The sequence below is a fragment of the Larus michahellis genome, chromosome 3 (genome assembly GCF_964199755.1).
Source record: "Larus michahellis chromosome 3, bLarMic1.1, whole genome shotgun sequence".
Classification (NCBI taxonomy): Eukaryota; Metazoa; Chordata; class Aves; order Charadriiformes; family Laridae; genus Larus; species Larus michahellis.
The window spans coordinates 4,913,974-5,058,152 of record NC_133898.1 but is presented as its reverse complement, the minus strand read 5'-3'; the positions used below and the strand labels follow the sequence as shown (position 1 = coordinate 5,058,152).

At 42.2% G+C, this 144,179-nt stretch overlaps 2 protein-coding genes across 3 annotated transcripts in view; one reads left to right on the top strand and one right to left on the bottom strand.

Annotated features, from left to right (window-relative positions):
- The first annotated feature begins 24,267 nt into the window (after positions 1-24,267).
- On the top strand, positions 24,268-137,588 carry PCSK2 (proprotein convertase subtilisin/kexin type 2). 2 transcript variants are annotated; one of them, XM_074578417.1, is made up of 12 exons: positions 24,268-24,758; positions 44,927-45,031; positions 80,846-80,959; positions 82,654-82,762; positions 84,706-84,743; positions 104,278-104,354; positions 110,815-110,903; positions 113,348-113,523; positions 125,014-125,229; positions 126,513-126,613; positions 129,170-129,397; positions 134,084-137,588. In XM_074578417.1, exons 1-12 carry the CDS (start codon positions 24,570-24,572, stop codon positions 134,568-134,570), a joined length of 1,929 nt encoding a protein of 642 aa, XP_074434518.1. In that variant the 5' UTR covers positions 24,268-24,569; the 3' UTR covers positions 134,571-137,588. The 2 variants fall into 2 exon arrangements, with proteins under 2 accessions (XP_074434518.1, XP_074434519.1); XM_074578418.1 differs by lacking the exon at positions 44,927-45,031 and having other exon boundaries at positions 24,309-24,758.
- Positions 137,589-140,330: 2,742 nt separating this feature from the next.
- The window catches only part of BFSP1 (beaded filament structural protein 1), a 16,442-nt gene continuing 12,593 nt past the window's right edge, over positions 140,331-144,179 (bottom strand). Inside the window, exons 7-8 of the mRNA XM_074578191.1 lie at positions 143,523-143,608; positions 140,331-141,681 (exon numbers count right to left, since the gene is read on the bottom strand). Of these exons, the coding sequence (XP_074434292.1) occupies positions 140,744-141,681; positions 143,523-143,608 (1,024 nt within the window). The 3' untranslated portion in view covers positions 140,331-140,743. The remainder of the gene's footprint in view (positions 141,682-143,522; positions 143,609-144,179) is intronic.

The following is a 144,179-nucleotide window of genomic DNA, read 5'->3' as shown; positions in this document are numbered from 1 at the left end:
GTGCCGTGAGGCCCTCGCTGCTTGTTATTATAATGATAGTTTTTCTGTGAAAATAGCAGCACACTTATACTCAGGTTCATAAAAGTATGCTATTCAGAGCTTTATACCATACAGTCATTTGCAAAGAAAAAAAAAAAAACAAAAAAAACCAGACTAGGCGAAGCTCTCCACAAGCAGTGGGTAGAGCTCATTCATGTAATGATATCACTTTGAAATGGATGCTACTGAAAAATGCGTGGTATGTAACTAGCTGCCATTTCCAAATGTCATAGAATTTTTTGCCCTTAGAGGGACAGCAAAACCTAGATCAGGTTAGTTTTAAATTTAATATGGCTTGCTCTTGTGATATATCCAGGCTTAGAGTTGAGAGAAAGTGAATAGGTATTGATTCTGTAAGTCAGTTTTCTATTAATCTTGCAAGATTGTTAATGATCTGGGTAAATTGTTTAATATGCATTTGCATATTTTTAGCCCGTATCTTTTAGTAGGTCTTGCTTTTCTTAATAGATTCATGAATAGCTACTGAACCAACTGCGATCATGTGGGCACTAAATTTCATTGAAAATTATTGACTTACCTTCTTGTGTCATGTCAAGAAATGAGGCAGATTTAAAAGAGGAGGCACATTTTTATGAAAAAGACATATTAAACAAAGATGTACTACTTTATCTTTGCATTTGCATTCTCAACAAACTGATAAGAAGCATCAGTGGCATAGATTTTTAGATAGATACAAAGACACGGATACAGATGCATGCAATAACCTAACAGTTATCTTTCCTGGTGTCTGCAAAACAGAGGCCTTTTCTTAATGATTTACCTTATTCCGAGATTTCTGATGGCTACATAAGGCAACCTGAGCAAAGTCTTAATCCTAGTTTATCAGTACTAGGAGACAATGTTATGTGATGTGTGGGCTTGGATAGTATACTATTTCCTGGATAAAGGTTTTTATTAAATAAAAGGGTTTACTTAGCTTTATTTCCCCTTGGGGAACTTCAGGAGGGGCGCAAATAGTTTCTAAATCTCTTTTGTGCTGCCCTGAAGGACTGCAGATTGCTACTTGGCTGCACTGGGCCTGCCTCAACAGAGAGTGTGAGAAGTTAGTCCTTTGCTTCTCTTCATTCCTTCACCTTGTTAAGTCAGTTCTGCCTATATTGAAGAAGAAATGAAAAATCTTTGCTTACAGGAGGATTTTTGTTCTTATGTAGGCCTTATCTGGGGACAACTTCCTAAGTGGTAAACCTACTTGAAGATCTACCCAGCCCTTCTTCAGAAATTTCTCACAATGTTGTTTGAAGAGACCCTTTTTGTTTGAAATAGACCAAATCTGATGTTTGGATTGGATAGCTTGTGAATAGAATCTTTCATTTAGATTGAATGTGGTTTAACAGGATATTTTATAGGTGATTGGGTCCTTCGTTTTAAATAAAAGAAGGGTCTAAATTGTGGAATGGGCTTTGACTCCTACTGCCCCTGATCCCCACTCAGGTCTGCTTTGGCCAATACAGCAAGACGGGAGGCTACCTGTGGAACGGCTGTTACTGTGCAGCACAGCAGGAATGAATGTCTCTGAGCCAATGTGAGAAGTAGCCTCCCAAACAAATGTCATTTTGATAACATAATGCTTATTTATAGCATGCTGCAATTTTTAGTCTTGCTCAGGATCAGGGTGCCAATTTGCAAGCACACAAAGCATTTTAATTTAAGTTAATAGAGCAGAGGAAAGGGAAAGGAAAGGAAATAGGGAGGTAAAATGTCTTTTTCTCTGCATGGACAGAAATGGGAGTAAAAACCCATTGTCCTGATCCCAGCCCCGTGTTCTGCCTCAAGACCTGCTCTGCTGGAATCAGCTCCCTTGAGATATCACAGATGTCATAAATTTTGTGTCTGACCGACTTTCTGCTCATCCCCTCTCTCCTTTCTTGGGCTGGCCAGGGCACACAGGCTGCGGGTTAATTATTTCATCTTCCACTGTGGGGAAAGTGCGCAAGATTCTCAAGTGCTGGCAGTTTCAGCAGCTCCCTAGGTAGTCATTCCTGCTCAATACCAATGTCACTGACTCTAGGGCTTTTCTGCTTGTTCTCTAATTCTCTTTAATCATATGCAGCGGTGTGAGACAGCATTCAGCTTTTTGGTTTGTTTTTCTTGTTAGCCTTTCATGCTTGATTCAGATATCTTGAAGTTATGCAGAGACCTCAAACGTTTTGATGAGTTGGAAAGAGAGTAAGACACACAATTAAGTGTAACAAACCCATTCCTGTGACAGGGCACCTTTTAGTTTGTCCATCCAGGAACTGTAATTCAAGCAGCACAACAAATTAATATTTCATTGATGGCTTCTCTGGTCTGGGGGTGTATTAACTAAAAGCTGTTGTGCATGTCAACAGGAAAACAAGTATGTTTTCATGGAATGGCAGAAAGCTTGCAAAATTGATGTTGGAGGCCGGTAATTAAAACGTAAACACTGAAGTACAGTCATCCACTCCTGGGAGGAAGGTGTATAAGAAGGGAAACTCAAGTAGTCTTACTCTAACCTAAGGACATTTCAGACTAGATTGGAAAAAGGCAGTAGAATGCTGCATGAAGCATGTAGAAATGGCACTGCTTAGCACCTTCCCTGGGGTAGAAACATGGAGAGAGGAGCCCATGCTGGAGCAGGTTTGCTGGCAGGACTTGTGACCCCATGGGGGACCCACGCTGGAGCATTCTGTTCCTGAAGGACTGCGTCCCATGGAAGGAAACAAGTTTGTGGAGAACTGTCTCCTGTGGTTGGGACCCCACGCTGGAGCAGGGGGAAGAGTCTGAGGAGTCCTCCCCCTGAGAGGAATAAGCAGCAGAGACAATGTGTGATGAACTGACCACAACCCCCACTCCCTATACCCCCGCACTGCTGTGGGGCGGAGGTTGAGCCTGGAAAGAAGAGAGGGATAGGGGGAAGGCATTTTAAGATTTGTTTTTTATTTTTCGCTACCCTACTCTGACTACTAATTGGCAATAAATTAAATTAATTTCCCCGAGTTGAGTCTGTTTTGCTCATGATGGTAATTGCTGAGTGATCCCCCTGTCCTTATCTGAACCGATGAGCCTTTTGTTATTTGATCTCTCCCCTGTCCAGTTGAGGAGGGGGAGTGATAGAGCAGCTTTGGTGGGCGCCTGGTGTCCAGCGAGGATCAACCCACCACAGTGGATGATGAATAAGGTGTCAGGTGAGGTTGTTTACTTGGAAAGCAAAATGGAGGAAAGCAACCCTATAGAAGGAGACAGTCCTTCAGGAGGAAGGCAATTGCTGAAGGAGCACAAAGCTGTCACTAATTCTTTGCAAAGTATTATTTATGTGGGTTAGACTTCTGTGAGAGAAAAATTTAGATTTAAGTCAGAATATAAAAACATACCAGATACTGGTAATTGGATAAGCATTTATGGGAAGAAAAATTTATGAACAATGTTTTTCTTGTTTATATTCATCTCTCCTCCATCACAAGGCCTAGTGTATTTCCACTACAAGCAAACTTTATATGGACTGAAACACAGCGAATCCCATAAACTATTTGGTAGTAGGAAGAGAACAAGGGAATACTAAATATGCTGCAGGGAGAGGCTTGGTGATGAAGGAATTTTCTTCTTCTAAAGCTGGATTGAAATAACTTTCATATAAGAATTAGAACTGACCTATCTCTTCACTCAGAAATGAAACCTTGAACTCTGTTTAGGTTAAACCTACAGAGGGTTATGTGGTCTGGATGGCTTGCTATATTATTCTCTTTTCAAAGACCAGTCTAGTAATTTAAATGTGGTCTAACTAAAAGTACAGCCCTACTAAAATAAACATAAAAGAATAATTTTTTTCTCCTTCCAGAAGCTTTTGTGTTTTCCTTGGGCACAGTGATAGTCTTAATTTTCTACTTTGATAATTATGTTGAGTTATATTTTATTTAATGTTAAAAACACTTATTGAGTTCTCCCTGGGCTGGTTGTGTATCCCTGCTTAAAAAACAGATGTTTATACTGACTGGTTGTTTGAACCATTGCAATTATGTTAGACCCATTGCGTACGCGGAGTTAAGTTTCACATTTGCTGGATACTGTTTTTAATGCATCAGCAATGAGCGTATCTGAAAACATTTATTATGGCTAGGATAGTTTCAGAGAGCTGTGACTGACAGCTGAAAGTTGCTGAGCTGATTACCTGGAGCATTAATGCAGTGCCATCCCTTAGCCCAACCTTGGCCCTAAGCCAGAATGGTATTACTCTTTCATAAGATAAACCTCTGAGAGCAAAACATTTTGAATACAGATTTGAGCAGCAGTGAAATGAGAGAAGCAGTCCAGGTCAGATCCTCAGCCATCGTAAATTGGTCCCATCGGGCCGTGGAGGTGTGCTGCATTTTGACATTGTTCCTTGGAGAGCTTCCCACCGGACAGGTGCAGATAAGGAAAGCAGATTTCTCAAACTGTAGGCTACAGATAAAAACTAGAAAAATGTTCCTATCTTTAGGCCGGAGGCTTGGAAAGTCAAGCTGGCTGCTGCTGCTCCCAGGTGCAGAATTGCCGTTTGGGGGTGGGAGATAACTGTGACTGCACCCCACCTCCCTCTCCAGTTCCCTCTGAAGCATGCCTCTAAGCCTTGATGTCTCTGTCCCAGCCCTTCCTCTTGCTATTCAATTCCTGTGCCAGAAGTAGCCTTGCACAGCCTGGCCTCCATAACCATTCACCTCATGATGAATGGAAATGTAGATCCCAATCTGGCTGTTTACACACACGCAGGCACAACTTTGGGGATCCATGCAGACACTCCACAGAAATGCAACAGCAGGCCCAGTGTGCCTAAACCCATGATGATCCCTACACAGCATGGATGGCTCTCCCACTTTTTTGGCTCCATGGCTTTGTTCTCATAGCTGATGTGCTTTCAGTCGTCTTTGAGTCAATAACACAAGCCCAAAAGGCAGCATGAATGATAAGGAGCTGCTTCAACATGCTTCTCCCTTAACAAGCCAGTTGTGAAATTTTCATTAGTTGTAGACACAACAGAAAAGATATCAGAGGTTTTTACCATTCAGGAGATTAATTGTATCTCATGGGGACCAGCATTGTGCTTTACCTAAGCTCATCCAGGCAGGAATTGAACAAAACCTGCTATGCTATTGCCTGAACCAAACCCAAACAGAAGCAGCTCTGTCATATCAGGGGACCACTCATAAAGGACTATGCAGACTAAACCTTATCAAGAAAGATATAATTCTCGTAAATATTAATCCATTTTACTCAGAGGCAAGAATCTCTGGTGCTTTGTAACTTTGAGAATAAAATAATTTGAATTCCATGGTGCAGGCTAAACAGGAAACTAATATTCAAGCAGACTGTAGCGGTGAAAGAAGAACGCATTTTCTGGCTTTCAATTTAGAGGTTGCGTAAGTGGAAGAAAGGCAGAAAATGTAATATTTTTTTCCCTGCAATTTTTTATCCTTTGTAATTGAAATACACCTGGCTGTAGCATATGTTTCCATAACTGCCAAGCTAGGCCAAAATGGGGGGTTTCAGAATGGATTAAAGGGACAGGGCCCGTTGAAAAGCACTTGGGCAAATTGCACTGAGAACAAAGTAGGTGCTGAATTCTTATTGAAAATCGAAAGGAGCAAGGCCTTTACTTCTATTTGTGTCAAAGAAAGTCCTTCTTAATGATGTATTCCATCTTCAGGCCTCATTCACACAGAGCTGGGTGGGTTTTTTTCCTTATGTGTTGTGTTTTTTAAACCTACTGCTTCCAAAGGAAGACCCCTTGGTTGAAAAGGGGATGTTCATTACTTGGGACTGCATCCAGCAAGGTACTTGAGTAATGAGAAGGTGGCCTGGCAGCCTTCTGACGTGCTCAGGTGGAACCCGTGTCCTGTAAAGCGCATAGGGGAGAGAGCTTGGGGTTTGCGAAGGAACTTTAATTCTAATCCAAACCAAGTAATAAAATTTAAAAAGAGGTGTCATGAATTGTGAATCTGTTCCAGATTAAAAATTAAAAAAAAAAAATGAAAAATCAAAAGTTCTCTTATGGCACCTTTTCTTGGTAGCTATTTTTACTCTGACAGGCTGAATGTTCTTTTCCTGCTATGCCACTTAGTTGTGCTCATTTTGCTTTTGCTGACAAACCTGCAGATTTAGGATGAAAACAGTTTGCAGCTGATTAAAGATGGTGTGCCTGGCAAATTCTTGCTAATCTCTCTTATTGTGCCCTTCATAAAAATGACAGTCATGGTATAAATCCTAGTTTAAATCAATACCTGCAAGTGCTAATCTCTGAAGAGGAAAATGTCAAATACCTCCTGCTGTGTGCAAGGACTCAAATTGTATGGCATCAAACGTTAAAGGCTACCTAAATTGTTCACCTTTTCTCCTTTGTCTAATGCTTTGTACTTTCTTTTCTGTCATTCCTTATGTCATTAACCATTCTCACATAAACGGTGCCATACTGGTGATAGGTGTCATGAGGACACGTACAGTGCAACATTGTCGTTTCTTGCCCTGTAGTGGAGCCACCATTGGTCTCACAGAGGCATAATGTCTTGGACAGTGTCCTAAACTCTGGAGTCAGCTTTCTTTCTTACCTATGGGACCTCTTCTGAGAAATGTTTCTAAAAGCTCTGAGTGTTAGTTGCATATTTAGGTGCAACATAGCACTTGAGGTGACCAGTGCTAGGAATCCTGGAGCCAAAGTCAGTAGTAAGATTAGTCTCTGTTTTGGGACCCTAAACCCAGCTTTGAACACTTACGGTCAATGCCTATGGATGCTTTTCTTGCTGATGAACATTAGGACACACAGTGGTTTTAAAAGCCTGCTCTTTGCTCAAAAGTGCCAGAGGGCAAAAGCAAATAAGTAAACTGTAAGACTGAAAGGTCGCTTAGAAATGAGAACGTAGTGTGTTTCAAGGTAAAAAGGCTTTACCTGTCCATTCTGCATCTGTTCCATGTCTGCAGAAGTATATGCTCTTTTTTTTTAAATTAAGAAAAGTGGTTAGATCATATTAGCTCATAAAACTATTTCAGAACGTAGAGAGAATTTCTGCTTTCACTGATTCACAAGCTGCTTGTGAATCTCAGTGCATTTGGGACCCTGATTCTAGGAAGCAGTTGAAATCATAGCTTTTTTTTTTTTCAAGACTGAGATTAACAAACTGAAACTCTTCATGTAATTTTTATAAATTTTAGCAATTTGATGGGGTTTTTTTTATAAGGTACATGCCTGACTTTTGTTTGTCATTGATTATTTCCATTGCTAAAATACCAAGCCAAATTTCAAAAATCCTGAATCTCCTTTCATTGCAACCTTAGATAAAAACATTGCTGATGCTATCTCAGCCCAAGGAAAATCCAAGCAATACTGTGTCACTTGCATCTTCGGTTATGTTTAGGTGCTCTGTTTCTGAAATATGTTCTAGAAGCTCTTCAAATACAAGCAGCAGAGAGTGTGTCAGGCAGAAGTAATTAGAGCTGGGGGATCCCTGTAATCTTGAGAAACAAATTAGTTAAGTATTAAAAAAATCAGTCACACAGCAGCATCTACAGCCACACTGGATGAAAGGCTTCCTAGGAACAGACACCTGAGTTTTGGCCATGTTCCCTTGGCCACAGAACAGCAAGAGAGAGGGATTACTGCTGGAAGAGGGGTACCTCCTTGGTATTTCCAAATGGACAGTTGCAGATACCCCAGGAACGATTGGGTCTGTGCAACTGACTCTTATGGGGGTTTTGTGAGACAGGGAGAACTTCTCTTAGAAGAGAAGAGAAGCTCTGGTCTCCTGAGGATTTTCCTGTGTGTTTTCCAACAAAAGCAGCTTTCAACTGCCATCTTTGAGGAAATGCCCTTGGATTGTGCATACTCACACTGATTCCCTCCTGTAAAAATACAGTCAGAAAGAATATATCTAACAGCTATCACCTTTTCATAGCTCTGCAGCTGGGAGGAATGCCACTTTTCTGTCATTTCACAAAAAAAGCTGTAGTTTCTTTCGGTTTTATGGCAACTTTTGGAAGCCAGCAGCAAATAAGTGTTGGAGAAATAACACAGGCTTATGAGTAGCAAATTTGCACCTTTATACCCAAGACAGCTAGTGCCAAATTCTGTTCACATAAACAGGTCCTGCTGGGGAACACCACGTTTGTGTGAAAGCATACTTTGGGGCACGGTCTGCTTTAGATATGTTTACTATCAAATAAAAACAGTGCAGAATTGCAATCCGTTCTGCCTCCATTGCATTGGTGAAATTTCTGTTGACCTCAGTAGGACTTGTGTTGCCTGTGGCTGAAGCAGCAACTTTCCTTTTCCTGGAATGAGGCGATTTAGTTCATTTTAAGGGATGGAAATATCTCACACCTCAACGTTTTCATATTTCAATAAAGATTAAATGTAATTCAAGTAATCTCTCAGGAATTTGTGTGGTGAATCTAGTAGGCGGATTGAACCTTATTGTGACTCCAGGGAACTGCATGATAAATCAACAACTGTTCACCAATTGGATTTATTTGCAGCAGCTTAAAGGCATACTGTAATGGTGCTGTACTGAAAAGGTGCTGTGTTCCAGCTCTTACAGATGTGCAGAGAGTGCACTAGCTGATTATTTAGAGCTAGTTTTAGGTGCTTTTCAAGATACTATGTCAAATATTAGAATCAATAGATATGGAGATGAACATTTAGGCTACTGGGCAGCTGTACCAGAAACGCAGGCTGTTGCAGGGAAGCCGCCTGAAAGGAGGCAGACAGGAGGCAGCGGGTTTGCCATGGCAGAGAAGTACATCTCATTTACACATCCTCTTAGCTTTCTTACTTCCCATAGCAGTTTCTCACACTGTTCTGTTTGGGCTCTGCACAAGTTTTGCCCCCATTCCTTTGAAGAAAGTGACTCCTTGACTTCATCACTCTTGCTGTGTTATTTCCGTCTCTACATTTTCCTGGGCAGCATGCGAGGGCCAACTGGTAGGGTGTAATCATCCTGGCTATGTCCAAGTGGGAGCAGGGCTGCAGCTTCTTGAGACCTTAAAACCATTGCATCTTCCAGGTTCCCTTTGGCTCTGAGAAAGGAGAGGACCAGCATGTGGTTCCTCCCATGCTAACTGATCCAGGCAGTGGTGTTGTGCAGGGCAGCTCAGGAGAGCTGCAGCTCAGTTTCCTCTTCAGGGAGGCTCTGAGACTGACCTCCCTTCCCAGTGAGGTCCTCAAGGTACAATAAGGACCTGAGCCATCATATTTGGATCAATGGCTCACCTAGGAGCGGTTAGGTCTCCTGTATTGTCTTGTAGAGAAGGTCAGGTCAAGACAGACCATATATTTTGGGATTTTTGCCCTCAGTCATCCTTGGTCTAATGTAGTTAGAACTGATAAAGGCCGTTACAAAAGGTAGAGTTGTTATCCTGCCAGAAGGATGTGTACTACAGAACATGCCTTAGGAGCAAAGGTCTAGGACGTATTCAAAATCATCCCTGCCTTTGTAGAATTTCTGTAGTCTAAAAAAAAAAATAAATCAACTGCCATGTTTGGCATTTGCTCAACCCACAGAACTTAGTTATTATCTATCATGGGCTTGTAATTTATCATGGGCTTGTAATTTATCCATTAGCTGCCAAGGCCTGCTGATAGACTTTTCAGAAATCTGTCACCCTCTGATAAAATGCTTAGTCTTAGCTCTTTGCCTTTCTTCACTGGGTAGTCACAGCAGATGTTTTATTTGTAATACAGGAAAAACAAAGTTTAACACATTTTTTGCAAATCCACAAGGGGAAATGAAACTTCTAGGCAGATTGTTTCATATGCATGTTTCTTGAAAAAAATTGCCTTATATTAAGCACTGCCTTTTTATTTTCTTTTATTTTAAGAGAAACATTGGTACAAAGAACTGGGAGTGTTCTACCGATTGAATTGCTGAATGCACCACATCCCAGCCTTTTCTATAAGCTTAGCAAACTATATCTTAAAACCTGTTTCTCAGCTATAGGATAGCACCTCACTCCTCTAATGCTTTTCTTCTAATGCTTAGTCATTTAATTTTCAGTGTAATTATGCCTCAGTATGGCTTATTAACACACTTTTTTTCTTATAACAATACTGCCCCTGGCGTTTCTTCCTTGCCAGTCCTTTCCCATAGATGCGTTATTTGTGATTCTGTAGCTGTGATTTTCAGAGCAGTACTATTACTTCTCTTCTGTTGCTTTGACTGGTTGAAAAAACCCAGCTGGACTTTGCAACTATTTGGCTTACTCTTGGTTCCCATGACTGTCCATGGTTTTTTTTTTCTTAATACCTGCAGCATTTTCAATGTTTCTTGAATCTCAGTGATGAGAATTGTTCATATTAGTCCAAATATTCCCAGTGCAGCTCATAAAATTCTTGACTAAAGAGAGACCCTGCTTTTGTCAGAAATGTTAGGTGACTAACAATTGCTAATGACTATCAGCAGAAAGATAGCTAATAAATACTTCAATCTCAGATGCTCTTTCACTTTAACCTTGCAGCAAATACTGATTTTAAGATACAGTTTCCTTTAGATATGCGTGAGTAGTTCCTGTGATGTTATAATTATGTCTTCTTTCCAGAAGGCATTCTCCCTTCTAGCATTTGCCTGACTTCACTTTGTACGTTCAATAAAAGAAACACAGATCTGACATCTTAGCCAAATCCTCGGAGGTCAAGAAAACTGCAATAAGCCCATGTGCCTGTAGCCACAAAGCCATCCTTCTCCTGCTATCGTGAGCGCCAGCTCACAGCTCGCTCCTGCTTTGATTTTCCGGTGACCTTTCGTTTTGGTGCTCAGCCCTGTTGAGACTCTCATGAGTGATGCTACAGAAGTGAATGGAATTGCTTCCTGAGCAGAGAAATGCCAGACCTTAAACAGGCAGCCAGGAGAGTGGGGGATAAATGACTCTAAGAGTGGTCTGTTCTTGAGAAGGAAAAGCTTGTTTCTCTGCCAAAAAGTTACAGTCCCTGTAGACTTCAGTCAGTTGCTTCTGGAGGGAGCAAACGTGAGGTTTTGCATTTCCTCATAATCTTTCATGCAAATGTTCCAATATTTGGATGCCTTATTACATTAGATATGCCTAATTTATATAAATGCCCCCATTTTGTACATGAGTGCAACGCTGGAAGTGGGTGGCAGACCTGAGGGGGAATTCAGTCTCTGAATTCATGTATTGGAGCCACAGAGCTCACTCACTTCCCTCTGAGGGCATGCTATCATCACATAGGTTTTCCTTTTTAAATCTTATTGTCAGCATCATCATCTATCTTGTATATGTGAGTAGTTCTAATAAGATGACTAATATATTAATAGCAATCACTGTTCATTTTTAATATTATAAACAGACTACTTAATTATTCTTCAATGGCATAATGTGTACACTCAGCCCATGTCTATACAGCGGTGTCAAGCTGTGATAGTCACCTGTTAACCACAGTGATTCAACGTGTGATTTTCAGAGTACGTACAAATGAATGATATTGGCCCATCTGCACTGGGCTATTTCAGGAAGAAATGGTACTTGCAAGGTAGCAGGAGGGGAAAAGAGATGTTAATCAGTGGCTGGTATTTGCTGGATTGGATGAAATAGAAAAGAGAAAACAAATAAACAAAAAAAAATCCTGGACTTGTTGTGAAGGGTCTGTTTTCTGGCCGAACCTGTGAGGGAATTTGTTTCAGAAAAGAAGGGAGAGGGGGACTGTTGTACTTGGACATCAGTGGCGTCTCTCAGGCAAGCAGCACACCAGCATTGTGCCCCATGCCTTAGGCTGAGAGCACAGCACGCAGCTCTTCCTGCTCCTGCTAAATGGTTCAGAAACTGATTTATAGACACTTTCTTGAGAGCTAGCATAAGGGACATTCACTGATTTTATCTAAACTGATTCAGTTAAACTGCTAAAACTCTTTTTTCCTGTTATTTTTTTTTTCCCCCCAGTGTGTATTCAAGGCCCTTGTAGGCTAAAGACAATAGTTACTATTAGTGCTAAACTGCTTTCATCCCTGGACCTCAAGTGCTTTGCAGGGATGAGTAAGTGTTATCAATCTGATTGAACAGTTACACGTGCCCAATTACAAAGGCTTGAAGCAATTGTTGGAGAATCTATTGAATGAAACTCAGGCTGTAGGGGCTCAGAGAGCGAAGAACGCTTCCTTGACCCACTTCTGTAAGTCTGTGTCTCGCTTCTCAGAGCTGGATGTCGTGTGCATGGTCGTGTGCATGTTTATCAGAGTGAGGGGACATATAAGGAGAAGTTTGAAGGAAATAAAGGTTACTTTACAACAGTTCTTGGACCTTTGGAAATTAAATCTGTGTAGTATTGAAAGTGAAAATAACTATTTGGTTTTTTGACTGACTTGACTTCCTCCACTGAAAGTACTCTATCTTTGTCCTGAAATAGTTTAAAGAGAGCTGGAATGGCCATGTATTTCTCCTAAAACTGAGTGATATGACTGTTAGAAATCACCTCATTCTTAGGATGAAATCTGTTGAACGTGAACGTATAGAGCTGTTCTGACTGCTGAGCTCAGGAATATGGGAAGGGTCGTTGCTGCTGGCTTAATGAAGTTGATTTGTTGAAACAGAGGCAAATACCAATCAGCTTGTCAAGTCAGTAAAGCAGATACGGCCATCCAGGGCATAGAGTACATTCTATTAAAGGGTCTGTCTTGGAAAGGAAGAAAAAAATCTAGCAATGGAGCAGAGGCTGTAGGTGTTAAGATAGTAAACATGCGGGGATTTCTTGTGTGAGGGGCTGAATATCCTCACTTGTTATCTCAAAAATGTAGACGTGGAAGGATTATAATTTTGTAGCTGTTGCCTGGGGTCCTCAGCTAAGAGTGAGGAGTTCTAGGCTCTAGTCCCTTTTCCAAGACCTTGCTATATTTCTTACGCAGTGACTCCTGAATACCAAGTGCATAAGCAGTCTTTTTGCCATGTCTGTGCTTTAGTTAATTACAGGCTAGGGGATTTCAGGATTGCATTTCTGAACGTGGCTAAACTTTACCTCCTCGAAGCTTTATGTTCTCTTTGGGATATGCTACCATTACACTTTGAGTCATAAGCCTTACATATGTAGGATTTAGTTTCTGAAGTCAGAATGAGATTTCAGTAGTTTCCAAAATTGAATCGGGCACGCATTTTGCTAAGGTGGTTTCAAAATGGAGGTTTGAGTTCTTGTATCATTCTATGCTGTTGAAAACTTTATTCAGGTTTAGAGGTAATAAAAACGTTCATGCTTTTTTACTCCTCTATTTCATGCTGTCAGATTTTTCATTAACGGCTTTCACAGACAATTCAACAGTTCAAGTAAAAAAAAAAACAAACAAACAAATTGAAAATAACTTTTTAACTTTTTTCCAAATTCAATGGACCAATGAGCTAACCCAGTGGTGCAGTGAACTGGCAAAAAGCCCTGGCTTTACAGCTGTTGTACAACACGTAAACATGAGCTGTAACCTACTGTGCTGTCCCTTGTGGAAGGATTTGTGAAGGTGAATTGTGGAAGGGGGTAGCCATCAGAGGGGGCTGCAGTTGTTTTATAAACGCTTCTGAGCAGGCTGAGGTTTTCGGTTGGAGTAATTGAATGTCTGGTTATGGACTGTGTTTATTACTATGGTAGTAAACAGAAGAGTTGAGGCGAAAGTTAGAATAAAATCTCTTACCATATAGATTCGCTGAAGCGTTGTACGCATATTTTTGGAGCAGCATGGCTGGTACCACTTCAGTGAAACCTGCGTCTTTTACCAGCTGTTAGAATAGTACCCATACAGGAAAGAGCTCAGAAGAGAGGCACTGAAAGATTTAGAGCAATGCCACCTAGTGATATAATATAATCTTCCGATATAACTCAATTTTAATCTTATGGGCTTTAAGATGCTTATTCCTTTACAGTACTCTCTGGTGATTCCACTTACTAGCATTGAACTTGGACATCAAAAATACCTTGAGGTGTAGTTAGAGCTTTTGCTCAGCACCAGCTTAGATTTGTAGGTATGGCTCATAACCCACCGAGAGCAGCGGGCAGAGCTGACCAGGAGGAGCCCTCTTCCCTCGCTTTTTTCCTGTCTTACACCAGTTAGTGGCTGAAAGCTGATACCGCTACTTAGCAGGAGGGAGTGCATCTGAATCTGACCATTTTTAGCCTTTGATGCCTGATAGTGAATCATTTTTTTCCCCCCCAACAGCTGCTTGAATAAGGTGACCATCTGTTCCTTCTTAAAAAAAAAAATAAAATCCTTTATTCAATGCTTAATGTTCTACAGCCTATATCAATTGAATATAGGGTATACTTTGTCCCACATTTCAGCAATAATCACACAGAAGAGTCTATACAAAGACCAGTGGCATGATTTGATAAGATCAGTGATTGTCGTGTTGCAAATAGAACACTGCAGACTTTTCTTTCCATTTTCCAGTGTTCTTTTTTTTTCTGTTTTTCATATTTCTTCTCATTATTGTATTTCCTGGTAATGCAACATTTAACAGCCCCTTTAATAGCCAAAATTTTTTGGACTGTTCTATATTACGTACTTCCATAAGGTTGAATCGATACTTTTCCCACTGAGATTATTTTTGCCTTGTGATGCCTTTCATGATGTTGGTGAACCTGCTGCTTAATTTCCTCATGCAAGGTATCATCATGGTTCAAAGGGGTGGCTCCTGAGAATAACCTGAACAGGATACAGCTAACACATCCTGCCAAAACAAACCTTTGGGCAAAACAGCAATGCACATTTGGGGAGCCAGATGCTTTTTCCTCTTTATGTTTTTAAAATAGTGGTCCATGGGTTGGCCAAGACCAGTGTCCTATCAAATATATTAGGAGAGATACGTGTACAAAGGCAAACCTGTGGTAAAGACCAGACTTTTTGTTTCTTTTTCCATCTACATTCCTTTGTCTTGAATTTGAAACTGTTGATTTCAAATGAAGTGTCACCCTCTCCTCTTTCTTTGGTGGTGTGGTACTCTTTTTCTCTGAAATAAAATCCAAATCGAAAATTTGCTGAATCCCAAGCCCTCCCTTTGTATGCTGATGCAGCTCTGTTCCCATCGAGAGGTAAGGGTTGAAAAGAGATAACAAATTACTGCAAAGTCTCTTGAAGGGCCACTTCCACCCTTGAAGCCAGCATGGTAGCTCTGATGGAAAATAGGTTCTCACTGCTTAAAATCTGATTGTCTAGCAAAGTGAAAACAAAACCAAAATCAGACCCAAGAGATACCCCAAAATAAATTAAACTTTAGTTTTGCCTTAACAAGATGTTTATTGAAGACTTGATCTCTCACCTGCTCATGGCTTCTTTATTTTCTACGAGTAAAATTAAGATGTAGGCAAACATCAGGTTTTTGCAGTGGTTTAGAAGTGAGCTCTTGAGCAGAGCCTGCAGACATTTTTGTGTTGTTCATTATAGTTATCGCGCAGCATAAGTAATAACAGGAAATGCATTTCTTTATGAATAGAATGATGATATGAGAGCAGTTTAGGGGACAAGCGATGTGTTTTTCCTAATGATTTATTTGCTCATATTTTTCCTTTTTTTCTTAAGCTGTCAAAATTGACTTTTTCAATTATGAATGTGCAGTGGCTTTCTGGTGAATTGCTTAGGAAGCCATGATACTGCTTAGTGTCACAATATGTGCGTATACACTTCGTAATGATTTGGAAAGGGACAGCACTACAGAAAAGAAGGTGTAGGAATAGATGGGTTTGTTTTCATGCCAAAAATCCAGACAAAATTATTTCTGCCAGGGGAGAATTTCAAAGAACAGATAGGCTTTGTCATCCATCTCCCACTGAATTTCAGTAGGCTTTGTATGGCCTGCCTTTTAGAAAATCCTTCCTTTTTCTTTACAAAAGGCTGTTTATTGTTGTTGTCTACAGCGAAGCACTTCTGAACCTCAGACTGGAATGAGGTTTCATTGTGCGAACAGTCTTAGTAATCATTATATGAGGTACATGTGAGATGGAGGGAAAAGTTCAAGGTTTTATTTCTCCCTGTGCCTTTCCCATTGCTAACTTGTCTCCTCTGTGTCAGCTGTGTCCTCTAGCAAACAGCTCTTTGTGGCACAATTGGTGACAGAGGGTCAGGACGGTGTGTGGTGGCAGCTGTACTCAGTGCCACCATGTCGGAATGTCACACACTCTGACCCTCCCGATGTCCAAGCCGGTATCTGCAGAAGACTGTCTGCAGCATCCTCTGAGCTTTGTGCCCCCAGTTCTTGCCCTGTGCCAGCATCCCAGTTCCAGCGCCTCTGTACCAGGCATGTGAGAAGGTCACCGGTTGCAAGGGGAAAGGCTTTTAGGCAGGGCCTGGGAATGAGACAGCTGAATGTGACAAAATCTAAAGCTCTGCAGAGATCCTGAAGGAAATGAACCTTAACAGGGGTAAATAGCTATTAACTTAAAACTGTTATTCTGGCATGATGCTTTAAGCTAATTTGGGGGTTTTCTTTTCTATTTTTTATAGTGATGATTAAGACTTTTTTTAATTCATGATGACATGAACTAAAAATCACCAGTATGCAGCCTTTTCCCAGGGGTAGGGGGTGAACTGCAGGCCTGTGAAATCGATACAAGAAAGAGCATGGACAAATTCACCTCAGTCATGTACCAAGCTACTTAACTCTGGCAGTACTTGGCAGATGAATTATGAGAAAAGTCATCGAAGTAGCCCAGCAGAGATGGCAGAGATATTTTTTTCCTATCTTTGCCTCTACTTTTCAGTAGGCTGCAAGGCTTTAATTTGAAACAGAAAATACAGAAATTTTGTAAGTAAGTTTCATCAAAAGGATTTTTATACAATGGAGTCTTGAAAAGTTTATTTTCCTGTCAGCAAGAAGAACAAAGTTAGTAGTGGAAGAGTTTAATTTGCCTTTTAGAAACTTGGAATCTCAAAGATAAACTTGAAAGAAACCTACATTTATCTGAATATATGGTGCCATATCTCTAATTTATGGAAGCAAATTTGAGTCTGCCCATGGAGACCTTTCAGCTCAGGAGCAGCATCTTGTTTTATTTTCACTTTTGCCTTTATAAATTAATTTTTCTGTGATCATACCTTTTTTTAGTGCTTGAGTTTAAAAAAAAACCAAACAACACAACATGGCTGTTCTAATTAGCTTTCTTCTTGATAGGAAACAAAACCTGAAGTTTTAATACATAGAAATTAAAAAAATATTCTGGAAACATACCTTTGTTTCATACTGACGATTGGTAACTACTAAGATAAAAATTATTAAATATGCTATGGGGAGCATAATATCTTTGAATTAACAAAATCCAAAATGCAATGGACAATAGTAAATGCAAAATGTTCAACATTGTTTAATTAGCAATAAAACTTTTGGGTTTTATCCAACAAAATTGTCATGGAAACTGTCAACACTGTGTATGGGTTTTGATTGCAGTAAACTGCATTTTTGGTGGACAGCTGTTTTGTCCCATGTTTCGGCCAAACATTCCCAATTAGTGCTCCACCAAAGTTGAAGAGCTCGTTATTAGTTGTGCTAAACCTGTGTGTTGTCACCCATTTCTCTTTATCAAAGAGATGAGCAATTACAAGGGCTCAGAAAGTTGAACAATTACTGATCTTTCTTCCTCGCCTTCCCTGAGCCTTTCTGTAATTCATTTGGGACACAGTTAGGAGATTCCCAAAGCAGTTATATTTGTTAGTAATTCATGGAAGTTTTATCACCCATGTGGCTGGAGTTCTTGGAGGCCGTTTTATTGGAGTGGCTTTTTCAGTCTTTCTTCTGATGCATGATCTCTGTCCCCCACTCCATCTACCCAGCCATTTGCCATTTTCCTTTGGCCTAGTCATTCCCATGGTTCACAGATATCTTTTACCTTGACTTTCTTCTGCCTGTCTGCTGCTATTGATGAGGTTTGGTTTTGTTCTGTGTTTTGGGTTTGGTTTTTTGGTGGTTTGGGGTTTTGGGTTTTTTTGGTGTTTTTGTTTTTGTTTTTGTTTTTGTTTTTTACACTAGTATTTCCAGGTCTCGCTTAGGAGCTTTCTTTCATCCATTGTTACCTTCTAAAATGTCACTGAGACCATCTGCTCCAAACTGACTCTGCTGAGCAATTCTAGTTCTCTAATATCATTTGCACAGACCTCTTTTCCAGACTGATTCGGTCTTCAGTAAAGAACTCGGTAGCATAAAACCCAAACAAGCCTGGTAAATGCGACAAGCATATCCTTTTACTATAAATGAACCACATATTTTCATTACTTCTAGTACCTCTCTGCCATGGCTGCCTAAGCTGAACGTTTGTCTACATGGATGTTAAGCAGTGGCTAAGAGTCAGATTCAGGAAACCGCTCCAGTGCATGGGTAATCATATCCCCATTTAGCAGACAGACACGTACATGCTGTAGTCCTGGTGAAATCCATGGGGCTTTCAGCAAGGACCTAAACTTAAGCGTACTCAAATGCTCAGTTAAACACTCTTGTTTCAAGGGCTTTACTTTTCTGGTTTGTGAACATGTATTTTACATGTAACATATTTCTCTCTGCCCATGTTGGATTGTAAACTCATAAAGTAAGCATGGGAGATTGAGGAGGAAATTACACCTTTCCTTTTCTCATCCTCTTTGCTTGGCCCTGCTGGCCTGCAGTCAATGGATGCTGAAAACCAATTCTTGTACTCTTCTTATTTACTATTTGCATTATCATGTTGCTAAATTAGTACATACAGTTCTTGTTTACTCTGACACTTGGCAGTATAACACTTACAAGTGTGTGTTGAGAGGATTCTGCCTGCAACTTAAAGTCTAAGTAACTAGAAACTGTGGATTAGGTTTCCAGTCTTCCAGTGTCCTTTAAGCTTGAAAGGTCCATGCAGCCCCACATGGTGACAGCATGAAATATTTCATTTTAGTTCTTAATTCCTGTGCCCGGTAACTGCCAGCCTTCCTGTGTTCACATCTTAGATACAAAGTGTACCTGCTGTAGCTCTCTCTTTTCACTAAATGCATTTAACATAATATTTATTTCACTAAATGCATTTAACATAAATTATGCATTTAACATAATATATAGCAGATTGGGAGCCATGTGCCTGTAAATAGTGCTGCCATTGTTAATACATTTGTAACAGTAATAAAATATTCCAATAGTATAAAGCAATGAAAATGCTCAGGTGCATATTTTTAAATAGGGCAAATGATCTTGAAATTATCTAAGATAACTGTATCCCAATCTTTTTAATCTAGAACCTCTGTGCAGAAACACTGGTTTTGCTTGGCTTCGTCAGTTTGCTACGATAACTCATACATCCATCTTTTCATCATTGCGCTCAAATGGCCCAGATATGTTTTATGAAAACCCTTCTTGAGACAGCCATGGCTGATTGGCAATTAGCCCAAAGTGGAGCAATAGTAGCTGTGCTCTCTCTGAGCTCATTTACCGTGCTTTCTGCTTTGCTTTCCTCATACCCGTGCTGCACAGTATCAAAACAAACCAATTTAAAGCTTGCTCTTAGGCGCTGTCATAAGATGATCCACAGCACGACTGATCCATAGACGTACCTTTAGAGTGCTTGTTCTGGAATCTTTCTGAAGTGACTTTTATTCTGTAGCTGAAGTGGGGCAACGCATTGCAGTGAGTTGGTCCACTTAACTGCCGTGGTAGTTCCTGATAGCATTTTTCATTTCATACTGTACATTCAATTACACAGTTCTCTGGTGTTCCTGATATGCAGAGAATATAAGGCTCTAGTTTTTGCTTTTCTTCAAACTGGTCTGTTCATTCCCAGTCCGAGTAACTTCTGAGCAAGATTGTCAAACGATACTGTTTCACTTTCTTTCAACCGTGGGCTTTTTAATGCGCATCCAATTCTTTCCTTTTGAAGTCTCATGCCTTTTTAGTCCCATTTCTGTTGCTCCAAATGCAGGTATTATCTTTGAGCCTGCTCCAGACTCCACTTAAAGCATGGTTTTATGCTCACCAAACGGCTTCAGAAAGATAGGTTTAAGGGAGACTCAGAGTTGTGTAAAAGGATTGTCATCTGTTTCACTCTCTCATAACACATGAAATTTGATTATTGCAATATTCTATTTCCAGTTCTTCAGAATGCTACTGCTCACGCATCTGCTAGGATGAACAATTAAAGATGAAAGCAATGTAAATCTTGTACTTAGGACTCGGTTGACTTTGACAGCAAGGAAATGAGTTCTTACAGCTTCCTCAGACATACCGGTCTCTTTTGTCACGGTACCATCCTGTGTGGTCCCCAGGGAAAGAAACACCTGGAAATGTTGGTGCTTTGTTGACCTCATACAGAATGCCAACAACTTGTTGTAAAATAATCGTAGTAATTTAATGGTTGTTTATGGTTGTTTAAAGATGTAGTCAGCAATCCATTTGGGAACTGGAATTGTTAAACTGATTTTATATCATTTTTAAACCCTATTGTAGTCTTGACTGGTAAAACTACTAGTGTTGTTTATTCATCTTCTCGTAGATGAGCCAAAATTTATGGGAAACCTTAATCTCTTTTACTGGACCAACTGATGAAGTTGGGGGGGGAAAAAAAGCAGGTTTTTTGATCCATCATGTCTATGACATTAATTGTGTCTGAGAGACCCTTGCTATCACATGACGTGTCAGTGAATAAATTGGATAAAAAATTAAAATGGCCTTTATGAAATAGACTAAAAACTGATTAAATGCTAGGTTCTTAAGTATGATTACAAAGTGGGAATCATACTTAAGTATGATTACAAAGTATGATTACAAAGCAATTACAATTGCTGAAGTTGATTTGTTTTTGGAGGCGTTCCAGAGGACTGGGGCCAAGAAATGATCTCTGTAAGATCTTGCTAAATCCAGTACATCACTGTAAATTCATTACTGATAAAGTTAGTAGGTTAAAGGAGGAAGTTGTAAAGTGTAACAGAGAGGAGTGCTGAGCAATGTGGACTGTTCGGAAAGCTGCACGCAAGTAAAGGAAATGTATTTCAATAAAGTAGGATAATATATATCTAGGGACAAAGATCATTGGCCATGCTGGATATAATAACCTGTCCTAGAGAGCGGCAGTCCTGAAGAGGGCTTGAAGGAGATGAGGATTGTAGGAGTCAGTGTGGGTGCTCTGCTGCGCATCAGGGAGACTCGGTGGTAAGGAGACTGAATGAAATCCTTGGATGGTGAAACACTGGGTAGCCAGTAAGAAGAGAAATGTGATGTAACGTCCATTTAACACTGACCTGACTTCTGCTGAAAAAATATCTGATGCAGCAATGGCTCACAATTCAAGGAGTAAAAAGGTCTAATGGGAATGGTTGAATCATAGAATGTGTTGGGTTGGAAGGGACCTTTAAAGGTCATCTAGTCCAACCCCCCTGCAGTAAGCAGGGACATCTTCAACTAGATCAGGTTGCTCAGAGCCTCATCCAGCCTGGCCTTGAATGTCTCCAGGGATGGGGCCTCCACCCCCTCTCTGGGCAACCTGGGCCAGTGTCTCACCACCCTCAGTGTAAAGAACTTCTTCCTAATGTCTAATCTAAACCTGCCCTGCTCTAGTTCTAAATCTGCCCTGCTCTAGTTAGGAAGAGGTGGAAAATATATATGCCTGACATGAAGAGACTCAGGGAGTGCTTATCTAGATATCTTTGTCATCACAACCTTAAAGCTACCATCCGAGGAGGAAAAGTTCAATAAAAGTTCAGTAGTTCCATGGACAAATTCATAATAAAAATAACACCTAGAAGTCAATGCAGGATGAATCAGTATTTTAAAGATAGGCAGAGTTACATCTTTTTACTGTAAGCACTCCTTGGAACATTCCACAATAGCTGTAATAGATCAGCCTTGATTTTTCACTCAAGATTGGTACATTAAAGAAAAAGAAAGGCTATAGACCAGAAGCAAGAATTAATACAGATAAGCCTACAGCTTACATAAAGCACTAGGTTAGAAATGCCAGTGGTCCAGTCTGGTCTGAAACTTCTGTAGTCATCAACTCCTAATGACCGTTTTTCTTTAAATGGCTTCTTTGAACTGAGTTTTTTCTTCTTGGTGTTATTCAGATTTGACTTTTTAACCCAGTCTTTCCTAACCTAATCTCTCTTTTTAAATTTTTTTTAAACATCATCACATAGACAAAAGCTCTATATCATGAGGTTTATAAGCTAGAGCCCAGTTGGTGCTATCTCCTCAGCATTGCAATATCCCTGCCGTATAGTTCTTCAGTGGCATCAACTTGCAGAGCGGTATGTCAGGTGCAGGTGGGGATGTCAGGAGATATACAGTGAATGATTTAGTCATGCTCCTCACCCAGACCTGCAATATGGTCCTAGTTTCTGAATCTGTGCAGATTCTTGTCTTGCTGCTTTGAGGGAGCCAGGAGGGCTGCTCCATTGCCTTTGTTATTGATGTTCCTCTTTCTACAGACTGGCAACAAAATGGAAAGAAGCACGTCAACTGACGGAAGACCTCTAGGGGAAGAAAGGCTTATATATATATGTATTTTCACAGACAGGAATTTAAAGTAGAGAAAATCCCTTTCCCCTGCTTTTTTTTTAATTTTCCTTTAGTTTCTGATCGCAAGGAACAGCTATGGATGGAAACCAGTAGGGTCTCCATCGACTGTCAAGCAGTCACCAGCAGGTATTACTGACCCGAGAGTCTCATGGGCCCCAAGTCACCTGGAAACACGTCATGCAACAGGATCTGCTTTAATACTGGGAAAGATGTTCTAAGGAGAGGTGTTGCTGAATATTGATGAAAACAAACAACTTGGCTTAAAGAAATAACGTATAAAGCTGTTTATAATAACTGTCTATGCTTAGAATAGGCATCTAAAAGCTGAATTCTATTGACATAGTCTCTTAATGAGGCTGCAAAGATGTTTTCCTTCTCTGCTGTGCCATTTCTAATGTTTTACCTTTCCCTTGTGTTTGTTTTTTTTTCAACATCAGTCATTCATTTACAGCACTTTGGTTGATTTAAATGGGCTTTGGATTAGGCTCCAAGTTACCATTTCCCTTCTGTTTGAATAGGGATTTTCTTTTATCCAGAAGAAGGAAATCAATAATCTGTCATGACAAACCAATGCTCATTTGGATTCACAATCACGCAGTGAGCTCTTCTGTCATTTCCTAAAGCATCTTAGGATAATGGAAGAAGAGTTTCACTTGTGATCTTTGCTGTTTCCCTTTTTTTTCCCAGATTGATGTAAATTCTGTACTCCATTTGACCATTTTTAGAATGGATTACAGTAAATCTATCATTCTGTTTGTTTTAAAGGCAGTACTAACTTTCCATGTTTTCTGTGCCCCAAGTCCTGTGCCCAGGGGACCATTCAGGGATCCATCAACGGATTAACCTTTGGCATGACAAATTAACAAACATCTCTGTAGGAACAAGCTAAACTATACCTTGACGTAAGTTTGCATATTCTGTACCATTTGTTTCCACTTGGAGTTTTGCAGATGGCAGATTGTTTTTTACAGAGACGAGTTCCCATCCCCTTAGGTGCTGCCATCTCTCCGAAATCCCACCCGCCCCCCATCCTTGGCTGTCTCATTACAGGGGATGCCCAGGTGCTTTCCTGGCAATGATTTCCCTGCAAACTCATGTTTGGGGATTACTGGGGGAGCCCGGATCCATGCGTGTCCCTGCAGAGCTGAGCCGCTTGGCGGTGCAGGCTAGTGGTCAGAGCAGAGTGGGGGCCCTGAGGCTTTCCCCAGCTTTGTGCTAGAGCTGCCTGACTACCTCCCTTCTGCAAAAAGAGGGATGGTGACATGTTGCCGATTGCCCCGTGAGGGGCTGATGTGGAGTGCAAGCTGGAGGGAACAGTGCAGGGGTCCCTCCCAGACACTTTGTGGTCGCTGGGCTCAAAAAAGAAGCTGGCTACCGGCCCTGCAAGCCTGGGTTTTGCCAAGGTGTTCAGCCCTCCTGACCCTACAGCCTCCTGCGTATCGGCTCCTGCTCTGGGGCATCTGGGTCCACTCGGACACCACTCCCCCGACCCCAGACCCACGGGAAGACTAGCTGGAGGGACTGGGGCAGGACTGGTATGGGGGGTGCTGAACCGGGGCTGCTGTGTGGTGTACGGGTGTAATCTGGGGTACGTGGGGGCTCTGTAGTGGGGATTGTGAAAGGTGTGTGAGATGTGTTGGGGGGTGCGAGGCGTGGGTGGGGTATGTAGAAGGGGGTGCGCGGGGCGTAGGGGAGGCGGGAGGGGTGTTGCGAGGGCCGGGGGGTGTGCGATGCGTGCCGGGGCGGGGGCCGGGGCGGGGGCCGGGGCGATCCTCCTCGCCCATGATTGGCAGCGCAGCGATCTCCCCTCCCGGCTGGTGCTTCCCTCCGGCCGCCGCTGAATGAGAGGCGAGGAGGGGCCGGGAATGCGGAGCCAGCAGCGCGCACAAACGCGCTCTCCCTCGCACGCACATCGCGGAGCAGTCCCCCGCAGCCCGGCCGGTCCCCGCCGCCCAGCTCCCCTCCTGCCTCCGCCGCTTTAATTTTTTTTTTATTTTATTGTTTTTCCCCCCCGCTTCCTATCTTTTGGGCGCTTCCCCGCCCGCCCCGCGGCGCGGCGGGCTGCCTCCGCGGGCGCGCAGCGCGGGGCCATGCCGGCGGGGCCGCCGCTGCTGCGGGGCCCCTTCCTCCTCCTCTTCCTCCTCCTCTTCTTGCTCTTCCTCGGTGCCCCTGCCCGGGGAGCCGTCTACACCAACCATTTCTTGGTGGAGCTGCACGGCGGGGGCCAGGCGGAGGCCGAGCGGGTGGCGGCGGAGCACGGCTTCGGCGGGGTGCGGAAGGTAAGTCCCCGCGCAGGCTCGGGGCGCTGGGGAGGTGCGGGGAGGCGGTGCGGTGCGGTGCCCTTCACGGCGTCCTCCCGTGAGCATCCTGCCCGCGACTTACCCGGGGAGAGGGGATGGAGTAGGGGCGCGTCCCTCCTGTCACCACCTTAATCCCCCCCTTCCCGAAGGGATTTTAGGAGTAGCGGTGCCAAGAGCCATTGCAAGTGCTCCTCAGCAGCGGCCCAGAAGGGTGATTTTCTTGGACTGGAAAGCAGAGGAGTTTCCCACATGGTAACTCGGTGCCTTTTGACTTACTATGTAAACATCCTCCAATTGAGCGCCCATCCTGCGGGGTCGGGAGCCGGGGCTGGCCGCCCGGGGCTTCCTGTGGAGGGCTGCGCTCCAAACTGCTCGGAACACTTGAAAAATAACTAAAGCCGTATCTCCATGGAGAAGCTCACACACAATTTAAATGGGAGATGTCATAAAGGGTTTGACACTCAAGTTTGTGTGGCTGGTGACTTCTTAATATTTAACCTCACAGAGAAACAGGATGCTGAACAAGCTGCTTAATATTAAGCATGATAAGCAATTAGTGCTTGTATCTAATAAATGTAAGTTGTGAAACTTAAAATGCCATTGGAGGTTGTTTTCTCTCCTGAGGTCCCAGGAAATCCAAGGGAGCCTCGGTGGCAGGGAGTCTCTTCCTAGGTCCTGGGGAGCCCAGCTCCAGTAGAAATCTCCCCTATTCAAATAATAATTAGACCTCTAAGTATTTTAGGGTACAGTCAGATCTGGGGTGAAGACACGGAGAGGCTAACAGAGTGCCCTGGTTAATACAGTTCCTGGCAGATTTAATGCCCAGGCAGCACTCGGCTCGGACACGGAGGGAAGGCGAGCTGTGAGCATCACCGCTGCAGCTTGTTTGGGTTTTTTTCTTTCCCTGGTAGTTATGCAATGAGAGCCTGATCCTACTTCTAGGGAAATGAACGAGAATGGTACCCAAACTTGCATGAGTGAAATGGATCAAGACCTTGATTTAAAAAAATAATAAAAAAGCATATGAAGCGAGACTCCCTCCCTCGGGCTGCCTTGTCTCAACTCCAGTGGGGGCTCATTAGAGAAATGAGGACAAAATCACTGTTGCTTTGACCACAGCTAACTCCTGCTGCTGATAAGATGCTTTTGTTTTGGGCTCACAGCTTTGTTCTGGTAGTGATGGAACTGGGCTGCTGATGCCCTTGGGAAAGGATCCCTTGTGGGGATTAGGTCTTGTTACGTGAAACTTCTTAGATATGATTCTTTGGTCAGTCATTTTCCCTTCATGTTCCCCCTCTGTTTGCACTCCCTCCCTCCTATCCTGGGGATATCTGACTGATAAGGCCTTAGGGTGTGCAGAGCTGAATTTCTTCCTACTTTTGTTAGGTGCTTTCAGATGATCCTGTGACCCACATGGGGAAGAGACAGGGAGAGAGGGGATTTTGTAGGATGAAGAAATGCAGCTTCTGGGCTGTTACTGTCCTCTCCCCTCCACCGTGCCTCTCCCCAGGCTGCATCAGGCACATTAGGAGATGTACAGATTCTTCATGGAAATCAATCTTGTAGCTCATTTCGGCAGAGAGCTGGAGGGAAGTCCCTCGGGTGTGCAAGAGGAGAGTACCTGCTTTCCAGTACGTGCGGTGGGGGGGACTGTTTCCCATGGATGTGGGTGTCTCTAGGAACGAAGCCTGGCAGAGCTGTGGCGTCATGTGCGTGTGCTCGTGGGATGGGGGGGGCAGATGGTGGCAGTGGCTCCTGTACCGAGCACACGCTGTCCCAAGAGGTTTTCTAGGTTACATCATCCCAGTCCCTGAAAAGCTAGAAAGCCTCCCACCCCTCCTCCACAAATGCGAGAGGAAATAGCACCCTACTAATTTTAGGCAGTAATTTTAAGGAATAGGAAAAGTTCATAGGGTTTGGCATTTAGCTGTCTGTGCTGGAGGATAATCCATGAGAGGCTGATGGCAATCTCCGTTCTGCAGCAGGGGAAATCTGTAATGGGGCTTGGGTGGAGATAGTCGGCCGTTAGTAAAAGCTTGTGTCATCTATTCCAGCGTTTCTTCAGTATCACTGAACAGAAGAGTCTCCTAATCTGTTTTGCTATCATCAGGCTAGTCTAGCGTCTCTGCTTACAGTCTGCAGACTCAGCTTTCATGGTGATAACGACAGTGCAGAAAGTTGAACATGTCCATGTGTGCGTATGGAAACAGAGATGTTAGTGGTAAACTCTCAGGGGAAAGTACCATGTGCGTAGATATGCTGTCTAATGAAATATTAAAAAAATACCAGAAAAAAACCCAAATTGTACCACAAGAAGAAGTTATCTTTGCATACTTCAACTACATGTACTGTTTGGATAATATAATGAGTTATTTACTTAAACCAAATGCCGTTACCTTTACCCATATTGGAGAAGAGCCGTTGTCTGAAAATAATCACCTTTATTTCAGCGCAGGGACTTTCCCAGTACGAGCACAAGGGCAGATTCAGCGTTTTTTCCTGTGTGGGGACTTAAGAAGTATATGAGAGGGATTTCTTTTATGCATGGTATTGTATCATAGACATCTTTTAATATGACTTTACGGGAGCTGATTTTTAAATTACATATTTTTAGCACACGTTTTTTTCCTAATAACAAACAATCTCTGAGGAAGTGCGTACTACGTTTACTTAACAGCAGATTTCTGCAGAAATACAAGAGAAAGCATTGCCTTGAAGATTAATGTTATGAACTGTGTGATGTGCTTTCTAATTGATTCTTTGGCTGTGCTTCCTACCATCATTCTGAAACCGCTACGAGATTTCAGGTGGGCTAAAATGTGTACTTTAAATTCAGTGCTTGATGAATTGATTAAGAAGGGCTTGGTACTTACGTAAACAGGTGCCTATGTTTAGATCTAGGATCCTAACATCAGAGAGAGTCTCAAAAACACTGGTTAATTTTTCTTTAGCCTTCCCTGAATTAATCCTGAATACGAACCTCTTTGTAACTCTGATTGTTTTCTTTGATTTATTATTTTTTTTAACATTTGCAATTTTTCAATCCATTTGTACTTGTCAAATTTGATTCTATATATTCCTGGTGAAACAGATATTGTGATAAAGCATTATTTTTTTCTTAAAATGGTTAGCCTTACCATCTTCGAGCATTTAGGAGTCATGAGGACGCCCCCTAATAGCTAACTGTTAAATTGTGAGAACTGCAAAGGGAACAACTTTCCCCCCCCCACCCCTTCATTTTATTTGCCTCCTGGCATGGTTGCCACCAGAATACGTTTCTTAATGCAGGCTGAAAAAAGCTGCTTTCTGACCTTGCCTTGCAATTCTTAATTCATTTCTAACAAGGAGAGTTGGAAGAAGCTTTTGGAAAGGTCTCCTAATTTGGAGATCAGAGTTTAGACATCTCTTTCCATTTCATCAGCAACAGTGAGAACAAGACAATTACAAAATGCCACCATAAGTAAGTATTCCACCTCTGTTAGCATTGAGGTGAAGGGTTTTAAACAATTAGCATTCAGTGGCCTCAAATTTTAAAATAAGAAGCAAATACAGATTTCAAAACATGGAGAATTTTATGTTCCCCAAAGCTGGTCTGTTTTTCCTTTGGTGTATCACCCGCTCACCTCTCCCTCTAAGCCTTGCAAAACCTGAGGTAGCTCTCACAGCTGCGAATTTTCTGCTTCCCATTTTTGCTTAGGAGGCTGCTGGTTGAGGACCAAGCTTTCTGGATTTGGCCAGGAATTTCTGGATGAAACGTTGGGAGCTTGGCGTGGTGTTTTTTTGTAACATTGCATAAATACGGACTCATTGAAAGCAAAACTTAACAGATAAAGACAGATTTTTTTTTTTCTGCAGCAGCCCACTTCTGCATCTAGGCTGGGAGCCTGGGAGTTGGGAGTTGATGTGGTGTGGAAGGCAGACCAGAAGGCAGAATAACGGGTTTGCAGTTTTGGGGCTCTTTGCCAGGATCTCCTTCAGGGATCCTGAAAATTTCACCTCGAGGTCCAAACACTAAAGCCCTGAAAATCCCTTCCTGTGTAGATCAGCCCCTCAATCTGGAGAAGAGGTGTTTTCCTAGCTTGGTATTTAAGGTGCCAGGATATGCTTCTGCATGCCTAGAATGCACCATGATGGACAGATGGGACTCCGTGCGTGTAAAAAATGCTGGTTGCAGATGTGGCCTTATTTATAGATATGCATGTTTATATACATATACGTGTTTCGTGTTCCTTTTCCCTAAATAAAAAGGGTGACTTCTTAGCCAGGCTCGTGGCTGACCCTGGGCATATATGTATTATCCAGCCAATTGTGCACATATATGATGGTCCATGCTTTACAGGTAAACATGCCTGTGTTGCCTTCACACGTGCTGCTAACCCAAGTTTGGGCTAGTCGAAGGCAGAATGGAGGGTGCAGATGTGCTCCAGTGTGGAAAGAGTTGCTGAAGCAATGGAGCATCCCGTGCAAAGAGGAGGCAGAGAGCCCGGGTCTCCTCGCGTTGTGCCTGCTGGAGTCCTCAGACTTGAGATCAAGCCTCTGTCTGCAGTGTTTCCGTGCACTAATACATGTTTAATAATTAATTAGCTTTGTGTTTTATGCTGGCCTAGAGAAAAGGATGCTTGTTTGCAAAAGTAATTCTTATGGAAATAGAAAAAACCTCTTAGAAATGGAAGGTACAATGTAAATTTTTTGAGGAAACCAAGAGCTTTAATTTCCTAGATTTCACTGTTGCGATTTTGTATTACTAAGACAAGAAAAAGTAAATTCCATGCAAATGCTAATTGTGCAACTACTGAGATTTCAATAGGTCATCTCACCATAATAGCAAATGCTTATGTTTCCAAGAGATAGTCTGAGCTGATATGTTTAAATTAGGGGGAAGAAGCAATTAACTAGCAGGAAAAATTTGATCCTGCTGTGGGAAGGCACACTGCTGGGTGATGATGGAGAGTGCTCTTTTCCAGAAAAGCCCTGGAAGAAAGTAACTGGGGAGACAGAGCAGCCGTCTGCGTTTGGAGGGATCCTTGTCGGCTCCTCACAGGTGGAGTCCAGGCATATCACTGGGCACAGACTAAGAAGTCCCATTTGCTCCTATTTACAGTCTAGAGAGATGTTAGTGGAATTAAGTGAGAGTTTTGCTGTGGTAGGAGAGAATTTGCCTCATATGTGGAAATACTGTATTTCTTTCAAAACAATGCTTTTTTGGTACGGAGTTTTGTTTGTTTTGTTTTGTTTTTTATTTTGCATTCTGCCTTGGATGCAGAAACAGCCCCAGGAGCAATCACTGTAACTGGCTAACTCAGAACAACAAAAAAAAAATCCCCCGTTACTTAAATGTGCTTGCTTATGCACGTGAAAGCTGTAATCTATCAACAAGAAGAAGAAGAATGTAAACCACAGGCTCAAGTACATCCCTAACCCAGTTTCTATAGAGCTCCTTCTCTATCAGAGACTCAAACCGACTGCTTGTTGGCGGTGAGTGTTCTGTTTGAGGTATGAAAATAATTGCCTTGTCAGATTTTCGTCGCATTTATTATTTGAGTGTAAAACAAGAAGGTCAGACTCCTCTACTATAGATCCCTGCTGTAATTGCTCTATTACTGTTTTGAATACATGGTGTAGTTCTGTTTCTTGGCAAAACACACACATTAAACATTACCTTTACAGATAAGTTTTGTTTTGTTTGCTGAGCTACAGCTCAGTAAACACAAGGATACCAAGTTCTGGGTATTTATAATTTTGTTTATATCATATTGCTTGAACTCATTGGTGAAATTGAACATGTGGTAGGGACCTAGGAAATAAGCTGTGCATAATTCTTTTTTCACTTGTTTTTTTGATGCTCCAGCCCAACTGGGGATGTTCAGTTATTTGTTTTCATTTAAATTGCGTTTAGTTTTTCCAGTGTCAAGGAGAGAAAAATACAAAGAAACAACATACGAAGAAGTGAACAGCATTTCCAGAAAGCTGTGATTCCGGCACACCAGAACTGATCATGGTGCGTATCTCCTGCAGTCTAGCCCCGAGCTCCTGCCTGATGAAAGCTTGTTGCGGAGTGGTGTGAAGGCACCAGGGACAGCTTTCTGCTCCAAGAGGTAGCTCCAGGTCTGAGGGGCTTAAGCAGCTGAGGAGCATCACTGTTCAAAGTGTGAATGCTGGGGAGTGCCGTCTGCTCCTTTTCCACCTTGCCAAAGCTGGTGGAGCAGGAACAGCTCACTCAGGTTCGTCTCTGCCAGAGGCTGCCTGCGCACCACCAGACCACAGCAACCTCCCACGCCAGCGTTTTCAGGATGGTGTAGCACCATGGAAGGCAGATGCTGCCAGTGGCCCCCTGACTTGTTTTCTAGAGCCCTTGCTCCAGAGAGTACTTGTGAGATGGGGCAACCACTGGTGGAGCAGCCACATGCTCTTTGTTGACATTGTGTGTCAGGAAACAGCTTGTTGCCCTATACTGTATCTTCTAACCCAGGTGATGCTCCTTTTCCTACTTTTGTGAAATCCCTTCAAAGTGTTGTATGGAGTGACTTCAGCTCCCTGGGTTATTTCTCTCCTTTGTACACCTCTGTGTAAAATAATCATGATGGCACATGGAGATTTTTGTGCTGCAAAAAGAGGTTCAGGATTTGCACCGAGAGAGACAGGATTATTATAGGGGAAACAGGTCTCTTTCCATCATTTCAAGTCCACCAGTTCCTAAGCTATTTTGGACCTGAGCTGTGGAACTTAGAGTCAAAGGTGTCATTTTAATATCAGCACTAGATAAACAAAGATCATATGGTATCACTGTCCTGCTCTCAGCCTGAGATCTTCTTTCTTCTGCCCGGATAGCTTTCTTGCAGATGACTTTCAGGCTATTTCTGGACTCTGTACCATACGGATATATTCGTTGCCTGTATGTGTTTGAACTCTGGGATCCCTTATGCTGTGTCTCTGTCTGGGGCCCTACTTGAAGCTCTCATTCCTCTGGGTCGGTTTTCTGTGTGTTGAGAGCAGTCTGGAGCTACTTCTAAGAGTCAATATGGGTATCTATTGCTATTACCTACACCAAAGTTGAGTTTGTCCCCAGACCTGTGGTTGCAGAGCTGTGCAGCAAAAAGATAACTGTTTTTGTAAGAGCACCCCTGTCTTGAAGACTTGGGTTTTGGCATCAGGCCAAATGAGCAGATCCTATTGCTGTGCCCACAACCAGACCCGGATGGTTTAGGTTACTGCGGATGAGGTAGAGCGTTTTGTTTCTAGCTTGGGAATTCAAATCCAGATTAAAACTCTAGACCAAAATAAATTGCCAATTCACTCTCAGCTCAAAGTTCTTCCATTTGAGAGCCTGTGGCATCCTTGGCATTTGTTTATTAGCAGGCAAACAGTCCCAGAGGCAGACTGTGCTGCTACGCTTGGCTCCTTCAGAAAAGCACTAAGGTGCATTGTGGGGTGCATGAATGTGTTCTCTCTTAGAACCAACCTTTATGTGAAGGTGGAAGATAGCCTTCTGTCCTCTCAGAAAATATGACTGGTGACAAGATGTAACACCCTGCCCACCCTTAGAAAATTTTTACTGTGACTGTACTGATGTAGTTTAAATGGGAAAACAAACCCAGTTGCAGCGCTGTTACTATCAATGTAGGAGTGCTAACATCTTTAACTCATTCCACATCGGAACAATATTAGCAGAAATTTCATTTAAACTAGAGCTTTTACCAGTAAGACCACACTGATTTTTAAAAAAAATAAAAATAACAAAATGAAACCAAACCAGCAACAAAAAGGGGGAAAAAAAAGCACGAGACTTCCTGGAATAGTTGTACTGGTAATACTTTACAGTGGAGCTAAGTAGAAGTTTGCGTGTGACCCTTTCCCTCATCCATCTATGGAATTATTCCAATTAAAATTAATCCGTACAACTGAAATTTCAAATGCTTGTAATAAAGCACTTACTAAGTAGTTCCTGAAACATATGTAGAATTTATTTGGTAGACAGTTTCAATTAGTAAGTCCTGAGAAATGTCCATGCTCATGGAAGATTCTGTGAGCTGGAAATCAAGCCAAAATGCTAAAATGAATGATAAATTCTGCCAGCTCTTATTAAAAAATTATACCTGGAAAACCCTCCTGTGCAGTTCTAGTCTGTAGCCTGGGTGGCTAGTTTCTGTGCGAGCTGTAGTAACAAACTCAGTGGTGTAGCTAATGGGTCGAAAATTTACCTTCGTTGTGTAATGCTATCCTAGTCGTCAGAATCCCGGTTGTTTGTTTTTTTTTTTTTTTTTCTTTCAACTTTTTCAAATAATTAAATGGGTCAGGTCTCTACAGGATGCTGGCTGCATGGTGGCTATAAATATTGCAGTGAGCAGCCCAGAGCTTCCATCCATCACTGGCCTCTGGTGGGAGGAAACCAAACTGCTCAACTATTTGTCAAAGACAGGATTTCTCTAAGTAACCTGAAGCAGTCTGGTGTATTGCTCTTGCTGTAAATCAAGGCAAGCTCTACGTTTAACTCTCCTAAGTTCATTGAAAAAGCTAACCCTATACTACTGAAATGGAGATTTAATTTCAGCTCAGTGGTCCCAGGCTGTGCTTTGGGACAGAGAGCGCTGTTCCAGAGGGAGCCGAATTTGGTGTTGTGTTGTCTGAAATTCCGCATGGCCACCACACGCAGTTTATCAGCCGTCATGAAATCCAATTTGGTCATGGATTTATGACAGTAGCTCGAAAGTCTAACTCAGCTGAATGCTGGCTGTGTTCAGCAAGTAGCAGGAACTTGGACCTAAAAAAGGAAATTGTGATCGGGCCCCATCTGACCATTTATACACTGGGATTATAAACAAATAAACTAGGTAGTGATAGCTCTAGTTTACTCACTGAAGTACTGAACTGGGACGTAATGTTCTTTGTCTTGTATTACCTACCTTCTCAAACAAAACTTCTGTGTAAATGTTACATTCTTAACTTCTTTGTCCACAAAAAGCAAATGGAAAGAGTGACCTCAGTGTTTACATCAAACCGGTCGGCATGTGTGTCCCAGATACTCATGAGTGAACTAGATTATTTGCTTACCTGTTGAGTAGAACGGTAATATGTCAGAGGTGCTTTCTCCTAGAGTACAGAACCAAACTGTGGAAACCTGAAACCCAACAAATATATATTTTATTACTATTATTATTAAGTAGAGAAACTGATACTGTTATTAGGCAGGTGTTGGATATCAAACTAGAGTCAAACAGGTGAGTCTCTTCCTTGTATGGGTAGTAAAAGAGGTGGGATATCACCTCCCCTCTCCTAATGACAGGAGAACCTCCTTTCTGCCTACTCATTCTCTATGAAACACGTGTGAAACAAAGGAGTGATTCTGAAATCTGCTCTATGGGCGAACACTGTTGGTTACCGTGCAACACCAAGTTTAAGGCTTTTAGTTGCAGCCAAGATATGGTGAATAAACTATAACCATGGCTGGTGGGTTCCCATCGGTCCCACAGGGACCTTATACTTCCCTGTGTCAATTAATGTTAGAACTCTGTTTCAACTGAATTTAGTGAGTTAGAAGTTACTCTGAACCAAATGTAGGGCGGAGCTGTCAATTCTGCATTGGGGTGAAGAAGTATCAAAACTCAGAACTGGAACACCTTTGCAGGTTTGGAAAAAGCAGTTGTTAACATTGGTGGAATGACGGTTGTGGGTCAGGACATCATCTGAAGTTTGGTCTTCGCAGCATTTCTGTCTATTAATTTTTACATTAGCATTTAAACCCCAATACTTCACAGGCGAATGTACTTCTCTTAACTATAAAACTATTCCATTTCTCCTACAATTCAGATATAGCTCAGAGTAAAACCCAGAAGACAGAACAGCAAGTGGATATTTTTCCTCTTTCTTCTGATGTGGATTAAAGAATTCAATTTCATTCTGTAAAATCCCTTTTTTTTCCCCTTCTAACTGAACATATTTTATTCACATACAATATGTTGTACCTTGTTAGGGAAACCAGTATTCCAGGCTCTAAAGGCTGAAACATGCTGAGTGATTAACTAAAAACCTACGTTTGTTGCTGCTTGACTGATGTAATAAAAGCAAGACAACATATTAGCACACGCTGGATTGACCACAATTTCTGCCTCCAATAAACTTCTATCATTTATTAATTGGCAGTAACAAACAGTAAAAAGACTTATTTCACAGCTGCCTGAAAGGTCAATGAGGTAGGTCCTGGGAGGAAGGGGAAGAGGTGGTGGTGCTATTTTCTTTCCTTTCTTATTGTTATTCCTAGCATCGAGGCAGATTTGGGTCATCCTTTTTCCTCCATCTAATATGGAGCTCTTGAACCCACTCAGAGCAGTTAGTCTCAGTTCTGAAGTGACGATTGTACTGCAGTATACTGGAGCTGAGAGGATCTGTCTCCAGTTTGTGCTGGTACAAGCAGTGGAAGAATTTGCCTCTGACCTGGTCTTGTGATGGTGGGAATTAAAGTCCATGACTTTCTCTTAGCAGCGTCAAGCAACTTTACAAAAATAAGGAAAACAGCAGTGTCCCAAAATTTCTCTTTCCCTTGGCCTCACTGAAAATGTTTTTCTTAAAGCTTCCTTGCCCTTCTCTTCTTAAGCCTACTATCTTAAGGTTAAAAAAAAACCAAGACAGAAGCAACGGCATGCCCCGCCCCCCGTATTTTAATGTCACAGTTTTGTTTCTAATTGTTAGCCATAAGCTTCTCTCCCGTAGAACACATACTTTTCTCCAGGACTCGACTGCTTCTCTGGGAACTGGAAGACTTGTTCAGTGTGGTCTAACAGAAACCTCCCTGTGAAGCACTTTCTGTCAGTGGGCTATTGCGTGTCAGCCTGGCATTAAACAGACATGGAGAATAAAGAAAAGAGTAAAAGTTTTGAATAGACAGAGCACTGCAAATCTTACTTAAGTGTTGGTAAGGGCTAGCATCTTTGCATTAGTGCAATTCACCTTTTCTGTGCTTTCTTGAGTAGCTCTTGTCAGTAACCAACTTAATTTTGGTCTAAGCTGCTTTTATAGCACTACTTCATCAGAGCTTGAGTTCATGAGGTTCCTTTTAGGTGCTACATTAGCTGAGCAGTTGCACACATGTTTTTGTCCTACACACTCTGCTACATGGACATAGATTTAAAAATAATGCCGAAGTGCTCTGCTGAAATGTCAGTGAGCAGCCGTGTCTTGCTCCCTCTCCATCCTTAAGATACAAGTACCAGTAATTTTTGGCTGGGGCACGCTACGTCTTAATGCTGTTTTAAAAATAGCAAACTTTATCTCATGGCTTTTATCTCAATGTTTTTAGAGTTGACATGACACCGGGTTCCAGTGTGACAATAGTAGTCAACCTGTTTGATTACACGCTTAAAAGGAGAGCCGAGCTGTAGATCAGGAATGAGGCAAAGCGGCCGTTGGTAGCAGTGCTAATTGCTGTCAGCAGTATTGATCCAGCTTACTTAGAAATGTACCATGGTCACTTAAATTTGCAGACTATAACTAAATCAAGCTGTTTCTTATAATACGAGTTTACCCTAAAGCAGATGTACTGATATGAAGAAGAGACTTCCATCATGTATTATGTAAACATATTAAAATATTTACCCAATATCTGTTGCTAATGAGGTACCTGATTACATACATATATATTATATGTGTAGATATATCCATTAATGTATGTTGACAATGGCACTTGGCATTTTATAGTTATAGCACAGTCTATAGTGCTGTGCAAACATAATTAAATGAATCCTATCAATAAATAAAATAAGTAAACAAGTAATTATTAGACTGCGCCATTTCACATGCAAGGCAACTGAAATAAGAATATTACAGCTGCAATTGCCTGAGATTCTTGCAACCTCAGTAGGTGCTGGGGTCCTGAAGATGCTGAAACTCATGTCTTGTGAATATTAGTCCTGGCTCTGTCCTACAGCAGAATGCTACCATGTGAAGCAAAAGCAGAGAGGGGAAAAAGCAAATGAAATGGTCCTGGATAGAATGATCTTGGTGAGAAGGTTATTTGAGGTGTGAAAGCTTTCACAGAATATTATCACCCTGAGAGATGCTTTGAAAACAGAGCCTTGAAAGAGTGGTGGGATACCCAGAGGAGCCCCATTGCTCCAAGCAGGAGACAGGCACTCGGAGCAAAGGTTTTGTTTGCCTTTAGTAATTAAATGTAGAATCAGCAAAACCATATTTGGGGTGCCATCCTTTTTTTCCCTGTATTCTTAGAGCATTGATTGTCACAGGCTAAATGAACTACAGTTAATTAACTCAGTCAAGTACTGAGCAGCTTTCTGGCTTATGTCACTTACACTGCAGAGTTGTGGAGACCTTCAAGTCACTACTAACATGAGAAATTAGGGAAGTTAAGTCTAGGGGCAAGTGCCCCTAAAGAATGTCTGGAATCTAATTTCTGTTTGTCTTTTTCTGGTTTTTTTTTTTGAGGGGGATTCTTGGGGAGGTCTTTGGGGTTTTGTGTTTTGTTTTGTTTTTTAACACAATGAGTAAAAGTCTCCCAAATTGTGGAGAAAAATCATTTTGTGCTACTGATTCCTGTTTTAAGAAAATTTAATTGATTCACTCTGATGGAATCGTATTTATTTTATTTTCTAAATGATGTGCATGTTTATCGGTTGCGTGTGTGGCTGTTATGGAGCCGCGTAGTTGAAGGATTGGAGGGGGCTGTCTCATTTTCCCAGTGGCCGTTTGTTGTTGCTAAAAATGACAGCACAATTGTCAGATGCTCACAGTGACTTTTCTGGGTGCTGAGCTCCAGGATCCTTCCTGGTGCCCAGGGCTTGGCTGAGGTGCTCTTCTTGCAGGATCCTCAACAAGAGGACATAATGACGATTGCTAAGCCTCCCCTTCATGGCTGTCAGCCAAACAGCAACAATCACCTACTCCAGGTGATGATGATCTGGATTAATCCAGACAGTCCAATGCAAGTGCTAGTGTATTATAAGCAAGAACATTCTCCTCCAAATCTGGAAAGTATCCTGCTTTCAACAGTGCACGTGGTAGAATCGATAATGGGTTTTATGGTTACTGGGGAGTAACGGATAAAACTCTCTAAAATGCCCAGATCCATTCACATGAACTAGAATAACTCTTTTAAAAGCCTCAAATGGCTTCTTCAATTCACTGATAAAACTATCAACAAATCCACAATCTTGTCGCTGATGACTTATATGACTGTTACATGCTTGCAGGATGAAGCTCTTCAGTGACAAAGTTAACAGCGATATAAATACAGTAAAACATTAAACCTGTATTATTCATTCAATTGCAAATCAAATTGCAAATACTGCAAACTTGAAACCAAACTAATGGAGCAGTGTTTTATAAGTGCTTGGAAGCACTGTGTGTGATAACGTAAGAACAAAACTGATGAGAAAATGAGAACTAGAGATTTAACATCAGAATTGACCTACCTGAATGTGGACAGATGTGCTCCTCTTACAGTCTCTGGAGTGAAAGAGGTGCTCCTGGGGCTCAGTTCTGCTCATTTTAACATGGCCGCCTAAAATAGGTCAGATGAATAATGCTCTGAAAGTGCCTCTTTTTTTTTTTTTTTTTGCCATGAATTGTATGGGGAGCTCAGATGAATTCCACAGGGACAAACTGGACGTGTAAGTGTAATAACAGTCCACAGCTGGTTCCATTTCTTCCATTTACTTCCCTGTATTTACTGAACTCCTCATGTCCAGCTGTTGAGAAGACTGTTTAACCTTGTGGTTGCTGCATGCAAGAGGGACTGGACAAAAGGCTTTATTTTATCCTTTTGGATAAAATAAAATCCAAAGGCATATATTCTGCAAAGTCTTTGGATATCACATTTGACTCTACGCTGTTTCTAGAGGAAAAGACATTTCACTGTGGGGGTGAGGGAACCTTTCAGAAACCGTTGGAAACTACTTCTGCTGGCTTGAGAGAGACTGAACAGAACTTTTTAAGCAAGGTTGCCACATTCTTACAGGATAACCAATATCTAAGTAACAATGGGAGGTAGCCTTTATACCGTGCATATCACAATATTTCCATTGGCTTCTGGAAAAAAGGAAGAACTAATAGATCAATGATCTCTCAACCAAGTAGTCACAGTCCTTTCTTATTATCACCACCTGTTGCTGATTCCCGTAAGAGGTGGTTAGAGGTGCATATGAAACAGCTGAAAACATATGTAAGTATCTAAATCAGGCATTTCTGAATTATTTTGTAGGAGAAATGTACTGTGTGTTAATCGGTTGATTTCACAAGGATCGTCTTAAGATGAGATTTACATTTTGGGAGTGTGGAAGCTACGGCTAACACCTCCATCTGCCAGATTTGCCAAGACAAGCAGTTTAGGCTTTGGTGGAGGCAGCTAAACAAGACACAGGTGCAATGAGAAACATGCCAGGCAGACTGAGTCATAGCACTCCGACCTGGACCTGACTGTGCCAGTCTTCAGGGCTGTTTGCGTGGATCTTTGCGCTGAGCCTTCGGAGTAATTATAGCACGCTAATGAAAAAGTGTGAAATCCTTGTCGGGGGCCTTGGGGACACAGTGGACTGGATTCCACATTGGGTAAGCTCTGGCGCAGCTTTAGTCCTCTGTGCTATTTCACATTTCTCCACCAACGTTTGAATTAATCCTTTCTTGTTTGTGCTTTATTCTGTGTTATTTGGTGACTGGGGCTGCCTGTGTTTCTAGCTGCCTCTACTCTTACGTGGCCCTCGTCACTGTAGTGAGTGAGTGAGCGCCTTTGACTTCAGACTTGGCTCCCGTCTGTGTATTTAAAAGCAAAACGATTTCTAATGCTGATTGGGGTGAGGGAAAATGAGAGAAAGAGACTTTAAAAATTCATATTGAATATTTATAAGCATCCTTAGTGCATTTGGTGAAACTGGGATGAAAAGGTTTCTAAAAGGTTTCTAATTTCTGCTGGGAGGCACTTTGTTGTGCTTCAACTATAATGGCAACCGAAGGAGTGAGGCCTGTGGAGGCTCCAAATACATTTACTCCTGCCAGGTTTAGGTCGTATTTTCTGTTGGTGTAATTACTGAGCAGTAATGGGATGAAAGAGCTCACCTGTGCAGATTTATGGCCCCTTTTAAAGTCAGGAGCTGTGCTTGGGCTCTGTGGGGGAGGCATGCTTTGTGTTAAAGTATACTTAATTTTTAAAAGATTTATTTTTTTTTTAAAATATCTTTTTAATTTGCAGGATGGATATTGTTTGGTTTTTTTCCTCAGAGCAGACAAAGGATTTCTTTAGCACCAGTGTTTGGTTGAACCCTTGCATGCCTGGCCATGTATTCATCCTAAGGCAGGCAAGGAGCCCTGAGGACGAATCTTATTCACTGACAGATCCATTTATGCCGATTTTGGTGACAATCCAAAAAGGCAACCCTGGGGTAACTTGTTATAAATCATCCTTTGCTTGTATTTTTAAATTATTTTGCTCAAAAGAAAGTGATTACAGACTGTTGTCTCCACTGGTAACTTGGGAGAGGAACCTTAACAATAGGTTCAAGTGCACCGTTTTTGGAATATTACCGTATCAGGGAGAAGTCGTTGGAAATGATGCACAAAAGCTAGCAGTGTACTCACTGAAGGGGTGCTGTGTTACATGGTACAGCATGAAAGGCTGCATGGGAAGACTGGGCAGAGATCAGTCCCATTAAAATAGGAGGGGGCCATCCAATCTGTTCTTAAGCATTCTGTAAGCACCTTAATTTGCCTGTGAGATGTATGCAGAACAAATAGAGCTCTGAAATGAGTCAGTAAAATTTAATGTTAAAGATAAGCCTGGGAACTGAGGTTCCTCTTTATTTTTCTGTTGTATTTGTTACCTCTTAAAACCAGTGACAGGCTGTGAATGGTGGACCTCTTGCGGAGAGCCAGGTAAAGTACTGATACCACTGGCAGCTTTATTAAACATATTTTTAATTATTCTAGCCTTTATTTCAGCTTTGTAGTACCTTTGCTGCAGATAGGATCTTCTGGTCAGATGACGCTGATGCTCTTACAGTGGTTTTCAGTGTTAATTCTGCCCAAGGTGGCCCCAGAGCTGCTGTGTTAGAATGAGGAGCAGTGTCTGAGTTTAGTCTTTCTGTGGCTTCTTTTCTTTAAACCCCTGCACTACTTTGGAGCAGATACTGATGCCCTTTGCTTTCAGACAGGCAAAACTACATCTGGTGTCACTGGGTGTATTGTCCAAGGCGAGACTGCAAAAGAAGTGCAGTTTGATTTTTTTTTTTCCTCTCTCAAGTAGACAAAATAGGATGGGAGCCATCGTCTCCAAGGGAGCCGTGTGTGCAGCCCCATCCTAGATCCAGGTGCCTGTGAAGAGCAAGGTGCCTTTTACCTGATTTTTCCTTCTTGGAGCAGATCAGTAGTTGAGGGCTCAGCAGTGGACCATGTTGTCTTTTTCCTGCTTCTTTCTGTACCGAATGGTACATCCCAGCCACTGCTTTCTAGATAAACCTCTTCCATTGAAAGAGTTTTTTCTTTCCTCCATTTAGTTGAACACCGAATTTTTAAAAGCTATTTTCTGGTCCGCATCCTTTTCAGGAAGGAGGTTAAGCTGGATTTCATCTTTACTTTAGATAGTGTTGTTAATAACCACAAAGAGGTTGCAAATCTGAAGAAAAGGAGGAGACAAGTGCACATATAAGGTTTTGCTCTACTTGCTGTGTTTTATTTGTGATTTTGGTTTTGTTTGTTTGTGTTTTTCACCAGTAATTTTATACAAATATTGCAAGTAATGACGTGCACGTAATTCCTGAGATTCTCAGAGTCCTACTTTGTATTGAACCACATTTATACATCAAGGCAATAGTAGATCCTTTTCTTACTCTAAATAATCCTCCTCCCTTGAATATTCAAGTGCTTTCCAGTTATTAGTTATCTTACATAATCGCTAATTTTTCTCTGAGGGCAGGAAGCTTTGCTTCTGTCTTACAAAAAGAACCTGAGCCACCAGGCCGAGCGCATTATTTCCTTGTGTTACAGGGACAGCCTGCTGCTGCCAAAATAGGAATTGTACTTAAATAAGATTCTAGCTTTGCAGCGAGAATATTCCAGAGGAGCTACTGCTGGTGACGCTTTGGAGTTTTTTGTGTGCAGGAGCTCTTCTGTTTTCATTTCACCTTATTACATGCACTGTTCGTTTTGCTATTTGCTCTTTTGCTCTAGCTCCAAATTGGAGTGGATCTCCTGGAGAAGTGAATAGCGGGAATATAAACCCTGCTGGGAGCTACCTGTGTCCTGCCAGTTGGTCGCTGCAGAGGAGTCACTGACTCAGTAGCAGGAGCTCATCAAAACTGGAATGCTTCAGGGATTGCTTGTGGTATTCACAGATCTCAATGCAAAATCCTCATCAAAGCATGTGATGTTTTAGGCCCTTTTCTGGCATCTACATTCTGTCTGTACATTCCTTAATTTTAAGGATTTACTGAAGAGTTTAGATTCTTCCTGCAAATTGCTTGGTTTCTGCTCTTAATTATCCACAATCCATGGTGTTTGATCATGTCATATTCCAGGTGTTGCCTCACTTAGCTGCTTTCTTGTCTTGTCCTCCCCAATTTCATTGAATGAGTGTGAAAACCTTGTGAACTGGTAAAATATCCGAGTTCCTTGGTGATTATGGCGATATCTGTGGAAAGAGTGGAATAGTCTCAGTCAAACTTACTCATGACTTTGTCCATAAATCTGGTCATTGTTGTACTAGTTGCAATTGCTTTTGCTTATGGTCAGGCTTGAGTACGCCAGCTTTAAAAGTTTACTATATAATATATTGCTTCATTTGAAGTGTCGCTAGAAACTAACCCTTCACAGAAAACGAACAGTGAATATGTGTGATATGTTTCCAGATATCCCCAAAATTGCTGAGAGTCTTCCTTAATGGAGGAACATCAAGATCAATATTTGACTGGAATTGATTTGAATGGTTCATACTGAGATATAAAAAGAAGGAAAATAGCCTGATTTCACTGAGAGAATTAGAGGGGTAATTGGACCACAGCTTGCGATGGATGGTAATGGTTAGCATGGCGAGATGGATTTCAAGCTGTAACTGATCTTGCTGTTTAGGCTTTTTTCCCTGCATGTTTTTGAGAGTAACGTGTCTGACATGGGGGAAGGCCTGTTTCCTGGACAGTCAGATCTATTGCCAAACTCTGGATTATGGAAATACCTGATTGCCCAGTTGTTGAAGATGCCAGTATAGGCTTTTGAAAAATAAATCTGCATTTTCAAATAGGACCTAAACCCAGATGGAATTTGAGCCTTAAGAGCTGTGGCTCTGAGGATGGATATGAGGTGTAGGAGACTTCTGTTGCCACTGCCATGAGCTTTTGTAGCCTCATTTCCCCTTCTGCCTGAGCTGTTGTGTTCTTTGCTTGTATGGAACTGATGCAAAATACTCTGGTTATTTGCCCAGAAAAGCTCACCAGCCAGCCCCACAAATCAGCTCCAAGGGACCATAATGTTTTTGATGAAGTCTCCTTAACCTTTTATATACACTTAAAAGGAGGTCTTTTTATCAGAACGAGATGCTTTGATTTATTTATTTTTTTAAAGCTACGTTGCATTAATGTATTATGTATCATACACTATGGAATTTTAAAAGTGAAAATGAATTGCTTTGATTTCATTGATATTAAATGTTTCAATTAAGATAAAAAAAGGAATTTGTAGGAAAAAAAAAAAAGCTCAGATATTAATTTTTGAATGTGACCAAATTCTAAACTTTCAGAATTCACCGAGTCTTCCATTTCCACACCATTCCGCATGTATGCCAAAATATATTTGTGGAACTGCACCAGATGTAGTGATAGATTTAATGAAACAGGAGATAATTTCATAGAAGGAAAATTATATTTGTGAACTGCGTATACCTGTACACAGTAGCAGAATCTGTTTTATGGCAGTAAGATCCTGCTCCCCTTAATTCAACCCAGGTTTTCACAATGAATATTCTATCTAGATGTCAGTCTCAGTTTTTCAGTAAAGAACTTTGAACTCCTGCTAAGAGGTTTATGTTATCATGAAGTACAGATAATAAAAAGGAGAGGAACAGGGCTGTCATGGCTGTTCTGGAATATCTCTTTTAAGTAGTTACTTTGCATGCAGGGCTAACCTTTGAAGTTGAAATGTTCACAGTATTAACATATAACTTCCAAACAAGAAACACCCACCCCCACCCCCCTTTTTTTTTTTAAACTTTTACAAAGAGAAACTTAGTTTAAAAATACACAGTTACTTGCTTAGATTTAAAGATTCAACTGGAATCTCCCTTTTTAAGCTGGAATAGGGAAAAAGCTGTAGAATTTGAGATGCAAATGGAGCTTCGTAATTGACTGCTAGAAGTGAGATGCTGTTCTCCTAACGGCAAGTCTTTTAGCCTTCTTAAAGCTAAGTGTCTACTGGCCTTCCAGTCACTCTCTGCCAGTCTTGTGGAGAGAGATGCCTTTAATAATGGCCATGCATCTGCCTTTGCTGGGGCTGGAAAGCCCTTGGGAGGTGTTTGCTTGCTGCCTAAATGTCTTAAACAGGAAAGCTGTGCAAGACCGCTCCCCCCCGCCCCCCGGACACTGTGAGCTGTCTGTTTTCTTAATATTCTTCTTCTTACATTCCATTTCCTGGTTTTCAGAAGACATTCCAAATACCATATTTTTCAGAGAGTGGAAATTGCTCTGCTTTCTCTTTACTGCTTACGGCATCAGTTCGGGTGCGTTATAATGGCTCAGAAAAGCACTTGTGTAATGCCTTATTGCTGAAGGATGGTTTGTGGTAGTTTCAAATCATTTGCAGTTCATTTTGTTCTTTTATTCTGGCTTTTTCATGAAATAGGAAATAATCCTGATGTGATTTGGGAAGCCCTTCAGAAATACTGGCACTGTTGACCTTAAACATGAGGTGAGAATAGTACCAAGTGTATACAAGTGAAGTTACACGTTGTAAACCTGTAGTACATAACTCTAATGCTGCTGGGCATGCTTTTCAAAAGTAACTGCGAAGTGACATTCTCAGGAATGATTTGGGCCCCTTGGCATTACTCTTCACAAGTCTTGTTGTAGACTCCTGATCACTTCACAAGTAGAAGTTTTCCCTGTCATCCTTACTAGTGGCCAATAGCTCCATGACTCTTTTTTTTCCTCTCTCTCTCTCTTCCTCAGCTCCCTTTTTTAGATACTGGATACTTCTTTTATCACAATGGCATTGCCAGGGCCAGGAGAAGACGCAGTCTTCAACACAAGCTTCATCTGGAAAAGGATTCCAGGGTAAGTGTTTCATCATTATGTGCACCTACCGTGTTTTCTTTGTGACACAGACTATTTTTTATGAGATCAGGGTGACAGTCAAATCTGTGGTTATGGCTACGATTTTTACCCTGTGCTTGTTTCAAGCTTGGTGACTGCCTTATGCACACACCTCCCAAACAACTACTATTTCACTACTACAAATAGTCTTACATTCTCTGAGATTTATCCTCTCTCCAGTAAGATTCAGTGATGCCATACTGTCCTGGTTTGAGGTAACTGACATGTTACATGTCTCCAGGACATGTCAGTGGCCATCCGAGGTACATCCCACAGTTGTCCCCTGGCACACATCCTGCTAGTCTGTGGCTCATCCAGCCCAGAATACCTTGTGGTGTGAATGGTGGCATTTTCTCTGCAGTCACACTGGGAATTTTTCTCAGGGAATGCTGCACACCACAGATGCTAAGAAACTGTATGCTGTCAGACTTCATCATTTCTTTTAGAGGCTTGTGCTCGCAGTCTGCAAATGATGTGCTTGGTTTTCAGAAGCATAAGGCCCTCAGACAGGAGGAAAAAGCCCCTTTTGCAGAAGGCTATAAGCTGGCACTAGCAAATTCTTTTTTCTTTTCTTTTATTCAGAGTTCTTACACCACTATAATACTGGGCTGGAGTGGGGCCAGGTGACACAAAAAGTGTATTTACTGCCCAAAGAAAGTAGATAAGCCTGAGGAATGGTATCATGACAGCAAATAGGTTATTTTTTTTAATCCTTCAGTAGGCTTTAAGCTCTCTGCACTGTGAGCAAAAAGGAGGGGGGAACAATTCTATTGCAGACAGAATTTTATTGACAGATATTATATGGTATTGGAACACCTATGAAAAACTGAGTAGGAAGACAAGAAAAACAGGTTAAATAAGGTTGTAATTGTTGTTGTGACACCAGAGCAAGCAAGATCTGATGAAATTCCCAGCTTAATTTTCCTACTTCTGCAGAAATTTCAAGTGGTTCAGGGCCCAGGTCCAGCTGGGACGCACATGGCTGGTCGCTCCTGTGGCTGGGAGCCATGTGAGTGAACCACACAGGTTCCAGGTGCTGCATGTCCCTGCCACTTCATCCTGAGATGCTGAGAGCTGGCAGGTTCCCTGGGGCTATTGCTGGTCTTCCAGTGCTCTGAGGTACCTCTTCCTGCCCCTCATCTCTAAAGCGGGTACCAGGTACAGGTGGGGGCTGATGAGAGAGAGACCCATTCAAGCTGCCTTGAGTGGAGTTTCTCAGGCTTCCCTTGTTTTGTTTACCAAGCAGGGGTCAGAAAGTGAATGGTTCAAAAACCATCTACAGTTAGGGAATACTAAGCAGATCTTCTGAGAGGTGTCTTTGATTTCCCTGAACCACCCAATCTTGTTAAAAGCCGTTTCAGAAAAAGCATACAATTGAGTAAGTATGTTGCAAGATAGTGACTGAGTACAGTCACTGTGCAGGTGACACTGTATTGGAAATAAATATTCTGTAAGCCTCTGAAAATGTTACGAATATCTATGATATTTGTATGAATCCACCAGTTCTCATGGCAGCCTTGGTATTATGTGGCTGAGCATTCCCATAATCGTTCCAGACTGGCTTTTGCATTGACTACCTCTTAGAGTGTCTGCAGTGCTATTAAGAACAGCTTAAATGAGTCTGCCTTCTCGTTCAGAGATGTTCTCTTTTGCAGTCATCTGATATTTGTGGTCTCTAGACTCGTAGTTGGCTTCTGTCACGTGCACTCAAATCTCATTTTTGCTGTTAATCTCCACTTCTTCCTGGTGCTGCATGCGAATGGCTTGGCTCTCCTGGGCTCCCTACTTTGATCTCAGGGAATGCAGCCCCGTGTTTAAATAACTAAGAATATCTCCTGTGTGAGGAAAAGGATGATCCTGCATATATATCCTGACCTCATGGGTTACACTGGGGGATGGAAGCAACATTTCATTTCCACATGTAACACGACATTTTCTCAGCTAGCCCTCCTACTTACTCTGTCCTGTTGGATAGTCCTTGAGCTCTTATGATACAGTATAGGTCGGTTGCTTTTTGTAATACAGTTTGAGAGCAATTAAAATCATTACTCTTATTTCCCTTCTTTCTTTTTATACATGGAGTTTGGAGAAGTCATTAAAATTCCTGTCATATTTGCGTATAAGTGGAAACATGAGTTGTGTTGACAGTACTTAATTTCAAACTCCAAAAATAATTTCTAAATTTAATGGCAGCTTTCTAGACCATTTACATTCAATTTTACTTAGCAACAAATGTCAGCACTGTCATGGTTAATATGTTAATGCATGAAGCCAAGAAGAAAATGTTCCTGTTGTCAGGCTAGCCAGGAAGCAAGCTTCCACCACGGGGCCTTACAAATCTCTCAGGAACCATTCTGGGAAATGCTGTAGTGGCTTAGCCCTACCCAAATGTTGTGAGAGAGTGGGCTGCAGTTATTCTGTATACTTTTCATTTTTAAAGAGATTACAATTCCTAGCTAATTTTAATTATTAGTTGAAAAACAGCACAGATGTTCACTCAATTAATTAATGTTCTTTAATCAAGTAAGTCTCTTGAGGAACCATGTCAGTTTTTCAAGAGTCCGGGGAGATAGATGGCAAAACGCTATGCAAACAGGTTACTGCACCATTTTAACACTCTGCATGTCTTTTAAAATGCTCAGAAAAGCTTTGTTGTGTAAAATTTACTGTATATTTTTACCAAAATAATTTGGAGATACCCTAAACATATACAATGGTTGTGTGATAAACATCATCGCTATCAAGGGGGTGGGAATGGAGCATTAATAAGATGCCTTCCTAGAGATCCAGCAAGAACTAAGTCTTTGTTCTGAGGAACAGCCCCAGATATGATGGATTTGACATTATTTAATACTTCAGTGTTGCTGAAGCTTGAAGCAGCGCTGGCAGCAGGTGAAGGCATATGTAATAGTAAGTTGTGCTATTGAACTGTTCAAGAAAAAAGTGCAGGCGTATGAAGCACTGTGGCTTTTGCTGTCAGTCCAGTCCTCTCGGGGACCCTCACTGTCAGGATGGCAAATGCCACAGTGAACTGAACTACTTCAAATGGAAACTGTTATTTAAATTACATGCTCTGAGGTACAGAGACCCTTCCAGGAGAGGTTTGCTCAGAAACAATGCTTTTGTGTCAGTTGCAAATTTTCATGTTTTCCAGGTGCACTTGTATTTTGTTATTTTACCATATGTACCTTTGGTGCTACATAGATTTTGGGCAGGAGAAAAAAAGTCCCTTTAACATTTTTACATGTTGAAGCTGGATTTTTCAATGAGATAAGTCATAACAGCAAGATATCCAGCATTCTCCAGGTGAAATTGCATTTTCATCTGCCTTTATCTGTTAATTGTTTCAGCTGAAATTTCTCGGACCAAAAGGTCAGCCATTAGCCTTGCTTTGCCTTTGGAAACTTCATGTAAATAGCTGCTGTACTTTGCCCTGGAGCCGTAGGCAGGGACACAGTCCTTGCTGTCACCCATGGGTGCAGGCAGCTGGGAGGAGGAAACAGCAGGGTGACAGCGAGGGACCCCGAGTGACATAAAGACGCTGAGGAGAAAGGGTATGATGGGACCAGCCATCAGCGTGAAGGTGAGAACAAGTAGGACAGGCTGGAACAAGAGCCTGGGGTCAGAAAAAAGGTTGAATGACTTGGGTATGGAGCCAGCCCCTGAGCCGAGGAGGACATGGAGAAGCACAGGGATTGACTGGAGAGGCTGGAACCAGGATGTCCACATTGATATCAAAGCATGCTGCCTCCTGAGTGCAGGTCACAAACAACTTTGGAGCTAGGTGATCTCTTCCAAGCGAGGTTTCCCTGTGAGCAAGGGGAAGAGCAAACTTTGTTTTTAATTATGAGGAGCAATGGTATGTTTTATCAACATGATTGCTCTGGAAAAGTAAATCAGAAATACAGAGGTGCTTCTTACTGTCTTGTTTGTTAGGTTTTCTGTCTCTGAAAGTACAACAGAGGGAGGATGGGAAGCAGAAACCTTTCCTGCTCCACCATAGCTAAAAGAAAACCATGGGATTTGTTTCATTTTGATTTTCAAAACTGACTCAGATTCTGGCCTTCGGTGGAGAGACTCAGCTGTATTATTAATAAATGTTTTGAAAAGTGGCCATGTAAGTAAAAGGAAGGAAAAAATGCATGATTGTTATATTACCTTTCAGACCAATACTTTTGTGTTTTTCCTGTTCTTGGGTATTTTCTGTTAGTAAATAGTCTTCCACTGAAGGAGCAAGAGTTGAAACACAGTTTGTTCTCTCAAAGATTATTTTGCTTTCTTTCAAGTTTTAGATAAAACCATTTTCCTCCCACACAGTCTCTCCTGTCAGACAGCTGCCAAGATTAATCCCACTCAAAAAAGAGGCTTTAATATACAGAGAAGAACTGAGTCCCATTACTGGTATCTATATGCGAGTGCATCTGTGTTGGGGGAATAAATATATATATGTGTGGAGGGGGGAAGGTGAAATGAAAATCTTCCACTGAGAGTGAGTGAGTTTGGCACTTAGATAATGACTTATTTGGAAATAAACATCCCAGCGATGGTGTCGTGGTTTAGCCCCACACGGCAACAAAGAACCCCGTGCTGCTCGCTCGGGCCTTCCCAATACAGGAAGAATCAGAAGAAAAGGCAAGACTCTTGGGTTGAGACAAAGGCAGTTTAACAGAACAGCAAAGGGAACAAGCAAACAACAACAATAACACGGATAGAGGAATATACGAACACGATTACGGAACCGCCGCTCCCCGCTGCTCGCTGACCGGACCGGGACGCCCCAGCCCGCTCCCAGCGGCGACTTCCTGCCCCCTCCCCCGGCAGCTCAGGGTGGGCATGGCTCACATGGCATGGAATACCAGGAAAAATTAACCCTATCCCCGCCGGAACCAGGACATTATCCACCCCTTATTCCATACCATCTATGCCATGCCTAGCAGGTTCCAATGAATTGCCACCACTTTCCCCGTCATATATATATATATACACATATATATTCATGCAGATATAATGCCCTTAGTTTATGGGCCATCCCTCCAGAGTGTCCGTTGAGTTCTTTTAATCCATGGCTTTGGGCTCCATCTGTTAGAACAGTCTCTCAGGGCAGGTGAGATGCTGTGTGGTGCTGGTCTGTTGCATGCTGTATTTTTCGGAGCTTGTGACTGGTGCACCTGGTGTGGCTCATGCACACAGTCCGTGGGCTGAAGATGTAGATCTTGAGGAAGTTGCTGGGCGCCAGCTGCTGAGGTCAGTTCTTATCCCATCACCCCTGTGCCTTACTCGTAGTACAACTGATAGCAATTATAACAATGAGGACATACAGTGACAGTGTTACTTAGCAATTAACAGCACACAATTCGATTCATTGGCTATTCTCACCCAAAATCAGATCCCCATGAGGTACACATCGCACTTCCCCATCCTTCTGCATCACCCACCAAGTGCACCCAGGTCCTTGGGCAAAAGCAATCCCATGGATGGGTTTGCCTTTGCCCGAGGCAGGACTAACCCAGACTGTCTTCCCTAGCATATTCTTCATGTGCACTACGGGGACTTTATCCCCTTCTACGGTACGTGGAAGTTTTGATTGGGCAGGGCCAGCCCGATTGTTAGATCCCCTGGTGTTAACTAGCCAGGTAGCTTTTGCTAAATGTGTATCCCAGTGTTGTAAAGTCCCACCACCCATTGCTCTCAGTGTAGTTTTTAACAATCCATTGTATCGTTCTATCTTCCCAGAGGCTGGTGCGTGATAGGGGATGTGATACACCCACTCGATACCATGCTCTTTGGCCCAGGTGTCTGTGAGGCTGTTTTGGAAATGAGTCCCGTTGTCTGACTCAATTCTCTCTGGGGTACCATGTTGCCACAGGACTTGCTTTTCAAGGCCCAGGGTAGTGTTCCGGGCAGTGGCATGGGGCACAGGGTATGTTTCCAGCCATCCAGTGGTTGCTTCCACCGTTGTGAGCACATAGCACTTGCCTTGGGTTTGTGACAGTGTGATATAATCAATCTGCCAGGCCTCCCCATATTTATATTTCAGCCATCGCCCTCCATACCAAAGAGGCTTCAAACGCTTGGCTTGTTTGATTGCAGCGCATGTCTCACATTCATGGATGACCTGTGCAATAGTGTCCGTGGTCGAGTCCACCCCTCGGTCACGAGCCCATCTATATGTCGCATCTCTTCCTTGATGGCCTGAGGAGTCATGGGCCCACCGAGCTATGAATAGTTCACCCTTATGTTGCCAGTCCAGATCCACCTGAGCCACTTCAATCCTAGCGGCCCGATCCACCTGCTGGTTGTTCTGATGTTCCTCCGTGGCCCGATTCTTTGGTACGTGGGCATCTACATGGCGTACTTTCACAACCAGATTCTCTATCCGGGCAGCAATATCTTTCCATAGTTCAGCAGCCCAGATGGGTTTGCCTCTGCGCTGCCAGTTGCCCTGCTTCCACTGCTGTAACCACCCCCAGAGAGCATTTGCCACCATCCATGAGTCAGTGTAGAGATAAAGTACTGGCCATTTTTCTCGCTCAGCAATGTCCAAAGCCAGCTGAATGGCTTTCACCTCTGCAAACTGGCTCGATTCACCCTGTCCCTCACTGGCTTCTGCAACCCGTCGTGTAGGACTCCACACAGCAGCCTTCCACTTTCGATGCTTTCCCACAATACGGCAGGACCCATCAGTGAACAGGGCATATTTCTTCTCATTTTCTGGCAGTTTATTATATGGTGGGGCCTCTTCTGCACGCGTCACCTCCTCCTCTGGTGACATTCCGAAATCCTTGCCTTCTGGCCAGTCCATGATCACTTCCAGAATTCCTGGGCGACTTGGGTTTCCCATTCGAGTTCGCTGTGTGATCAGTGCAGTCCACTTACTCCATGTAGCATCAGTTGCATGATGTGTGGTGGGGACCCTTTCTTTGAACATCCAGCTCAGCACCGGCAGTCGAGGTGCTAAGAGGAGCTGTGCTTCTGTACCAACCGCTTCCGAAGCGGCTCGAACCCCTTCATATGCTGCCAATATCTCTTTTTCTGTTGGAGTGTAGCGGGCTTTGGATCCTCTGTATCCCCGACTCCAAAACCCTAGGGGTCGACCTCGAGTCTCTCCTGGTGCTTTCTGCCAGAGGCTCCAGGTAGGGCCGTTCTCCCCAGCTGCGGTGTAGAGCACATTTTTAACATCTTGTCCTGGCCGGACTGGCCCCAGGGCCACTGCATGGACTATTTCCTGTTTGATTTGTTCAAAAGCTTGTCGTTGCTCAGGACCCCATTTAAAATCATTCTTCTTCCGGGTTACTTGATACAGAGGGCTTACAATTTGACTGTAATCTGGGATATGCATTCTCCAAAACCCCACAATGCCTAAGAAAGCTTGTGTTTCCTTTTTACTAGTTGGTGGAGACATAGCTGCTATTTTGTTGATCACATCCATTGGAATCTGACGGCGTCCATCTTGCCATTTTATTCCTAAAAACTGGATCTCCTGCGCAGGTCCCTTGACCTTACTTCGTTTTATGGCAAAACCAGCTTTCAGAAGGATTCGGACTATTTTACCCCCTTTCTCAAAAACTTCTTCTGCTGTGTTTCCCCATACAATGATGTCATCAATATACTGCAGATGTTCTGGAGCTTCACCCTGTTCCAGCGCAGTCTGGATCAGTCCATGGCAAATGGTGGGGCTGTGTTTCCATCCCTGGGGCAGTCGATTCCAGGTGTATTGGACGCCCCTCCAAGTGAAAGCAAACTGTGGCCTGCACTCTGCTGCCAAAGGGACTGAGAAGAATGCATTCGCTATATCAATCGTGGCATACCACTTGGCTGCGTTGGACTCCAGTTCGTATTGGAGTTCTAGCATGTCCGGCACGGCAGCACTCAGCGGTGGCGTGACTTCATTCAGACCACGACAGTCTACAGTTAGTCTCCACTCTCCATTAGATTTTCGCACCAGCCATATGGGACTGTTAAAGGGTGAGCGAGTCTTGCTGATCACTCCTTGAACCTCTAGTTGACGAATCAGCTTATGGATGGGCATCAGAGAGTCTTGGTTAGTGCGATATTGCCGCCGATGCACCGTTGTGGTAGCAGTCGACACCTGTTGTTCTTCGACCCTCAACAACCCCACAACAGAAGAATCCTCCAAGAGACCAGGCAAGGTAGACAACTGTTTAACTTCCTCCGTCTCCAAGGCAGCTATGCCAAAGGCCCAGCGGTACCCTTTTGGGTCCTTAAAATACCCTCTCCTGAGGTAATCTATACCAAGGATGCATGGAGCCTCTGGGCCAGTCACAATGGGACGCTTTTGCCACTCATTCCCAGTTAGGCTCACTTCCACCTCCAGTACAGTCAACTCTTGGGATCCCCCTGTCACCCCAGAAATACAAATGGGTTCTGCCCCTCTATAGCTTGATGGTATTAAAGTACACTGTGCACCCGTGTCCACTAGAGCCTTATACTCCTGTGGGTCTGATGTGCCAGGCCATCGAATCCACACCGTCCAATAAACCCGGTTGTCCCTTTCCTCCACCTGGCCGGAGGCAGGGCCCCCCTAATACTGGTCATAGTATCCATTACTCACTTCTTGCATAAATGACTTGGAAGTTCCTTCAAGAGGGTCAGAAGCAAGATCAGGCCTTCTGCTCTGTTTGGGGAACGGCCCACTGGAAACTGGGGCGGCACTTTTCCTGGAGGGATCCCCTTTTGTGGTTGTCCTTCCTTGCAACTCCTGTACCTGTGTCCGCAGGATCGAAGTAGGTTGTCCATCCCACTTCCTCATGTCCTCTCCGTGGTCCCGCAGGTAGAACCACAGGGTGCCTCGTGGTGTGTACCCTCTGTACTCTCTCTCTTGAGTGGGGAAATGCCTGCTTCTAATAGCTGAGACGCTGGCCCGTGCAGGTGGGGAGTAGGAGATATTCTCTTCAAGTTGTTGGACCTTCCGCGACAGTTTCTCCACAGCTGAGACAAGGGGGGAAGAGAGACTTTCTTCATATCGCTGGAGCCGGCCAGCCACCTCATCCACCGTTGGTCCCTCTTCACCTTTCCATTCCATTACTGCCAGTGAGTTGGCATATGACGATGGTGCGCTCCGTACAAACTTCCGCCACATGGGCCTTGTGCATTGCACCTCATCAGGGTCTGTGGGTAAGTCTGCATTGTCAAAGTCATAATAAATCATCTCCCGCACAGCTAATTCTCTCAGGTACTGGATACCTCTTTCCATGATAGTCCGCTTGCTTGGCTGACATACAACATCCTCATTGAAGGGGTACCTCTCCCTCACGCCTAACAGGAGTCATTTCCAGAGGCTGAGGGCTTGGGTCTTTTTCCCAATTGCCTTGTCAATGCCGCCTTCCCTAGACAGGGATCCCAGCTGCCTGGCCTCCCTACCCTCTAATTCCAGGCTACTGGCCCCGTTATCCCAGTGCCGGAGCAGCCAGGTGACAATGTGCTCGCCTGAAAGTCGGCTAAAATCTTTGCGCACATCCCGCAACTCACTCAAGGATAGGGATCGAGTAATTGTCTTTGGTTCTGCCTCTTCCTCCTGCTCTCGTGATGACCCTGGTTCATCATCATCTCTTACTAAGCGAACTGATTTCTTTGTGTACTTCTTCTTCTGTATGGGGGCAACTGATACCGGCACGGGTTGGTTCCCTGGTTCAGTGGCAGTGGCTGCTGTGGGGGTTGGAGTAACTGCAGTGGCTGCCACAGGGGTTGGAGTAACTGCAGTGGCTGCCGCAGGGGTTGCAGTAGCCGCAGTGGCTGCCGCAGGGGTTGCAGTAGCTGCAGTGGCTGCTGCAGGGGTCGGAGTAGCCGCAGTGTCCGTCGCAGGGGTTGCAGTAGCCGCAGTGGCTGCTGCTCTGGTTTCCATCTCTTCCCCCTGAGGGTGCTGCATAATTCTGAGCAGTGCCTGGTAGATACTGGCCAGGGCCCAGCACAATGCGGTGAGTTGTGCCTCTCTAGAATAGCCACAGCATTTTCCCTTCAAATATTCTACCACTTTATCAGGGTCCTGTAATTGTTCAGGGGTGAAGTCCCAGACCATTGGAGGTGAGTAGTTCTCTAGGTACCTGCCCATGCTCTCCCACATGCCGTGCCACCCCTGACTATCCAGCCTCGGAGCAGATCTCCGGGTGGTAGTCTTAAATAGTCGCTTAACCCTAAACAAGACCTGGAACGTATTCAGGAGACATAACACTAGGAACATGGTGGTTTGAGTATCCCAAGGATATTCAAAATTCTCAAAAGCTGCCATACCTGACCTGAAGGAGAAAAGGGAGGCAAAAGAGCTGGGGAAAGTGCCCCCCCCCGTTTCCCCCCCAGACTGGGTGTAATTATTAATAAATTCTGAGAGACGATGCCCAGTGTATGGACAGGACAGCAAAACCACATAAACACCCCAAAATAGCTGTCTGAACAGTGATGTTATCATATCATAAACAGATATCGCACAGGACAGCAGAATGATAATCCTCATCCCTCTTCCAGACACGGTAAACAGCATTGCAGGGAGTACATAAGCCATATAGGAATTTATATAACACAGCCATGAGAACAAACCAAGCAACATGATGACCAGCGACTATTTACCTAATAAAATAAATGCATACAAAAAATCCGTTTTTCCACGTTCTAGTTGGATTCTGTCGTTATCTCAACCCTTCGAGCCCCATGTTGGGCGCCAAAAAGGACTGTCGTGGTTTGGCCTCAGACGGCAACAAAGAACCCCGTGCCGCTCGCTTGGGCCTTCCCAATACAGGAAGAATCAGAAGAAAAGGCAAGACTCTTGGGTTGAGACAAAGGCAGTTTAACAGAACAGCAAAGGGAACAGGCAAACAACAACAATAACAGGGACAGAGGAATATACAAACACAATTACGGGACCGCTGCTCCCCGGCTGCTCACCGACCGCTCACCAACGGGACCTGGGACGCCCCACCTCCCCCGGCAGCTCAGGATGGGCATGGCTCACATGGCATGGAATACCAGGAAAAATTAACCCTATCCCTGCCGGAACCAGGACAGATGGCTATTATTGTGTTGCAGGAAAGGATTAGAAAGGGAGACTTGGTTGATACCTGTGCTGGTACAGAAGTCTGGGGACGGCAGATGTGTAGCTTCTTCAAGGCCTAGTTTCTAGGTGCCCAGGGTTAACAGTACTCCCAAACTGCTTGTGTCAATGGAAGAAAAGGCAGCTGTAAATGCAGAGGATCTAAGCTTTTAATTAAATAAATCAAAATATTCCATATCCTTCTTCACCTCACATCCCGCCCATGCCCCCTTAATGTGACTGGCTTGTGGTTGGAGTATTGTAGCCTGTGAAGGCAGAAGTGCCCTGTGATGCCAGGCAGGGGGTTGCCAGGTGCTGCCAGAGCTGGGTATTTCATCCATGGTCACCTTCAGCAGGGGGAAAGGGTCAGCAGCCTGGGAAGGGCACCACCGCTTAACAAGCAGCAGCCCTTAGCAATGGCAGTGTAATGTAACCCAACTTGCAGTGCCCTTTCTGGCAGCATTAATGACAGGCTTGAGAGGAGTTAAAGGTGGAGCAAAGGGGCAGCAATACCAAAATCCGTCCTGTAGGAAAAAGCTGGCACTTGAGCTGTGCACTGTTGGAATCCTGCTGTCAACTCCCTTTGCAGGTAGAGGGATTAATTTCACAGAATAACAGAAGAATTAGGGTTGGAAGGGACCTTTAAAGGTCATCTAGTCCAACTCCCCTGCAACGAGCAGGGACATCTTCAACTAAATCAGTTTGCTCAGAGCTGCACCAACCTGACCCTGGATGTTTCCAGAGATGGGGCATCTATCATCTCTCTGTGCCAGTGTTTCACCACCTTCATTGTAAACAATTTCTTCCTTATTTCTAATCTAAATTTACCCTCTTCTTAGTTTAAAACTGTTACCTCGTGTCCTATTGCTACACTCCCTCATGAAGACTTCCTCCCCATCTTTCCTGTAGGCCCCGTTTAGGTACTGGAAGGGGCTATAAGGTCTCCCTGGAGTTATCTCTTCTCCATGCTGAACAACCCCAACTCTTTCAGCCTGTCCTCATAGGAGAGGTGCTCCAGCCCTCTGATCGTCTTCGTGGCCTCCTCTGGACCTGCTCCAACAGGTCCATGCCCTTCTTCTGTTGGGGGCCCCAGAGCTGGATGCAGTACTCCAGGTGGGGTCTCATGAGAGCGGAGTAAAGGGGCAGAATCACCTCCCTTGACCTGCTGGCCCTGCTTCTTTTGATGCAGCGCAGGATGTGGTTGGCTTTGTGGGCTGCGAGCACACATTGTCAGCTGATGTCCAGCTTTTCATCCACCAGAACCCCAAGTCCTTCTTGGCAGGGCTGCTCTCAACGGCTTCATCCCACAGCCTGTATTGTTGCCAGTGGTTGCCCTGACCAATGTGCAGGACTCTGACTTGACCTTTTTGAACTTCATGAGGTTCACATGGGTCCACTTCTTGAGCTTGTCGAGGTCCCTCTGGATGGCATCCCATCCCTCAGGTGTGTCAACTGCACCACTCAGCTGGTGTCATCTGCAAATTTCCATGCAGCTCACCACAGCAGTGACCCCAGATCTGTACAAAGCTTTCAACTTCTGTGGGAATAAATGTTACGTAAAGTGAATGTAATGCCCAAGACTTGCTCCCCAGTCTCAGATCTTGTAGGGAGGCTTCAGGTCCCTTGTCCAGTTCTCTGCCATATGGAGAGGTATGGATGTGTGTGGTAGGATAGAGAGACAGGAGAAAATCGCAGCATAAAAAGCCCTTCATGTTTTCAGCTCTTTTATGTAAATTCATGCTGCATATGGTAGAAGTGACAGACTTCCCAGTGAAGTCAATAATAGATGCTATATATTGCCTTAATATATGCTATCGTGGGGCTGGCATGCTGGTAGGATTATGCCCAGGAAAAGTTTGGAGCTGCCATCAATTTTATGAGACTATAGGGCAGCATTATATGAGCATTGGTGTTATCCTTTTGGAAGGAAATGGAACATTAAGTAATAAAAGCTCTGCTTAAGTACCTGTAATAAATATTGAACATCTAAGGAAAACTCATTAGAGGAAATGTCTTCTTTCCAATGCTGAAAAAAGCCCCAGCCACCCTCAAACCTACACGCTGTTGGTTGAAGCTGCGTTGCCAGCTTGTTCACCAAACAAGAACTGAAGGCGTTTTTGTTGTAAATCATCCTGACAAAATGAAGCATATTATGCAGAAAACGGGCAGTGTCTTCCATGAATGGATCCCTGGTTCATCAGCTTCTGGAGTAAGTCATTTTCACTTTTTTCCAGTGTATTTAAGGAAGGGTTTCCAAGAGTCTGTTCCAGTTCAGAGAGAGGCCTGTTTCTTGTATTAATAACTTTCTCAGGTGGATATTATCTTGGACTATATTTGTTTCATTTTCCCATATAGCTCAGGGCCCTTTCTTAAGAGTTTGGGTTTCTAATTCATAATGAAGCCAGTTGGCAGGCATTATGAGAACAAATGATGATTTTCTTGAGGAAACTCGTCAACTGTATGTATTAGATCATCTGATAATGGATCTGGTGTATGTCTTATTACTGAGAATTCAATGCTTAAATGAGGCATTTTGCTTTTATGATATTTAGACCATCTGCAGATGTTGGTGGATGTTTGTTTAAATGTACAGGTTCGTCAGTGGGGTTATCTGAGAGGATGAAAAGGAAGAAGCAGCAAAAATTACAGCACAGTTTAAAAAAAAAAAAGGAGATGCAGTTAGAATCAGTTCATGGGAAGATGGAATTCAACCTGCACTTCGGACGTGGAAAGAGAAAGCATCACACAGCTGGTAGGACAAGAATAAGTAATTGTAGGAAATATGCTACATGTGTTGTACGATCTTCATCTCAAAAAATAAATCAACAGGCCTGCAAAGAGTAGATTTGTGTGTTTAAAAAGCAAGGAAAAACATTTTCCTGCTACTTAAGAAAATATTTTGCCACTCTTGTGCTGATGACAGAAGTAGGGGGGCACCACTGTGCTTCCAGATTGCAGAGGATGAACTAGTCATTAGACATTATGTTTGGGATGATGTCAAAAGAAAAAACTTGGAAGTTCAGTGAAGTAGCAAGTTCAGTTCATGACTCTGCTATACACATAGTATGGCTGTTGTCACTGCAAGTAATGATTAGTAAGTTAGTTAGTAAGCTAGTTAGTAAGTTAGAATCCAAGTTAGATTCCCTGTGATGGCATTTTGAAAATGGAATCTGAGGGGTTCCTATTTCTTCTTGTCCCTGGCCTTTATGGACTCTATACATGCCCAGAAAGAGGTTGATGGAAATTAACTGCTCACAGAAAGCCCTGTTCAGCTGGGTTTTGCATAGTTGACCAACAGTGACTCCAGCTGTAAAGCACATAGCTGCTCTTTAATTGAGATATCACGATTCTTGCACAGGAGTCAGTTTCTGTAATAAGAATAAAAAGAACTCTCTGATATAAAAAATAATGAGGGCTAGAGTCACTCAGATACTTAAGCTGTCACTTAGGTTGACACAGTAGTCCCCCTTCACTGCAGGGTGGCTATGTTAAGCATACGCTGAAGAATTTCCCAGTTTCTAAGTTTGAATTCTTGATATTAAGTGTTTCATTGCTGGCTCGTATTTGGACTGTGTATGTATTTGTGATGTGCAATACAGTTCTAATGTAAAATATCACAACACTATTGAGTATGGAATAATACATATTTCAAACAATTTGCTACTGGAGGAAATGCAGTTATATCCAGCATGATGTAAAACCTAAGCTGAATTGATCCATTATTTCTATTTGTAACTAGAAGGACAGCTTCAGGGAGAAAAAAAACATCTATCAACATCAGCATTAGAGAACGTTGGAAACCTTGCGTAGCTGTAGTATTTGAAAAAGCACCATTAGCTGCACATAATAAAATAGCAGACTATCAAAATGACATCAAGCTCAAACATACATGTGTCTTTTATGGAAATAATGTATAACTAAAATTACAGGGTAAGCTAAAGCTATTTCTATTAGAAAAAATACAGATGAGTGTACTGCAAGATAATAGACTGATAAGTGAAGACAATGCTGTGCAGATTCACGTAGAATTTTCCAAAAATAAAAGTACTGACGCACTGCAGTCCTGGTGCCACTGGGGGCTGTGGAGTCCGCATGGTCAGTGGTTTCAAGACAAGGTTAGACAGTGATCGTAACTGACTTGGGTGTGGCTGATTCCTCCCCAGGGCCCTGGGATGCTTGAGGTGACCTCTTGACGTTGCTTCCAGTCACTTATTGCATTGTTTTCACATTGCTGAACATGATATGGGGGGATAAGGTGGGGTAAGGCAATAAGATGAGCTTTATCCGTCAAAAAAACTTGTAACCACGTGGAAGGTCGGTGATTTTACAAAATCCTGTTGAGACAGCTGATCACCTTCAGCCTTCACTCTGCTGCCTGTAAACTGCTGAACTGGCATTAGTTACGTTTCTGCTTTATTGTTGACATCTGTTCTCTTGACTGCAGCATTGCTCCCTGGTCTCCCTCTGCCTTTTCCTGGCTCCCTCTTGTTTCCTGTCTGATGAATAGAGTCTCTGTTTTGTGGAGCAGGCCTTGCCTTTGTTACTTGTCTGTGCAATTTCCAGCCTCAAATCTTCAGTGGGGTCTGTTTTATATTATAATACAAGCAGGGGTGAGAATATATGGTTAGTGTGTTTTGTTAGTAGGGTGTTGAGAAGAATGGACAGTGTATTAACATGGAACCAAGTGTGCTGCACAAGTTTGCTTTGGTTTGGGACGAGTTTGCTTTGGTTTTGAATAAGAAATGCAGTGCTCTGATGTGCTGAGCTAACAGTCACCACAGGTTGTGAATATCTCTGCATTCAGTGGATCTAGGAATCCACTGATGTAGTGTTGGTGACAATCGTGCTCTTTCTCCCTTGGGTAGCTCAAGCCGGCTGCGGCCTGTGTCGATGAGACAAAAGAAAGCAGCCCCTGGTTGGCTTTGCCTTCTCTGGGCTGTCATCGCACCAGCATCTCTTGGCCCCATGTGGTGACCCTGTTCCTTCCTCTTGCCAGGGCTTAGTTCAGAACGGCTGGGGTTGACTTGGAAGAGTCATTCGTGGCCTGGGAGCACTTGTGCTTGATGGTGGTAAAATATGTGGGCATTCAAAAATGCTCTCCCTTCCCAAGTCATCAACATTAGAGCTACCACAGAATCTAGACTGCCATGTGTAAGCCCATCTTCAGGGCTAACTTCACTTTCAGTTTAGAAAATGTGTGTATTCAGCTATACTTTCTTGTTTTCAATACGAGTAAATTGTATGCTAGAAAAATTTCCTCAGGAACAAAGCAAGAAGTTTTGGAGTCTTATTTTCTTTTGGCAAATCTCTAAGCCTAACAGAAAATTTGGAGACTGGAAAACTGCCTTTGAGTTAAACCCTATTGAAAGATTGGAAATATATTGGATGACATATACTTTGGGAAGAATATAGAATTAGTTAAAATATTGTACCTGATAATATATCAGGTGTTCAGTTCTGGGCCCCTCTGTACAAGAGGGACATTGAAGTGCTGGAGCGTGTCCAGAGGAGAGCTACCAGGCTGGTGAGGGGTCTGGAGACCAGGTCATATGAGGAGAGGCTGAGGGAGCTGGGCATGTTTAGCTTGGAGAAGAGGAGGCTGAGGGGAGACCTCATTGGCCTCTACAGCTCCCTGAAAGGAGGGTGTAGAGAGGTGGGTGTTGGCCTCTTCTCCCAGGTGAGTAAGGACGGGACCAGAGGAAATGGTCTGAAGTTGTGGCAGGGGAGGTTTAGGTTAGATATTAGGAAGAATTACTTTACTGAAAGAGTGGTCAGGCACTGGAACAGCCTGCCAAGAGAGGTGGTTGAGTCACCATCCCTAGAGGTATTTTAGAAACATCTAGATTTGGCACTTAAGGGCATGCTCTAGTGGCAGAGATTGTAGGGGTTTGGAGGTTTTTTTGTGTGTGTATGGTTGGACTCGATGATCTCAAAGCTCCTTTCCAACCACGAAGATTCTATGATTCTATATGATGCCCAGGTATTTTAGGCTGTGATATGGTAGATTCAGAATGAGACAAAACAGATTTGTAACAGTTTATTGCCATTATTTCTTGACTTCAGAAAATCAGCTGTTAAAACAGCGACTGGGTTTCTTGTTTTTACGGTTAGATGACCAGAACCATTTACTGTATATGACATTGGCGATAAATAAAAGGCAGTGCAGTAAAGGGTGTACAGTTAAATCAATAACAACATAATACTGGAACACTTTTTGGTGTAGTTTTCTGGGGTATCTGAGCATGCTGTGCCAGGGCTTGAGTTGCTGGGCCATGACGTTAAAAAACACCCCACCACCTTTCTTCTAAGACACTTAATCTAAAATAATTGATATAATGGCGTAAGTTACTACATCACACGATGAATGTATTATGTAGTGCATCCACTCATGCCGTTTAACATCCTTTACTGTTGTTTAAAATTTGATGAGTGTTTTCATTGTGAACAGCATTTCAGTCTATGGGTTTATTGCAATCTGTTCCAAAACACTCTTGCTACAAGCATTCTGTGTTTCCAGATATTCAAAGTGTGTATGCAATATCTTAAATATATTTTTTTTTTCCACCAACTCAACAGCCCAGAAGCCAACAAGGAGTTATAAATACATCTGTGAAATCATTGCTTGTATGCATGGTGCATTCCATGAATACGAAATGGGTTTACAAAGGTCAGAGAAAGTTGATTGCAGTATTTGGAGATACAGTGGAAATGAATTAAAGGTTTAGATTTAAATTGTTTCTGAATAGTTTTCTGCAGTAATTATTTGATGCTGCATTGGAACATGGCTTTTCAGTAAAATGAGTACCTCTAACAGCTGAGAATAGCCAAGAGTAATTAAAATGCTAATATGTATGTCATGGGTTGGTGAAGTTGAATAATGCTTCTTGGCCTTGTAAACTTCCATACTGAGAGGGGAACAGGACTGGGTAGAATAAAGCATTGTGGAAAGACTAAGAAATACCATAACATCTCCACGTTACATAATTTTCTGAATTAGTTGTATAATATCAGCTCCATACTATCGTAAATGGACTCTGGCCAATATTACAAGTTTACTTGTATGAAGTGATAGCGCAGTGGCCCCATTTCTCTGAAGGTGTTGCTTTATGTTTTATGTTGATAGCCATCTACTGTCTGAGTGCTGAAAAGAAATATGATGTAATTATGTGTACAGACTTAACATTTCATAAATGTAAATAGCCGGTCCCTATTTTGTCTTTATTGATTCTAAGCATTATTCTTTCATACAGAGAAATACACAGTAAGGCATCCATGAGCCTTGCAAATGTGAAGTCCTCACAGAAGAACCAGAGTTGCCAGATCTAATTGTTATTTTTATACTCCTGGTCTCACCGCAATATCATTAAGCTGATTACTGCCGGACTCCAGTTTATGTAACACTGCAGTGCCATGCCGAACACTAATAGCTGGTTCTCTTCTTCCTCACCACCTCTGCACACTCTCTCCTATTCCTTTTTCTTTGGAGGAAGTCCAGATGCATTGGTTGTATCCTCATCAAGAACCTGAAAAATAAAATAACCCACTGGGGCGAGGAGGTGCCCTGTGTTTTGTCTTGGAGTCTGAGGCTGAGTGATCGATTACATTTGTTCCCATCTAACTTGGCTTTGTCATCTGGCAAATAAGATGAACTCAATCCTGAGCCCATCTTTTGTGTTAGGCCACTGATTTCCCTGATGCTGAGCCAGCCTTCCCTTGCAGAGCTACCGGATCACTTTTGTCCTACGTGTGGTTCCACCAAAGTCAGTGCTGTTATGCCTGGAGACGTTTTCTATCCGGCTGGCAGCTGCTGTCCCAGCCCCACTGCGCTTTGGAGAGCCATGTGCTCTGCATCTGCAGAGTGTCTAAAAATGCGAGATACCTTTTATAAACCTTACAGGTACCATTATAACTGCTGGTTTTTCCAACTTGAAACATGCTGAACTCTTCTTGTAATAGCCTGCCTCACGGATTTTATGGATCTGATACCATGGGGCAGCAAGCAATCTCTGGCAGAGGTTGGACAAAAAGGCTGATTCTCTCACACCAGGAGATACAGACATAATTGAACAGCGCTTGCTTTATTTTCTTTTCTCAACTGGGATGCTCTCCTGGGAAAACTTTCATTGTAATCCATTTTATTTGTTGTGGAACACAGGCTTTTCTTGGAATAACTCCCTTGATTGCTATAGGAAGAGGATTTCTGTTTGGACTACTTGTTTTCTGAAAAGAGGAAGGGAAACCTACAAACTTTTATTTCCTTGTTTCTAGATCTAACCGTATTCGTACCTCATAAATCTCAAGGGTCCTTCCCCAAGTTGTGCAGGGCATGTTATAAGAAACGCTTATGCGAGTTTTTCCATCGAACAATCAGCTAACTAAAATGATTATTTTCCTAGAGAAAAAAAAGATTTTTAAGACTTCATTTTATTTCTGGTAGCGCAATCACAAAGTAGCAGGAACAGAATCTACATTTTCATATTTGAAATACTGAATCAGGGCAAAAATATTTTATTGCACCAAATGATTTTATTTAGCAAAAAGCCAAGTTTAATTTTGTTTGAACGCTTCTGGTTGGAATCTTTGTAAGATTTTGGTTCATGAACATTTTTGGCTGTTTTCTTCAGTTTCATTATTTCTTTCCAAATGGGCTTCGTATTTCCAGACATCCATAGGTCTGACTCCAGTTTCCACAGCGTGAAAAGTATGTTTCATGCAAGGAAAAATAGCTGGGAGACAAGCTATTGTCTCCCACAATAGTGGGAGACAAGCTCTGAAACAAGAATCTGATTATCAGCCAGGACTAGAGCCTTCTGCTCATAGAAATGGCTACCTAGCTGCTCTCTTCACTGCTGCTCTTAATTTAATCTAAATGGCTAAAAACAGATTTAAAGGTAGCAGTGCCACTGGGAGGGCTAGAGCTTCTCACAGCTGTGCAAACCTCTTGCCAGTTAATGCAGACTCCAGTGGGTCTTTGGTCCATAGCCATTTTGAAAAATTGAAGCAAAGGGGCTTGGCGCAAGCCATTTAAATCGCTGATTCACTGAACAATGACGATTTGCTCAACATCTGCATCAAAAGGTTTTTTTTAGTCCTGTTTGGATGTTAGTCTAGGAAGCCATTGTTATCCAAAACTGCCCGAAGAGTTTATCACAAACAAATCCAGGGGAGCTCAACTCACCCTGCCTTTTCTAAAAACATCTGAGGAGGCTGAGATTTCCCTCCGTCAGAGCGTATTTAGCGGCTTCTTAAACACTGTTCTGAGGAGGCAGTGGGAGCTGAGGGCTGCAGTCCTCCAAAGAAGGAAGCATTTTTTACTTGTAGGCTATAATTCACTGAAAACCAAAAAAACCGCAGTAGTTAACTTGAGATGTACAGAAGATGAGGTATGAATAATTTTGGTTTTATCTCCAGGAAGTAAGTTGGAGAAAAACCTGGAAAAGGGCTTATAAATTATTTGGTTTGGTTAGTTATCTCTAAGGAAGAAAACCTTTTCTGCTGTGAGCAACATAGCAAAAAAAAAAAAAAAAAGTTTTTTTGTTTCATTTCAGAGTTGCCATATGCAGTCTCCATGGAATTTGGCGTTTAATTATGAAATGTTTTCACTTTCGTGTGTCAGTGAGGTTTGGAAGAAAGTTTCCGTGTATGAAAGAAATGCAAATGCCAGATTGAGATTGGAAGGTATGAAAAAGGACATTGCTTTTAGGGAGTATGAGTCAAACTGACGTCTACTGATGTCACACCATTCACTGTGGAATACTGACTATTTGTGCATAAAGAAAGGACGTGTTTCCGTAAAGACAGCTGTTTACCTGAGAATGTTGTTTGTCAGAAAAATCTACCCATTGTGGTTTTCTTATTAGCACTGCACTTGAGAAGCGTGTGCAAGGTGAATTACCTACCTGACTTGCAAGCAATGAATAATTCACTGTAAGCCAGAAAGTCAAATAAATCTTTCCACGTACTTTCTATCTGCCTACAAAATAGACAACAGTAAGAAAGGGGCTGCTTTGGTGATTTAATACTTGTAAATCTCCCACTGAAATGATCTGCTTGTCCATCTGAAATAATTTGTGGTCTTTTACAGTATGTAATGAAATAATCTTTAAGTTCAGGTTTCAAAGCATGTTTCAAATATGGATTATGCCTATTTCACAAATGCTGGAAACAGAGAGGGGCATTAAATTTTCCAAAAGGTCATACGGCAAAGCAGCACAAAAGTTGGAGTAGATTCCAGATGTCCAACCTACTGTTCTGGTAGCGGGGGAAAGAAAAAAAAAAAAGGAAAAGGTTGGATTACAGCCATTTGTGGTCTTTACAGCACCTGGGCAATAAGAAAACTGAGATGGGAACAGTGGGGAAGAAATAAAAACCAAGAGATTAGCGCAGATCCTCTGAAGCCCAAAAGACTTAGACAAAGGACAGTAACCTTAAACTGTAATTACTGTTGTCATTTAGTGTTTCCACATGCATGATCTGGAGGCTCAGGGGAAATTAATCTGCTAGAGGCTATCTAAGCATAAAATAATAACAGAATTGTATGGAGGCATTTGTCCCTGGGTATAATCCAGCACTAGCGGTCCTGCCTCTGCTCCTGTTCTTGCTTCTCCATGGCTCATTTCAGCTTTGCCCAAGATGGTGCTTCCTCCTCCTGGGGAACAGCAGCAGCAGCAGATGGAGAAACACGTTTACCTCTGTAGCGTTAAAAGTGTGCTCTTAGGCTAGGTGCCTGTAGCCTAAGAAATGTTTTTTCATCTGCTTTTTCATTCTTTGCTGTCCAATAAGCAACTAATTTTTTGCATAAACTATGCACAAGTTATTTGACTGAATGTGCTGCAGTTTGTACATTTAAAATGTGTAAGTGCAGATTTCCCAGAAGGTAAAATCCAACACCCCCCCTTGCCTTTCAGATGGAAAGAAGCAGAAAATCAGGGAATTGTGTTTCGTTGTGCTACTTTAGACCTGCTTTAGACTATGCTGCTGACCCCAAATGAGTGTTGATTGAGCGTGGAAGGTATGGTTTGTCTGAGGGATGTATCAGTGATTTCTCAGCAATTAGGGTTGCGTAGGTGTTGCGCAGTTTTAATTATAACATTTGCTTGTGGGAATTGGAGCTCTCTTTGCTCTCTGCGGGTAGGAACCTGACATTTAGCTCCTTTCAGTTCTCCTGCCCCAACTGCCAGGAGAACCAGTAGGACATCAGGACAAACATCTTCTTAGCTCCAATCCCGAACTGCAGCAGTGCCTCCGGGCCAAGGTGCTGTCTTCTTTGAGCACATTACCCTCAGATGGAGACGTGGGATGAAATGATAAACAGTTTCTGTCCCCGTTGTGAGGTGATTTGAAACATCTTTTTAATAAGTTTTGCCTGATTGAAACGGCAGCTTCCCACCTTGACTAGAGGAACTAGTGATTTTGATGAAAGACATGATGAATGATTTCCTTGAGGTTTATGTGGGTTTTTTGTCAAGTCCTGAGTTAAATTGAGAGGGCACATGTGAGGCAGGGAATAGGAGAGAACTTTTCTCTGTTCTGCTTTTATTTTTTTGTTGTGAAGGTAGAAACAGGAAAGGGATTTTTTTTTTTTACTTTTCAGCCATATTTTCCGTAAGGACCTCAGATAAGCTTTTACTGGACAACACAGTAGCTTTCCAGGACTCTATTTTCATAATGTATCTCAAGGAAAACCAAACAAAATAACCATCTGCTGCTTTTATCCCTGACCAAACCATGACCTCAGTTACATGCTTGTGTAAGGTATGAGGAGCTTGTGCTTTCTTCCTCTCTGAGTGTTGCCTGCTTTGTGAGTTACGATAAAGGGAAGACAAATTCCCCTGGACAGTTTTCATCACCTGTAGGCACCTGTGGAGGAAGAGGGTACCTGGCTTAAATGGGAGGGAGGACAAGCACGTAAAGGAACAACACATACCTCAGGAGGGGATCACACTGGGATTTTTGCAGTATTTCTGTTGAATTGGACACAGGCACTTATGCTGACCCTCCACAAGGTCCAAGTTGGAAATGCTGGAGAGAAGCCACCTGTGAGCCACCACTAATGAGGTCTACACAAGGAGCTCTCCAGGCTGTGTCCATCTGCCGTTGCTGCTTGCAGAGCCTGAGCCTACTGATTCACCAGGCTCTGCATGCTGCTCCAGCTTCATGACATGCACCTCCTTTGGGCACCCCTACTTACTCATTCCCCTTCAATATCTCGGTGTCTTTTCCTCACCAGTGGGTTGTGTATTGTGATTTGGTTACTTCTTTGGAAACAGACGTTTTCCCCTGAAGCAAAGAACAATAATTTGTCCTCACAAGTTCAGCCCAGCAAGTTTGAACTTGAGTTCAACTGGAGGGAGGCTTTTAACAGTTTTTCACTTCACAGGGATGGTGTTCAACACAAGAGATAGATGTTTCTCCAGTTTGTAGCAGTGAAAATCTGAAGTAATTTCACTGAAATGAATGGAATGAGTCTGTATTTACCCTTGGGCAAGAAGAGGTGGAACCTGGGTCTTTGCACTTCTGGAGAACTGAATCTTGGCCAAGAAGCTAACACCAAATGTGTGCTGTTGTCCCACTGTGGTGGTTTCACCTGACTTTTTTCTCAGTGGTGTTCCTGAGCTTAGGTATTCCTGCCTCCCCTGTCCTCACTGTTTTTTTCCTCAGAGACTTTTCTTGTTGCAGGGATAGCTGGTGTTGGGATAGAGAATATGATTGCATTTAAAAAAATGTTTCTAAGCTAGAGCATTTCTCTGATCTCATTTGCAGTTCAGGCCAGGGTGGCATGTGGTGAGATGAAACAACAGGGAATAACTTAAACTGGTTTGTCTCTTCTGAAGGGGAAGTGAGGAATGATGAGGGGCCCTACCCAGTAGAGAAAACAGTAATTTTCAGTCCTTTTCAGGGACCTCAGTGTTTTTTGTATTATTTTTTTTTGTTGTTCAGGTTTTCTCGTTTTGCAAAATACTGTTTTTATCTTTAGTCTCATGAGGGTAATGACATTTTGAGCAAAGACTTTGGCAGTCCTTACAAGATTCTGCTGTATCTTTGGTAGCACTTTGTCCATCAGGTTTTGGAACTATGAAGCGCCTCTAAATGTGCATGCAGCCGGCACTGTTAGTATTAACCAGAGATTCATCGCTTTTCATACCGAATAAATGTAATTTCATCAAGGAAGCTTTTCTTTTTATTTTTTTTATTCTGTGGAAACCATAACATGAATTGGGTCTCAAAGTTTGGACACAAAGAGCGATTTCCATAGAATTTGCGTGCATCATTTTTGATTGCCTCCTGTGTGAAGCCTGAGCAAATTATTTTCTTCCATGATTTGCTAAACATTTTTCTCAATGGAAATAAACTAGGAAGAGCAAGAAGTATATAATGAGGACAGCGGTTTACAGGAGCGTATGGAAATCTCTGGTGATAAGCAAAAGCATATTTAGGGTTTAGTCTTTCTCAGTCCCTTGGGGTACAGCCTACTTTCAATGAATGTGAATAGAGAGGTTCCTATTAATATTGATGCAAATTATGTGTGTGCACTGGGAAGAAAATATACTCCAAAGTCTAATTATTTTATGCTAATAACTGAGCTGAAAAGATACTCCCTCATTCCTGGCCAAAAAAAGCAGCAATAGTTCAGATAATTTACAGCAGGATCATCATTTTATCACTTCATTTAAACCACTCTGTGCACTGACCCGGTGCGGACAAGGGAAATTCTGTCCCCAAAATCGTTGCTCGTGCACATACAACTCCAATTAGTAATGAGTTTTGGAGTCTTTGGGGCGCAGTTTTCGTTGCTCTAGGCAGTGGGTAAATAGAGGCGTCTAGGACAAATCTCAACCAATTGGGTGTCCTGGTCCCTTGAAATCAAAGCAGAAACCCCTTTGTTTCTAAGATTTTTTGGAAAATAATTTTAATTGTGCAGACGTGCTTTGGAGAGAGGCTTGGCCAGCAGGCCAGGCTGCTGGAAAACATGGGCAGGGATGTAAAAAACCTCTCTGCTGAGAGGGGGTGTTGAGAAAACCCATAAAGAATATTCAGACCACACTTCTGTGCCTTGTACTGTTTTGTCTCCATGATAAGATAAGGAGAGTTTCAGCTGGGATAAACTCGGAGCGTATTAATACTTGTCTCATTTTCAGAGGTTCTTCCTTGCCTGTTAATTCTCCATGTGCTCTGTTTCATTGGGACTGGCTCTGTGTCTCAGCATGGCGTCTCCTCCCCGCTTTGTTAACCCCACCGCTGCTCTGTGTTAGGTCTCCTGCCTCCAGTCTCATGCTAAATGTGATCCCTTTGCCAAATCGCTCGTGTCCTGGTGACTCTCTTGTCAAGAAAAGAGCTGTAGACCTTGCCTGGGGAAGCACGGGTTCAATACACTGCTCAAGCCGGGCACTAGGCAGCTCAGGAGTTCAGGGGCAGAAGGGTGGTTTTCTGCCACTTCTGGTGGCAGCCAGATTCTGGGGTGAGGTGGGAAAAGTGCCCTGATATACATCTCAGTGCCTTGGCCATGCTCTCTCCCATGGTGCTGGGCACCAGGGAGCTCTGCAAGTGCGCTCTCTGCAGGCTCCCTGGCAGGAATTGAAGGAGAACATTGAAAGAAAGGATTCTGATGTACAGCATGTCATGACAGGGGTCAAGGTCAGTCCTTTGGAAGTACTAAATTAAAAACTGATTTGGGTAAAGGACAGAATTATAGGATATGGACCGTTTCTTTCCTTTTTGTAAACTAATCCCTTATTTCCCAGCTTTTCCTACCTTTCTTCTTGATACAGAAATTGTTCTGTGGAAACTGTTCTGATTTGATGCTTCCTCTGTGGCAGATGGCCTGTCCCTGGCAGCTATACACTACTAACCCAATGCTGTACAGCAGTGATACATAAACCTCTGCTGATTTTATTAACATGCTTTGTGATGGGGATCTATAAACCTCTGAATCTAAGAGCTGAAGAAGTGCAATTGCAACTTTTACGGTCTACAGCCTGATCGATACAAATCATCAGTTCCTTCCTACTGGGCTGGGAAAGGCATGCATGGGAGCAAGTTCCCTTGTCTTTTCTGTCCAGTGTATTTATGGTAATAGAATAAAGAAGTAGCTGTGCTATAAACAACCACTCGGCTGGTGGGTGCATGAGCAGATACGTGAATGTGAGCAGCAGCATAATTGCGGTTTTCCCTCTGTCATAAGATTGGCTTCTGTTTTGTGTCTGGCTTCTAGTTATGAAATTTCCTGAGAGAAGACATTGTGCAGCCCATGTAATTCCCACCAGGCAGCACTTTAGGAAGATCAGTGGTTTGCAATTCTATATCTCATCTCCACTGAGATAACAACAGAGCTCTGAAGGCGTTAAAAATGGACAAGAAAGGCTTGCTAATATATCACTACCGCTCATGCGAACCTTGAAGTTTAAGTATTGCAGGTTTGAAATATTAGAGTAAGCTTAGACTTTCTGGCAGTTGTTGCTATATCACTCCAGGCAGGCAGCTTTGTAAAAATAGGCTTTGTTTTTTATTAAAGCTAAATGGGCCTTCTGCAGATGTCATTACCACCTGGCTGGGGAGGTGTTGACAGCAGTGGGCAGAAATCAGTGCTGGCAACCTGCCTACGTGGTGCAGCGGGGACCTGACTCAGAGCAGAGACTGCAGGGGATGCCGCAAGAAGAGTAAGTGCCCATTGGTGATGGTTTCCTCGGCCTGCGCAGAGGTGCCTCTTTCCACATTAACCGAAAGAGATGCCTCTTTGGCAGGTGGTCTCCCCAAATTCAAACTGCATCATTTGCTCACAGAGCAGAAGAAGTAGGGACAGGAAAAATTGTTTTGAACAATGACGGTGTAGAATAGGTTACAGAAGAGAAGGATCATATTCTGTAGGGCACTCACATCCAGGAAAAAGAAATCAAAAGGCACTTGTCCCCTTTCTGAACCTAGGTTTGAGAGAGCCTGGGTTCTGTGTGGTGGAACCAACCTTTTCTTCACTGTCATCCCATGAGTCCAGATTTTGGGGACCCACAGCTAGTTTTAAGTAACTGAATTCAGACTTTCTTAAATGATTTTAAATCCAGTTGATTTTTCATCTTGGTTCATACGCTGCATGTAGGATAATGGCATTGACATTACTCTGCCTGCCTTTCCTCCTAGTTTTTATTCTGGGAAGCTGCTCTTCATCTGAGATTCTGGCAACAATTTAGCAGGAAAATGTTTCCCTGCCACTGGATCCAGCAGGGCCCATCTGCTCGGAAGGGCCATAAATGGCAGGGGAAACCGAAGTAAACTTTTACTCTAAGCCCCGCTGCATGAGAGGAACCCCAAACAGCTCCTACCGTGGTTACTGTGACTGAACACTGTCATCAGGCTTGGGGGCAGCTATATAAAAAAGTTTGGGTTTTTGACTTAGAAGGTGCTTTGAAAAGGAATATGTACACATGGAAAGCAAAATAAATCACATAAAGGGCAGGGCAACATGCAGCTCTTCAACGAGTGGGACGTTATGGCGTATTTACTGTTAACGTGGGAAGGAGATAATCCATGCCAGCAATTCCATGAGAGAAAAACGTGTATTATGTTTTTCCAAACAGATGTTTCAAGGTGAATGATGAGCTATTAGATGAAATTTGAGTGGGAAGGAGGCTGTGGAGAATGAAGTGGAAGTATGATGAGTTGTAGCACAGGTCAGAAGCCAGCTTTTAAGTGCAGAATCACTTTGGAGACCAGGGTGTCTATTTTCAGCGCATGCTGCAGACTTACTTTAAAGTCTCATCCCCTGCTGACTCAGTTTCCCTAAATGATGATGCACACCTACACAGGCATATTGAAAGGCACTTCCAGTCTGACCATATGGACTACACTTAAACATAATTTCTGTAAAGCAAATTGGCATCTTTAGAAAGGGAATACATGAAGTTAGAGGTAAAGCTACTACAAATGAAACTTAATGACTGGAAATGTGTTTGAGCATTAGCACAAATATTCACACATTTACAAGTCTCTTCTGCATCAGGGTGAGTCAAGGGTACGCTTCAACAAAGAGAAAAACTTTACCTGTTGGTTAAGTCTTCCTAACAAACCAAACTGAACAGATTTTTCTCCAAGTGATATTTTCCCCACAGTCCCCACTTATCTGGAGACTTGCTTCATGAAATAAATTAACTTAAAGTCAACAGAGTTAGAGGAATCTTTAGCCTATGAGCACTCCTGTTCTCTTGGGATGTATCAGATATTCATCGCTTGTGTGGAAGCAGCAACTGTACTAATGGAATCTTTAAAAAGGAGATTATATAAAGGTGGACTCTGTAGTACCTCTCTTCTTGTAGGACCAGTGAGCTATTGTGGAGCAGGAGGAAAGTCCTTTCCTGGAAGACTGCCTAGGAATATAAGAATATAAGAAATGGTCCAAAGTTATAAATGAACAAATGACGACTAAGAGCACCTCTCTTCTTTGAAGTGCACAGATACATCCAAAAGCTAGGCTCAATGCCAAAAGGTTTGCAATCTTAGAGATGAACTGGGCCTGATTCCCATTTAAACTAAAACCATTTTATACCACGGAGAGGCTGCAAATAGAACCTAGAGATACATTGGGTGTCCCCTCAAAGGTTGATGGTGGCCTTTGTTATAGATGAAAGTCCCTCCATGAAAAGACTTTTACTGTTGAGGGAGAAGGTGGGGTGTTTTGGGCTTTTTGGTTTTTTTGTGTTTTTTTTTTCAAACGGGATGTTTTAAGCAAGTTATATCTGCTGTACTTGCCAAAGGGATGTAAGAAAAGAGAAAACTGTGACTTGTAGCAACAAATTTTGCAGCTAAGAAGGGAGGATCTGCAGGCAATAGTGCCTCACGTGCATGGGGCCCAATTTGCTTCTCTATCACCAGGCATGCTGTTGTTTACACCTGCACTGAGAGGTGGTTATTCTGATTGATTTGGAGAGGCTGATCATTTCTGTGGCCCAGTGTAACAGGTGAGACAGCCTGAGTGCAAAATTTGCCCACAAGCTGCTGATAAAGTGTCCCTGTGGTTTGCAGTCACTCCACATCCACTGGAGAGACTAATGCATGTGGTTATAGCCCATCTTCGCAGAACTTCTTTCCCACAGAGATCTTTGATTTTGTAACTGAAGTGGCTGTTCTGCTGCCTTGCAATAAGACATTGTTTGAAATATAAATTACTTTGACTTTTCTGTCATTATATACCATAAAGTGTAATGTCAGCTTCTCCACGTAGAATAAGAAGCAGTTTTTCATTCCCTTGGAAGCTTCTTAAGATTTCAGAAATGCTCCTGCTCTCTTGTTGGCTTGTCTAAGCAGTGAAAAAATTGGAAATAAGAACGGAGTTCCTAGAATAGCCAGCGCCTGTGATAGTGTAGATCTGGTATGGCCCTTATACCAAACTGAGGAGAGAGCGGAGGTGTGAACCCGTCTGCTTGTTCTTGAGGCAGTGCACTGCATATCGAGATACCCAGGCTTTTTATCTTTTTCAGTCTTTCCCCTTAATAAATTCTATCTTAGAAAAAAAACCAAAACAACAAAACTTTGTCAAAGAGGGCATGATCCTGTGAAAATTTCCATTTTACCAAATCGGCATTTTCCGTTGCAGCCCATCCATACTCAGCATTCATTTTACACTGCAGCCTAAACAACTCACTTGCATTTCAAAGTACAAGCTGGAGAAGCGCTATTGATTGCTTAGCTGAGCAGGTTGAATATGATCTGCAGCCTCCTCTTACACATTGATTCCTTGTCTCTTTACTCACTGCTTCCTGAATGTCACTGAACTGTGAGAGGCCTGCTAAATGGACAAAAATATTGATTTCTTTTCCTCCTCTTTTATTTTTGAAAGCTCCTTATTTACCAAGCACTGAAGTAATATCAGGAAAACAAAAGGTCACAAAATAAGGCAGAAGCAAGTCAGTTCTGGCATATTTTTTTAAAAAAATATGAACTTGGTTGAAACACGAGTTCTTTAAATTGTGTTTCCATCAAGAAAGGTTAATTGCCTGAGTGGAACCTTTGAGTTCAGGCTGTTCACCTTCATATTTTACTATTGTCTGATTGATGCTGAACTTCTGGGGCAGTTTCCTAAATGGCTGTACCTCTGGTGTTATGATTTTCAGTGATTTTTGCAGAGAGGTTAGTGAGCAGCCCCAACTATGCTGGGTTTTTCTGTGCAAGGCAATCAGCAACAGTCTTTCATCAGAGTTCAATGGTGCAGTGTTTTTTGCCTGTTTTGTTCTACTGGGAACGTGACACTTTGCAATGCCATGTCCAGGGAGAGGGGAAAAAAGTTGAAAGAGCACAAGCTGGAGTCAAGTAAACCAACAAGACATCCCAAGAGGGATGACTGGCAACAGCATAAGTGTCCAGAGGCTTTAGTATCTGCTGATGGTCGATATAAACTAAAGAAATGTTTGAGCAGGGAAATGGGGTTGGTTAGAGAAAGCGGAAAACTAGAACTGGTCCAGAACGTCTAAGTGTAAGAAGCAAAAAAAGCAGCAGGTCCTTGATATCCAATGACGCTGCTTCAACTAGTAACAAAGCAAAAAAAGTTACAGCAAGGTAGAGGGAAGGCTAAGAGCAATGAAAAATGGATATATTTTACAGTGGACATGACTTCCTAGAAATTAAAGCAGTTCTCGTGCTGTCTATGCTTGTCATTATGAAAACAGCTGTTTAAAAATGTATAAAACAAGAGTGATACAAGTATTTCGATCGAAAGAGATGCATTTTTACTTTCAGGAAATCTTTCAAATTGAAAAAAAATTTCTTCCTCTGTTCTTTGTTTAGAAATGGCTGGGAAGGTTGTGTTGCTAAACTTTAGATTTTCAAAGGACTTGTGCTTTAACAGCTGCTGCATCTTTGCTGTAGCAGCTTTAACTGCACCTGCCAACAAGTGGCAATAAAGCTTGGGGAAAAGTTCCTGTACAGAAAACTTCCTGGGCATTAATGGATACAGGTAGAAGAGGCACTTGGAGACTGTTAGGAATAATCCACCTATGGTTAACAACAGGGACTTGGTGCTATGTATGGGAGAGATCCATGAGAACCTTTGAAAGTTATTCGCTTGCTTGAGAGGAGTAGTTGTCATTTGATTATTAAATATTGTTTGGTCAGTGACACGCACAGGCCCCCTGACATCCCTGCTCTTTCTTTCTGGGCCTTGAAACAGGCTCAGAAAGTTTGAAATCAAATAGATGAATCCAGCTACTTTAAGACAAAAGGCATCAATTCTTTGCATTGCTGTGGCTGGATGGAGTCTAGCAGCTTCACCGCTCCAGGTTGTCGCTTCAGTAGCAGAAATGAGCTGTCCCTATTGCCATTTAAAAGTGATTCAGTTTTGTTCGGTTCATCTGACTTCAGTTCAAGTAGGTCTGTACTTTCCTCTTCCTGGTGAGGAGGGTCAGCATTATTCCTTTTATTTTGTAGTGGAGTCACACAAAACCTGGTTACTTTGGGGCTTTAACAAAACCGTAGAAGAATGTGAGGTGGGTGCTCCTCTTCAATATCTTCAGAGCTTACCAGCAAGCAGCTGTTGGACGATACAGGTGATAAGCGTGGACTCTGTGAATGGGACCAGTATTTCCATAATAGGTACATCTCAGGATGTTCTCAGACCATCTCAGGAGGGTTGACCCTGAGGCTTTAGAGAAAGAAGAACTGCTGCTTCCTTTGGTTGATCATCCCACTTCTACTTTTTTACATTTTTTTTTAAAGCCATGCCTACTAGATGTCGTCAGTGGGACTGCCTTTTTCTTCCAGAATTTGGCCCGAATTCTTCTCTTCTGAAGTTCTTGATTCTTGAAGTTGGGGATTGTGTGTACTGTTACACTTCTGCGCACCCGCTGGTATAATTTAGTAAATCTGTCATTTATGCTCGATGTAACAGAGTCATTTAACTGCAGGAGCTCACCAGTACAATTAACCCTGTTCTGTCAAAATGAGGAGCTGATTATCTTGGCATTCACAGGAGCATAGAGCACAGTTAGAGTGCTGTGGTTTCTGGCCCTCCTGGAGCAGTATTGCACTCAATTGATTATTTTGTTAATTTGTTCTGCATCAGTATCCTGCTGGTTTATTATCATCCAAGTCACTTCATGCGCCATGCATAAGTACATTAAAAATCAATACTTGAACCTTTTTTCCTTGTAAGGATCTTATCATCCATGGGCTGCCTTCTTTGATCCATGACCTTCATTCTGATTACAACACAGCTAGTAACTTTTAGATTATTTAGTCACATGCTAATAAAGGAGATGCTCAGATTTTGCTCTCTACTTAATCCCGTATCCTAACGAAGAAGGAATAAATGAATTAAGAATGAAATAAACAAAAGGCTGTTATTGCTGATAAATAAGCCTAATTTTGAGACAGTAAAATTAACGCTATTTTAGTAAGAAAATCTTGTTCCTTCACTAGGTTCTAATAAGTATCATGCTTCACAGGCTCAAATCATTTAGAGATGCTATTATTAGAAGCCTGAGTCTTACGAATATTTTGGTTTTCCTGTTTCAGTTAGAGAAACAAGTATTTAAAAGATGGCACAAGGTTGCAGTGTGCAGTGGATTGAGGGCTGGATTCCAGCTCTGAACTTGACATAAGTACATGGGACTATGGCTGTTTTAACATCAGAATTTTTTCCGATGATCTTCTACCATTGCATGTGCAAAGGTGTCCTCTTGTGTATCTGTTTTTGAAAATATTACCTGTGACATGATACGTAATGCATTTATGTTACTGATGCCACAGGGAGGCCTGCTCTTCTTTAAGAAGAAAACCGTAAGGAAGAAGCAGAATCAGATGCATACCCTCTCCTGATCTAGACTAGAAATGAAAGCACAAGTTTCCAGCTCTGGAAGAAACATAATTTTTCTAATGCAGATACCCAATTGGCAAGAAGACTGGGATTCTCCTGAGTCAGCTATCTGAAGCCCTACATGGGCAGTTGTCCACTCAGATAATTGGATTTGCATCATTCTTTTCCAGTGCTAAGTTGGTTCTGTTGGGGATTGTTTTTTCTGGAATATATGGATGTTATCTGATCTTGGGTTCACTGCTTTCTAGACATACCTTCATAAGGAGAAAGGCAAGTTCTTAGGCTGTGCAGGGTTATACGAGGCAACTCAATGAGGCAATTTGTAGCTTATGTAAGTGAGAAGCTACCAAGGCCTTACCTAAACTTTTCGACTCGTTTCATGACAGAAGTGCCTAGTCTTTTCTGGATGCGATTGTGTGAGTTCCCATCGTTACTGAACATGAGGAAAACCCCCTGTTTCTGTGGTGGAAAAGAGGCCTCAATTTCTGAGACTGTTACCTCTGTGGATGTGTGCCTTGTGTGCCTTTTCTCCATGGGAGATGTTCAGAAAACAGCCTACAGAGTGGTTTTAGTTCAGAAGAGGTTATACCTCCTTGAGGGGTATATTTCCTTGTCCCAGGAAATTATAATATAATGTAATCTAATATAATACAAAAAATAAATTACATTTTATTTTTTATTTTGAAGATGGAACAAATCAGCCAAATGAGATGATCCTGAAGAGGGAAACCAGCCTGTGCTATTTCTGCAAATTGCTCCCCCACTTCCTCTGGGTTGTCTTAAAGAAAAGCCAGGGCTCCAAAGCATTGCTTTTTAATTAGTAGAAATCCTTTTGTACTAAATCCTAATTCAGTGCCTTAATGCAGCAGGTCCTGCAGAGCCAGCAAGCTCGCGTGGGAGCACAAACGCATGAAATCTTTTTCTCTGGCATCACTCTGAGGGCTGGCTTCTGTTCATAATTATTTTCTGTGGTGGCAGCTCGGGGTTTGCAGTGGCAAGCGGAGAGGCAGGGGTGGAAATGGGGGAAGGCAGAATGACAGGTGATTGCTCTGTTGTCTCCATGGCATCACTGAGCCTTATCTTAGCGGTATCAAATAGCGGGCTTACACATTTCTTTACACTGTACAGATACCTACCTACAGATACCTATGGGGCCTACTTAATCACTGGTCTTTTTCCAGCTTATTTTGTAATTGTTTTTTTTCTTTTTTTTCAATCTGCTCTGCTTTTAATGAACCTACACAAGCAACAGAAAACACACGTATAAATGAAAGCACTTACCAATTCAAAATTTTATCATTTTGTACCTTTAGGTAAGGAGTTAGAATTCATACAAGTACATTTTTAGAAACGTTTTATACTGCCTTTTCAGGGCGCGCTGCCCCACTATGAATTGGTTTTAGGTTTTCAGGCTTATAATGAAGCGAAATAGCTTTTAGCCACCATCAGTTAGATCCCGGTTTCATCTCAGCCTTAGGCACCTCACTGAGCCCTGTCTTTTGAGGCTCCTGCTTTAATTAATGGAGACAGAAGGACACCTCCAAGAATGACTCAGCTGACCTGAGATCCGATTTAGCCTTTGGATTAATTTCTCTGCTGTTGATTTTGACTGACACTACATGAGTTATTGCAACACAGCGGTGTAACTCCTGTATGCATCTTCTTAATCAGAAATGCCAAAGCCACACAAGAAGTGGTTCTCTGAGTTACTAGATTTATTTAATAACCATGCATATTTTTCAAGAAAATGCCTAAGGAAGTGCTAGGGGTTTTGCTGCCTTCTTGCTGCACCTCAAGGTGTACTCAGTTCATGGTTTTAAGTATTCCTCTGATGAAGAGGGCTATATTTTTTTTTTTTTTATTTCTAATTAAATGCTGTGACTTATGCTATCTTGGTTTCAGGTGTTAAGCTAAAGGGTACAAAAAGAGCATGCCAAACTTGACAGCACTTCTGCAAGGTGTAGGAATACGTTAGCACATATTACAACAACAGTTATAACTGTTCAGTAATCTCCTTCAGGAGCGCTCTTTTACAAGGGTACAAATAAGATGATTATGGTCTGACATTTGTAGTTCCTGCCTCCAAAGATATTTGTTTGTCTAACTTTTCTTGTTATCTACAGTCCTTAGTTAAATGTTTTTTGTGGATTTGCTATTCATAAAGGAAAGGATACCTAAAAAACTATGGCTACTTGTGTTTCATAACTGGTATTTTGATATCTTACACTTTAGCTGGTTTAGTGGCTTTTTTGCCATCTAGTTTTTCATGCCATTGTATTTATCACTTATTTATTGCGAGGATAATCCCTGAAAGTAGATAGCTCTACAAGATGTGGTTTTGAGAAACTCGGGAGTATGATGAAAGCACACAACCCCAGATATTTTTCTCCCAGCAAATCTCTTTGGCAGGAAAGGCTATCTAATATTCCAAAAATGCCCTGAAGAAAAATCTGAAAAAGTGGAAGTGTGGTTGAGATCTGCATCCTCATTTTATCAAATGCCTGCAGCTTGGAACAGTGACATATTGGGAATTAGTTAAATAATTTTAGCTTCTAATAACAGCAATGTTTTGATATTGGTGGCTATAAAAAAGAAGAGTAGGGCAAGAAGATCCATGACACTAATGATACCTGAATAGGGGCTCTTTCTTATGCAAATTCTCAGGTATCTGAAACGTGTTCAAGCTGTAGCGTTCCACTAGATGGGACACTTCTGAGTGTCTCTTCTCCACATAGCCATCATAGCAGTCCTTGAGCTAGCTCTCCACGTCTTTGCAAATTTGGACTGAAATCAGCCACAGGTTTAGAAGTTGCAAATGAATTACACAGACACAAATAATGTGATTTAATAATCTTTATCTGTCATGAAAACAAGGCTAAAAAAATCTTTGTATCTGTGGTTAAGAATGTTGAGCTAAAGCTGTAAAAATTAACCTTTCCAGGTAAAGAAAGCTGTGCAACAGGAAGGCTTCAGCAGAAGGAAGCGAGGATACAGAGACATCAATGACATCGACATCAACATGAATGATCCTTTATTTACGAAGCAATGGTACCTAGTAAGTTTTGAAAGAAAATCACAGTAATCATAACTAAATAATTGGCATTCATGCATTCTGTGCTATTGCAATGTTTTGTAAGAGTCCTTTCCAAATATATCACAAGAACTTGGGAATGGACCCAAGGCTCTGTCCTGTTGTTTTTAACTGTACCTCTTTTACGCTGGGAAGACCCAGCATATTTCAAGAGCTAAATTTCCTTTCAGTCAACGGAAAGATCCTTAGAAGGCTTGAAAGAGAATATATTGGTGTCCTGTGGGCATTCCTGGTGTGCTGGTGTGACCCCTAAAACTGCATATGAATCATGTCTTTGAGCTGTTGCCAGGTAAAACATTGTTACAGAAATATAACAAAAAGTTCTGGTGCATTGGCTAGAAAAAGTTGAGATTTTTCTTTTCTTATGGAAATTTGAATATTAATTGATTTTCTTCTGTCAAAAGCAGAACAGCTGAAAACTGATGACTTTTGACTTAAGCTAGTGTCAAAAGAAATTAATATTTTGCTAAATTGTTTCATTTTTAATGTGTCATATTTTATAGGGAGAAGTCTTTAGTCATAAAAGAAAGATTACATTTTTACACAAAAGTAGCCAAAATGATATTTTTCTATTTAAGAAGCTGATAAAGTAATTTTGGTCAGTTTTAATGTTGCAACCTATTTATGATGAAATAATAAACGTAGTACTGCCTTGTTCACTTAAGAAGGGTCTTTTTGCTTAAGGGTAGTGTTTCTTATTTTCTTTCCTTTTAATCCATGACTTATGCTTTATGAATCCATCCAATATGACTTTTTTTTTTTCTAAAACAAGAGTTTTCAGATGAATGAGTGCACATTAGCACTTAGCACACATTAGCACATTAGATGGGACTTCATCCTTGATGAGATGATAAACTAAAGTGTGGATTAATTCATTTCTTTGTGGTACCTCAATCAAAATTTTGCAGTGATAAAAATAACAATTTTTTTATGAAGGTATAAATTTATAGTTTTTAAATTACAAAGTACGGTAAAATGCGTTTTGAAATGAGATGTGTCTGACACAAAATTGAAAATTTTTGCATCTGGAACAGCAAAAGCCGTGTTACTTTTCCCTCAAAACTTGAGAAATTTGCATAAGAGGTTGGTGAACATGAGTAATGCCTGAAGATACAGGGGATTGCCCATACTGCAGAATCACAGAATCATACACACACAAGGTTGTAAAGGACCCTTGAAGTTCATCTAGTGAACCGTCCTGCTTAAAGCAGGGCTAACTTTGTTAACAAAGAATTAATTTCTGGTACTAAACCCAGTGGACCTGAATTTCAGTAGATCCCTGCTTTCAAGAAAAAAAAACATTTCCTGCGCATAAAAAAGTCCTCTGTAAAATCCACTGGTCTAACTTTTGTCTGGATTGACCTGCTGCTTAAGTAGAAATGTCCTTTTTTGGATCCAAAAGATTTGGTGTTTAATCAAATCTTGTAAACTGCAAAGAAGTGAATTTATCCAGGGTTGGTTTGGGTTTTTTTTCATCTTACCACTGCATTATTGCAGTAGATATGATTACATACTCCTCTGGAGGCTCTGTACTCCCAGCAAATAGGAGATATTTTCCATACCAAAGATACGCACAAAGATATAAAGCAAAATTCAGTGGCTGTGGAAACATGTCTATCAAGTAAAAAAGCTATTCTTCTTTTTGACTGATGTATTAGATTAACACTGGTCAAGCAGATGGGACTCCTGGACTTGACCTTAACGTAGCTGAAGCATGGGAGCTGGGATATACAGGGAAGGGAGTTACCATAGGAATTATGGATGATGGTAAGTGAAGACTGCCTGCTAATTTGGTATTTTTAAGTCTCTTTTTCCATGTAATGCAAGTCAAAAAAAGATTAAAAAGTAATAATGGATTGCTTATAGTGCTGAGATTACTAACCTCCATAAAGACTTTGAGATCTTCAGGGAAAATATGTTATAAAGTCTTCACTAGGGATACTGAAACATGGCTACCCAAGCATTAAAAGTAGTTTGCAATTATCACTTACGTATCTTCCAGGGCACACTGTAATGGCCATTAAGCCAAAGGAAAGACTCCCCTTGACTTCTGTAGGCACTGACTGGGGGACGTAATTGCTGTGCAAAAAGTACTTAAGAAAACATTTTCTGAGTTACATTATTCTCAAAGTCATATTTGACAGCTGAAATAATTAAACACTTCCATGCTGAATGTCAATAAAGACCTGCATATTAAATATATTACTAAATTGAGGCTAAGTTCAGGGAGGATGAAGAGAAAAGGTACAGTTGAAGTCGCAGCTGTTCTGCCTATGGGTTTCTTGATGAAGTACACCAATTCTGTGCAGTCTCTCAGTACTTTTCTTTTGTCTAAATTTTGAATGTTTTCCTTTTATGGCAACTGAATAAGATTAAAAATAAATAAAATGTCTGGATCCACGTATGTTTTCTAGGGTCAGCTGAGATCTGTCCTCATTTATTTCTGTTCCTCATCTGCTTACTCCTAAGACAAGGATTTTGTGGAAGTAAGAAAGTAGACTCAGACATCTGTATATTGGTGTCATGAGAAATAGCAATTTCACTGATCCCACAGAGGTGGGACTTAGCTTTCGGAATCGCTAGGCATGACTGTGATGGAGGTGACGCCAAACTATTTGAGCTTCAGGTCAAATAAAGCTGTTGGCCCATCAGATAGAGCTTTTAGAGAAAGGGGTAATTTGCCTTTTACTCACTTCCAGTCGCTCTGGAAGACAGCACCTGAATAACATGATTCTTCATTGAGACTTTTGTTGTTCAGCTGCCATTTGCATCAATAAAGGCTCTCCACAGGTGCAGGGGTCTCTTCATGTAAGTCGGGTGCTAAGGACCCTGTATAATGGGAGGTAATTGCGTCATCAGAATAACCCCGATAATACCACATTCTCCTTGCAGATAAAATTGACCATGTAATAGCCTGGTGGTTGGAGACACGGGGCAGAGGAAGGATCAAAATGTAACATGAAATTGGTGGCTGTTTCTTTGTATGTTTTAACTGAGTATGTAATAGGTCACCTTAATCCCATCTGAGTGTAGATCTGCTGCTTCTGTTACACCATCCACTGGGATTTTGTATATTTGCCATATGGGGAAAGATTTGATGCGTTAGAATGAGTATATTCCGCACTGCTGCCCTGTTACAATCTTTAGCATGCTACCAAGGTGCAGAGCCTATGCTCAGGTGTTTGTTAAGATGATCTAATGCAACGTTAAAAGTTCTCTTTCATACACTGAATCCAAAGTGTATGTGATCTCACCAAGTCTAGGTAATTTTTTGTCTACTTAGTTTACCATTTTCAGTGGTTTTTATGTCCTGTACTGACCCAGTGCTTACTGATCTTGTTAGTTTTGGGATGCTTTGAGATGATGGAACTTGTATAAAGATAAATTGTGATTTAAACTAATTTTAATAATTAAATGTGATCTAGTCTACAAAACAGGTAATAAATTTTGTCGCTGAGCTCACCTTTACAATTGGCACCTGGATTTTGATGTAAATGATTGAAAACTCCTAGCTGGGACTGCATCAGAAATGGTATACCAGTTTAAAAGTCCACATTGAAAAACTGGAATTTCACTTCAACCAGTTTCATTATTCGCCATGATCATTTTCCTATGGTTGCAAAAGAATCTTGTTTTGTTCTGTGATCATTAGAAAATCTCTTTTGAAACTCTTAACCTTTGGTTTCTGTTCCGTCATTATCTTATTGCAGGAATTGATTATCTGCATCCTGATCTTGCATCAAATTACGTAAGTACATGCTGACCTTTTCTGTAAAATGTGGATTTTCTTATTGTTATGGTTCCTCTGCTACAAAATTCTAAATAATGAGTGGAACAACAGTACAGCTGATCCTACAGATGATACATTTCACATTGAAAGAAGCAGGCTGAAAATGGGACTGCCTGTGCAAGGTGACAAGGCTCTTTGTGGAGGAATGAGAGTGCTGCCTCACATTAAATAAGCTGCAGCTTGCGATATTGGATTTAGGACAGAAATGAGTAACCTGGGAATTGGTTCTAAATCCTGCTATTAAGATGCAGAACGCGTCTGTCACTTGGAGGGGCATGGAGCTGTGAGCTGTGGCAAGGCATGTATGAGCCTTTGAAACCTCCAGGAACAGCTTAATTCCTTTATAACAGGTGATTTGATCCAGTACTTCAAAGCATGTGCAGGGCAGATTGTGTATTTCCAGCACATGCTGCGTCAATTGATTGTTCCTCAGACCTATCTCAGGCTTACCTTCTGACCTGAGGCTTTTTATCTTGCTTAATTCTTCCAGGCTCTCCCCAACCCCCTGCTGACACTAGGACTCCTATCTCCAGGTGTCTACAAGGGCTCCCAGCACCCACGGACTGTGGGTTGCCTTCGTGGCACGCTGTGCTTGTGGCACTCCATTGGGCAGGAGGGGGTCAAGAAGCTGTGGCTCCTTGCTGGGGGTGTTGCAGTGTCTCTGCTTTAGGTTTTGCTATTCTCCTGCAGTCAGTGGTTTCCTGAGGGAAGCCCAGGCTTCTTCAGCCGAGCAGTGTAGTTTAGTTTGCACTTGCAATTAAATGAAAAGAAGAACAACTGGAAATCTTGGTAAAAACATGAGCTGAGAAAGAGTAAAAGAATTATTTTTATGCATTTTCAATTTTGAAAATAGTAACGACACACAGGATGAAAACCTATTTGGTGTAGCAAGTAGCAAAACACCTTTGGTAGAGAATAAATGGATATAGAAGGTGTTGACTTTGGACAAGGAATTTGGGAAATAGCTGACCAGAGAGATAAAGTGCAGAATAGCTAGTTTCACTCCTTATGAACTCACTTAATAACCATTCCTTATGAACTGGCTTAATAACTTGATAGCAGCTAATTAAACCCTGTGCCCTAGCTGCAAAATTCTCACCCAAGAGGAATAACTCAGTAGGAGGTTTCCATAAACAAAGAAAGCCTTTTTCTTTGTAGGAATTGTGCTCTGTGCATACGTTTTAACTTATGATCTGGGGACAGCATGTGCTCTTTACACACTTTTCAGTACCAGGCATGGACAAAGAACGTGGGAATATTCTGGTTCTAAAAACCACATTTCAAATAAACGAGTAAAAAGTCTGTACCACATGTCTGATATAATGTCAAATAGGAACAATTCAGTTGTTAACAGTGAACCTAGGATCATCCCCAGAAACAAAAACCAGATTTCTTATCCCCAGAAACCAAAAATAGATTTCTCAGTAATACAGGGTTTTCTCTTTTAATTCTGATAATAGCTTCTGTTTGATGGATAAATATTTGTCCGGCTTGGCAGAAATGTATTGTTTTTAGAGTGGCAATAGTGAGTATTCTAGAAGTTAATGGAAAATGACATAGAGAATGACAGCGCACAGACATGATGCTGGAAGTCAGAAAACAGCGGAGCTGGAGAGAAATCTGAGAGCTCAGAAAAGAAATAGTGGAATGAAATTTTAGACAAGAAGATGTCTGGGAATGCAGAAAACAAACCTTTAATGGCAGCCATGAGAGACTTGTGCCGAGACCGATCTGGAGATGAGAATCTGACAAAGGAAGGAGTGGTTCAGTAGCGGAGCAATGATCAGGCTGTCAAGGGACAAACGAAGATTGTCTGGCCAACGCAAAATGCAGACTTAGGCCTGGCTTGTGCAGGGCAGATCAACAGCCAGACACAGGGGAGAAAAGACTGAGGAATGAGTGGTTGGTAAGACCATTAAAGGAGCAGCAGAAAACCCACCTGAAAGGAGATGCCACCCCAATCTTTTTAATACAGCAATACAAAAATATGAGCTATCACATGAAACCTGTGGTTCTAGGCTGTCGTCACAGCACTGGGGGAAAAAAAGCTTGAGTTTGATTGGTTCATCTTTTTTGCCTCAGGTTCACTTTTAATTCTGTGCTGAGTATTCGAGAGGTCACAGCAAGGAAATGTGCTGCAAAATCGGCACATTATATGCAAGGTAACCAGTAAAATGGTAAACTTGGTAAGAAGGAAGAGGTGCCGGCAGCTCCTCACACAGGGCTGACTGCAGTCGCTGCATGTGAGAGATGGCTGGCTGAAGGGCAAGGTTGACTCCTGCTCCTGCTGCTAAAATCTGCTGTCTCCTCCCTTGCCCGGGTATCGCATAGCAGTTGCAGGGCTTGGTTCTCATGCACTTTGCCTCTCCTGCTCTCACTTGCATAGCTGCGCAGGCCTCCTTGAGTCCTCGGAGATCATGCTCTCACAGCATCTGCTGTGGCTCCGAGTCCACAGGGGCCTTTTTTCCCAGTAGGTAGTAATTTGGGCATGAACTAAAGACAAGGACTTAAATTTAGCTGGAGGAAAGATCAGGTTAGACCTAAAACCGCAACGAAACGAGTCTCTTAGGAATGAGTTGTTAACGCACTTCAGTCTGGCATAGCAATTGCAGTCACCTTTGTACAGTTCCTATACCACAAGTTCGGTGCTGCGTGACATTTGCACTTTGTGGCATCTTTCTCTTAAGGTACATTGTTTATTTTTAGGAAATTAAAAGCCTACTGCTTGTGTTTCTCAAGTGTGTAAATGCCTGCATACCCTGGCAATGTCTGTACATCTTGCTTGGAAAATTGGGAGCAATTAGAAAGTCTCTCAAAGGTGGTGGTTTTGGCACTTGAGCATTTTCAAGTACAAAAACTTGGCATTCTTTCACTCACTTTAATTTGGCTTTTATGTTTTTGACTTGCTGGTTTTCTTGCTTGAATAGTTTAATGGGGGTTAGCAATTAGACAAAATGTGGGGTCAGGGAAGAGAAAGAGCTTTCAAAAGAAAAAAAGAATTCGTATTTTCTCCTAAAAATTGCTGAACTATGACCTATCATACAGAGTGCACTTTTACCCGTATTTTTCTTTGCAGTTTCTGAACCTTACTGCTTGAATCGTCCATGTCTCTTTTTAATGCACTTTATGTACGTGGAAAGGAGTGTGCCTGCTCACAGTTTGGATGGACTGCTCTCCCAGCACCCCCTCCCAGCTGGCTGCAGTATAGCTACTTGCTTTTCTGGGATCAGTGGGTTATGGCAAAGCTGGAATTTTCCATTCTGCACCGTGAATGCAGAGAGACTCATTGTCAAACAATCGATATTTTCTTGCAAGCCTTGGAAACCCTGCAGAGGTTCAGCCTTCAGGAAATTATTTTTTTCCCCACAAAGAGAACCCTTCATTATGAACTGATAATTAAAAAGCTGAAGCCTAATGTACTCCATGGTTTTCTTTCAACTCCGACTATACATACAAAGCCAGCAATTTTCAGGACTGACTTCTTCAAGATACAGCATCTGGGCGAGAAAGAAAAGTGAAGTAAAAAGGTCTGCATGTTAGATATGCCTAATAAAAGAGGAGAAAGGAGAACAGCAGCTGGCCGTGTGTACACTACAAATTTCAGTACATTGTTTTAAAATAAAAACTAAGAGAGCAAATGGAGATTTGTTGTGCCATGAACAGAAACATAAGCTGATCTCTGTCTTGTATCAGTTTATGTTGCAGTACTTTTATACTTGGCCAATATCTGCTGATGAAGGTCAGTGTAGCGGCATTATCCCATTTACAGCAGCAGGGAGCTGATCATCTCATGTAAGTGGGTTTGTCCCTGATTAGCAGTAGTGAGGAAAATCGGGCTCCCACCAGGAGACTCAGGCCAGGAGTAAAAAATTGCAGGTTTCAGTGTCTGAGCTCTGCCTGAAGCTGAAAGCTTCTTTAAAAAAAATGGAGAGGGAGAGACAACAAGACAAACATTTACTGCAGGAAAACTGGAGGTGACTACGTGAGTAGGTAACTTTTTTAAAAAATTATCGGTACTTGTAAAATGAGACTCATGCAGCAATTCTTAGCGATAATAATAATATAACATTCAGATGAGAAGAAAGATTTTGAAATCTGTAGAATTACACAGATGTAAAATGCATATGAACAGCCACGCGGTAATCCCAGCAGCACTTCATTGCTGTCCCTCCCCTAGCTTTTCTTCTCTGTAACGTGTCTTTATGGTACAACCTTATGTTCCGTCTTCCAGGGTCCTTACCAGCTGCCACTCAAGCTGTACACAGGAAAGGATTTGCTGAGCAAAAAAAGGCCACGTGTAAGGCATGAGGGAAGGTTTTTGGGAGTTACCCCGGGGTTAAATGAAGTTTTCTGTCATCTAATGTTTCTTATTGAAATGTGAACAGCAGGTGGTCTTACCTGTCTTCTCTTTCCACTTTGGTGACATCTCCAAACACAAAGCAGTCTCTCTCTCACAACTTTTGGTAACTTGTCACCAGTTAATATGATAACAGCTCTCCCCGCCTTGCTGGGAGGCAAGTAGAAGCATATTTTTGGAATAATTATCACATAAGCAGGGAAGCAGAGGAATGTTCTACTTCTGTTATGAGCCGCAATTTCCATTGTTTGCCAGAGGAACAAAAACATCATTGAATAATCTTTACAGCTACAAAAGAAATAAGAATTAGTACAGGCAATAAATTACATACTGCAATATGTGTAGTGAAGCTTAGCAACGGAATAAAAAAAATCATCTTTCTTTTAGAAAGTCTGTGTTTCCACCATTAGTGTGAATTCCTGAGTGTGCCTTGAACCCCTTGCATGCTACTGAAAGGACCAGCAAATTGTTCTGGAGGCCTTGAACCTGATCTCAATGATTTACCAGTATAAATCATCAGTATCTTCACTAAAATCACTGGAGCCTAATTGTGGGGTTTTGTAACTTGACAAAGCTCCATTGACATCTGTTGAACCATGCTGCTTTGAACCTGGTGATCTGCCCCACAGAAATCCCAGCTGATGCAATTACCCAAGTCGAACAGAGTTCACCTCTAACTGGTGTTGAGAAAAACGTTACCCTTCCAAGACAGAAATTTTTTGGAAGCCCTCTGAAGACCTTGAAAAGCTCCCAGTGGCTCTGTGCTGTCATTAATATCACCCCAGGGGACGCATGGGAAACGTAAAGCCAAACCATAGCAGAGCCGGGTTCATCCTTGCCTGGCATCACGAATTATGAGATCCGACTCACGTGGCATGATTTTCAAAAGAGCCTGAAACAGTTACACTGCCATTTCCTACTACGTTTCAAAGGGTTATTGAGCACATGCACCAGACACTTAATGTCAATAAAGCTTTACTGCTAATACATCAAAGGTATTTTATGGGCAAACTCTGCACGCTGGCCGTTGATGCTGGTATCTCTTTTTAATTGCTATGTTGAAATAACACATTATCAAAAAATAAGGGACAGAATAAACTGTTTCAGATATTTCAACACTAATTGGATTTTAGATGGATTGGTTTCATTTGGGTTTTTTTGGTGTTGCTTTGTGGTTGGGTTTTTTGCTAATACGTTTTCTAAAATAAGCACTAACATAACAATTAAAAATCATCAACCAAAACCTGGGTTAAATTCACAAAAATCCTTCTACTAACACTAGTAAGCACATTGTTTGATGGATGCTGTTAAAGTAGATTGTGGCAGAAATTTCATCAAGAAATTGTTGAGACAAAATGAAGCCTTTTTTTTGCCATGATAGAAGGATGGATCAAGTGTTTAAATGCCAGGCTGACTGATGCCTTAGCAACCAAAACGGATGGCCTTCTGTTGGGCTGTTTATGCTGCTCGGGTGGCTTCTGGCAGCTAGAAGGCTGGTTTTAGCATTTAGAAGGTGATCATTTAGGACATGCAAGACAATGAAGTTTCACCGGCATAAATTAGAAGTTACTGGGAAGAGAACAAAGTTCTTTGTTTTAGGCTTGCCTATTTTTTTTTTTTATGTTAGTCTGTGCAGAATCAGTTTCTGGGTTCATCTCTCTGTTTTCTGCAATCTGTTTTTCTCTCTGAACATATGAAAGGCTGTAAAAGAGATGATGCCTTCTCTGATAAGATCAGCCAGGCAAATGAGGTTTTCTGTGTACTTGGAAGGCTGTCCTGGGTTTACCATGTGCAGAAAATGCTTCACATCTTGGAAAACATAATGGGGTCCTGCAAAGAGTCCTCTCCTGCCCCTGAGAGTACCTGTTTTTGCAAGTGCTTGTTACAGTGGAGTTCATATGCTGAAATCTAAATAAGATGACTGTACAGTTCCTCTTCTCTACCTTATAGCTACTTGATATGGTCACTGCTAATGGGAGAGAGAAGCCACGGTGCTATGTAAAGGAGATGGCTGTGTCATCTTACTTCATGAAAAATTCAAATGTTTTGTAATCATAGATGTTATCAGAGCTTTCTAGCTTTCAAGTCAATTAAAAAGATGGAACAGCAAAAGGAATTTGAAGACTGTTTCTCCTCTGGATCATCCCATATGGCCAGAGGATAGAAAGAAGCTTTTTCTGCAAAGGAGGCTGCAACTTATGAAGGAGGCATGATTGCCTTAAGGAGGGATGATTTGTGCTACATACAGAGTTCTGTTTGCAGCTGAAAACTGGATTTCTCACACTGAAAGATGTTATGAGAACTGTTTTGTTAAAGCCCGTTACAAGAGATCTGGACCTTGAATGGTTGGCAAGTTCTGGGGCTTGGTGCTCGGCACCAGCTCTACAGCTGGAGTTGGCACTGCTCCGCTGATGTTGGCCTCTTTAGGGGGATGCACTGATTTATACTGGCTATAAAATATCCTCAAAGTACAATTCCACTGGAATCAGAAAGACACTAATGTATTGTAGTTGCATTTGCCTAAGATTATTTTCAGAGCAATGAATGCTGCAAAAATTTTCCATCTTTATTCGATATTAGAACCACTTGAAAAGGATAATCTTCAAGTTAAATGCATGCCTGGCGTGCAGGCAATGTGAGATGGTGCTAAAGACACTTGCTTTGCAAGCTAAAGACCGCACATCATCCGCAGCATTTCTTTTTCTCTATAATCAATGTACTTAATTAATCAGCTGCACCCTGAGAAAGTGCAAGGTGGCTAATCGCTTTAATCATTAAGCAGTGGTATTAATTTTCACTTAAGGCATCATCCGTGGAAAGTAAATTAAGATTCTTGAAATGAGAAACACACAGGGGTGGAAGAGAGCTGATACGGACATTTCTGCATCAATTCTGGCTGGCGCTGTTGAAATTGGGTTGTGCCTCTCTTCAGGGCTTCTTCAAGGAAGTTTTTTGGAAACATTTTCTTCTTTTATTTGGGCAGGAAAAGTAGAGGAAAGATGTTAGTTTTCAAATGTTTGCCATGGAGGTAGCTGGCATTGCTTTGTTTTGTTTTTTTGTTACCTCCCTTTCTGCAGACCAATTAGCTTTTGGAGCTGGCCAGCAATCTTCCATTAGAACAATATCTTTGCTAGTAAAGATGAGTGTTTTATAAAATCAAATTGTCCATGGGAAAATAAAAGTGAAATATATTTATTTTGTATCGATTCAACCTCATTTTAAATATTTGACTTGTAGAACGTTCTGAATTAAAACAGCAGCAACAAAATCCCACTCTGGTGCATGGTCCACTTGGGAGAACAGGGTCAGATACACCATTCCCTGGAGGCAGTTCACACCATGTAGTTTTAAAACCAGTTTCAACAAAATTAAATAAAGAGTTTCTGTTTCCCCAAAGTGAAAATACCTCATTTTGGGTTGAAAAGGGCAAAAACATTTTGGTAGATTTTTCAATTTGGAAGCTTTTTTATATTTTCCATTTTTTCAAACAGTAGTTATTTTAACTGCTCATACTGTTTAAGACAATAACCAGTGTTGAAATCCCTGAATATCCATCAGCATTGAAATGGAACTTAATTAAAATTCATGCTGTACTTATATTTTTGGTTACCAGGGTATCACGAGGGAAGTCTAAATTAGATGGTGCATGTGGGGAACACTACTCCCTCACAAAGCTTCCTCAAAATTGAACAGGTGTTAGGGAGAGACTTTCAGGTCCAATGAAGATTTTGGCAAGGAGGGTCCCAAACCCACTATTAACTACTGGCCATACAGCTAGTTCTAAAAAGGGAGTTTTGGCCAAGCTCTTTGGATAAACCAAACTTGCAGAAGGGGAGAGCAGAGAGGCACAAGGAGTCCGCTTTCTTCTGTGAAACTCTAATAGCCTAAATACAGTAAATAAAGATGCAGATGACCTCCAATAAATTAAATATCTCTGCTTCACTGCGCCTGTACATTAATTTGGTTCATTTGAAATGAATTCATTTTTTTCTGTCCTGGCACTTCATCTTGACATGGTTGTTTCCTTTGCATTGTTTGATTTTAGTGGTATGAATTGATGTTCTCCATATTAATATTTTACTTCTCAGTAGCTATGTAGGTGGTTAAGATATTTTTAAACACCTGCCCTATTTCAGATTGCTTTGATTTAAATATAATGTTCTTCGTTTCTGTTGCACTCCCAACAGAAGTAATAAGCATAATGAGCATCTCTTACAGGGGAGCAGAATAGCACTGCACAATGTCTGATAAAATGTTGGCCTCGTTCACGTCACTGGTAGTGTTTCCATTAAGTTCAGAGCAAGCAGAAATTTGGCAGATCATATAAATAACAGGTTTGTAATGTTTGTTCTACTGTGTATTCCTTTTTTTTAATCATCACAGTAAGAGACATAAGCTTCCTAGCTTCAACTGAGCAAATAATGATGCTAGGAGCTGTGGAAACGTGACTGCCTGGGGTAACGTGTTTTACTGTAGAACGGGAGCTTGTGTTTAATGAAACTTTGGCCACTTTCAGTCTTGTGTGGCTGCTCTTAGGTGAAAGTTAAATGGATATGGTAGGGCATTGTAAGCTTTGCTGTAGATTGGGGATCTTTGGAAAGGTTCTGCAGGGAGGTTGTGGTCTAAATTTTATTAAAGGAGATGAATCTCTCTTTGCATATGTACAAAGGAGAGCAGAAGGACTGTGCTGTGTTCAAGAACTTCATCATTTCAATGCCAGCGCATGTTTTTTAGAATTAGCTCTTGTGAGAAACTAAGTCACTTTAATTCAGTGGCACTTCACTCAGTTGCAGATTAGTCAACAGCGTCTGGTGTAATTGTGAATCTTTCTTTCAGTCAGCTAATGATGCCTAGGACATTTCTTAAGTTTATGCATCTAGTAAATTACTGTGAAAACATTAGCTATAATCATACATACTAATCTTTAGGAGAAGAATTTGGAATGATCATGTATTACTTAAAAGCATAAACACTTGCAAAAAGTAGTATGTGTAAATTTACATGAGAATGTCAGTTCTCAAGATCGCACTTTCTCTCCCTGAAATTTTTGGATTTAGCTGTCCATTGGTTTTGCTGATTCCACATGGAATAAACAATGCAAACTTTTTAATTAATGCAAAAGCGTATAAATCGGTCCATTAAAATCCCTGAGAACCCAGCATGTCTTGACAGATATTAGTCGCATTATTAATACTCCCCTGGAATGCTCTCAAATTGTGCTAATGAGATCAGCATGCAGCTGGAATAAAACAGCGTAGATCTTGAAGACCTTCTAACTTTAAGGCGTGTAAGTCAACCTGTGCTTGCCTTTTGTGACAAAAGAAATGGAGATAATAGTTTGCGTTATGTTTTTTGAGTCTCTTCCCTGAAAGGTTTGTCTGCTTTTGATTCACCTACCATGTCACTTCTATGTGTCCATTCATCATCTTCCATCTTCATGCAATTAGGTGAAACACCAGTTAAGCAGTTGTTAACAGTTTCTTCTCTCGTTAGCTGAGAAACCTTTCAGAAGAAGGAAAAAACCCAACCACTTTTCTGTCTCATCTGTTCTTACCTTCAGTTCCTCTGTACCAGCAATATAGTACCTTGTATTGTACCCTGTCCTCCCTTCTCCATGACCACCACAGACCAGGTCTGTCTGTTGTAGCTAACCCCCCAAACCATCTGTGCCACTTTGATTTCCCTCTTTGCAAAGCCGCAGTTTGCCTGTTTTGTAGCATGATTGGTGTAACCCATTAAAGTAGTCATCCGTAATATCCTGCCATGTTTGTTTTATGAGTGCCATTACAACCGCATGTCCAGTATTCCTGCGCTTTGCTGGAAGCGTTGCTGGTAATTGATGAGTTTTTAGCGACTCTAACTGCGATGCCTTGTGGTGACAGAGAGTGATGTGGGTGCCAGTGCCTGCTAACCACGCACAGCAGCAGGGAAGCGTTTGCTCTCCCAGTGCAGGTGGCCACCTTCGCGCAGACCATGCCATGCTAAACAACTGGATTCGAATGACTGATGAGTTTATACTGCAAGCTCTAAGCTGTAGTTTTTCTTCCACTGATGGAAAAAACTGTCCCTTATCCACCATTTAAGAGACCTTTATGCTGGGCGTGATCTGAATCCTGCCTGCTGTGTTTGTGGGAGACCCGTGACAGATTTTGGTAGACCCAATGGGCTCAGGCCCATTGAGAGGAGTAAGAGGACTTAGCTCCCTCTCTCTTCCAGCTCATCCCTCAAAGAGGCTGGAAGTGCTGGCTGCCATCAAAACTCTGCAAAACCTTTACTGCAGCTGAGCACCCGGCACACATTTGATGTACTGACAAATTTGTCAGTTATTTCTTACAGGAATATAACTAAGAATAATGGACCTGCACCTCATTTCTCTGCTGCTAGCTTTATACCTCTATTACTCTCTCAACTTCAGTAGGTCGCACTAATACATAACTGAAATATCTGAAGGAGGGAAAAAATCCATGTATTGGAAAGGGAATGGGGGCCAGGTTTTTAATAAAATGGAACACTAAAACTAGATGAAGTGTGTGTTCACAGTATTTTTCAGCAGAAGTCATTGCACTCTTTGTATTTGCTATTAAAATAATCTAATGGTTGATAAATCGCTAGCCACTCAGATGCCAGGGTTTTTTTTTCTGTTTTCCCTCCTGAATTAAAGAAATCAAGGAGTTCATTTCATAGTCTGAAGCTTTAAAGCTTTACATTTGCTACTTGCCCTGAAAATCTTTAACGGTAACTAGTTGCTTAATTTATTTTTATTTTGTGAATTTAATTTTCTTAGCAGTGTGCCTCCCTATAAATATTCAATACCCCTTCACTATGTTGCAGGTATAGCTTAAAGGTTCTTGTCCACCCACTCTGAAAATTAAGGAATGTTTGGCTGAGCAGAAATAGGTTTCATTTTTTTGTAGGTTAACTTGCTTTTGCCTTCAGAGCTCTGGCTCTAAGTAATTAAAAACTGGTGATGTGCTTCAGGATTCCTCCACATCAACCTGAAAATTGTGGAGCAGGCTAAGAATGCCAAGAGGTGAATTGTGAAGCAGCCTCTTTATTATAAGCACGAGTTCATTTGACCGCTTCTTGGGCTTTTTTAATAAAGTCTCATGCCTGCTTCAATTTCTCACAATTTTTCCTGTTGGGTGAAGATGCAAGAGAGAGGAAATGGAGGGTATTTTTATAAGCTAGTTTTATTTTTAAAAAATTTTTAGGAAAAAAACTTAAAATTATCCACTTAAAAAATCTAAATTTTCTCTTAATCTCTGTGATTCTTTTTTTTTGGTCCTGTTTGACTGTGTACCTCTGAGCCAAGCATTAGCAAACAGAGATGCATCTAACAGATGGACTTTGGACTTTGATTTGGTTTACTATACTGGGAAAACATTCGACAGTCTTGGTACCTAAGAATGGAATCGATAATTTTGTCCCTTCTTTGAAGCTTGACAAAATTTATGCTTAGATCTAGCTGTGTGGTGTATGTCATTGCTGTACTGCCCAGGTGCCTTATCCCCATGGGAAATAGTTTGTTTAGCTGCAGCCTTTCTTTTTGAAGATGCTTACGTGCCATCCGGCAGCATAACTCATGTTGGTTTTCTGATTTTTGTCTGCAGGGGAGATAGATAGGAAAGAAATTAGTAAGGAAAAAGTAAAATAAGAGGTTGTGTGACATTGTAGTGCCAAGTGATACGTAGAGAAGAGCATTAGTTACTTGACAAAGGACATCTGCTTAATGTAGAAAAAAAAGAACACAAGATGATCTCAGTGAAGCTATTTTTCTTCATAACTGTTACTTTACAAATAATGCTACTTTAATGAAAATAAATATAAATATTAACATGAGACTCCCATTCTTTTTTGGCTGCCTTTTTTGTGTGTTTGTTTTTAAACCTAAACAGCAAAAAAGCTTCAGCATTGCAAAATAAGAGGTGGGACAGCCAGTATGTCTTCCTATAAATCCTTATAACTGGATTATTAGAATTGTTGCTGCTTGTTATCTCAACTATTTTCACTGTTACAAGTTACGCACCAGTCACCTGTTGTTCGGAGTCCATTTATCGTCTTTTGGCTGTAATTCCACTACTTTAGTTTTTGACCTAATCCCAGATGCTTGACGAGTGTTAAGGAAATTAAAATAAGAGCTTTTTCAGTGATAACTGGAAAATGAAATCACCACTGCAGTGTGCTCTGTACTTGCTTGTTCTATGGCCAGGCAGGGCCTTTAATGAATACCTGAAACTGGACTACCAGGAGGGTTTATGTTCACCTCAAGTATTATTCGGGAGCCAGCACGCTTCTCTACTTCATCTGTTTCAAGTTATGTATCATTCTCTGACTGTTTTGAAAAGGAGGATGGCAGAAAAGTGTGTTGCTGTCTTACTCATTATTCAAGATCTGGCTGTTGTTGTCTGGCTGAGTATTTTTACTTTTATGTTCTGCCTGTGAGAACTGGGTAAAAGGCTTATGTTTCTGGAGGGGCATGATGATATTCACCAGTAGGGACTTCGGTCTTTAAGGTTAATATTTTTGAACATAGCCTTCCCAATATTGTGGAGTTTGGGATCCTGCTGAGCACACTGAAGTTTGGTACTATGACAAAGGTTTTGGATTTCAGAAGAGCAAACTTCGGCTCGCTCAGAGCTCAGTTCGGAGCGATTCCATGGGAAGCTTCCACGAAAGATAAAGGAGCTAATGAGTGCTGGGAGTTTTTCAAGAATGCTCTCCTGGAAGCATGAAAACAGTTCATCCCCTTTAAATGTAAGGGAAGTAGGTGGAGCAAGAGACACCCTTGGCTTAACTGCGAGCTTCTGAGTCTGCTCAGAACCAAAAGAGAACCATACCAGGGATGGAAGAGCACGCAAAACCCCATTGAGAGCTACAAGGGCATTGCCAGGCCGTGCGGAGATGCAGTTGGAAAAGCAAAAGCTCAACTCGAATGGAAGTTGTCCAGGGATGTCAAGAACTACAAGAAAGTGTTCTTCAGGTACAACCAGAAGAAACAGAAGGGAAATATTGTCCCACTGTTAAACAGGAGAGGTGAATTAATCACCAACAATGCTGAGAAGGCAGAGGTTCACAACAACTTCTTCACCTCTGTCTTTACCAGAGGTGTTGGGCCCCAGGCCTTGGGAACAACAGTCCAGACTGATGCAAATACAGACTGACTGTCATTGAAGGAAGAGCTGGTATGTGAACTATTAGAGGAGCTTGACCCCTAGAAAATCGATGGGCCCTGACAGTATCCACCTGAGGGTTTTAAGAGAGCTGGGTGACATCATTGCAAGGCTGCTCTCCACTGTCTTTGAGAAGTCATGGAGACTGGGGGACATCCCTCCCAGAGGACTGGAAGAAGGCTAGTGTCACCTCCATCTATAAGAAGGGCTTAAAGGAGAATCCGAGCTAAGTGTTGAGTGAACAGTGTGCTGCTGCGGCAAGAAACTCAACAGTATGCTGGGTTGCATCAACAAGGGCATCACCAGCAGAGATAAAGAAGTCAGCGCTTGTCAGGCCATACCTGGAATACTGTGTTCAGTTTTGGTCCCTGCTATGAAAAAAAGATGCGGAGAGGCTGGAGAGGGTCCAGAGAAGGGACACCAAGATGATCAAAGACTGGAAAGCCTGCCATACAAGGAAAGGCTGAGAGACCTGGGTTTATTCTGCCTTGAGAAAAGAAGGTTTCGTGGAGACCTTATCACCATGTTCCGGTATTTAAAGGGTGGCTACAATGAACACGGAGACTCCCTTTTTACAAGGAGTCCCATGGAAAAGATGAGGGGTAATGGGTACAAATTACTCCTGGGGAGATTCTGATTGGACACAAGAAGAAAGTTTTTCACAATGAGAACAATCAGACATCAGAATAATCTCCCTGTGGAAGTGGTGGATTCCCCAACATTGGACACTTCTAAGGTTCAGCTGGACAGGTTGTTGGGTCATCTTGTCTAGACCGTGCTTTTGCAAAGAAAGGTTGGACCAGATGATCCTTGAGCTCCCTTCCAACCTGGTATTCTGTGCTTCTATGATTACTTTGTGGATATATTCTTGGTGTTGACAGGGTCTTGCATGCAGCTATGAATTTGCTGAATAGTGATATAGGACATATAAATTAGAATTTATAGGTGACATAGTGATAGTGATATAGGACGTGCAGAGTTTTTTTCATTTCCATTAAAAAAAACCCAAACAAAACCCCCAAAAGCCACAAACCAAAACAAAATAAAACAATGTGCTTCCCATGGCAGAGAGGAGATGGCTTACTGTATGACTACTGACTTCAAAACAGTGCCTCTGTTTTTCATTAATGACCTTTAAGCCTTATAGCACCCCTCCTAGGCAAAATACCGTGTTGCCTCCTTTTTTTGCCTCCTGGTGAGCATATTCCATTTTCTTAAGCTTATGTGTACAAAACTGACTTTCATTTTTCCACCACATGACATTTGGTGTTATTTTATTTCAATTTCTCCGAGATGTTATATGTTGTAATTTGAGCCCAGAGGTTTGCTCACTCTTTGGATCAGTAAAGAAATCAAACAAGCAAAAGGTATCTTTCTGCCTCAGATCTCTAAGGATTTGCAGTTGCCTGAAGAGGATAAGACCAGATGCCACCTGTGTTACAAATGTTTCTCTTCTTTTAAAAGATAAAAATCTCTGGGCTAAATTCACCAGTGCTTTTAACGTCATGAATAGAATCAGACTGTGACGGTGGGACATGTCTTTAATTGTTTGTCTCCTGGACTAGCATGTGAACAGAGGCACATTTCTTGACTTACAGAGAAAAAGAGAAGTATATGTGTATTACTCTTCAGAGGCTTGTAAAGACATATAAAAATTTGTGGGCTTGCTGCATTATTCAAGGTACATAATTTTATTACAGATCTGAGCAACACATGCGACAAATGATTTATCATTATTGTCGTATTTTACAGAACGAATGTTTTACAAAGATTTTACTGCATGTATCTTAAAAAGTCCAAGGCAATTCTTTGGAAAATGCCAGTCTAAGCTTATGTTTTAAGGAAACTAGAATTTTATACACAGGCAAAAGTAATGTATTTGTATTGTGGTATACAGGCCATTACTTAGTAAATGATTGAAAGAATCTTATCATCTGATCCAGTACTCTTCTGGTAGCATCTTATTTGGGGTAGAGGTGCAGGATGCTAGAAAGCAAAAATAAAGATATGCCTAAAAATACAAGTCAGTTCCTCTCTGTAATAGCAAACCAACCATTTTTATTATATAATACACATTATTTATAAGTAATTATGTATAACTGGTGACTGATAAACATCAGGTTTAGATTGCTTTGCAACAGTGAACTGGTTTTGATTGAACATGAGGGATAGGATTAATCTCATCCTAACACTATATGCCTAATGACTAGTCTAAGTTTCGACCCCAATCTATGATCAGTGCCTAAAATTGGTGGGTAGAATTGTTCCTTGGAAAAGAAAATCAGGCAACTACCTTGGATGTTGAAAACCAAATGTTAGACACTTCAAGTCTAAGTAACTGCGGGTAGACAAGTTTGGCCTTAAAATTGGAAACCAAATCACCTGAATTGAAAAGCAGAATGTTTTCATTTCCAGTGTGCTGTTGCGGATCCTCACCTACATTGGTTTTGGTTGCCACCTCCCGGGTTCCTACCCTGATTACATAGCGATAAATCCCCTCTCACTGCCTGCTGGTAAGTCCAGCTGGGAGAGGAGAATGGCAGGCCATAGATTTTAATATTCGCTTCCCAAAACACAGCATGAAACATTTTGGCTATCCACTGAAGCAGTTCCCTTTCTGGTCCAGTGTTGAAACTGATTTAATTTGTCGCTGGTTTATGCTTTAAAAAATGTAAAAAATAAAAAAAAAGGATGAGGCTTAGATATTTGGGAATTTGATCTTTAAATTAGGGACTTAAAGCAGTCCATTTGTACTTGTCTCTGCTGTTTCATTATCTGTTCTGCTGCTTCCATGGTGTGGGCGGAATATTCCTTCATGAAGCTGAAACTCGCTGTCTTTTCTCAAAGACCCTAATGAAGATAAATCGTACAGTCAGCAGTTGTTTTCTTTCCAAGAATTCTTCTTAATTTTGCACTTTGTGGATGGTTCCTGCTACATTAGATATCTTTTTCCTCTGAATGCAGTGATCCAAAACCAAGCAAGTAAGAGCTACAGGATTTGGAAGAGTGCTGCACGACTTTGTTTATAGCCTGCCTAAAGCAACCTTTCCATAATTTGACATTTGGTTACATGGGACACACAGCAGAGCTGCAGTCTGCTGTAGGGTGGGCTGAATCATTCTTGCTGGAATCCCTTTGGCTATCACTAGGCTGGACACAAGTGGTACATCTGCACAGGTAGAAGGGCTTTTCCATCCATAATTCTCTGCACATGGGAATTCTAGAGTCAAGAGTGGTTGATGGCTACCACGAGGTGCTTGCATGTCTGATGTTCTTCTGAAAAATCAGACTCGCCAGACCCGCTTTGAGCTTAAGGTCTATGTAAGTAGGACTGCATTTCTTCCAGACGAGAAAAAAAACACAGCTGACCCACAGCTGAGTTTAAATTCTCATCTGTGCAATATTTTTAGAGTTAAAAGAGAAGTTCTGACTGAATAAGAAACTGTCAATATATTGAACTCATTACATTTAGTACTGAGTTAGACCATACCTACATGAAAGAAAAGATCTGAAATCACTAGAACTAAGCTTAGTTATTTGCAGTCTGCATAGTTCCCAGGCCATGTCTAGTCCAAGGCAGTAGCATAAGAAAGTTTCTTTAATTTGTGATTGAGCTGCATTTCTCCCCAACAGCTGTCAAGCCTAGGCTCTTTGACAGAGGTGGTTTTATCTTCTTATTAAGTTACTCAAAGAGGTTCATTGTTTGTATTTTGACTTTACCATAGGATATGGTTTCCCAGCTTGTCCTGCTAGGAGTAGATACTGCACTTATTAATAAAGAACAGGACTGGATCTTCTATTGACAAGACCATTTCTTTTTCCTGCCGTGTCTTGGATGAAACCTGGCCCCTTGCGCACATCCTTGTCACAGCTCCCCTGGACCCTGCAGAATCCAAACTTGCTCTGTTGCATTAAGATGGGATGTTTGTGCCGCATGGCTTTTGCCAGGCCCACTGAGTGAGGCCCAAAGTCTTCTATCTAGCTCAGGATCCTGCCTCCAGCAGCAGACAAGAGTGGAGGCTTGGGGAGCGGTATGGTCACCAGGTCAGAGACTGTGTGGTATCTACCCGGTTTTGGCCTCCCAGCTTTTAGCATTTATGGACTGTTGGAGAAGGAGGAAGCACAGCATCTAATAGCCCTTCCAGATTCATCTTCCGTTAATTTCTCTAGCCACTTTTTGGTTTCATTCAGGCTTTTAACCTCAGTGTTGCTGGGGGGCAATTAATTTTGCAACTCATGACATGTTCTGTGGAAAAATACTACTTCTTTTCTGCTGCTTCTGAATCTCCCCTCTGGTAATTTCTATGGATTCCCACTAGTTCTTGTATTATGAGAAACAGTAAATAATAACTCCCTGTCCACCTTCTCTGTGCTATTCATGATTTATAGACCACTGTCAAATTCCCCTTCTTTCCCTGGCTGAAAAGTTACATTCTGTTTACTCTTAGCTCATACAAATCTATGCCATTCAAAGTGCTGTATAAGCACTTGTGGTAATTAAAGGAGGTAAATGAAACATTACATAAACATGCTTAGAAGAACTGAGAATTTGTGGCTATAGCTGAAATTATTGGAAGGCATCTTCAGGCTGAAAATCAGGGCCTTAGTGTAGAGATATGGAGAGATCAATAAGGATACGCGCAGAGGGATTCAGTTCTGAGCTGGAGAAACAGCATCAAGCCGCTTGATAGGCATTCTGCAAATCTCTGCTCCATTCAAATGCTGCAAAATATTTATTGTCCATGCTGAATATAAGCAACCAGGCTTTTTGAAATATCACTGTACAGTAACCTGAAAGGTACTTAGTTTTACCCTCCAAGGATCAAGGACAGTGTTATCCCTGTTTCATTCTGGCACAAGTTTTTGGGAGTTAGGGTTTTTGAATCCAAAACCCAAAGACTTCGGTGCTGCCAATGGACTGTCTATTCCTGTACCCCAGGAACTGGGAATCTGCTGAAGGGGAATGTTTTTAGGAGCAAAGCTATTCATAACGAGTCTCAAATTATCTTCAATAGCATGCTCAGCCAAATCTTAAAAAGAATACAAGTACACATTAATTAAGAATTAACATAATTCTATTCCTTGAGTATGGTGTTTATTAAAACATAAACTCTGTGAACATGCACTTGAAAGGAAGCTTCTAAATATTTTTAAAAGCTTAATTTTCAGTCACCCTTCATTTATTTCTTCATTAAGAGAGAAGAAAAAAGATGGCACTTGACTTTCCGAAACTTTCCATTTGCTTTTCAGATATAACATCAAAAAGTTGCTGAGTGTCCTTAACTCTGCTGATAGGGCAAAATCAGGAATGATTTAGATTTATATGAAAAGCAGAGACATGGGATGACATTTTCAAAAGCGCCTGAAAGCTGCGTTTGTGAAGCTGTTCAGACAACTAGAGGACCAGAAAAATATGCAAAGAGATTTTCAGGCATATGTCCAGAGCATTAATGCAGTTTTCACATTTGAATTTTGAGAAATTTACATTCTCAGGCATTGAAATGTTTTTAGAAATCTGACTGTTTGTTGTAGTACCACAAATGAGCTTTTCAAAAATAATTCTATGATGGAAGACCCAAGTGCCTGGTCACTTCCAACAACTGCTTGGAAAATAGGATTTAACCTTTGTCCTGCCACACCACATAGTGTAACACCTAAATACTCTTGTAAGTGTTGGTGAACAGTCCCTCAGTAGTAACCTGAGCTCTCACCCCACCTCGCAATTAGCCCCACTGTTTGGAAATACTAATGGTCCACAGGAGGATTTGCACTCGAGAGGGCATCTTTCCTCAGGCTTACTGGTGTGGGAAATGGCACAGCACAACAGTTTGCGTCCAGATGCATCTCACAGAACAAAGAGGACAAAGTTTGCTAATGATTCTCAGCTCCCCCTTCAATTTGTGTTGCACTTTGCCCTGCATTTCTGCTTTTCTGCTGACTCACTGAACTTCTTTGTGTTTTGCAGAATGCCAAAGCCAGCTATGACTTCAGCAGTAATGATCCCTACCCCTACCCCCGCTATACAGATGACTGGTTTAACAGGTAAATGGGTGGTTTGCTTAAGAAATTGCAAGTATTTGCTGGTATTTGTGGAATGCCTGTTTTCTGCTAAATTCAATGGTTGCCAGAACAGAAGCTGCAGTCTCACTACTGCTTGAAAATTAGAGGTGACTTATGACATCATTTTTTGTGTGTAACCTCTAAATAGCACTGAACAACCATTTTATGGTTTATAAATGAAGTTGCTGCTTCAGAAGAGTATATAGGTAAATTGCTTCAATGGGTGCTAGCCACATACCATTTTCTGTCAGCTGTCCTAGGACATTACAGTAACCCCAATCTGTATGTGCTTAATACAGTTTTGACTGGTTTCCCATCTACCGTGTCTGAGGCAGTATCAGTGCTGGCTAATTTTAAAGGGAGTAAGCTGGAGACAGGAAAAGGCTTTGGGGGGGAAAATGTCTTTGCATCTGACTGTAGGCTAAGAAGGCAGAAAACCAGCACGGTGTAGAATAACCAGGTTAAAACCAATTACATAAGTTCTGAATCGTCTGTTTTTTCACCTTGATTAAAGGACGGTGTACATGGGTAGCATTTCAGGGTTGATTCGGAGATATTTCTAGCTGCTGAAGGAATTAAAGTCCATGTACACTGACTGGGAACCTGTTCTGCTGTGTTTGTAAACCAACAGTACAGCTGTGCTTGTTGTGATATTTCTAACACACATTGTGATTGCCCAAGGCCCACTCCTCCTTCACTGTGTTCTGAACTTAGCCCATTTCCAGCAGGTGAAGGCCTAGTCCTCAAGGTATGATATAAATAAGAATGGCCCAAAAGAAAAGGCTTCAGATTTTAGGAAACGTGACCTTTTTTCTTTACCAAAATTAATTTTTGGTTAGAATGGAACAGTTGACAGTTTTTTAAAAACTGTGCACCTTGGATTCTACGTCCATCCCAAGAAAAAGCCCTTTCCGTCAGGCACCTAGCAAGATGTGAAAGCAGTCAAGGGTGCAGCGTCCAAGGCACACTCAGAGGGTGTGTTTACTCCTCGGCAATCTCAGCATCCAGCATCTCCGGCTCTGCAGCATACTCCCCAGGGTCTCAGGCAGGTTCTGGCTTGGACTTGCAGAAATTGTTTCGGGATATTTTCAGTGAAATTTCTAAATGTCTTCTAGATGTAAACATAATTGATGTTGCCAACATTTACATAGCAGCAGCACTGAGGATCTGAAAACTTTTGAAGATTTCAGGGCTTAGTCTTAGTGCTTATCAAAAAATATTTTAGGCCTGTTTGATGTGGTTTTCATATTCTAAGATGTATGGATATTTTGTATGGGTTTTTTGTTTTTATTTCTAAAGAAATCAATTTTAGCTCTGTCGGAATGGCACAAAGATGTGGAGCAGCTGCGCTTCCACCTCAGACACAGGCTTCCTGGAATGGATCAAACAGATTTAGGAGCTGTGATGTCCTCCTTTGTAGTCCTGCCATTTTTCAGCCAAAGCAAGATGCCAAAGAGATTTCTCCTTCATTTCAGGAAAGGACATCTGACACTTTTAAACTAGTATGAATCCAATTAGTGAATGGAAAGTCGGAGAAAGACTAGGGCTCTAATTTGTGAAGGTCTGCTGCCTTTCTCGCTTTATTTATGCAAAGAATCTTTGTAGGGGAAAGGTATCACTTAGCTCTGGAGCAGCATGAAGGAAAATTAAATTTAGCTTTAGTGGGTAATGGCAGCTTGTGTCATTTTCAGTGTGGAACTTCATAAAAATAAGTGTGTTCTGCCAAGCCCTATTAACACTGATTGTTCTGCTATCAAGTATTTTATAGCGGGGCATAGTTTGCAGTCCTTTTGTGTTCTGCAAGGTGGCTGTGGAGCTGGACTTACCTCCTAAAGTCTCTTAAAATGGGCCCAAAGCTTCCTGGATGTGGCACGGCTTATGGTGTCTGGCCCCAGGTGCCTCTGACTAACTTCAGGCACCCAGGTGAGGAATCGAGGGTGGGCAGCATGGTCACCTGTGACCCAATCTGTAATTATTGAGAACAGCATGATGCTGGTTTTTAGAGAACTGCAACGCTTTCTTCTATTTCTTTTCTTGAGAAATGGCTTTGCTGATTTCCTTCATTATTCTTTCCAGAAAAAAATGATACCTAGAAAGTAGAGCGTTCTTGGTTATAAACCTTGAGGTTGGTGGTACTGGGAATATTCTGCCTTGCAAGGTGAAATATGGGAGCAACACATTCAGTAAAGCATCCCTTTCCTGCCTGCACAATTTGAGAAGGCTTTAAGATGCAAGATTTCATGTTCTCTCCAAGCTAAGATGCAAACCAACAGACCATATCCAGCTGTTCAGGAGTAGTTGTGACCCTTTTTCTCTGCGTATTTCTTTGCTATACTGTTAATCAGGCTGATGTGCTCATATATAACCTATCGTCATAACTTCTGACTCCTGAATTATTATTACTGGTAGGTTACAACCATCTGCCTATGACAGTCTGTCTATCCGTATGTGTAGCTGCACAGGTGCATCTGGATAGAGAGTAGTTACACAGAAAAGCAATTCAGAGAAACCTGCAATAAAGACTCCGTTTTGCTCAGTTTGCAGTCAGTGATGTATCTCCCATTGAATTTTATGTATGCCGGAGGATCACACTCAAAATAGGATAGCGTAATATCCCTTTTTCCATAAAGAATATGTTTCTATGTGAGCAATTCAAGTGATTTGTGGAACAAGAAGCAGAGGATTGTTTTTTAAAGAGATGAACCAAGGGGCTTTTATGAGCTACCAGCTGCATGTGCAAAGTGTCATTAGACTTTAAGAAAAAAAGGGAGAGGTTTTTGCATGGAGTATTTCATTAATCGTAGCTGCTCTGCTTGTAAGCACAGATTCTCCTCCACTTTCTGCTGTTAAGGCTGCTGGAAGCACTTTGGCCTTACCATCTGACAGCCACTGGCCCATGAACCCAAGCAGGGCGGGTTTTGGAAGGGGACAACATGGTGCCTCGGGCAGGGAATTGCAGTTGGGCAGTTTGGCTGCTGTTACAGGGAGAGGCGCACACACGGCTGGGCAGTCAAGAGATTTATTCCTGTGCTTACCATAGTGACGGCTCGACTGTGTTCAGACCCACGGCTTGGGAACCAAGCCAGGACAGGGGACACTGGGTGCAACATGGGGCAGGGCTGCATTTGAACTTGAAGAGCAGTGAAGGAACCTGAACCAAGCCCTGTTCCCAAAAACAGAGGCAACTCCAGAGTGCTCACTGATTTTTTTTATTATTTTTTTATTTTATTTTTTTAACACCCACTCCTCCTGAACCACATTAGGGACCTTGGCACGTACCATGTTGTGTGGTGTGGAGGTACCCATAGGAGTCAGAGATAGCTTGGCCTTTCTGTACAGCCCTCTGATTTCTTGTGAGCATGCGGAAGGCTCAACTTGGGGCTCCCCATCTCAGAGCACTGAGATTACGAATTTCTGCCATGATATAAATAACTAATAACTATTTCCACTCCTGTAGCCTTTGTATTCTCTTACCCAGATAAGAGGTAGCGGGGCAAAAATTATTCACTATCTTGGAAACCCATATTCTCCAGATGTAAACAGCACTGAGTCAAGGAGAGAACTCCCCTTGGCTTCCAGACAGCACTTATTAACAGTAAAAACACCTGCTCCCCTCCTCCTCATTTTTCAATCAATACAATGGAAACAACATAATAATTGAGAATTCATTTAAACAGATTTAGCAGCTCTTTCTACCTGCAGTGTTATGACACAAGAGTCAAGGAAGAGCCGCAGCACTACTGCTGGTTCTTGGCATGTTTGGATGCAGGCAGAGGTCCCCATGGCATGCTCCCCAGAGGAGGGGAACACTTTCCCTTGTGCAAAAACTCAAATGCTTAGAAGCTGGCAATGTCATTTGAGTCAAAAGGGGATAGCATTTGTCCCACAAAATTGTCCCTCTGAGCTTTGTGTATTTAACTGCTGCCCAGTGCACGCAACTAAGTTGTCAAATACGCAGATTGTCCCAGCTATTGAGACTGCAGCTCTGCATAGCCCTCCCCTGAGGACAGCTGGAGTTAGGAAGGATGGATCCTGTCCTTCACTGTCTGCAGAAGCATTACAAAACAGGTGAAAAGGAACCTCGATGAAAATCTGTGCCACCTCTGACTCTTTTAAAATAAGTCAATAGAAGGACATACACAATAGCATTGGCAGTGGGTTTTAGAAATGGAAGTAGTTTTCAAAGACAAAGCAGAGTGACATTTTCATAACTAGTACAGATGTGTTATTTAAACCAGCTGAAGGCAAAACTGACTTTCGGCTGAATCACACTCTCCCACCTTAGGTTTTCATGAATGTTCATGTAAAATGTTTGCATTTATATAATGTTTATGGAAGACTTGCTCTGCATGCTAATACATGGTTTACCTTTGAAGTAACTTTTTCATAGGTGGAAATATTCTTAGTTGTTTTCTGTCCCCTTGTTTTTAACATTGAAATAATAGTGAAGAGGAGAATGTTGAAGAGAAAAGCTGAGATTTGTGCCCGTGACACGGGTCACTGCATAGAAACTACAGTGGATTTATCAATGATACATGAACAGCAAATAGGGCTAAATTGGAAAAGTCTGCTTTCTGCCATTAATAATTCAACCAAATGCATTTGCACTAACTCACATATTTTTTTTCTCCAGTCAGCAGCACAGTATCTAAACCCTGAGCTGCTGGAACAGGTCTGCTTGCAGTTTCCATCATGTGGGCTGGTGCGCTGGGGAGGTGAGGTTGGGGGAGAGGGTCTTATGATTCAGTCTTTTCACCAGGAAGGTCCTAATACTGTTTTTCCCTCTGAGAGAAAGAATTCACTTGGCAGTGTCACTGATTTTTTGTACCCCAGGATCAGTCAAGTCGATTTTTTAACAAAGCCATTAATTCTGCTCTGTGGCTTGTAGCTAGCCCACAGGTGACTAGATAATGAATGCCTAGCAACAGTATATTTTTTTCACAGTTCCTTGAACAAGGGCATGAGGGAAAACCTGCTTGATTGTTGAAAGAAATTTCTCCAGCAGCTGAATAAGAAATCCGTATCGCTGTCCTCTCTGCCCCCTTTGTAAAAGGAACTTGCATGAGTTCTTCACCCTTTCATGATCAAGACACTGTGTACATTCAAGGCCACCCAGTTTCTTTTGTGGAGCTGCCTTTAAAAATATATTCTTCCAAGTACAGCAGGAAGAAGAATGTGTTGCTTCTCATCCTTTTATTAATGTTGCACTCACCTTGGCCAGAAGTGCTTAAAGGGAGAGAGAAAAAAGATGATTAAAACAAAACAATTCTGCTGCCTCCCGGGATGGTTCATCTGGTAGTCTGTATAGCCTTTATAATACAGCACTGCTAATTGCATGAATCCTTAGCGTGCTATAGGAGCAATGCCTGTTTTAATGCACAGAGTGGATTGATGTGAGCAGTAGGATGGATTCATATTGATTCAACATCTTAAACGTAAAGAAACCTGACAGCAGCGGACGTTTCACAAGTTTCTCTGCTGATGTCCTATTTTTTAAAAACTAGACTATATTGTCCTTATTTATCTTCTATGTGGTTCAATTTCCATGATGAATTAGGAAAAAGGAAAAGGTAATCTGCCTTCCTGCAGGACTGCCTGAGAGCCACTGCCAGTTAAAGGCTCTCTGTTAAGAGCTGTAAAGCACTTCAGAGATGCCAAGTGTTCTTGAAATGCCACGTGTCAGCCCGAACCTGGACCTCCGTGTCAGAGCGGAGACATTTCCCACTTGAGCAGAAAGCTGTAGCTCCGTAAGCTGACAGCTGGAGCACCTTGCCAGCTCTCCTGGGAATTAGGCACTGGAGGGGAGCGATGCACGTGCCTTGGGTCTGGCCAGCTTTGGGCCTGGCCAGCCAGGCCACAGCTCTGCTGCCGAGGGGTGCAGTGACCTTTGTGGCTCCCTTCTGGCACTCCAGCTTGATATTGCACTCACACTCTTTCCATAGTGTTTCTTTTGTGGGCAGGGATACGCTCCTGGTACATGTCTGAACAGCAAAAAGGCACCTAGACTTTGTTCTGTGGGGTTCAAAATAATGGGTGTCACACTGTGAAGTGACAAAAATAAAGGAGTTAATATTGATTTTATTTTTATACTGGTCTGTCAAAGGCACATTTCTACTGACTAATAGTTGGTAAAAAGGCAGAACCTGTGTGATAAAGTTAAAAAGAAAAGGTCCGAATAACTTCACAACTAAATGAAGCGTAAGTTTGCATGTTAACCTAAGAGCAAGCATCGCTCATACTGCAGAGGGGAAGTTGATTATCTCCTGCTTCAGGAAGGAATGAGCTCATCCAAGTACAGCGCTCAACAGCTTGCCATGGAACAGTTTTCCTCTGAAGTGTTGGGAGCTGACTATGAGGCAAAAACAAGATCGCGGTGATCCAGCTCGATTCAGCGCATGCATTAGTTGGGATTCATGTGGTGTCTCTGTCTTCCCTTTTGCAGCCATGGGACAAGGTGTGCAGGAGAGGTGTCTGCTGCTGCCAACAACAACATCTGCGGCGTGGGAGTTGCGTATAACTCCAAGGTGGCAGGTACGGTTATCAGTTTGAGGTGCAAATGGTCCTTATGCCACTGTGCCTCAGGCAGAACTACTCCTGCAGAGAGAGGGAGCATTGCCCAGGACAGGACTGCAGGTTGGCGCTGGGCCATGTGTTTATTACTTTTCACAGTAGCTGGGGAGAGGAATTTCTCCACGGCTTTGCCTTTTCAATTGAGGGCCTTATATAGCCTCTTTAATAACATTGCAAATAGGTTTCCTCTGTTTTAACAAGCGATGCAGAGTAGTAGGAGCAGATGGACAGAATGAAATGGGTGGTGCTTAGCACCCAGCATTCACACCTTAGGTTTATTGGGTGTTTTTACTTCTAACTAGCTCTTGTCTGTGCGGATAGACTGAATACAGGGATTGGAGTGAGGCAGGTGCTTGGACAGGCTGTGTTGGTTTAGTTTAATCTAAAGAAATCCAGTTTTTCCACTCTAAGACTATTCCGTGATGTAAACAAAGGCACAGCAAGCAGAGGTAGATGTTGATTAACTTCATTTCATTCCCCAGCCCACACTAAAACTCCAGTGTGGGTGCGCCTGTTGCTTCCTGGGAATGGTTCACAGTGTGTGTGCCTGGGCAGCTCTGATCTGCTTGGCCAGTCCCTGTTGCACTGCGTTGTCAGAAGAGTCTAGAGGCAGCTACGTTTCACCTATCACCTGCTCAAATCAAAAGCTGAGTCTCCACTGAGCAATGTTTGCTAAGCCATTACTCCAAGAGATATCACTGAGTTAGTAACTGGCCAGGCAGCTCTAGTGCACATCCCCTTCTTCAGTAATAGTGATGTCCCCTCCAGAGATGGGACGTTTCATATTTACGTTCTGGCAATAACTACTTTTAGAGGTGCTTGAATTGAGGCGCGGGATTTTGGGTGGACCTCATCTGTATTATTAGTGTGACTCTACAGCTTCAAGCTGATTGCTTAAAAATCATGAGGTGAAGGCCTATTCTGATGACTAATAGCCTACAAATAATATTCCACACTTGTCCACTTAGTAGCAAAACCCCCGCAGATTTTTGGATGTGCCAGCCTTTCCTGCCTGAGGACAGCGTGCACCTGTAGCACCACCCTGTGGTCAGTGGGAACGTGGAAGCTCATTAGAGCTGAAACTGCTGCTGACGTGATTCGGGGTCCATGTGTGCAGATGTAATTGGAAGTTGGTAGCCAAGGATCTGGGGCACCGTGTGTTTTGCTTCTTGTACCTCATTTTTTGCGCCGAAGTCAAGCCAGATGGCTTGGCTCCTCCTGTTGTTCCCCTGCCTCCCCGGAGTCAATAGCTAATTCTGTGATTTCAGTGCAGAGCTGCATTTTACAAGCATGTGAAGGGATTTCTCACTTATTGAGTGTGACTTCATGATTTCTAGCTTGAATGAGCAGATCCAGGGGTATCCAGCTTTGGTCTGGTTTCTATTTGAAATTTATACGACTTTTATCAATCTCACATTTGGCACATGGATTTTGTATTGTATTGAATTGAATTGCAAAAGCCCTGGCTCCTCAATCAGGGTACTTGCTGCCATTGACACTGTTTGGCTCTGTGGTATTGATTTCTGTCCCATCTGTGTCCTGTAACTGTTGGGAAAAAACTGAACGTCAGCTCAAGGCTACAAATGAGAGTTGGAATATGTCCCTGGTTACTCAGGTCTCAGCCAAAGGCCACGGAGAGGTTGGCTGTTGGTGAAACCATCCTATGTGAGGGGCATTATGGGTGTGAGGGCTTGCGCTGCTGTCTTTGTCACACTCTATGGCTTGCTTAGGGCCAAGACTTTGAGGTTTTATGAAGTTGGCATGTCCTAAGATTGTACCCTTTAAACTCTAACTCAATTTCTACTGCAGTATGGGTTAAAGGAAGCAGGTTTTAGTTTGTTTTTTTCTCCAAATACTGGCCATATTTTCCTATTGCGTCTGCATGTTGACACAATGATATTTTTCCAGGAAATTGTTCTGTAGTGTGTTTCCCCTCTCTGATTAAATTCTGGAGAAGAACCAAAATAAACAGAAAACTTACTTGAAAAACTAATGAAGTGTCAACGCATCACTGAATATAAATTAGAGATGGGGGGGCCTCAATCCTTTTCCCTAGTTGTTACAAAAAACTGTTTTAAATGCTCTTAAATGATGCGATTGGCGAATACTAGTGTTTTTAAAGTATTTTCAAATAGCAGATGGAAAATTCTACGCAATTAGACAGCTAACCGTAAAGTGTTTTCTCTTTCTGGACCACGCTGTATTGCTGTGGCTGAGTGTTTAAGTGCTGCCATCCTGCTGGGTCAGCGCACCCTGGTGAAATGTGAATGGCGGGTGCGGAATTACTGAGTGGGTGAAACTGCCAGTGAATTAAAATACCTGTAACTGGGGGACTTCTCAGGGTGCTGAGATTCATCTTGTGCCAGGTAATGCATAATTCATGGTTATGTTGATTAAATCTACAGGTATTCGAATGCTCGACCAGCCATTTATGACAGACATCATTGAAGCTTCCTCTATCAGTCATATGCCTCAAGTCATAGATATATATAGTGCCAGCTGGGGACCAACTGATAATGGAAAGACTGTGGATGGACCTAGAGAGCTAACGCTGCAAGCGATGGCAGATGGTGTGAACAAGGTAAGTCTCATTATATAATCTGGGTACCGGGGCAGAAGGACAAGTACACACTCGCTGAAACCAATGACTTGGGAATACATGGTACTTCCATAGATGCCACAGAACACAACGCAGTTGTGTAAACTACCCCAACTTTCAGCCTATTTCAAGGTCCATTGATGTTCTCTCTGCAATATTGTGGCATTGCTTTTATTGTATAGTCTCAGGATACTGTGCTCTCTTGCATGGATCTGTGTTTATCTCTTAAGTCAGTTTACATAGGCTTTTCGTATGCCATCATGGTGAAAATGGAACAGCCTGATCCTGTAAATATTCCCCAGATTGAAGCATGCAGCTGTACTACTGACATCACATCCTCTGTTTTGGTGTGCTACCAGTTTAATTATCGTTTTGGATTTGTAGTGTGTTTCAGGTCACTCATATACTGTCATTATTATAGCTGTGGTTGAATCACAACTCCTCAGGTGTCCATGGAATAATAATATTCCCCAGTAGCAGGAGTCTCCTTGTTTATTCCCACCTTTCCACCTCCTTCTAGGAACAGTCTGTGGTCTTTGTTAAAGACACTCAGTATCATCCTGGAATCTGTTAAACTTGTAATCCATTAGAAGGTTGGGTAAAATGTGTGCCACAACTCAAAATCAAAAAAAAAAGACAGTCCAAAACAAGCAAACAGACCTTGCATGGCTCTGTCTCCATCTCTTCGGTGTCGTGCAGCCAGGACAACCACAGTTGCTCCTGGTGTTGTAGGGAATCAGCCTCCTCCCCTTGGCTGATCGTAGATGGGTTTCCATAATGAAAAGATCTGACATTCCCCAGCACATCTGGGCTGCTTTTGTGTGGGAGCTCCGCAATTACTCATTTTTCCATCCAATTGTTTCTTCCTCTTACTTGTGCCAGTTTCTCCCACTCTTCATCACCACCTCGCTGTGAGCAGTGCATTCAGTTTACCATGTTTTGTGACATGTTAATTAAATCTACCACTGTGATAGGTAGTGAAGCTTCTAAAGCTTTCTCAAATCCTGAGCCTCAAATGTTTTGCCTGTAACAGATGAATTATAGTCATCTTCATGCTTTCGCCCATAAAATTAGTGGTGTACTGCAATAACGCAGAAAGACTTGTCACAAATTTCTCCTGAGTCTGCTTAGTTTTGTAGTATAAACTTTACAAACCTCTGACAAGCTCAAAGTCACTGTGAAGCCATCTTACACAAGCTGGGTTTCATTCATTTATCTGGAGTTTCCACAAAGATCCTCTTAAATACTCCTGTCATGGGGACAATCTTTCTTAGGTATGTGACACAATTGATATATTTTTAGCAAAACCTTCATGTCTTATAGTTAGTGGATAATTGATCTTCCTTCCACTAATGTTGCTTGGAGCAGAGATAAACTCTAAATATAGAATTGCCATATAATTTTTTTGTTATTCTCCTCCCATGCAGAACTTGTCTAAAAGTAACAGAAAAGGCACTAATAACCCTGGCAGGGGAATGCAAACTAAAGTAAACAGAGGTATTTTACCCTCTCAAGAGAAGCAGATTATAATTTGTAGTCATGTTTTTTTGCAGTTTGGTATTACTTGCTATCGTATCGCCTTATGCTTTAGTTTGTGGATTTATGCTGGAATTAATCTTCTCTTTGAACACTAAGTATGGGAGAAGGGATTTTTTTCTTCTGTTTTGTTGTCTGGTCATAGTCTTATACTTGGGAGCATTGGGCAGATTACTTTTTTAATTCTTTTCTCCTCAAAAGTGTCTGTTATTTTCTGTAAGAAATAATTTGCAATATTAAGGTCAGAAGGGGCTCTGGGATCTCCGGGGTTGGATGCTTGTGAAGGAGAGAAAATGGTGACGGTGAGCTGCTCTCTGTGAAGGATTGCTCTCATGTCTTATCAGAAAGTATAAAATGAACAGATGAGCCTCCATTAGGAAACCAATTCTGCCAAACAGCCATTGCAGAATTAGAGAGCAGAAGGAATAATACTGGATTCTAATTAAGAAAGATATTGTCCAGGGACAATTACTCTTAATTTTATAGTGGCAGTATCCCAGCTATCTCCTGGCAATACTTGCAGCAAAGACGAGGCAGCTCCACCCCAAAAAACTCCCTTTGCATTGCCATCACAGCTTTATCTACCCTTATCTTGTTCATTACATTTCCTGTCATAGAAGGGTCTTTTTGGGGGTAGTTTGTTCTGATTTCTTTTCATGGAGACCCATATTTTCTAAAGGTATTTCAGGGTGTCGGTGGATGCTACGTACTCTCCACAGTGCTTTGAAAAACCCACTACAGACTTTCCTGCATGTAAATGAAGACTAAGCAGCCTTTGATATAATACCCTTTTACCAAGTTTAGGTCTATAATATATGCATCAAATTCTCTATTGACTGTACAAATGTAAATCTAATTTATGATCATTTTTCAGGATAAACCCCTCTCTTATTAAAGAGAAAAGTATCTTTTATAAGCCAAGAGACAAATAAATGTAGGAATTCTTTTTCTCAGTCTAGAGCTGATTCCCACCAGAGTAATGGTTCATGAATTAGTGATGAAGCTGAAATATTGGCAGGGAGGAAGCAACATGCTGAGAATAAAAATGTGTTATTAAACTAAAAGCAATACTTTCAAATGTCATAGAAGGAAATGTAAGATCTCTTGCACAGAGCAAGATTAATATCCTTGCTTCTAATGCAATAAACTAAAAATAAATAAGTGGGAGTGATACGAAATGCAGTTAACTGCGTTGACAAACAAACATTTACCTTGTTGCCACCACGCCTGGGAACCCAGCTCAAGGATGAAACTCACTGCCAAGAGTTTCATCCTTCCCCCAAATTCCATTCCACTGTCCTTTTGAAGTCTTCCTTACAGAGCTACTGGGATGCTGGGTGACTAGCACCTGATAACGACAAACTGTGAGACTTCTTGTTTGTATGTCTGTTTTTATGACTTGAAGCTGTATCCCCATAACCAGGTGGGCTAAGCCCATCTTCGTACCTTTCCTCTTCCATTTCCTATTCCTGGCATTTGTGAAGCTAATTCTTACCTTCTGTCTTATTCATACCTTCACTTCGGTGTGCTCTTGTAAATAGCATAAGTAAATGCAGCACTAAAATAGCGTAATTAAGGACAGCAGAATCTGTCCATCACATTGGCAACTCCTTTATGGGCTCTTTTACTAAGGGGATGGCTTGTGCGTGAACTTGGTATCAGTGTAATACATGTCATCAGAAGGTATTGGGAAGGGGACTCAAGCTGCTTTTTGTTATTAAGCCACGATCTCACTCTTTTTTTAGTGCAATCTGCTCTTCACTGTGTTATCTCATGACTTTTGTTCAGGGGCAGCAGTCAGCAGCGTGACTGCGTCACCGAATCGAGGTAGTTGCACTGCAAAGATAAATGAGCTCACAGCTGAAGTAGCAGGTAATTGAGAATGGGGGTTGGAAGAGTTTCATACACACAAACATCCACAAGCAGTTTGACAATTACCAGCACTGGTTTGACACAGACACTGGTTTGACATCGACACTGGTTTGACATCTTACCCCAATGCAAATTCCAGCTTCTAGAAAACACCTTTGGGACATAATTGGAAAGGAATTAATACAACTTCTAGTTATTAAAGACTAGGTTGAAACTTGTGAGTACCGCCACATCCAGTACCTGCCTAACAGAGAGGTCTTGCGCTCACCCTTGGCTGTGAGGCACCTGATGCTGGCTGCCAGCTGGAACAGGAATCGGTGCTAGACTGCACCCCAGTCAGAGATCCATTAGGGTAGTCCGCAACAGGCTAAGGATAAATCCTGTTCTGTCTGGGGAAAGAGAGATCCAGAGAACACGCTCTGTCACACTCGCTCTCTCTTTTAAACAAACTTGCTAGGAGCAAAAAATGGATATAATTAATGAGCTTTTATTATCTGGCATCTAGATTCTATCTGAGCCACGTCTATGATCAGCAGTGGGCTATGGGGTCTAGGAAGAAAAGGTATATGTTTCTTTACAGTCTCAGCAAATCACCCACCTAACACTGTTCTGGACTGTCCTTAGATATCTCAGCCCTACATCAAGACCAGGCTGCTCATACACTCGGTTTCATCGCTCCGAATCACTGTGGCACAGAGTTGCAGATCTGTTTCTTTCATGACTATGGAGGGATTTTAGTGCAGGTGCAGCAATACAAACTAAAATTCAGAGCAGAACAAGAAATCAGGATGATGGACTTGGGAACAAGCAGTCCAGCAGTGCTGAGCAGAGCGAGCTGTCTCATCTGACTGAGCGATAATCTGTGAGAAGGGGGGAGTGAGCCGGTAGTAGCTTTTTTTATATAGTATGGCTAGACAAAGCAATGCCATATGATTTACATATCCTTTGTCTGACCTGTGCTTACACACTTGGGGGTTAGACAGTTTGGAGCGGGATAGGTAGGGATGGTAGACTGGATTCCTGTGACAGCACAACTCTCAAATATAGACCTTTTGTTCTCTGATGCCTTGCATCCAGAATTGTATCAGCAGTCATCTTAAAGAGGAAGAGGTAACTAGCTCAAGAACTAATTCCACCCATGTTTTATGGTTCATCCTGTCTTTAATGCAACATCCAGTAAATGTTTCTTATTTGACGTTTTATGAGTCCAGTTCTTTCCAGCTTCAGCTATTGGAATTTAAGGCAGTAAAAAGAAGTAATCAAGCTAAACTGGTCTCTATCTATTGCATTTTTATGATGTAGGCTTTTATATTAGTAGGTTGTGAGGAGTTGCTCATGGTCTGAATTAATTTCTTGAGACTTCGCTGGCCTGAATATTCAGCCAGAATATATAAGACATGATCCATTTGTGCTTGTGCTGGTGAAAACATTATTGCTTCCATAATATGGTTGTACCTAGGAAAATGCTGCACAAGTACAAATTGCCAGGGGAGCAGTATTAAGAATTTATAGTCTCATCATGGCTCTGTAATTGGGCTCACCAATGAAAGAAGAAAGGACGGTGTTAAAAATGAAAGGGAATATTTCTCATTTGCCTCTCTCCAAGGCCACGGACATTGTGCTACTGTTCTTTGAAATATGCTGAAGATGGCACGTTAATGAAGTGTATGCTATTAGATACCTCTAGCACTGTTTTATTTGCTCAACAGCCAAGTGAAGATAGGGAAATTAGTTTATGATCTGGCAGCTGTTTGATTATCCCATTTCTGAGGAAGCCTTACAAGCTTCTTTATAACTTGGGAGCCCTTTACTATCATATTGCTAGTGTGTCTGGAACATGCATTATAATTCCACGGCTTGTCTTATTTATGTAAGCTAAAATCAAACCTTATTAAAATCCCAGATGAGTATGTTATATCTGCTTGGATTTCTGGCGTCACCTCACAGGGGATATTTTCAGGCTTTTGTAAAACAGCATGACCAGCTTTTCTGACCTGGTGATGGGATACAAGACCTTCCACTGAGTACATGACCCAGGGCTGGAGATCAGTCTGTGACCATCTGTGCCTCTGAGGACAGGATGGGGGCAAAACCCAAGCGCTACTGATTTCTGTTGTGATACTGGCCTCCTCAGGGATGTCTTAGTCAACTCAGGACCTTGGCTGTCATAGGTTTGTGCTTTGCATGGGCCTGTGACAGGGTTAAATACAGCTCTTTGTGAAGACTGTCTCCTAAAGAGCAGAAAGCTGCTCCGTCAGTAGGTTGGGCCAACATGGTAATATTTGTAAGCTCCACATGTAAATATTTTCTCTATTGACATGTAAATTACTGTTTTCTAAGGAGACAAGACAACAATGTAGCCTCAAAACGTAGATTTTGCTGTCTCACTCTGATCCCAGGAGTGTTTTTGCCTAATGTCTGTGCCACAACTCAGCAGTCGTGTGCTTTTGATTCCCAGTAAGGCTGGTGCAAAAGCCACAGGTGAAGCTGTGAGGCCTCACACCGGCTGGGAGCTCTGGGCAGAGAAACCACCATCATCCCTAGTGAAAAGTATATGGGGTGTTAATCTTTTTCTCGGTGATAATCTAGCTCAGAAATACGGGATTGATTTTTGCAAATATTGTCGATACCAGAATTATGGCTTGAGAATTGGTCGACTAGAGTAATGCAGTATCACTTGTGGTACGCAGCCCAGGATCCAACATAAAGGAACGGATAATTAAAAGGGTTTGTCTCAGCATTTTCAAAGTTCCCTCCCCATTTCCCTGCTGGATTGAACCCTAATTGAAACCTAATGCTGTCTCTCTTCACCAAAAGTGTAATTTTCCATTTGTTTCTCTTGGCTAACAGAAGTCAACAGTATTTTAGACGTGGAAGATGGCTCAAGCATTATTTTTAGCCAAAGGAGGTATTAATAATTATGCAATTAATTGGGGGCTGGTGGGGGTTCAGTACTCTTGTGACCAAGTCTAGAATAAGTTACATAAAGCCTTTTGTTAGGGTTTAACAATTACACGGCTTAGTTCTTTGAGAATCTCGTATGCAGCATTCTCTTGTACTTAGGTGATTATTAATTGACCCGAATAGTTTCAGAAATGTGCTAGGAGGAACTAGACAGGCGGTTATGGAAGGCAACGAAATATGAAACAGATGAAAACAGGAGAAGCACGATTGAAACATGGTTCCAAGTGTCATCCCCTGCACAGCCAGCCAAGTGTTCAGCTGAATTCTTGCTCCTGCCAAAACAGCCTTTCCACCTTCCCTATTAAATGCCTGAGGGTTAGACAAGCCAACAGTGAAGGGACACCACCTACCACCTTCAGCAGTGGTGAATTTGAGTAGCATAACCCAGCTGCTGTTTATTCTGGGCTGAACTCCACGACTTGGGGGTGTGCTGGGCAGGCCAGGCATCCTGGGCTTTTCCAGGGATATTGTACAGCAGTTCCAGGCTTTCGGAAGGGGCTGGACGTGGGAGAAGTGCTAAGGCATTCAGCTCAAAAAAGATAGCTGTCCCCTTGAAACTTTGGAAATCCAAACATGCTTCCTGTTTAAAACTTTGGTGTCTGTGTGGTTAAATTGAGATTACTTGGCTGGCTGTCAGGCACATATTTCTGCCTAGATTTTGCTTTAGATCTTAGCAGTCCCCAAGAAGTCAGCATAGGAAAGGAGCAAAGGGTTCCAGAAAGTCACAGGCTACCAGATTGCTCTGGGCAAACCAGCCTGGCAGATGCAGAGGGAGCTGGAGGAGCCAGGAGAGTGAGGGCTCAACGGGTTGTCCAGCTGGCACCCCGTCAGGGGTGCAGGAACATGCAAGTAGGCTCCAGAAAACCCTGGCAGTGCAAAAGACGAGCAGCAGTTCAGTGATGCCAAGGACTCGCTGCCTCCAGCTGGTGCTCCCCGCCAAGACATGACAGTGGGCAAGTGGTCCCACAGCTCTTCCACGCTCCATCCTTGCCTTGGCCTGCCACAGCCTGGGCTGCAAACCACACTTTCTAAGGTAATTAGCAATTATTACTGAAGGATGCAGTTTTTAATTACAAAACACGTAAGGATTTTCAAATAATTCAGTCCTGAAGAGAAAGAAACACCCTTTTCAGAGGAAAATACAGTTGAAATTAATAGGGAATGGAAACTAACTTTGTCCTGTTCATAAGTCAGTAGGACCCACGGCACAGATTTGAAAAAGCTGTAGAATTTTTTGCTTTCCTGGAAAACCAGCCTCTCTCTTACCATAGCAGGCACATAAATTGCTATTAAATTATACAGAAGGTGCTGAAACCCTGTTTTCTTAAGGGGAAGAATTACAAAATAGCTATCATATGTCACGCAAAAAGAAAGATGCTTATAAAATAACATGTGCTTTGAATTTGTTACAGAAAGCAATTTCTAGCTGTTTTTTTTTTCAGATGTGCTCCATCTGCATTTTCTTCATTAGAAATGGGACAGTCCATAAACATCAGCAAACCATTTGGCTGTCCTTATCCTGAGATACCTTTTCACTGTGCCTAAAAAAAAATACCTCCTCATAGGCAGGTGCTGCTTTTTTTTCTTCTTACCCTGAGCCCATCTGCCTGCTGGTGTCCTGATGCTGTCCTTCCTGCTACTTGGCTTTTCAGGGCAGGATTCTGGTCTTCGGTTTTAACTTGTACTGGTTGGAAGCTGCTGGTCCTGATCTCTGACTGAGGGATTAGGCCAAAGCCAAAGGGCATCAGAAACACGCTGTAAAGACTGTTACGTTCCTTCTATCCATCTTTAGCAACCCCGTTGGCCAGGCAGGAGTGGGTGGACTAGAGGAGCCATTGCAGAGGCCGTGCCGTGTTAGAGGCTCAGCTGTTACTTGCCAGCCTTGATGGGAAAGGTCAGGGAGGCTGGAGGAGATTTATTTGTCAAATACCACCCATTATTATCTGGAAAGTGTGATCCAGCAATCAAAACTTAGAGAAACACTGGCTTAGGCACTAGCCCAGTGACCATGATGAATGAACACAATAACAAGGGAAAAAAAAAAGTTTAAGATGTGCCTGAAGTTACACAAAGTGAATTAGGCTGCAGTCCCCTGCCAGCTCACTTTCGCAGGTTGCTTCAGTCAAGCAGTTTTTCTGGGATTATGCTCTTTAGAAGATGAGAAAAGGCTTAAGAAAAATTCTCAGGGACATTTTTTGCTAGTAGCAACATCCCACGAAGGACACTGGAAATAGAAAACCTGCTGTTTCTGGAAAGAGAGCTGCTCAGTAGCTGTCTGTGACTTTCTAAGCATATAGTGTTGCCCAAGATTTAATTCTGGTTTAGCCTGAATTGAGAGGTGTGCCTCTCTTGGGCTAGTGCTAAATGCACCAACATCCATTTTCAGCTCTGAGATACAGGTTCAGATGGCTCAGAAGTGTGAGTGCCATGCTGTGCATTGCTTTTGTGGGGAAATGAGCAGGTTTTAACAGGATTCTGGAGGAAAGATACTCTTTAAAATGTATTTTATTATCTTGCTGGTCTTCTCTCTTCTTCCTGAATCTTCCTTCAGGCTCCCTCTGGTGTGTATTGTGTATTACTACTGACTTCTCCAGTCTTGTTTCTGGCCTAAATTTACAGCAGCCTAAATTGAGTGATGCCACCAAAATCTTTTAGGTTCATACAAGGTTGAGATGCAAATAGGAGTTTTCAGTTCGCTTTAAATATGACATTCAGTTGACCCAGTTGGGATTTTTCTGGTTTAGACTACTACCATCCAGAGAACTGAAAACTGACTTCCCCTGAAGCTGTATATTTCTGCCTGGTGAATGAAATGATGCCTGAGGACAGCCACCAAACAGCTCGTCTGCACAAAGTATCCAACTCCTGCGGGTCTGGCTGTGGGAAATGGAAGCAGCAAGTCCTCAGCACCGTTGCCAATAATGCACACTTGGGCTGCTTATCAGTTTAATCTGGTAGTGTTTGTTCCTCTTTCCAGTCCTGGCTAAGAGGGAAACACAATTGAAATTAGAGTGTTAAGAGGTGAATTACGGGGTTTTAACGCTAAGCCACACTTGTGGATGTGACTGGCATACAAGTGATAGCCTGAGGCCATTCTCACCTTAATTACATGCAGACATGCACCCCCAGGAGCGCTCGGCAGGATAACTTAACCCACTAACTCAAGCCCAAATTTCATTTCCTCTGTGGGTTCCACCTGCTCCCACCAACAATCTGTTACCCCTGTTTTCTGCCATTCTAGCCACATGCCACCTGTGGGTTGAAATGCCTCACAGCAATACCCAGTTTTGGCAGCCTGGAACAATTTGCTGAGCAGGGCTAAGTCTGCCTCCCCATGCTGAACGCTGCAGAGGCTAACTTCCAGGCGCCAAGCTCCTTTGGTGAATTTATCACATGAAAATAAAGTGTTTCCTCTCCCTTTAAAATAGCTGGAAGGAAAAGGTGGTTTAAGAACAGGTCCATACACGCCAAACATTCTGCTCTCTGCATTGGGCAGCAGCCTGCCTTTTTGGGACAGAGAGAGATGTGCTCGAGCTCCACCAAGGCTGGCAAAAGGAGGCGGATGGTGGCAAGGTGGTGTGATGGTGTGTGTGGGCATGATGGCAAGCTTGGGATGTTGCCTCTGAAGTGAGTCCAAAGCCCAGGGTTGGGCCCTGTAGGGGAAAAAGTCAAAGGGAAAAAAGGCATAACTGTTCTTGTTGTGCTGATCTTTTTAATTTTTAAAAAATTATTTGCTGGAATTATTTTGTTCTTCAAGTATATATTTATTCAACAGTATCCTCCTCCCTTAAAACTCAAATGATCGATCTCGGATCTTTGTGGGAATTCTTAGACTGCTTTCAATAAGCTTTTTCATAGTCATCTTTATTATGAAAATCTATGTCCTGAGATGTTATGTACCCCAGTGGCAGCAAACCTGCTGTGCAATTCAGTGGATTTTAATGCAACTCGCTAACATGCTTGAAATAATGAGGTTGCCCTGTTCAGTGGAGTATGATGAAAAATAGAAGCTACTGCTGGGAGCTTAAATTTGATTTAAATTCCTGGCAGAAAAGGTTCCCTATTAAAATACCATTGCAGGTTGCTATGTTTGTATATTCTTTAACTTCCATTTTATGCTGCACAATGAAGAGGCCAGAAGAGATTTTTTTCTTCACATTCTATCCAATGCATATAAACACTGTGTTAAATTGAGGTCTTGTGCTCTTCTGGTGCTGTTGGAGGTAAACGTCGGATTACATTAGACTAAGCACAGAGAGAAATGGTGGCTGTGCTGGAATCAGTGGGAGAGCTGAGCTTTGGGTTCAGTAGCTCTGATCTTTCCCTGAGTGTTGAGGTTCTTGGGTCTAACCCTCTTCCCGGCAGCCCCTACCTCTTTCTTAGTATGGGATGAGAAGAGTTGATCCCTTCCCACTCCTTGCCTATCTGGAAGCTGGGGAGAGGATACGCATTTCTTTCCTTTAATGGGAAGCCTTTATAGCTGCCCTTCAGCTTCAGTCTCTCCCATCCATCTCTCGCCTTCTCAGTGTAATTGGTAGACCGTCTTTCCATAGATGATTCATATGGTCCCATAACTTTATTTTCTGCTTAGGCGTAGAAGCTGGTTTGTCAGAAAAACAGCTCTGAGTCAGTGATATCTTTGGAGAAAAATCTATTGACAGAAAAAGGTGCTGGTTTTACAGAGTTTTTCAGCCATTGCCTGAACCTAATTGGATCTTACAAACCCAGTGTGTGAGATGACCTATATCCCTTTTAAAAGAACATTTTCCTCATAGCACTTAGACCTTGACATAAACGCTAATGAATCCATAAAATGTCTTAGCATCTGGCACAGGAGCCTTCAGGGTGTCAAGCAAAACAGGAGATAAATGGAAGTGCTCTGTGTACATAAGGTTGCAGAACTGGCTGTGGCTGACAGTTAACCGGATTTAATAACCTGCAGAAGTCCATGTTATTTCAGGTTAAGGTTGATGTATATTTTGTTTGGACCAGTTTTCTCCTTTATAGATGCCCAGCTTTACAATTAGATGTGCAGTTTAAAGTAGCTGCTGTCTCCTATTTGCCATTTAACACAGAAGAGTCTATTTTCCCCTTTCCCAGGGCCGAGGCGGCAAAGGAAGCATCTATGTCTGGGCCTCTGGAGATGGGGGCAGCTACGATGACTGTAACTGTGATGGTTATGCATCGAGCATGTGGACAATCTCCATCAATTCCGCTATAAATGATGGACGGACAGCTCTGTATGATGAAAGCTGCTCTTCAACCTTAGCCTCCACCTTTAGTAATGGTAGGAAGAGAAATCCGGAGGCTGGTGTGGTGAGTCCAGATATTATTGTGCTGTTGCTGCTGTCTTTGTGCACTCCCACGACCTATTACAACTCTATCTGCTTTGGAGCAGCAGATGGTTCTTTGTTGAGATGGATATTTTCTCATCTGCAGTACATGATGGTGCCAAAACTGTCAGCTAAGGAGATACGAGATTGAGAACTGCAGTGATCTTCCATCTCTTAGAGCTTCATATAGTCGGTGCTTTCCTTTATTTTCTCTATCAGAAATCACATTTAGAAGTTCAATTGCACTCTTTGCAGAGGACAGTGTGACAAAAGGTCTCTGTAAAAATCTAATGAAAATTGTCAGCATCTGAGATCATACTTACTTGTAGTGGCAGAGCAGTTGTAAACCAGGCTTCTGCTGTACTACAAGCTGCACAGAGCAGAAAGACATTCAGTCACCCAGAGGGGAACTGGGGGGTTCAGATCACCCTCAGTCTCCTGTTGCGTAGCGCGGAGCATTGTACCCCAGTCCCCTACAGGGCCACACCTACAACTGGAAAATGTTCTGTTTTGGTTCAGATGTAGTTGGGGTTCTTTTCCACCATACGGATCACTGCTCTTCAGCACCTTCAGACTAGCCAGGATACAGTCTAATTAACAGAGTAGAAAATTCAGGTGTAGTAACTCAAGGTTTGTTTTTGTCACAAGCTGTTATGCATTTTCCGTGGCCCTGTCTCAGACTCCAAAGACACATTGTATAATCCTAAATGCCCATGTGCAGTAGCAGATGGAAAAATACCGGTTTCTGTCTTGATATCAGCTCTGTGCTGATATAGCCAAGATGATCTGTGGCACCTTTGTAATTGCTGCCGTAAAATGTATCTCTAAGGTTTCCTTCTGGTCTCTTCTAGTGACTAATCTGCAGAGAAGATAGCAGCCTGGTACTGCTGTTAGTTCTAGAGTTGCACAAATGTTAGAAAGCTCAATACTGTTAACAATTCTAGTTTCAAATTCTTCTGATACCCACAAGGGAATTTAAGGCCTTTGGTTAAACTCTTTATAGGAAATAAATGCCATGTATATGAGTTTATGAGTTCCAGGTGGTAATGAATGTTGGTTTATTACATCATGATTTAGTCTTGCATTCATGGCTTCTCTAACTCTGTCTCACTGTGGTGTTAAATTGATACACTATTCTAAAGAAGAAAACAGACCCTGGAAACAAACACCAAGGGCACAAACGCCACTTTCTGTATTTTCGTGAGTCTGTAGCTGCAAGGAAAATGGACTAGCTGGTTTCATTAATTACATCTAATATCATTGCAGGCTACAACGGATTTGTATGGCAACTGCACGCTGCGTCACTCGGGAACATCTGCAGCTGCCCCTGAAGCTGCTGGAGTGTTCGCCTTGGCCCTGGAGGCTAAGTACGCTCTTGAGAAATTCCTTGTGAGCTCTAGAGAGGAGAGGGCCTGCGGTCTGTTTAATGTTATTCATCATTTAAGTTGGCTGTCTGTGGCACAGGGCTGGAACGAGCAGCTAACAAGCTGCCTGCTACAGCAGTGAGGTTCATGGTAACTTACAGGTGGAGCAGCAGTCTTGCCAAAGCTGTATGGCAGATGCATTTTGGCTGACTTGCTCTCTCTATGTTCCCTCCCATCCACTGCTTACAGGGGTTTGTTTTCTCCAGCGCTGTTTGGAGGGAGAGATTACTTCATTTCTCTACATATTCAGTGTGGAATGCCCAGCCTACAAAAACATAAGGATGAACCTATGGTATGGGACAGGAGTTCATCTCGTGCCACGTATGGTCAGCAATGACAGATGCTTAGGGGAGAGGGATCTTTCAACAACACTTCAGCAATCAGTGGTTTGGAGAGAGAGCAGTCAGCCTATCCTGTTTAATAGCCACGGGCAGATTTATCTTCCCTGAATTTGTCTAACTCTTTTTCAACTTGTCTGTATTTGGCACCTGTGTCATTGAGTGGCCACCAGTTCCACAGTATTAATATTTTTGGCGATGGTGGTGGGGAATGTTTCCTTTGGGTGTTTTTTTAGCCCATTGCTGTTAATTTGCTTCTGTGCTACGCAGTTGATGTTAGCTGAAAGAATAAATATTGTCTATTTACCATCTTCATGCTACTCATGACATTGGAGCCCTCTCATATAACTTGCTTCATTATCATATTCTCTAATGATTAGGAAAAGTTTTCCTTACTTAACCTATGCTATCTTTTTGCTTTGTGTTAAATGATTTTATGAAGTGAGGCAGCATTTGCTCAGTTATACAGCTTCAGTTGCTGTAACCATGGTATGAAGTGAGCACTAAGTACATAGTTTTCTTCAACAGTGGCAGCAGGATGAAAATTTGGCAGAGGAGACAAAGTTTACATCATTAGCAGAGCAATGATTATTGTGCTCAGAGCATGACTTGGGCCAAGTCTCATTTTTCAGGTTTTTACATGTAAAACACACATGCCAAGTGTCTAACTTCGGATGATCGTTCCTTCTACTATCAAATTCATTCAGTGGGACAGCCACCATCTAATAAATTAATATAGCCATAAAAATATAAATGTTGAATGAATTTTCTGACCACTGCATGTTTAACCCATACTGCAACCTTAATATCTCAGTAATAATTATCATTCCTCTTCATTTGAGCTATCCATGAAGACCGGAATTACTCTTGCCAAACTGTCACAAGTAGAAATTAGGCTAATACCCCTAGTTTGCAATTGAGTTTTTAGCCTTTGCTGAGAAGCAGGCAGGGGAGAGAAAGAACTGTCAGTGTTTCCTGTCTCCTTCCAGACTGGCTCTATTAAATTGTATCGTGCAGAACTGCCCTGGATGAGTTACGCCAGCCTTCACAGGAATGGCTAACAATCTCCCATGCAGACAGCTCTTGCCTGCGATGTGTCTGTCAGCTCATATACAATATGTGTCTGACAGGTCTCTAAAAACAGACCAATCTGTGAAATGGAAAGTACAGCTTTAAGCAGCTCTTAAAAGATTTCAGTAAGAATGATGCAAGTGGTATCTGGTTTTCAGCTATCTTGTGTCACCTTGGAAAAATGATGGTAATTGGCTATTCTGGTGTACATTCAGCATGCACACATGCTTATTACTTAGGGCACAGAAAGCTGAAAAGTGGATCCTTTTAGGTTGATGGTTTGAATCAGACATATTGTAATGTTGAAAGAGTTCATCATAAAACAACTGGAATAGCTTTAGTTATGTAGAATTAGAATGTCAGTTCTAAAGCTTCCAGAATAATAACTTATAAGTGTCCTTCCTGTCATCATAATCACTGCAAATCTAGGAAGACAAGAGCTGATGATGAAAAATGATCATTGAATCTAGACGAATGTTACTTGACTGCATCCATCCATGCTAGTGTATCACGGGTGACAGACCTCTCCCATACCTTATAATGCAAATCTACAGCCACCCACAGCCCATGTATCCATATTCACAGAATATGGAAATTACTAACACCTTGGTTTTTATAGCTCATCAGCTTCATCACACTGGGGCTTCTCTGGGTGAACCTTGGAAGGTCCATGGGAGAAGCAGGAGGAGCAGCAAGAAAAAGGGGGCAAGATTTGAGGGGAAGGCTAGGCGAAATTCTGTCATCATCTTTTTCTTTTTGTATACTTTTCAGGATCTGGTATAATATCCTACTCATTTTATTAGCTTAAAAATTGCACACTGGATCTATAATGTTGTTTTCAAGAACAGGGAAACAATCAGAAGTGATTTTGCAATTTTGGGGAATATATTTTGGGGAAGTACTATACAATTAAAACCTATTCTTGTTCCCACTGAAATCAACAGAAGCTTTGTTATTGATATATGTATAGACAGAATTTCTGTGTGATTCATAGAAGCAAATTTTACCAAAAGGCTTAATCAAACACACTGTCCCTAATTATCTGCTTGGAAATACTGTGCTGTTTGTTTTCCATGTTGCTCTTCCACAGCTTGGATCTGACATGGAGAGATATGCAGCATCTGACAGTGCTCACCTCCAAGAGGAACCAGCTTCACGATGAGGTTCATCAATGGCGTAGAAATGGCGTTGGGCTGGAATTCAACCATTTGTTTGGTTATGGTGTCCTAGATGCAGGAGCAATGGTTAAGATGGCGAAAGACTGGAAGACTGTTCCTGAGAGATTCCATTGTGTTGGAGGGTCAATACAGGAACCTGAGTAAGTGACTAGTCTAGTATGTGTGTTTGGCTTCTTCCAGGCATTTAGGAGACCACAAGCATGCAAATACAGTGACAAAGACATAGAGAGTCAAAGAAACATAATGAAATTTTTTTTCTGAGAAAGCCTCACGTTACAAGTAGCATTCCAACTCTTTCAATAAGCTGATAAAATAAACTACATGCTATTTCAGTTCCTGTTTTGCTGGAGGAGTGCATTCCACAGCTCATCTGTATCATCATTGCTAGTGCCAGTAGTGTTAATAGCAACATCCATTTCTCCTGGGTACTTACAGGTATGTTTGTGCCAGAGTTTTCTGTGAATAAAGAGCCTGCGCACAAGTGAAAAGCTGGGAGGCTGGCACTGTAAATTACGTAAACTGATGCCACATGAAATATCTGTCAGCCAGGTCATATGTCCTTGTGACATATTCCAGCAGACAGTTTTATCTCCAGAAGACTGAAGCAATCATCTGCAGGTAGCAGTGATTCAGTTTGAACACTACAGCATTTAATTGTGTTTGGGTTATGTTCTTCAAATCTCTAATTGCAGGCTAGGTAGTCAAATTATTTTCTGATTTACCTTCATGTGCTAAAGTGAATGAGTCAACAAGTGAATGAATTAATACTAATTGACTGCAACAGCTATAGTTCAATTTAATTATTTGAAATACTAATCTAATAACGGCCAATTTATGTCTATACCATTTGAAATTTGAGTTTTCAGTGCCATTTTTGAAGGCATCATTATTCTACTGGAAAAAGAAAGCAAATCAGCATGTCACCCTGGCACGTAGCTCAGCCAGGCAAAGAATAAGTTTGTTCCCAACCTCCAGATGGGTTTGTATTTGCAGGATCCTGGGTTCTACAGCTGAGATCTGAGTTTTAATTTATCTGGCCTGTGCATGTTCACAGGTGGGAAAGAAATGAGAGTGTGCTGAAGCTAATTTTGAGCTATCTCTAGTTTATTCATAATTTAAATGCAGACAAATAATCTCATTTATCTTAGTGCAGCCTTGTTTACTGAAATGGGGATCACCCTAGAGGAAGAGAGAAAATTGCTTTCTGTAGGCTTGGCTCCTTGCATTAGACGATGTGGCAGAGGTATTCTGGCAGCAGACTGCGCCAGTCGGGCACAGGCTATGCAGTAGTATTGTCTCCTTCTGCCTTTGTTTTTCTGTCCCGTTTCTGCTCTTGAACAGATAGAAAAGCAGAGGTGATGGTGCATTTCCTCCAGCCCAGGGATCTGGAACTCTGCAGTAAAGCTTCCCTATAGCTGCTGTTGCCTATCCAGAGTTGAGAAATACACTGCCTTGTATTGGTGTCTCTTGAGAGCAGCGTCCAGAACAAGCTTTGTGCTTCCAGCATGCCGATTTGTGAGGTCCAACCAAGTCAGTCACCACCTGACCCTTCTAACTCTACTGTAGGAGTGCCCCCTATAATTACCTGACACATCTATGTGTTAATAGGACTGCTGTAATATTTACATCCACCAAGGAAAATGTCACTGACAGGAGATAATAAGAATCATGACTTGCAACATCTACTTTTTTTTGAATTGCACTGTAAATAAAACTAGTTAAATCCCAGCATCTCCAGAGATTCCTTGAAAATTAAAACTACACTGCACTTCTGCCATGGTAACTGGGTTATTTTTCACATTTGGCCTTGCTGGAGCAACATTTTCTATATATAACCTATATGTTTATGTAAGTATAGATATCTGTATATATAAAATACATGTTCAATATAGATTTAGGTAGGTGAGTAGTTGATCCAGAGGTGTGTACCAGAGCAGTATTGTCAATTAGTAGAAACAGGCCAGGAAAGAGTTGATAGCCTAGAATATACAGTGTGTGAAAGCAATCAGTATTTAAAGCATAGAAACACTTCTCGGCAATAGGAACTTTCCCTGAAAAGGGATTTTTGTTGGGTCAGCAAAAAGAAAAAAAAAATGGACAAGCCTGGTTCTGGCTGGTTCAGGGAGACACAAAGATGATTTAGGACATCGTAGTCCATTAGCTGAAGAACAGCAGCAGAGCAGCGTGCTTCTAGAGAGCACTTAGCTCCCCCTGCTCATCTCTAACTGGGTACAACACTTCATGAAAAAGCGAATGTATATTTTTTTATATATACATATATCTCGGTTGTGCACACTGTGAGGGTTTAGAAGACCCATCTTCTTTTCTGCTCCTTTTGGGTCAGGCTTTTTCCACCACCCCTGCTTCTTTTTGTTTCTTTGGGGAAATTTCAGCTGGACTTTAGTAATTAGTCTAGCGAAGCAGAGAGTATTGGATCCGAATTGATAGGAAAGGGGCAAACAGAGCAACTATTTCTAGTGTGTTCTGTAGACCCGAGATAACTTCTGCACTGCAGCATTTGAGAAGGTGGAGAGAAAAGCTGTTTGCAGCTGTCAAGCTGTCTGCAAAGCAAGATGGAGTGGTAACGCTGCTCTTCTTTGGGTTTTGGTGTTGATAGATAGAAAAGACTCACACTGTGGTGTCCTCCCTCATTTATTGGAGGAGATATAAAGCACTTACTTATCACAACTCTTGGAACAAAGCAGTTTGACAAAGCTTTGTCTCCTGTGTGAGATCTCTGTGAGACAACGTGTATTCACATTGCTTTGAGGACGATGCTTCCCATGAAGAGAAATTGCAAGTGTGTGACAACTGTGAGACGATGATCCTTCACCTCTGGCATCATCTAGTGCCTTTTTCTTGTGCTTTGGCATACAAAATAAATCTTGAGGGGTTTATAATTATATGTTCAAATATTTTATCTGTGCAATATTTATGTTACACCAGCTTCTGCTTGAAGGCATCCATAAGATTCAGACTAACACAGGTTTTTCAGTTTAAGGTAAGTGTTTAAATGCCTTGAGGACCTGGACCTGAATGTCTTTTTACTCTGCGAGTACTCCCAAGCAGGCAGTACTCTATGAAAGGGCGACAGAGACTGGCCTGAGCCAATTAGTGATGTATTAAGCTCTAATACCTGGAGCTCCTCTCAAGAAGAAAATTCCTGGAAGTTACGCTTGAATGAAACACTTTCACTGCTCTCTGAAGAGCACACTACTTCATTAGCAAAGGGAAAAGGCTGCTACTCATTTCTTTTGAAATGAAGGTATTCATTACTGCAGTGTGGTCAATGCCCTTTAAAAGGGATTCTCCTTATTGTACTGCAAAACCTAGGTCAGGGAGAAGCCGCTGGAAGAGGTAATGACACGCTGACTGTAGTCTTTTGTGACTTATTCCCTTTTTTAATGATTACAGTAATTCTTGTCTTTCAAGTATTTCTTTTAGACAGAGGAAAGTGTCACACTGCTCGCAGCACGCTGATGGTGAAGATGCAGAGAATTTTATTGACATTTGTGGTGTAGTTTGCCGGCCAGTTTCTGAGGCAACTGGTAATTGCTAGCCGCATCCTGACCCCGAGGGGTTTGGCAGGCACTTGGCAGCCCCAGCTGCCAGCAGGGCGCTACTCCCGGGCCAGGGGCCATGCCCTCGGGCCTGGGCTGGGATCCCAAGCGAGTCAGTGGCTGCCGGCCTCCTCTGTGAGAGCTGGGAGGGCATGGATGCACCTTGCTCTCGCCTCTTCCTGGCAGCGTCAGAGGCACGCTTTGGAAATGCTGCTGCTGCCTCACAGGTAGGGAGCAAACACACTGTGAGTGCAGGGAGCCAAGACCACCAACCAGTGTAATGCTGCTCCCTCTTGTGCGTTAATTCACCCCATTGACAAACCCTGGTAAGACTATTAGCAGCTGTGAGGGATTGCCCAGCACACATGTGAAGTGGTTTTCTCATCTTGCGTGCCAACTTCCAGGCGATGCATCCTCTGTTGTCCAACTCTCTCCAGCAAAGGAGCCCTTTGCACTGATAACAGGGATCTGGTTTCCATTTGACGACAGGGTCCTTGCAAATTAAATGGAGCAGGACTGAGCTTGTGTTCCATCTGTGGGTCTGGCAATGCTTGGGACAGATGTCTTTCAGTGAATTGTGCATTTGCCTTCATAATGACTGAATTATAATAACCAAGAAACTTGTGACTTCAAGGGGTAACACTTTGGCAACTTGGTTAACAAATGCAACTTCTTTCCTCAGTGCGTGTGCTCCTGTAGGGGAGCAGTTCAAGGGTAGCAATTTCCATGGAAAAACATTTTTCAAATGAGCTGAGACTGGGAGTCCCATGTTTGTGCTGGTTTCCAAAGCAGAACAAGGATGTAGGCTTTGACGTGACTGCACTGAAACTGTGCAACTGGCTCCTCTGACTCCAGACAGCCGATTGCTGCCGGCTTTTAAGGTGACTGACATGACTGACTGCTCATGGTTCTATTACTAAATATACACATTATTATGCAGTTACCCCATAGAGTAGTGATATGTAAAGGCAACTATTAAATATATGTTAATATTTCTTAAAGAGCAGTATGTAACTCTTAGCTGTATTCCTTCTCTCTTTGTGTAGGTGTACATTCATAATGTATTTTCAAATTAAGGTTTTGATTTATTTTTTTTTTAAAGAGAATCTTCTCTTTTTGGCTAAGTATTATTTCCTTACTTCTCCATGTATTAATAAGGAAAATAGTATTTTTTTTCTGTGAGGCACCGAAACCCAGTAGTTGTAGCATCAGCCATGTCATGCTGTGTATATCCTTTTAATTTGCTTAATTATCTTTGACCTGCAGAAGGATACCACCAAGTGGCAAGCTGCTGCTCACACTCACAACCGATGCTTGTGAGGGGAAGGAAAACTTTGTCCGATACCTTGAACATGTCCAAGCAGTTATAACTGTGAATTCTACTAGGCGAGGAGACCTCAACATCAACATGACCTCGCCCATGGGAACAAAGTCCATTTTACTGAGCCGGCGCCCCAGGGATGACGACTCCAAGGTGGGTTTTGACAAATGGCCTTTCATGACCACACACACTTGGGGAGAAGACCCCCGAGGCACCTGGGCTCTAGAGATTGGGTTTGTCGGCAGTCTGCCGCAGCGGGGCGTGCTGAAGGAGTGGACACTGATGCTGCACGGGACTCAGAGCGCACCATATATAGACCAAATAGTAAAAGATTATCAGTCCAAACTGGCCATGTCCAAGAAGGAAGAGCTGGAAGAAGAGTTAGACGAAGCAGTGGAGAGAAGCCTGAAGAGTATACTGAGCAAGAACTAGTGCTGTTCTGCATGACGTGTCTTTCCTTCCCCAGATCCCTCTACTCACCTTTCTACTATCCAAACCTCTGTGTTAGACATATTACAATGATCGTCTCTGTAGCCAAATTATCACACTTTCTTGATTTTAAAGTCTTCTATCTTGTCAATAGTTATTTTAATTACCACTGAAGCAATCCTTTTTTTACTCTAAGCCACAAATATACCGTCCCCCACCAAATACTATGTACAGTTTGTGACTGTAAATGATTTTTCTTTTGTGTCATATGAATAGGTAATAACCTGCAGAGAAGTTGATGGCTTTTCCCTTCATATTTTTGTGGTAAATGTTGTTTGTATTAAAAAAAAAAAAAAGAGTGAATTTTAACATTGGCAGTTGGTGATAATGGGCACATTTTTAAAAAATATTGTGAGAGAGGGAATCACAGAGAGGTTGGCTGGAGAGGTCTTTGAACGTCTAACAGCTCCTTCTGCATTATTGTCCTCAGTGGGACTTTCCCCATTGGGTTCTACCAAAGTAGCACTAGACCCTACAGAAAGAAATAGTCCAGAGATGAAGAAAATTTACTAATCCAATTTGCAGAAATCCAATTCTTTTGAGAGTTTTCTTTAATATATACACTTACACAACATCCACACTAACACTTCAGCCGCAGAATGGGACAACAGGCACGCAATAAAGAAGGCAAAGTGATGCCAAAGCCGGGTGACATGGGGAAGTGCTTTGCAAACAGGATCAGGGCATTCTAGAAGCACAAGTTTCAATTTTGTTTGTTGGCTGGGTTGTTTTTTTTTAATTTTGGCAATTTAAATCCATTTACCATCTGACAGTAGAACGAGCACATAGGCAATGAGCTGTAGGATTTCTGGCAACGTGTGTGCAGAAGTGCATCTGCTTGTCCCTGTACCGAGATGTGCTACAGCAGCGTAAGGTGAGGCCGTGTCAGTGTTTCCAACCACAGACCTCCTGTTTTCTGGGGTTTACAACCTGGCCGTCAGTAAATTGCTGTGGGAGAAATTTGAAGTACGCAGCTTCAGTCTCAAAGCAATTTTTTATTCAAATTTCATTTTTAAAAATAGAGATTTGTTACTTTTATGTTATATAAGTATTTTTAAGGGGGAAAACATGCCTCAGTTATTAATGTGTCATGCAAAGTTGGCCTTCTTGGGAGATAAGATGTACTGTGTTTGGGCAGATTTGTTGGTAATCGTTGCTCTTTACCTTCGCTTTTCATACATGAGTAAAGTCAGTCTCTCTCGCCCTTGGAGTCTGCTTTGGCTATTGCCGTTAAGACACAACATCCTCCTCAGTGGGAATTCCTCATGGTAGCAACCACTACATGTTCTCAGGTGTGAGATCCCAAATTTAACCTTTGAATAATAAAGGCTCTTGATTCTGCAAATATTTAGGCACTCGCTTACCTACAGGCCATCAGTGGACCTACTCAAATACAAATTTTAAGCAGGTGCTTTGGATCTTTGCAGGGTCCAAGATCTACTTTTTAGCAGTGACTAGTTTCAGAATTTTATTATGTATTTTTAATATGCAGAGTATTAATCTAAAACATTTTAATAAGAGTTGTCCTGGTTGATCAGGTGCATAGTGGTAGAAACACATTCAGTAAGTAAATATTTATCTAACAAATTAAAAATGTAACCCAAAAGTTATAGGGTGGACACGTTTCACTTAAAGAATGTATAATCTGTACTGTTTTTTCTAGTGAACATCCATCTTTTATCTTTCCATAAGAGGCCTGTTCTTTCCTTTGCAAATCCAAATGACAAAATAAACAGCTCAACCTACTCAAAGTCTATGTGAATTACACTCTAAAGCCAAGACGCACAGCCTCGCACTACTCACAGGTTCCTCGTTGCATGCAGCAGCCCCTTCAGACCATCCAGTCACATTGGGATAGACAGGCATCAGCAGGGGAAGAATCGGGTCCCGGGTGATTTTTATTGGGATAAACAGGTATCAGCAGGAGAAAAAGCAGGCCCCAGGTGATTTTTTTTTTAAGAGCTCTTGGTTATTCCTTCAAGTACATTGTAGTGCCAACCGTGTTTAATTTGGTGATTTAAAACTTAACCCAAGGACGAGAGGGGCCTACTTCAAAGCGTGAACTGGAGTTCATGAGGCTTGAGCCAAAACTCCCTGAAGTTAAATGGGTTGGGGACAGGTTTGCTTGTGTCTTTGGAAGCGAACGCAACACGCTGGCGGCAGCAAGCGCTGTGGGTGGCACACAGATCCCACAAAAAGCAACGTATACATATCAGAGGGAAGAATTTGCCATATATAGATTTATATATTTATGCATACACCTGTATGTCTAAATGCATACAACACACCTGTGGTATCTCTCTCTCTCTGTGTATATATTACATACGATATGTACATTCACAGTATGTTACATATATTTGCTTATAAATATATATAGGATTACATATGGTATGTAATGTATAATACATATGCACGCACATAACTTTGTGTGTGTGTGTGTGTGTTCCAAGAAAGAGGTAACTGGAAGCTTTTGAAGGACTCTAAAATGTGGAAAAAGTTTTGGAATAAGAAAAGTCCATGTGGAACTCTTAAATGAACATGTACATGACTTTCCATTGCATTTATGTAATTTTGCAGTTCTCTGTTCAATCATTAAATATCTTATAAAGCAGCAAAAGAACTAGATGGTTGTTCATATTTTCATAATGCTGACATAATTTATTAAGTGAAAGATCACGATAATGAGTGATATACAGAAATGGCGAGTTTTGATATAAGTATATATAAAACTAAGTGTATATAGAGATCTTCAAATTCTTCAGGATTTTTGCATCAGGGGATCAATGAAAAATATGTCCAGTTAGACTAAGTTTTTAAGGTATTGCTGATGGAAAATAAAGTTAATTTGTTAGTAGTTATAATAAAGGGGGAAATGAAGTTGAAACAGGTGAACACTGTTTAACTAAAGCCCTGTGATGATGTTTTATTATATGAGTAAAATAAAGAGCTGTTGCAACCTGGCAGGTCCTATCATCTTTGCCTATCCGAAGGTCCACAGGAGGTAATATGCTGCTCGAAGTGGGATGACCTCCTCCTCCTCTGCTTTTTACACTGATAAAGAAATTTGTAGCCCATGTATGCTGGATACTGAGAAAACAAACACAATCCTCTGGAAGAGTTGATTGATAGCAAGAGCTGAGGAGTAACGGGCTTTCTGTTAGCTCTGTGAGGCAGTGGGACGCAGGAGATGAAGGCCACAGGCTGGGAAGAGCCCTGGGCGTTACTTACGTGGTTCAGACCCGCTGACGCCAGGGGCAGCGCTGCAGTGAGGTGGTGCCAAACTGCTGCCCTCCCTGGGAAAGGGGTCACTCGGGAAGAGAGACAGTGACATTTTGGCACTGCATTTCATACGCAGTTCTGGCCCCAAAGAAATGCTACAGCAGATTTTCTTTTTCTCTCTCTCTCTCTGCGCTATTTGGAGCACTTTGGTCCACAAAAAAACCCACCCTGTTTCCTTCTTCCTCCCTAATTCCCACCCTCGCGTTTGGGTACTTTTTAGCTCATGTGTTCCCACGGCACAGGGTACATTTCATTTTATAATTTCTTACCATGTCTGCAGCAGTATAAGATGGCAGGGGACCTACTGATCTAGTCCTGATCGCCACCGAGGTGAGAATGTGCCTGTAGTAACCCAGGTCTCCTACGAGGCTCTGCTGAATAGCTGCTCGCAAGTATTTCACCCTCACACTTTGTATTTAAACACTTCACTGAGAATCTGCATTTAAAGTAGAGGTTAGACCATCAATTATGAGATTTAATATACCTTTCAGCATTGTCTCTATGAACAATAGAATGCCAGTGTTTTTTTCCATGTAAATTTTCATACAAATTTACAGAAAGATGCCCATGCTCTGCAGCCTTACTGGACTACTGCCATGTTTGTGGAAGGCAGGTTAGCCATCCTAGCAGAATTTAGGCCTTAGTTCTTCACAGTCTTTGACTTCTGCTGGTGCTGGTGTCCGTGGTGCAGCTCAGCACCAGCTTGGTGCAAGTCTTGCACCTCGGGTTGCTGCCTATGCAAAACAGTACATGACTTTTTCAGTAATACATGTCACCAAACATGCTTTAGGAGCATTTTTTTTTTTTTTTATACTGCACAGCTGCTGAACATGTTCATGAGCATCAGAAAACCATTGCTAGGTCAGCAGCGAAGAGCGGTGACACCACAAAATAGATGAAGGTGGTGGAGGATATTCACGCTCTAGACACCTAACCCAGGCTCTACTGATGTGTTGCCTCCTTGCCATTGCCTAAGGCTTTTTGTATGCCCAACAGGAAATTCTCTATTGCAGTGAAATCAGATGTGGGGGGAGGGACGGAGGGGAGGAAATACTGAGTTCTGGCCAGGGACTGCCTGAATCTGTTTGCACCCTGTTTTGTGACAGAATTATTAAACAGCCTTCCTGTTGCTGCAGTTGGGTTCTTTTCCTTTGCAGTAGTCAGAACCTGCTTTTTACCAGCAGTTATTCTGAGCAGTTGCTCCTAGCTCCAGTGCAGCCTGCATGCGCATTGATAAATTCCTTCTCTGCAGTTATTTACTGTGTTAATAGATTAAAGTGAAAAGCAGTACACACCCTAATAAGCCATGTCTGGCATGAACTGCCACAGCATTTCAATAAAACAGCAGCGACAAAATAAAAAAAATCCTGACTAAAAATGTGACTAATGTGGGTCACTTGTCTTTGTTTCAAAAAAAGAAGGTGCCACTTTACCAGACATAATAGTCACAGTAGATTAGATGCTACACCTGCATTGGACCATGCTAATGAAAAACCCAACGCAATGTCGAAGGGAAACCTTGGGTGATGCGAGAAGGTCACCATGAAGTTCAGGGTCTTTAGCTTAAATTATGTCTAGCCCTACCCCTTCCTTCACAGCTGACAGGCATCACCAGCCAAAAAGAAAAAGGCTTAAAACCGACAGCTGAAATGAAAACTTTGAGAACTGGGATGGGAGAAGGAACGTGTAGCACTCAGCCTAGTAAAGCACTTCACTATGTACTTTGCATAAGCATATGGGATTATTTGAGTGCCTAAAGTTAAGCTGAGGCCTAAATGATTCACCAGCACATCAAATAGTTCTCAGGATATCTTTTTTTTTTTTTCCGAGTCGAAGATTTCTGGAAGCTGCAGGAAGCTGTTGCGGAAGTATTTTTTTTTTTGCTTCCCCAGGCACGTGGGAAGGCACTGCTTGTTCCAGCAATCCCGTGGAGTTCCATGGGACTGCATGTGCCTGGGCTACGGTGGGATCACGTGGCAGTGTTAAACTCTATAAAACGCTGCAGTCCGAGGAAATAGTCAACAAGAAAAATAACAAAACACAGTGTCTTTTGACTTGGCCGCAGTCTGCTCAAAAGCTTGTTGGCATTCGTAAATACCTTAGTTGTGTTGGTGAAGGACAAATAATGCCTTTAGTGTCTTTTAGAAGTGTTAGCCCCACTTTGGTGGAATTTCAAGTTTTATTCTGAGAAGATATGCAGTAAGAGCTTATTTCAAACACAGAGAGTTTGTCTTTAGAGTCAAACCAAAAAAAAAGTCTGCCAAGCTGACCCCTATTTCAGTACTGTAAATGAGAGAGCTTTGGAATAGGTTATTTAACAAGTATCCAGCCCTTCCCCTGGAAGAACTCCTGCACACCAAGCCAGCTGATGTAGGGACTGTTAGCCAACGGTAAAGGCAACACACACCCACAGTGGGTATCTTTGGTAGAAGGCAAAGCTTTTATTAAATGAACCAGATGTCACAAGTTAACATTTGCAGCTGTCTGAGAGATGGGGAATCATATGGCAGCTATAGGGGCAGCAGAAGAATATGCAAATTTGTCCCAGATACTGTGGAAAGCCAGGCAGCTCTCTAATAATAATTGCTTTCGACTTGTCCTAATCATGAAAAATCAATTGCATAGGATGTGCCTATTACTTGTTGCCCTGGACCGCTCTAATGGTCATGGCACCGAAGGTCAGCCTACATCAGACAGAACTGCCACCAAGGTATCAATCTGTTCCATACCAAACAGCAAAAATCTCACTACTGTATCATTCGGTCAGGAAAAAAAACAGTCATTTAATAACTATGCCAGACAAGTTGACTGTCAAGGAGGGGGTGTGTGTATGTCACTTAAGAGCCTTTATCACCTGGTTTCTTCTTGCTTGTCTTCTCTATCATCGTCTCCACAATCATGGCTGTCTCTTCGTATGTCTGAGTTCTGTCATCTGAAAACTTCTCGATGGATTCCACCACCTCCACCTTCTCGTAGCTCATGGAGCCGGGCAAGCCTGCCTCCCTGAACAAAAGGCCCTGCTTATCTTCTCGGTCATATTCTGTCTCTCGAATGACTCCTGGCTCAGTTGGGCTTATCAGACCAGGGCAAGGAACTGTTTCAGGCTCAGAGATATCTGGATACTTTGTGATTTGCTCAATTTTTCCTCTTGTTTTTTTGCCCCATTCAAGTATGTACTCTTTCTCTTCCCCTTTCTGTTTATCTTCGAGTTCAAACTCTTCCCTCCTTTCACAGATAGCCCTTTTTTCTTTTTCTGATGGTTCAGGCAGCTCCGGTATGGCCTCCACATCACCACCGTTCATCACCTTCCCGTTGCCGGTGGAAACTGTGATCCCTCCCCCAGGTGGGATGGAGGGGGCCGTGATGCAAGGTTCCTCATAGCCTTCCTCCCCTGTTACCAGCACATAACGCCCTTTGGGATGGGCATCAGGTTTAGGCTCCGGTCTCTTGTAGACTCTTATTTTCTCCCTCACAATGTTACACAGTTTATCGAAGGCTTTACTTATCTGGGCTCCATCAGGTACGTCCTCTGAGCCCATTTCTGTTTCATCGGGTTCTAATCCTTCCTGCTCGGGGTCACATGTGACTGAGCCCTCGTGCCTAAACTCCGGCTGATCTTGGTCAAAACCTTCCAGAGTTCTTTCGTACATTCTTTCAGGCGAGAGACCGTCAGTTATGTCTTTAGATATCAGCTCCTTTTTCCTGGCAATTTTCTTTGTCAGAGCTTTTTGTCTGGGCTTTACACTGGCAATGTCTTGCGCTGCCTGGGTGATATCTATGGAAAAATCAAAACAAAGCAAACAACAAACAGTGCTGAACACAGTTACTGCCAACGCTAGAGCTACCTCTCACTCTCCCTGCTGCTGGCCTAAAGCTGAATGCAGCAGCAAACGTGAGCGCAGCTTCCATCAGCGCATGAAACAGCCTCTTTCTTTGCATGGGCCCCTTGTCAAGTAGCATCCGAGGTCGCTACTGCCTGTCCTGAGCACAGGACAACTGTGCAATTAAGACCAGCAGCTGCACAAAACATTCACCTATCAATCAGACCTGCATTAATGCTCAGCAGGAGCATTCAGCTGCTGCTGTGGTCAGGCTCATCTCCTTTCTCCCATGGCAGCGGGGTTTGGTCCCCTTAACTAGACAAGAAACCTCGTCTCCTAAGGCAGAGCCTGAAACCAGGTGCCTACAGTTAGAGGCACGGCCTGGCAGTGGAAATAGCTTGTCTGGCTTTTACAACTCCTGCTAGGGTTTGGGGAGAAAAAAAACCAGAAAGCACTATTTAAAACCTTCCAGCTGAAGGCAGGGCTGCTGGGTGATCAGTCCAGGCCTGACAGGAAAGGTGGGTGCCGTCAACAGGTTTTCCAGTGCTTCTGAAGAGGGGTTCGGGGGGCGGGGCACCTCGGCTTTGTGTCCCAGGGTGGGGGAATCTGAGTGAGCCGGGCACCTCCCGGCAGGGCAATTTTGGATATGGGCAGAGGCAGGGAGCTGCATCAGGAGGGAGCAGCCAGTGGCTGGCGGGCACAGAGCAAAGAAACATTTTGGCATTGCGGGACTACCAATGCCAAGCTCTCGGCCCATGCAGAGGGAAGCCCATCCCGCAGGCTGTGTTTTGGCTCTCCTGGGCAGTCGATAGTCACAGACCCCCCCATGGCAGCTCAGCAGCAACAAGAGCATGGGCAGGCTATTGATTTCCGTGGCATGTTAGAGCACAGTAGGCAGAAGTTGTTACTGGGAATTATGAGAACAAGGGGACAGACGGGTATTAACATGCTTTCCCACAGAAGCTGGTTTATCCCATGTCACACATACAGTAATGCACATAAAATGCTGAATCCTCAACAGGTATAAAATGAGACTCTGGAGGACAGTAGTAATTTACGGTTGCCAAGGATTTGGCATTGGGCATTATGGACCCATTTGATATAAAACTGCTATGGTTCACAGAGCAGTTCGAAAAGTTACAGCTGCACTCCAAAAAAAACCCCTCATTTGAGCATTTATCTCCATTCTGAGGACAGTTTGCCTTTAGTAAAACTCCAGTGAGCCTCAGATTTAAGCTACAGTAAGTTATTCCAAACATTAATACCTACAGGACCTTTCTATATACCGGCTCCCCTCTTTACTAAAAGAAGCCTCACTAGTTTAGTCCTGGCCATTCCTTTATTAAGCATCCTAAGTCTAACAAGCAATCATGTGGCAGGGAGGAAACATCACTCAGAGGAAAATGGGCCCAAAAAAGCATCCTCTGCCTTCCCGCACCACTCAACATGCCCTGATGCTCTTTACACGTAAATGAAGTGTGGACCAATGACTCGCAACAAGTCAGCACAAAGGCCCCAGCTCTTTCCATAATTTCAGGTGCCTTCTGCCTTTGCTCTATTGATTGGCTTAAGTAGTAAATTGTAAAAATAAGCAAAAAACCTCATTTGGTTGTGGTTTTGCCCTTTGCGAGCTTGTCCCAAAGCCGGCTGAGGTAAGCTGAAATTGTTGTGTTTACTTAGCAAGCCTGGAGTCAGGCTGTCACAGCTGGTGTTCGTATGGAAGACAAACGGAAAAACAGCTAAAAATACAACGATGCTGCTCTTGACAGACACAGAAGACATGTCACAGGTTTACCTCTTCCCCTCGAAGCTTGAGGCTGGACAGGTCTATAGATCTGCGTGAAGAGTGTGACTGGCGTTCCTGCTATAGCAGAGTTTAACCTACCGGAGAAGACGTGCATTGGTCAGAGCTTTCCCCTTCATTTCCATCAAAAGCAAGTGAAATTAAACAAAAATGAAGCATAGAGGTTAAAGAAATGTATTTCTCTGTGATGAAGAGTCAAAGAAAATGATGGGAGCCTGTTTCTTGTCCGGGGAAGAACAACACAGCCGCAGCACCTTCGCAGGAGTTAGGCTGGTTTCCACAGCAGGAGATGAGGGCTTCTTCGCTAGGCAAAGTACACCGGTGGTAAAAACCCACAGCAATACGTTTGAAATTTAGCCCAGCACTTAGAAAGGATGGGAAGATTTTGGATGGGCAAACAGCCAACCCATGCCCACCAGAGGTCAGCAAGAGCTGTAAATGGTGGCCAGTAAAATATGAAATTTGCTAGCCGTTACAATGTTACCTGCATATGCCTGACTTCAGACGGGCAAGAAGAAAACTGAGCAGTCTTCCTTGGAAATATATTCGAGGCAGTATTATGTGGCATTAAGGGTTTAAAATTAAAAGGAAGAGGCTGGCTCATATGTAAACCAATTACTATATCTGTGGCCTTTCCATTCTGCTGTG

Coding starts and splice junctions, on each gene's coding strand:
- PCSK2 (XM_074578417.1), top strand. CDS start 24,570: ATGCCGGCGGGGCCGCCGCTGCTGCGGGGCCCCTTCCTCCTCCTCTTC. Junction 24,759..44,926: donor GCTTCGGCGGGGTGCGGAAG/GTAAGTCCCCGC, acceptor TCTCTTCCTCAG/CTCCCTTTTTTAGATACTGG. Junction 125,230..126,512: donor GAAATCCGGAGGCTGGTGTG/GTGAGTCCAGAT, acceptor ATATCATTGCAG/GCTACAACGGATTTGTATGG.